At 32.1% G+C, this 120,494-nt stretch overlaps 10 protein-coding genes and 1 pseudogene across 14 annotated transcripts; 5 read left to right on the top strand and 6 right to left on the bottom strand.

Moving 5' to 3' along the window:
- Positions 1–17,408: 17,408 nt before the first annotated feature.
- LOC100805371 (phosphatidylinositol 4-phosphate 5-kinase 9) lies at positions 17,409–31,791 on the top strand. Of its 3 annotated transcripts, none has more exons than XM_003535150.5 (9): positions 17,409–17,836; positions 18,904–20,286; positions 20,928–21,095; positions 21,718–21,883; positions 22,652–22,762; positions 29,188–29,375; positions 29,812–29,960; positions 30,658–30,823; positions 31,389–31,791. In XM_003535150.5, the coding sequence occupies exons 2-9, from the start codon at positions 19,037–19,039 to the stop codon at positions 31,663–31,665; spliced, it is 2,475 nt and encodes an 824-aa protein (XP_003535198.1). In that variant the 5' UTR covers positions 17,409–17,836; positions 18,904–19,036; the 3' UTR covers positions 31,666–31,791. The 3 variants fall into 3 exon arrangements, with proteins under 3 accessions (XP_003535198.1, XP_040861588.1, XP_014618494.1); XM_014763008.3 differs by lacking the exon at positions 17,409–17,836 and adding an exon at positions 17,871–17,956; XM_041005654.1 differs by lacking the exons at positions 30,658–30,823; positions 31,389–31,791 and adding an exon at positions 30,418–30,649 and having other exon boundaries at positions 17,706–17,836.
- A 6,208-nt stretch (positions 31,792–37,999) lies between these two features.
- Positions 38,000–41,937, top strand: LOC100807498 (ras-related protein RABC2a). Of its 2 annotated transcripts, XM_003535153.5 has the most exons (7): positions 38,000–38,157; positions 38,324–38,474; positions 38,811–38,879; positions 39,069–39,134; positions 39,605–39,726; positions 40,741–40,869; positions 41,592–41,937. In XM_003535153.5, the coding sequence occupies exons 2-7, from the start codon at positions 38,336–38,338 to the stop codon at positions 41,703–41,705; spliced, it is 639 nt and encodes a 212-aa protein (XP_003535201.1). In that variant the 5' UTR covers positions 38,000–38,157; positions 38,324–38,335; the 3' UTR covers positions 41,706–41,937. The 2 variants fall into 2 exon arrangements, with proteins under 2 accessions (XP_003535201.1, XP_014618495.1); XM_014763009.2 differs by having other exon boundaries at positions 38,113–38,474.
- Positions 41,938–43,511: 1,574 nt separating this feature from the next.
- LOC100804303 (poly [ADP-ribose] polymerase tankyrase-1) lies at positions 43,512–45,940 on the bottom strand. Of its 2 annotated transcripts, none has more exons than XM_003535148.5 (6): positions 45,631–45,940; positions 44,715–44,806; positions 44,552–44,630; positions 44,360–44,454; positions 44,104–44,199; positions 43,512–43,838 (listed from the first exon to the last, which is right to left on the bottom strand). In XM_003535148.5, exons 1-6 carry the CDS (start codon positions 45,803–45,805, stop codon positions 43,761–43,763), a joined length of 615 nt encoding a protein of 204 aa, XP_003535196.1. In that variant the 5' UTR covers positions 45,806–45,940; the 3' UTR covers positions 43,512–43,760. The 2 variants fall into 2 exon arrangements, with proteins under 2 accessions (XP_003535196.1, XP_040861589.1); XM_041005655.1 differs by having other exon boundaries at positions 44,715–44,842; positions 45,631–45,906.
- A 4,453-nt stretch (positions 45,941–50,393) lies between these two features.
- On the bottom strand, positions 50,394–52,038 carry LOC100785596 (zinc finger protein ZAT5). The gene has a single exon (XM_003536963.5). It carries the CDS (start codon positions 51,504–51,506, stop codon positions 50,610–50,612), a length of 897 nt encoding a protein of 298 aa, XP_003537011.1. The 5' UTR covers positions 51,507–52,038; the 3' UTR covers positions 50,394–50,609.
- An 8,346-nt stretch (positions 52,039–60,384) lies between these two features.
- LOC100785064 (aquaporin TIP1-1) lies at positions 60,385–61,743 on the top strand. The gene has a single exon (XM_006588738.4). The coding sequence runs from the start codon at positions 60,601–60,603 to the stop codon at positions 60,934–60,936; it is 336 nt and encodes a 111-aa protein (XP_006588801.1). The 5' UTR covers positions 60,385–60,600; the 3' UTR covers positions 60,937–61,743.
- Positions 61,744–62,527: 784 nt separating this feature from the next.
- LOC100798459 (triosephosphate isomerase, chloroplastic-like) lies at positions 62,528–68,284 on the bottom strand. The gene is made up of 9 exons (NM_001254682.3): positions 67,987–68,284; positions 67,688–67,714; positions 65,798–65,867; positions 65,265–65,388; positions 64,350–64,434; positions 64,113–64,245; positions 63,667–63,840; positions 63,018–63,100; positions 62,528–62,910 (listed from the first exon to the last, which is right to left on the bottom strand). The coding sequence occupies exons 1-9, from the start codon at positions 68,146–68,148 to the stop codon at positions 62,854–62,856; spliced, it is 915 nt and encodes a 304-aa protein (NP_001241611.1). The 5' UTR covers positions 68,149–68,284; the 3' UTR covers positions 62,528–62,853.
- A 3,504-nt stretch (positions 68,285–71,788) lies between these two features.
- LOC100784540 (alpha carbonic anhydrase 7) lies at positions 71,789–75,451 on the top strand. Its single transcript, XM_003536961.5, has 7 exons — positions 71,789–72,036; positions 72,458–72,675; positions 73,324–73,430; positions 74,077–74,182; positions 74,299–74,463; positions 75,020–75,073; positions 75,231–75,451. Exons 1-7 carry the CDS (start codon positions 71,892–71,894, stop codon positions 75,324–75,326), a joined length of 891 nt encoding a protein of 296 aa, XP_003537009.2. The 5' UTR covers positions 71,789–71,891; the 3' UTR covers positions 75,327–75,451.
- Positions 75,452–80,000: 4,549 nt separating this feature from the next.
- LOC100797935 (alpha carbonic anhydrase 7) lies at positions 80,001–83,772 on the bottom strand. Its single transcript, XM_003535140.4, has 7 exons — positions 83,449–83,772; positions 83,053–83,270; positions 81,865–81,971; positions 81,387–81,501; positions 81,075–81,239; positions 80,457–80,510; positions 80,001–80,291 (listed from the first exon to the last, which is right to left on the bottom strand). Exons 1-7 carry the CDS (start codon positions 83,543–83,545, stop codon positions 80,211–80,213), a joined length of 837 nt encoding a protein of 278 aa, XP_003535188.1. The 5' UTR covers positions 83,546–83,772; the 3' UTR covers positions 80,001–80,210.
- A 9,618-nt stretch (positions 83,773–93,390) lies between these two features.
- Positions 93,391–97,613, top strand: LOC102662796 (cation/H(+) symporter 13-like; annotated as a pseudogene).
- A 9,883-nt stretch (positions 97,614–107,496) lies between these two features.
- Positions 107,497–109,588, bottom strand: LOC100783472 (transcription factor MYB27). Its single transcript, XM_014762792.3, has 4 exons — positions 109,293–109,588; positions 108,840–108,969; positions 108,607–108,704; positions 107,497–108,056 (listed from the first exon to the last, which is right to left on the bottom strand). Exons 1-4 carry the CDS (start codon positions 109,405–109,407, stop codon positions 107,701–107,703), a joined length of 699 nt encoding a protein of 232 aa, XP_014618278.1. The 5' UTR covers positions 109,408–109,588; the 3' UTR covers positions 107,497–107,700.
- A 2,997-nt stretch (positions 109,589–112,585) lies between these two features.
- On the bottom strand, positions 112,586–120,047 carry LOC100795277 (serine/threonine protein phosphatase 2A 57 kDa regulatory subunit B' beta isoform). The gene is made up of 2 exons (XM_003535138.5): positions 118,263–120,047; positions 112,586–113,181 (listed from the first exon to the last, which is right to left on the bottom strand). The coding sequence occupies exons 1-2, from the start codon at positions 119,400–119,402 to the stop codon at positions 112,861–112,863; spliced, it is 1,461 nt and encodes a 486-aa protein (XP_003535186.1). The 5' UTR covers positions 119,403–120,047; the 3' UTR covers positions 112,586–112,860.
- Between the last annotated feature and the right edge of the window lie 447 nt (positions 120,048–120,494).

Below are 120,494 nucleotides of genomic sequence, written 5' to 3'. Positions count from 1 at the left end.
TGGAGGAAGAGGACCTATAAAGTCAATTCCCCAACAGTCAAAGATTTCCACTTCCATTATGTTCTGCAAGGGCATTTCATTTCTCCTAGCTATTCCTCCCATTCTTTGACATTGATCACATTGAGTGGCATGTTCATGAGCATCTTTGAAGAGTGTTGGCCAAAAGAATCCTGATTGTAGGACTTTGGCTGCTATTTTGTCTCCACTGTAATGTCCTCCGCATAGTGAGTTGTGACAATGCCATAATATGCTCTTGGCTTCCTCCTTTGTTACACACCTTCTCAAAAGGTTATCAACACCAATCTTGAATAAATGTGGGTCATCCCATGCATAAAATCGGGCATCATGCAAAAATTTCTTCCTTTCTACCAAGTCAAATCTTTAGGGATGATTCCAACTGCCTTGAAGTTAGCTAGATCAGCAAACCATGGCCTTTCATTTACCACGAACAGCGACTCATCAGGGAATTTGTCTCTTATTTTTAACTCTTTCAAAGTCACCTCTTCATTGACTAGTCTTGACTAGTGGTAAGCTACCAGATTTTCAGATCCTTTCTTGTCTTGGATAACTAGATCAAACTCCTGAAGTAACAAGATCCACCTAATTAATCGAGGTTTGGAGTCAACTTTATTCAGTAAATACTAGATGGTTGCATGATTAGTATAGACGATAACTTTCGATCCCACCAAGTATGACCTGAATTTTTCCAATGCATAAACAATTGCAAGCATTTCCTTCTCTGTAGTAGCATAATTGATCTGAGCATCATTTAGGACCTTGCTAGCATAGTAAATAGCATGGAAGACTTTGCCTTTCCTCTGGCCCAATATAGCGCCTACAGCATAATCACTTGCATCACACATTAGCTCAAATTCTTAACCCCAATTAGGTGTTGTAATGACGAGAGCGGAGGTATTGAATACTTTCAAGCAGTCTTCATCAAATAAAAACACAGCGTCCTTGTTAAGCAAATTACTGAGTGGTTTGGCAATCTTTGAAAAGTCTTTTATAAACCGCCTATAGAACCCAACATGCCCTAGAAAGCTTCTTACTCCCTTGACATTTACAGGAGGAGGTAGCTTCTCAATCACATCAATCTTCACTTTGTCTACTTCAATCCCCTTCATAGAGATTTTGTGGCCCAAAACAATCCCTTCTTGCACCATAAAATGACATTTTTCCCAATTAAGCACCAAGTTTGTCTCTTCACACCATTGCAACACTCGCTCTAGATTTGCTAGACAACAATTAAAAGATAAGCCAAAGACGGAGAGGTCATCACTTCGATACATTTCTCCACCATGTCAGCAATAATTGCCATCATACACCACTGAAAAGTTACGGGAGCATTGCAAAGACCGAATGGCATTCGCCTATAGGCAAACACGCAAAAGGGATAGGTGAATGTTGTCTTTTCTTGGTCATTTGGATCCACAACAATCTGATTGTAGCCAAGGTATCCATCTAAAAGCAATAGAATGATTGTCCTGCCAGCCTTTCAAACATTTGATCCATGAAGGGAAATGGGTAGTGATCTTTACTGGTGGCATCATTCAACTTTCTATAGTCAATACACATCCTCCAACTAGTGGCAGTTCTTGTGGGAATTAAATCATTCTTCTCATTCCTGATTACCATCATGCCTATTTTCTTCGGAACCACCTGCACAGGACTAACCCAAGCACTATCCGAAATGGGATAAATGACGCCTGCTTCTAGCAATTTGAGCACTTCCTTTCGCACTTCTTCCTTCATAACAGGATTCAATCTTCTTTGTGGTTGTCTTACCGGTTTATAGTCAGCTTCCATGTTGATCTTATGCATACAGTAAGAAGGGTTGATTCCTTTCAAGTTAGAAATATGTCATCCAATAGCTGCTTTGTGTTTCTTCTAAACTTTCACCAGCTGAGATTCCTCTTCCTTTCTTAGAGAATTACTGATGATTACTTCAGATGTTCTAGAAGGGTTTTCAACTCCATTTTAGCCATTTATGCTGGAATGTCCTTCTTCAATTCTTCAAAAACCACTCTTCTAGAAGGATTTTCTTCTACACCCTCTAATTCCTCTAAACAGCTCTGCACTTCTTTTTCTTCCTTTGTTGTCAAACACTCCATAGTATTAGTCAATGCTTTTTCAAGTGGGGACTGGAGTACCATGGTTCTAGCTACCATGTTTATCTCGTGTTCTTCCTTTTCTACTTTAAAGCAGGCCTTGTGGTCACTTGGGTGCTTCATAGCTTCAAATAGATTGAATGTAACTTTCTGATCATCTACACTCATTTCCATATTTCCTTTCCCCATATCCACCACACAATTAGCAGTTAACATGAAGGGATGGCCCAAAATCAATGGGATTTTAGCATCCTCTTCAATATCCATGATCACGAAGTCTGCAGGGAAGGTGAATTGTCGCACCTTCACCAAAACATCTTCAACCACGCCATAAGGCCTTGTGATAGATCGATTAGCCAGTTGCAATGTCATTCTTGTTGGCATAATTTCCAGCTCTTCAATCCTTCTGCACATAGAGAGAGACATCAAATTTATGCTAGCCCCCAAATCAATTAAGGCTTTCCCAACAGACACTGCACCAATAGAGCAAGGGATTGTGACACTCCCTGGATCCTTGTATTTAGGTGGAAGGATTCTTTGGATAACAACACTGCAGTTTCCCTCCACCATAATATTATCACTGTGGATATATTTGCCCTTCTTGGTCAGCAAATCTTTCAGAAACTTGGAGTAGAGTGGCATTTGTTGCAAGGCTTCTCCAAAGGGGATAGTTATCTCCAATTTCTTGAAGATATCAAGGAAACGAGCAAAGTGCCATTCCTTGTCTTTCTTGGATGACACCAACGGATATGGTACTTCCTTCCTTGAACATGAGACAACCTCCTTCTTCTTTTCTCTGGCCAACTCACCCTTTGTCTTCTTCTCTTTCTCATTCACTCTCTTTTTTTCTTCTTTTTCTTATTTCTCCTCATCATTTATTTTTTTCTCCCTCACATGATATTCTTCTTCTTCTTTTTCTCCTTCTGCTACTAACTCCTGCTCATCACTATTCCTCCTTTCATCTTCTACTGTGGTTTCCCTCTTGCTTCTAGTTATGACAGCTTTGCATTCTTCTTTGGGATTTTTCTCAGTATTGGCTCCAAAACCTCCAGAAGAATTCTCAGTTATTTGCTTAGCTAGTTGTCCCACTTGAATCTCCAAGTTCTTTATAGCAGACTCTGTGCTCTTGTAATTGGACATTGAAACTTGCATGAACTGAGCCAAAGTCTGTTCCAGCTTGGTGGTCCTCTCATAAAGGCTAGGCCCTTGATTTTGAGGCATTTTGGATGATCCTCCTTGGTCTTTGCTGAACTGGTTTCTAGGATGAGACCTCCACTGCCCTTGATTTTGATTAAAATTGGAACCTTGCTGATAACCTAAAAATCCATCTACATTAAACCCTGGTCTATGCTGATTTCCCATATAATCCACTTCCTTTGCAGCATACTCAAGAGGTATACAGTAACCAGATTCATGCGCTCCTCCATATATGCTACAACCTCCAACCTGCATAACTACTAAATGGGAAGGTTGAGTCACTTATAATTGGGTTGGCAGCTTACTAAGTGTCTCTGTCAATATCTCAAGTTGTTTAGCTAGCAGTTTGTTCTGCGCCAATAGTGCATCTTGTAAAGAAAGCTCTAGCAGGCTTTTTTTTGTTGGTACATGAGACCGATCATGCAAAATAGCCTGATCACTAGCAGCCATATTTTCAATAAGTTCCAATGCTTATTCAGGGGTCTTCAACTTAATTTTTCCTCTAGCAGAAGTATCCAATAACTACTTGGACTGCGGTCTCAAACCATCTATGAAATCTTTCAAGTGCTTCACTCAGGGATTCATCTGGAAATTGATGGAATGAGGAGATAACTACCTTGCCTTCAGTTGTCTTGGACTAAGGGAAGTACTTTTTCAAAAACTTTTCCACAACCTCTTCCCAAGTCTTCAAATTGTTTCCCTTGAACGAATGCAACAACCTCTTGGCTTCTCTAGCCAAGGAAAATGAAAACAACCTAAGCTTTACTGCATCCTCCAGCACACCTGCAATTTTCACAGTATTGCAAATTTCTATATAAGTAGCAAGGCGTGCGTAAGGGTCTTCATTTGGCAAACCATGAAATAAATTTCCTTAAATCAGTTGAATCAAGGAATGAGGATAGGTGATATTGTGAGCTTGAACTTTCGGTTGTGCGATGCTTGTGAAGAATTGCGGCACGGTAGAGTTAGAATAATCTTCAAGAGTCACCCTCCGTGGTTGATCTTCAGCCATGATATGTGCTTCAGACGCACCTACTTCGAATTCTCTAAACTTTGGGAATGTTGAAGATGATTCAAATGATTGAGTTTCCTCCAAACTTGGTTGTGTTGTCCTTTCCTGCAAAAAATTTCTCCTTCTTTCTGCGTTGTTTCTTCTGCAAGTAGCTTCTATCTCCAAATCTAATGGAGCTAAATTACCTGCTGAAGAGTTACCTCGCATACAAGAAACACTAAACAGAGCAGCAGTTAACCAAATCAAGAGAAAATAAATTCTAACTAACTATTCACAAAATCAATCAAAGAATAAAGAATAAATGTCTACAAACTGAACTATACTATCTAAGTTGAAAGAAATTTCGCGGCAATGGCGCCAAAAACTTGTTCGCGATGCGTCGGCAAATGTACTAATTCGCTCAAGTAGTAAATAAAACGGTAAGAACTGAGTATCGTATCCACAGGGAATTTGTTTCACTTAAAAAATTGTATATTTAGTGAGCAAACATTTGTTTGTATAAACTGAAAGGAAGTGAATAACAAGTTGGGTTTTGTATGAAAATCTAGTTAACTATAAACTAAATATCTACAGTTTGAGAAGTAAAAACAGTCAAGTAAAAAGTGTTGGGTTGTTCTACTGAATCTACCTTGATGTTGTTAAAGATTTTTCTCTATTTAATGTTATTCTAGTGTTCTTATGCTGAGAAATTACCCAAACCAAGATCCCTTGAGTGAATGGGCCTAACTCTCTTTAAACCTCGTCCTTGATCCCTCAACATACTTAGTCTAAAAGAGTTGCATTAAGTTTACAGCATAATATGGACTAGATCACTGCACTCCATTCCTAGACATACAGTTTTCTAGTTTGCTCTATCAAGTTTTAAGGCTTTAAAGCACTTCCCAATACTAAAAATCCTAACTATACATACAAATGGGTGATCAAGCCACAAGCATGCAAAAATAAGCATAGATAAGAGCAATGAACACATAAAAACAATATTAAATAGATAGTAAGAGAATTTTACATCAAAGATTCAGCAGAACTCCCCAACCAAGAGGTTTAGCCTTCCATTACAAGTAATGAGCTTTCAATACAAAGGTCAGATTTTGAGGGAAGAAAATGGCTAAGGAGGATTGAGGATGTCTCCTTCAACCTCTAGAACCCTAATCTCACTCCTCTAACCTAGACTCTCTTGGTGGCTTCGTTTCTGTCGCTCTAGTTTCTCCCTTGGCTCTGTTTTTTTACTCTCTCCCTTAGCTTCCACCAACTTCAGTGTTTTAAAGGCTCCTTGACGTTTCAGATTCTGAAGGCTCGCTTAGCAAGAGTAGGTGACTTTTGGCTTAGCGAGCTGGCAACGCGCTGGGCACGTGCATCTAAGACTGATCCTCTTCTAGGGTTTCCCAATACGCTAAACGAGCTGCATGCCTCGCTTAACGGATGTTACTCGCTAAGCGCATATGTCTCGCTTAGCGTGACACCAGCTGCTTCAACCTTCTCTTCTTTTAACCTAAAATGGAAGTGGTTTCAACATTAATTCACAAAATGAGAGTATTTACTATATAAAATCAAACTAAACATGAAAATATGTGCAATTCCTACAAAAAGAACCATAGATTGAAGGAAAGATGCTAATTTCATGTAACTATTCAATACAAAAGTTAGTTGTAAATGACGACTAACAGGAACCACTGAAGTTGGATTGTTGTATAAGAAACATGAAGAAAGTGCAGGGAATGTGACAGGATTTGTTGACTCGGATTATGTTGGGTGCATTGATACTAGGAGGTCATTAACAAGATATGTGTTTCAATTTTGTGGAAACACTGTTAGCTGGAAGTGCAACCTATAGAATGTGGTTTCATTGTCCGCAATAGAAGCAGAGTTCATTGTTGTGACCGAGGTAGTGAAGGAGGCAATATGGATGAAAGGAATGACATAGATTTTACAGGCTTAGGAAGGAGCTGCTAAGGTCTACTGTGACAGCCAAAGTGGTATATATTTGGCTAAAAATCAAACATTCCATGAGAGGACTAAGCACATAGATGTCAAGTTTCACTTTGTGAGAGAAATCATTGAAATTGGGGAGGTGAACCTAGAGAAGATTAGCACTGATTATAATCCAACAAATGCTTTGACTAAGGCTCTACTTGGACCTAAGTTTCTTCGTTGTATACAAATTATGCAAATAGTGTAGATAGTTGAAGGTTTAAACCAAGGCGGAGAATTGTTAGAATTAATTTTACCTTAAACTATTATTTTTGTTTTCTCTCTTGTATTTTTGGAAAGGAAGAGATTGTTAGGAGCTGGATAATTCTATTATTTCTCATAACAGAATTCCCTATGTGATTAGTGGAAGTGTAGTAGCTTTTATAAGGCTTGTAACTAAAACTATTGATAGGATATACAGAACAAATTTCTCTCCCATTAACTCTTTCATCTTCTCTAAACCCTCTTGATTAGCTTAGGTGTTCCTTTCTTTTCAATATCATTGTGCAGTTTAATTCATAACAGCAATTACTATGACAAGTCCTCATTTACTAAACTTTATTCACTTCTTGAAACTATATTTGGTGGTTAAATAATTCAAATCAACTTCTGTAAAGAAAAACAAAAATCAAATCAACTTGAGTATATTTATTTAAAAGGGTAAAATTCTCTTATCATTTTATTTTAAGCATTCCTAAATTTTAAATTCAAGACCTTACTTAAAATTTATCATTAAAATATTAAATCAAGAAAACTTGTGATATGTGTAAAAAAAAAAAACTTGTGATTTAAAAAGTAACAACATTTACCGACATTTGAAGTCATTAATATAATAATTGGTAATCATAAGCTTTTGAAAAATTATAGTCCTAATTAATACATATGAATATTATATATATATATATATATATATATATATATATATGATGAGCTATATTGGCAAGGCTCGGATAATTGGCCACTTCCATGGGACCATGTCTGTCTCCCTCAAACCCTACCCTTCCCACCAAATTCGGTGAGTGTCACATTTAGCATACCACATTGCCATGTGCTTCAAATTTCAAAACCCCACGATGTAATGTTAAAACCTCAGCCAGAGAGGATGAAGTAATGAAGCAAAATAGAAATTTGATGAAGTGCAAAGGTGGCCGGAGATTCCAATCTTCATCCGACAGACATGGATACATATGATTTTTTCAAACCCACTCAACATCAAGATGTTACTATCATTCACCACCACGCCAACTATAAGCCACCTTTATAATTGTTTCTTAATTGATTCAAATCTTTTAGTTTTCTACATGTTCTATACTCTTAATTAATTATATACATACACGCTTAGTTCAAGCAATAAATTTTTTTTAATCAAATATATTTTAAATAAATCATAAACTTTTAAAATATTTAATAAAATACAATTTAATCGTTTTAAATAGGAGAAAATTGATAGTATGACTAAATTCAATTTAAATCAAAGAAGAAAAAGTATAATCAAAATTAAATAATTATTTTCACGCAACTGGATGTCAAAACTATATACAATAATTATTTTTGGAATAGTTATTTTTTAATAATGAGTTTTTATAATAATGCAATAAAAAAGTATTAATTGTACAAATAAAATATTTTGAACACCCCCAAGTATATATATTTTTAATAATTGCACTTTAATTCAAAAAGATATAAAATACTTCTACTTTCGCTTCTTTTAATGATACTATGCCAGATAAAAATATGTAAATATAGCTTACTTTCAAATTTATTTATTTTATATTTTTTTATAAATACTTATTGAGAAGTTTTTTTCAAATAAAACGTTAGGAATCTATTAAGTAAAAATAATCTATTTGACGTGATATTTAAACTTCGAAGTTCTACCTAATAAAATAGTCTTTTGAGTTTGACTCTTCTCTTATGCTTAAATCCTAGCAAGCAACCTAGTTAGAAAATTTTTAATTTCGTGATCATTGTCACACTCGTTATACAAATTACGAAGCATGCAACGCAGCCCACCATGAAAGTACTTGGAACTCAAATTAAAATGCTGTTGATACCAACTAAAATACATTATCTTCATGCATGCTTACCTTTAATTATTATCTGATCATTTCGTTCAACGAGTTTATCTAAAATAATCATCTATTAAAATCCACGCTAAGTTTGGTAGGCCCATGAAGCCATTAGAGAAAACCATAAGAATATAATGGACAGCTTTCATTAACCCCCCCACCTACTAATGAGTTTGTCTATAAAGTGGATTCCATTTCCATGTACTACATTAGTTCGCACACATTGTACGAACTTTATAACTTACATTATTTTTAATTTATTCATGACGTAAACTGTACAAAAGAGTTCGAACGATGAAAACAACCGCAAACCCATTTCGTATCTTGGGATTTTTAATTTAAATATGAACGAAAGGACGCTTTCAGAAAGTGGAAGCATCCTATCATTTCCACTTGATCCTAACATTATTCTTCTGCCAAGTTGTGTGGTCTGAATTTGGAATTTTCTTACTCAAGTTTTACTTTCTCTGAGGTGTGAGTTTTGTTTTCAGGGAATCTGGTTCACTGGCTAAAGGTTGACTCTAGAAGTTTTGCTGCCTAGCTATTGACATGCAATGTTCTCTCTACCTTTATATATTTGCCTTTTTCATCTCTTTTCCGCATAAGCCAAAGTTCTTATCGGTGTGGTAACATACCTAATTTGCATATTGGTGTTTCAAAATAACAAGTTGCCTTGATCTCACGAGAAATGATGATATTATATATAATACATTTTTTTTAGTTTGATATCATCGTAATTAAAGTCTTAGGTTCCTTAATAGTACATCAAGATATCTCCACAAATTTTGATCTTTTGAACTGGTCATGAGACTAATATTTAATTGGAGCTTAACAATACTTAAAATTAAATATTTGTATTTTTCATATATAGGAAAGATATTAAGATATTGTGTGGATGGAGAAAAGTTTGATCTTGATCTATATTTCACATATGTATGAATACAAATAAAGTCTAATTTGAATTAGAACTTTCCAATGCAAAAAAAGTCACCCAGACTAGCAAAAAATAACATAAAAGATTAAATTATATATGAAAAAAACTGAAAATTTAGATTTATATTCATATAAAAAAACCATATTTATTCCATAAATAATAAGTAACAGCTAAAAAGAAAGAATTTGAATTTGATTCCGAGGTTATAACAAAACCTTTTTGATTAATAATACTACCTTCATCTAATAAAGTGCTAGTACACTAAATTATTTTTTGAAGGTTGCAAGCACATTAGTTAAATGATTATTTTGATATCCCAAGTCCCAGTACTTTTAAAATAAGGATTTATCAACAAAGTTCAACACAGTTGGTAAATAACTAACTTCTTTAAGCATGTTAATAAAAGTTTGATTTTTTTATTATGTGTATAAAAAAAACTTTATTATGAGAGATAAAATTCACTTCGACAGTCTCTGCGTCTCAAAAGTTAATTTCATGATTTTTTACTACGAGAATATCTTACTTTCAGAAAAAGAAAAAAGATCAAAAAGGATTTATTTGTAATTTACACTATTTAATGATAATTCAATTATTATTATTTGTCGATTATAAAAGAAAATTACACTTGTATCAAATAATGTACTATTATAACAACAACTTTAGTATATCCCATTAATTAATAATAAAACCAAATTCATAAATTCTCAACATATATAATATTTATTATTTTTTTCTTAAACATCTAGTTCATCATGGGAAAGAAATTCTGATTAATTCGGAGTTCAGTCGGAAGATGACTAAAATTTGATCAAGAATATATTTTCGTCAAGGATCAAATTCGGATAGTATCCAAATGATTCAGTGTTGATTTCAACACATTAATTACTTATTGTCCAATCACTTGATTATATTATAGAGAAGTTTTAAGCTGTATCACAATTAATGGTAAAGAATTTTACAATTTAGTCAATTTGTTACTATTTTGTAATCTATTCATTAGTCTATTAACTAATACTACAATTAGTTGGTTATTAGTTGATGAACCCTTTTTCATATGTTTTTACTTCTTTATGTTTGGAGAACAATGAAATCATTTCATTCTTTTCTTCCTAAAATCTATTTTTTCTTGCAACATGATATCAAATCTTCATTAACTTTCTTGTGCCTTTCTTTATTTTATTTTTTTCTATCACGTGAATGATTCTTTTAAAACAGAGGGACCTAATTGTATAGTAAAAAAATGATATAATTGAAGCATTTTTTTAAAAAAATAATTAATTGCATAGTAAAAAAATATAAAGACTTAATTGAGCATTTTAAATAAACAAAGGGACCTTTTTAATAATTAAGTCATCTCATCATTTTGATTTTTGAGACCAAACATAATTTTTGTTGTACACAAACTCAAAATTCATCTAAAAATCCACCCCTTACTTGGTTGTTATATGTAACACCTTGTTTTTTGTAAAATATATAAAAGGAGTTTTATTTAAAAAATAATAGAATTTTTTAGAAATTAAATAAATGAGAGAAAAAAGTTTTTGTTAATTAAAATAAGAGTTTCATAGTATTAGGAAATAAATAGAGTAAAATGATGTTTTAGAAAATAAATGGATGTTTTAATTGGTTATTTATTTAATGAAAGAGTAAAATAGAGTTTATCTTTATAAAATAAAGAAAAATAGAGTAAATAATAAACTCAAAGTACCATAGATATAAATAGAGACATATTAGGTCAGTTTTTACATTTACGATATGTTTCTATATTCTCTCTTTCTCCCAAATTCGTTTTTCCTTCTTCTCCTCTTAAAATCCTCTCCTTTCTCGCATACACTCAAATCTGTTCCAGTAAACTATGATCTCGAACTCCTTAACTATTGGATCATCCTAAAATTTGGACAGCACTTTTGAAACTCATTCTCTCATATTCTCACCGTTGGGATTAGTGAAATAATGTCTGTAGAGAGAGAAATGTCCCTCGCATAGAGACAGTAAAATTTAGGCTTCAATCCCTTCTCCTTTTCTCTAACGCTTGGAAACCCTAGTAGAGCAACCAGAGGAAAAGCTTGAGAAATATTAGGAAACCTCTAGAGATGTTATTATCACTGTCAAACTACACATGTGAGCCCACTTAAAGGTAAGAGATAAGTTTATCACAATTGGGGTTAGAATTGAACAAGTGTAGGAATCCTTAGAGAATCAAATTGGAGTTTATTTTGGGATGTTTACTGTATTATAATTCTACCTTTATGATTATAATTATGAGATTATTATGTTTGATGGGTCAATTGATGCATTGATGCAAATTGATTGATAAAATTAAGTGTTCTTGGTGTTTTCGTGTTTTTAACCTATGATTTTGATATGATTATGTGAAATTGTTTGAGTTTAATCATATGAATGTAACATATTAATATTATTATTGTGTGACATGTATATGATGCATGAGGCGTGATAACATGTTGTCTTGGGATTATGGAAGTATAATGAACTGTGTGTAAGTGATAAGTTGAGTATGTGTTAAATTGTGAGGTCACACATGTATTAAGATGTTATGTGCATTGAGTTGTAAGTTATGAACTGTACAATCACACAAATGTAAGATCCTTTAAGGGAGATGAGTTAATGCACGACGAGTATTGTGATGAGATCCACTGTGCGAACCCGACGAGTTTAATCATTTTGAGGCACGATGAATTAAAATGATTTTGAAAACAATTGACTAGTTGTGTATATTGCATAGCACATAGGTAAAGTCTATTTTGTGTCATGTATATATTAATATTGTGTGATGTGTATATGATTCATGAGGTGCGATAACATGTTGCTTTGGGATTATAACATTACGATTGAGATTGGATGTATGTGATAAATTGAGTATGCGTTGAATTGTAAGATACATGTGTGTTGAGATATTATACGCATTGAGTTGTGAGCTTTGAACTGTACAATCACACAACTGTAAGACCCTTTAAGGACGGCGAGTTAATGCATGATGAGTATTATGATGGGATCCATTGTGGGAACTTGATGAGTTTAATCACTTTGAGGTGTGACGAGTAAAAATTATTTTTAGAGTCATTGAGGAGTCGTGTGTTTTGTCTAGTTCATAAATAGAGTCTATGTGTTAAAATATTTTTTGGGCTGGACTTGAATTAGGAGGGAGAGGCCCTGACAGACTCTTCAGAGTCTAAGCCTTAGGGGTAAATACATCCGATTTGAGTGCTTCTTTAAGCTTGTGTCAATCCCACATGATTGGAACATTCTCACAAAACAGCGAGACCCTGATTGGTTTCCCTATGATTTTGCCTAATGACAGTGACCTGACTTACCAATGTGTGGTTTGTCTTGTCATGTACTCCTAGGCGCCGCCAAAAAACTTGTTAACTTGTTGGAAAGTGCACCAATTTTTTCTCAAGTAGTAAAATTTACTCGGAAGTCCGAGTGTCAAATTCACAGAGACTTTGTTTGTATTTGATTTGATGTATACCCAAATTTGTAAGCAAGAGATAAAGAATTATACTAAAAGATAAGAAGAAAGATTAAAGAGTAAAAGACAAAAAGAGTAGAAAAGTTTGAATGCAAAGATGACTTCAGAATTTAAATATGTTGGGACCTAGCATGCCTAACTACCTTTGATGCAATGTTAATGTATTTCTCTATTTAATATTATTCCAATTTCTGCCCACATCTACTAAGACATTCAACCTCGATCCCTCACGTTGAAGAGCCTAATTTATCTATTATTTCTCCCAAATCCTTTTGCAGAGATAAAACAATAAATTGCATGAAGTTTAGAAATGTATGCATAGGCTAAACAATACCATTCTATCCCTAGCAATGATTTGTTTAGATTCCCTTTTTCAGTTCTTTAGAAATTAAACACTTCCCAATGCCTAATCCCTGAACAGATGCATGGATGATTAGACCATAACAATGAAAATAAAGCACAAAAAAGAAATAATAAAAATTGACATTACATTCAATAGATAGTAAGGAAAGATTACATTACAAGGGCATTGGCTGCTAGGCTCCCAACAATAGGGGTTTAGCCTCTCGTTGCCATGAGAGATTTTACACTTTAGGGGCTGATGTGGATAGAAAAAGAAGAGGATGAATAATGGAAGAGAAGGGGATAATGGCTAGAGATGGAGGGTTTCCCTTATTTGAGAAGCTCAGACTTTGGGTGTATTCAATAGAGAGCTCTGAGTCTTAGTGTGTCTTTCTCCTTTGCTTCTTACTCATTTTATAGGCCTAAGGTAGCTTAAAATTCACATGACCCCACGCTAAGTGTGCCCTTCTGGGCTTAGCAGGGTGATCACGCGCTGAGCTCGACAACGTCTGGACTTAGCAAGGCGATCACGCGCTCAGTGCGAGATTCACGCTAAGCGCGCCTTTGGGCTTCTTCGTGGGCCCTCTTCGCGCTAAGCTTGAGCTGGCTGCTAAGCGGGGAGACGCACTGGACCTGTCTTGTGCGCTAAGCTAGCTGTTCCACTCTTCAACTTTTTCTTCAAGTTTTTGTGTCAATTTTTCCTCCAAAGCACTTGTAATTTCCTTCCTTTGAATCCCAATGGTAAAAAATTAAAATGATATTAAAATCCTCATTATTTCATTTAAAACAATAGTAAAGTAAAGGAATTTTAATCATTCTTAATCAAAATTAACTATCAATTAAACCCAATTTTCGCAATTATCAGCACCCGGTGAGGTTTTTCACTAACATGATACTACATTGCATATAGGATTGAGTCTTAGTGTATCTGTTGCATAACACATGTGTAATGACCATTGTGACTTGTTACGTGATGGTGAGTAATGAATTGTGTGAGTGTGAGATGTTGTGTTGTACTTAAGATGTGTTGTTTTGAACACATGATTAATATGAAGGTGTGGAATTTGATTAAATTCTTGGGACAAGTGATGTTACACAATGCATGATAAAATGATGCGAATTGTGATAAGTTGAGTTTGTTATACTTATATTATATGTGTGTGTGTTTTCGTTTATCTCTACCTGTTTAGGAATGTGATAATTCACTCTCTCTGTGTTGTTTGTGTTTGGATCCTGTGATGATCTTGAACTTTGTGTTCGTGGGAGCAAATGATTATGTGAATGATTTTAAAAAACCTTGTGCTAGTGGACGCTGAGACATAACACTTTGATAGAATGTGACATTGGGGCATGAGTTTCTTTATTATTTGCATAATATTATAAACATGTTAATTTATGTTATTCCCCTGCTTAACTTGTTTCTTTTTTGTAAAAATTGGACAATCTTGTTTTGGGTCGGAAATGTTTTCATACCCTTATTTGATAAGTTTTTAATTTAATGATTGACGTGGATGTGAATCTTTTACCCACGTGAATTCTTTTATGTTTATTTATAAAATCTCTTTAATTAATTTCACATTTTCATATATAATATTATATAAATATGTATGTCGGAGTAGAAATTATCACATTATCTAACATATACTTCATCTCTTAAAAGCTCATAAAGTTTTTTTTCTCTACCTAAACTTGTTTCAACCCCGTTGCCTTTGCAAATGCAAATTAGAAAAATTGTCCAAACACTAAAAACTCCACCATAGTTTTTGTGTGTCCCTCAATGATTTTTAAACTTCAATATCATTTGCAAGGCTAAGTATGTATAGAACATTAGTTTGTGAGTTACTTTGATTAAAACAAGTCTCATTCACATTTGGGGATCTCAATGGAGGGTGTCATGTTCTTTAGTGACAAAGTATGCAATTCACCTAACCACAAACCTTATATTTTGTGACAAAGCAAAGCACGTGTCACTTTAATTTGCGAACATGCCAACTCCAACTTCATGTCAAACTTGGGTATTTGCATTATAAATAGACTTAAATAACCTTTTGTTCTTATAAAATAGGGAGATCTTAATTTTAGTATTTTAAAGATTTTTGTTTTGATTTTAATCTTTAAGATATATTTATTACTCTAGTATTTATTGTTAAGTAACAACATTAAATGATTATGTAATAATGACCTTAACATTCCATTAACTTTCATGTCATCAACCAGTCTAAAAGGACATTTGCATGTAATTTTTTTTGTTGGTATAATATGTTTTTAAATCCTTGTTTATTCAAGCAATTGATGATGTCAAATTTATATAGTGTATTTACTTTTATGCTATTTTGTTAGCTATCCTTTTAATATATTACTACAATTAGTTGGTAATTAGTTGATACTATAATTGGCTAAATTGATCATACCCATCTCATGTATTTGCTCCTTGATTTACTTTTGGAGAGAAATGTTATCATTACCATTTTTTCTTCCAAAGTCTCAACTAATTTTCTATCATAATAAGAAAGAAGGCGCGAAAAAGAAAGATAACTAACTTTAATCAAATAATAAAAGTTGAAGTGACATAAATTGATGTATGCAATCGTGTAGGTTATTCTACGTACTTAGACAAACATTCAAACAATGTATATACAAATTTAGTTCAACATATTATCATGTCAATACGAAAATAAATATTTTCAGAATCAAAATGGAAGATTACATGGAATGCAAAAGGGGCAATTGGACCCACGGCACTGAAATTAAAGCAACAATTAGACACTGGATATTATAGATTGCAAAACTTCTTTCTTCCTTGGCATTCGTATGTCAATTTTCATGTGTTGAATATTGAAGAAATATCTAGGGGACAAAAAAGGTTACAAACATATATACAAAACGTGTTTTGCACACAGTGGCCACAATATTTCATGCCCCAACCACGTCTCCATCAAACGGAAACGCATCAAAAACCAGCTAGCTCCGAACCAATCCAATCCCATCGTCGGTTCTGAAAACGGTGCGTCCCTGAATGATACACGCGAGGAGAATAAAATCTGCATAGATTTTCTTACGCTTATTATTGAAACCATGCCAATTGGATAAATTTTACAAACCCTAATTATATACTCATGTTTTATTTAAACATTATCCACTATTATAATGACGTAGGTGCACAGACAAAAGGAAAAATTAATACGCATATATAGTACGATATCAGGGGAGGTAGAGGCATGCTTTTGAGACTAGTTAGAACCAAAATTGAGTTTTGATCATGTGAGTGTGACTCATGAGTCTTTGAATAACATACGAGAATTAATTTTATCTTACAAAATCATGATCATATTATAAAAAAAAATAGAAACAATTATTTATTATTTTACTATAACCATAAAATTTAATGATTATTTTTTACTATTTATTAATAATGTCTATTTGGATGTAAGATATATATATTTTTAAAAGTTTCTCTACGGAAAATATAGAATTTTTTTGGGTTGAAAAACTCTAAAAAATTGTAAAAAAAAAAAAAGAAACTTTACTTAAATTCCTGTATGATATAACTTTTGGGATGGATAGTAAACTTTAAATTAAATCTTGATTAGACGAACTTCTATCAAACACTTGTATAAGAAAAAAAAAATTAAAAAAAAATGTTAAAATTATTTAGCTTCTTAAAAAATAATTTTAACTTATGTATAAATTAATTTTAGTTTATGAGAAAACTTTATTATACTTTTCATTCTTTATTTCTTTCTTTTTTCTTGTTAATATTTATTAAAAAAAATTGTTCAAACAAAACTTTAATTTCATAACTAATCCGAAGACAGAAAACCTGTAACAACACCTTATGAGTATGATGTCATCAAATAGTCAAAAGCACTAGCTGCAATTTTGGGTGGTAACCAAAATTTTGAGTTTTCAATAGTTGGGAACTCTTTGTCTGAACTTGCCCTGTTTGGGAATAACAACCCAATTATTATTGCGCATAAGTACTCCATCAGATTAATATCCACTAATTAACTACCGTCCAACTCTTTGCGGACAATTTTGTCTTTTCAACCGCCACGCCATATAGGATACATCGCATTCGCCTATGATATCATATGGTCTGAATTTTTGTTGTTTTTTTAATAATAATACTAGCAATATCTACTGATATTTAATCATAGAAAAATGTTGCTTGGAATTAGAATAAAGTGCATATCATCTCATCATGTCCACTTGTTTGGGCTCAAGAAAAACTTAGAAAAGACAAAGGGTAGAGTTTAAATAACGAATTTGTGTTAGAGATCCGATCATACAACCCATTGAAAGATTCCTATTACATTTATGTTTGGGTAAAATAATTTCGTATTTAATTTTTTTACGTATAAAATTCTCATGGACCAATATTATAAAAATTGAATTAATCTTTGATTTAAAGAGTGTCATATTTAATTTTCTTTTCTTTGTAACAATAAATATATATTACTAACACAATTAATCTTTAATACATTGAATTGTAGTCTCTTATAAATAAATAAAAATGAGATCCGACCAAATCAACACAGTGTTTGTGTAACCATATATTCTTTCTACCAATCGCGTCCGAAAGCGAAATTTGGAGAGTGGAAAAATAAGCTTAAAAGTGTTGTACCAAACAACCCTCATCTACTACCTCTTTTAATTTTCCTCGCCTTCATCACCTACACACTTGACTTCATTCTTTCACTTTCAACTTTCAAGGTACTTTCTCTCTCTCTCTCTCTTTCTCTGTGCATCGTTGTTTCTATTGAATTGCGGTTATGGATGCTTGATGTATCTGTGCGTAATGTGGAATCGCTTATCGTCATTCGTGTGTGACAAGTGAGAATTTGTTGTTATCTTCTACTTGTTCGTTGCTTGTGGCTTTTTTCTGTGTTCAGTTTAGGTTGCAATATGGATTTCAGGGAAATTAAATATATGTTTTGTTCCTTACGGAATTGAAGCCAAGGAACTAATCGTTTGATTCGAATCACAATTTTCTCAACTGTTTTGCTTTTTTTAAAGAGTGTTTATATGTTTTGAAATTGAAATTTAAGGAGTGTAGAATTTTTCCGAAACTGGTTGGTTGAACTATGAGTTTAGGAGTTTTGGTGGTATAATAGGGGCTATCTTATGAAATTGGAATAGAACTTATTGCTTGACTGTACAATGAATTTTGAAGCTTTGTTTGTTTCAATCCTGAAGGACTAGCAATTTTTTGGTTTTTGGGCACTTTCTCTGCATTTCTTTAGGACTCATCAACTAACTACTACTCTATTTTTTGTGTTACTTTGTATTGTTTTATTTGCTATATTTTTATGAAATAAACTGAATTTTCCCATGATGAGGTAAAGTGTTGTAAATTTGTTCAATTTGGATTTATGCAGTATAAAAGTTTAGTTTCCTACGGAAGCATTTGTCCTTCCATTTTATGTATGCTTATTTTGCATTTGATTTTTGTTTGGTTCTTTTAATTTTTAACGAGTCAATATCTTCTTTTAAAGATCCTATTGATTGTAGTTGTGGTGTCTATTTAATTGCATAATGTTTCCCAAATTAAGACCATGATCGTATGTTGTGGTCTGCCATTTGTTTTCAAGGAAGTAGTGTGTTTGTCACTGCTTTTTAGAATTAATTTTGCTTCATTCTATACTCCATTATGCTCTCTTAGGCTCTTGATGATCATTGTCTGTTCCCCTTTTACATGACATGAATGTGGATCTCTTCAGGCTTGGTTGTGTATTGACATAAGTCTAATTTGTTTTATTTTTTTTACTCCTCTTCTCTAGTCAAAAGGACAAAGATTTTCAAGTGTCAAACTCTTGGTAAGATTTCCTATATGCAAACCTTCTTGTCTTGTAGCTGTTGAGAATTTGGGATAGTTATAATTCTACAAGGAAATTTTCCTTTTGATCATTATGCATGTCTGGCCCTGTGGCCACAGTTGATAATTTGGATGGAGCACTTTCTTGTGCAGAGAGAACAAAATCTCTTGATGCCATTTCTGAAATAGATCATTTATCTATATTTACAAACGGTGAAGCTGGTCATTCCTCTGAAGTTGCTGGATTTAGAGTAGGGGAACTCTCACTTCCTAATGGAGAATCATATTCTGGGTCCCTTCTTGGTAACATTCCAGAGGGTCAAGGTAAGTATGTATGGCCAGATGGTTGTGTATACGAGGGTGAGTGGAGACGAGGGATGAGAAATGGATATGGGAAAATACAATGGCCTTCTGGAGTAATGTATGATGGTGAGTTCTCAGGTGGCTATATCCATGGTACAGGAACATATATTGGCCCTGATAATCTGACCTACAAAGGTCGGTGGCGATTAAATGTTAAACATGGGTTGGGTTATCAAGTTTATCCAAATGGAGATATATTTGAAGGCTCTTGGATTCAAGGAACACCTGAGGGGCCAGGCAAGTATACCTGGGCCAACGGAAATGTATATTTGGGAAATATGAAAGGTGGGAGAATGTCAGGAAAAGGAACTCTCACCTGGGTAAGTGGGGACTCATTTGAAGGAAGCTGGTTAAATGGCATGATGCATGGGCTTGGGGCATATACATGGAGTGATGGAGGCTGCTATGTTGGGACTTGGACACGGGGTCTAAAAGATGGCAAAGGAACCTTCTATCCGAGAGGTAGCTGTCTTCCATCTGCACAAGAAATATATCTCAATGCATTGAGAAAAAGAGGGCTGTTGCCAGATTTGAGAAAACAGAAACAGATACATATTCATCATGCTGCTTCAGTTGATATGGGAGATGTCAAGGTTGGTGAAAGTCAGAGATCAAATCGTGTTTCATCTGATAAGCTCGCCAAAGGAAACTTGTTAAATCTGGAACAATCTCGTAGCAAAAATATTTCTCTCGAAAGGCGCTGGAGTCTTGAGGTATCTATTGAGAAAGTGATTGGGCATGATTCAAGATTAGGATCAACAGATTCTGTAGCAGAAAATGGAGATAAAGTCCCAATTTTGGAACGCGAGTATATGCAAGGTGTGTTAATAAGTGAATTAGTTTTAAATAATAGTTTTTCATCAATGTCTAGAAGGGCAAAACAGCTCCAAAAAAAACTTGCCAAAGAAATTAAAAGACCTGGTGAAGCAATCATTAAAGGTCACCGGAGCTATGATCTGATGCTTAGTTTGCAGCTCGGAATAAGGTATAAAGACACTACCTTGACTTTTTGCACACTCTTGTAGCTTTAGTTGTAAAGCTTCAACTTTCAGATTGTTTTCCCATTTCCTTAGAGACTCACTAAACTAACACTTCAGTGCTTCTAGGAGAAAGGAATGTGGAGATCATCCTTTTCTTTTGTTTGTTTTTCCTCTGAAAAGAAATGTGATTATTGAAAATAGAGAAAATTACAAATAAGGCAGTTTGATAGAATATTTTCAGTTTAGAAACAATTAAAGGCTCAAGTGGTTAATCATCAAAATCAAACACTCTTTGGACATCTGTAATTATTACTAGTTGAGTGATATTTTAATACTTGTTTATATCAATAATTATTTTTTTCAATTTTCCCACACAAAAACATGAAAAGGAACTCTATTTGATATTGGGAATAACTTGACAATTAAAAGATGTTTCATCCTCAATAAACAAATATTTGCTTCTTAGTTGTATTTCACAAATTTTCAGTAGAACTTAGATATGTCATGACTCCTGAGGTAACCAATAAACAATAAAAACACCTGACCTACCTACTTTAGAAGAAAAAAATGTTATTCTGGAATCCATATTTGCTTTTGCATGGATTTTTCCGTAACTAATGTCAAAAATGGATTCAATATGGCTTAGGTATACTGTGGGGAAGATTACCCCAATACAGAGACGAGAAGTTCGAGCATCAGATTTTGGTCCTAGAGCAAGCTTTTGGATGAATTTTCCTAAAGAAGGTTCTCAATTGACACCTCCTCATCAATCAGAGGGTTTTAAATGGAAAGATTACTGCCCTATGGTGTTCAGGTAAGTATTGACACTTGTTTAGGCTTATTTGTTTCGTGGGGCCATTGTATCATTGATCTTACTCTCTAGACATGCTCATAAACCAATTCTTTCTTTTTTTTGTATGCAGCCCTAGGTTCAGAATTACTCTGTTATTGGTGTATTGTATATCTGTAGAGGAATTGTTTATAATATTCATATCCTGAGCACCTGATTCACAATAATCACTCTATGCATTAGTTGATAGCATCATCCTATTTTACTAGTTTTCATCAAATTTCCATTTTTCCTCTTAAAGTAACTAAATTTAAATAATTCTTAATTTTTCTCAGAAAAGGGGGCAGGGGGATGTGTACATTATAAGTTTTATGCACCTGATTCTGAGTATCCATTTCAAATTGCCTAGTTGATAATCTGAGACGAATAGAATCATGCATTCTTTTTCTTGATAAATATGAAAATAAAGATAAGGAAAAAAAAAAGAAAATCATTAATCATAATAATAATTGGCCTTTAATTTTCTACAATCGTGTTTGTATACATAGTAAGGAACTACTGTTACATCCCCCTTTTTTCCTTCTCTCTTTTTCATTCCTTTCACTTTACATGTGATTGTTATATATGACCTTGTGACCTGTTGCAGAAATTTGAGAGAGTTGTTCAAGATTGATGCTGCTGACTATATGATGTCCATTTGTGGAAATGATGCTCTGAGGGAACTTTCTTCTCCAGGGAAAAGTGGTAGTGTCTTTTTCCTGTCTCAAGATGATCGATTCATGATTAAGACACTGCGAAGATCTGAAGTGAAGGTATTTTATTTTATCTGGATCTTGTTCGTTGGCATATGTTGCAGTTGCAGATATCTGTAGCTTCCTTGGAGGCTTTTTTTCTACTGGTTCTCTTTTGGAGTTCAAAATACATTATACAGTTTGAACTCCATTCAGATTCTGAGGTTGACATTGCTGGAATTCTGCATCTAATAGCATTTCATATATCCATAACACCTGTTTGGTTTTGGCATTGTTATCACTTATCAGTGACCCACTTGCAACAAGTGCTGATGATGACATCATTGTGCACTGGATGACGATTAAAATGTGACACAAATTATAAAAGTATACTAAACTTGGCCTTTAGCAATAATAGGGTTCAAATAAAACAAATATTATATATATATATATATATATATATATATATATATATATGAAATACTTAAAACAAGTTACATAACCGTCTCATTAACTCAATTGCAGATTTTCACGTGACTGTTTCATGTGGAGAAAATTGACATCTTTACCACATTCTTGATTTTATGTTCCTTTTCCCTGTTGAATTCTCTCTTATTTTTGGGTTGATTTTGTATGACATTTTATGCTTCTCCTAATTCCATATCTCTCTAATAAAACTACTTTTTTAGTAAAAAATGAAAAAGGAAATTTACCCTTTAGCTAACACTTTTGAATATTAAATCAAACTCATTGGAGCATATGCTTAGTAATGATATTTTAGTATTCACTTGCTCTTCTCTACTTCTTTTTCACTAAAAAAAATTGTGATAACCAAATTTTGAAATGTAGGTTCTTCTAAGAATGCTTCCAGACTATCATCACCATGTGAAGACATATGATAATACACTTATCACAAAATTTTTTGGTCTGCACAGGATTATACCTTCGAGTGGTCAAAAGGTAATGTGCATTTTTCTGCACCCGAGTCATTTTCTGGAGCATTTATCTATTACTATTGCCTCAACTTGCACCTTAAAACTTGAAATTCCGGAATATCAAAAAGTACAAGATTTTTCATAAAGCAAATGTGCCACATCAAATATTTGAACCTATCATGACTTAACATCTTTCCTAACTCTTTGGCCATATTGATTATAGCGACATTATGAGAGAGATGAGGGAGAGAGAGAGAGAGAGAGAGAGAAAGGGGAAGAGAATGGGAGGAGGAACGAAAGCGCAAGAAGGAGTTTTCGATGGAATGATGTGGCGAGGGAGAGACATCAACGACGTACATCTCCAAGATGCCATGCTGGCGGCAAACTTCGAACCAGAGATAGAAGATGGAACAGCAGAGATGGAGGATACAACCAACAAAGGAGCTTTGAAGAGAGATGGAGTGCAGAACAGGAGGACGATAATGACTCTATCACCAATCAATGAGAATGGGTCGAAGTAACACATAGGAGGAAAACGAACGTGGCAGAAAACAGAGGCAGAGTGGAAAGGAGCAGACACCAATGGCAAGATAGGAAGGTGACATGGAGAAACAAGGAAGATGTAACGACCTTCTATTTCTCCAGATTCCCTGAAGGGATAAAGGAGAAAGACTTATGGCAGATTTTCCAGAAATGGGGAAAGGTGTGGGAAGTTTTTATTCCCAAATCCAAAAACAAGAAAGGCCATAGATTTGGCTTTGTCAAGTTTAAAGAGGTTGTGGATGAACAGAGGTTGGAAAGGCAACTAGACAACAACATCTTCATTGGAGGGATGAAAATGTTCGTTAACAGACCAAAATTTGGCAGGGGGAAGGTGTTTCGTACAAACCAAAATGGTACCTCCACACATAGAATGGTGAGTATTCAAGAGGTGCCCAAAGGTTTTCAGGAGGACACGAAAGTCACATCTAATGGTGGAAGACCTCGATCCTTCGTTGAGGTGGTTAGGGAGGTGACACTTGGAGAAGGACGCTCTTATAATCTGAAGGAAGCCCCTCAGCGTGCTAAAAGGGCTACTCATAGGCCAGTGGTCTTGAGCTCAAACATGGAGAACAATGAATGGTTTCAGAAGGCTTGGATAGGGAGATTGAAGAACAAAGGTATGTTCGAAAGGGTGGAGGAGGAGCTAAAATGGGTGGTAGACTTAGAAGTTAACCCCTGTTACTGGGCTGATGATTGGATTATCTTCCCTTACCTGGATGAATCCAAGGCTGCTCGACTTATAAATGAAGAGATGGCGAATGGGTCTACACCCATTTTGGAGCTTCAGAAATGGTCCTCGTCCAGCCCACAGTCTCACATGGGTCCTTCTATGGGGACTCCCGCCGGCTGTGTGGGAGGCAGAACACATGGAGAAGGTGTTGGTGGACATCGGCTAGATGGTGGAAGTGGACGAAAACGTGGAGGAACGGCGGCGGATGGACGTAGCGCGAATTCTGATTCGGACGAAACTAAGACCGGCGATCCAGGAGACGGTGCCGGCCATCATCGACGGAGTTGAATACGCTCTCGACGTTGTCAAGGACACGACCAGAATGGGTACGCAGATGAAGACCAACCGAACCACTAGTTGGCTCCCTCCATCTCCCTTCTCGACTCAGCCAAACATCCCTGTAATCGTCGGTGACGAAACCCCTGGGGCCAATATTCGCGGCGACTTCTCCGACGGAGGCTTCGACGACATCGTCGGTGACTATTCCAACCAATGGAGTAAGCCCCTTTCGACCCAGGCCCGCCATGACCACTGGGTCCAATCCCTTGGTCGTTGTTGTTTGGACCGGTCTGTCATCGACAGTGATGACGTGGCCCAATCACTTGTCGACAACGAAGAAAGACATCCATGTGATAGTCTTGGTGCAGCGCAGGAACCCATCAACGGCCAAGTTTCCCAGAAAGGTATAGCTTTAAATGCTGAGGATAAAAGACAACTGAGGGATAGCAAGCAAATAGAAAAAGTAAAAGACAGGGACAAAGATGCAGAGGAGGGTCAGCAGGGAGACCTTTTTGAGGATATTCTCGGACACACAGCTATAAGCACAGAGGGGGATAAGGAGGAGGATAAGCCTTTTGAGGAATTTCTGCCACACAGCAGCAATATGACCATAAAGAAGAACAACAAAGTCAATATACCCAGTGGTCAAAATGTCTTAAGGGAAGTAAGAGGGGATTTGGGCCAGCGGATAAATGGCCCAACTCATTCAGCTACAAAGGTCTATGTTAGAAGAAAGGAGGTGATGGAAAGTAGTGGAAAGGCCCAACATCTTAAAGGACCAGCCGTGGACTTAAACTCAGTCTCAAAAACTGATTTGTTGTCATCACTCCAAGGGGACCCCATAGAAAAGCAATGTGCTCTAGTAAAAGAAATGGGCTTGACTTATGGGGAGGATTCTAAGAAGGTCAAGGGGCTTATGTTAGACATGGATAATAGAGATAATAAGGTGGCAGCTGAGATGGGAATTAAAAAACATCAAACATGATCATCCTCTCCTATAATTCCAGAGGTTTGGGGAGGGGAATTAAGTGGGCTGCCATTAGAAGGCTCATTTTAAAACACAAGGTGGATCTTGTTTGTATTCAAGAAACTAAAAAAGAGAATTTCAATAATAGTATTTGTCAGGCCATATGGGGGGATTCTACTGCCTCTTGGGATAGTGTCTCAGTCCAGGCAGCTGGTGGTCTGTTATGCATATGGAATAATTTAGCTTTTGAGGTGGATAGGAGGGAGAAAGGTAGAAACTTTATATTGCTTGATGGGAGGTGTGTCAATAATAATCAGAGGCTGTTTATTGTTAATGCCTATGCCCCTTGTGACCTTGCTGGGAAGAGAGTCTTATGGGATGATTTGAGACAGCTGAAGACCTCTAATCCTAATGGTTTATGGTGTTTTCTTGGGGATTTTAACAGCATTAGAAGTCAAGAGGAAAGAATTAGCTTAACTCAAAGAAGTGTTGATTCCTATGGCATCTCAGATTTCAATCAATGGATATCTGAGATGGAGCTTCAGGAAATTAAGTGTGTTGGTAGTAGTTTCACTTGGATTAGGCCCAATGGTAGTGTGAAGAGCAGGCTTGATAGATTCCTGGTTTCAGAGCAGTGGTTATCTCTTTGGCCTGATAGTTGTCAACATGTCCTTCAAAGGTACTTTTCAGACCATTGTCCAATCATCTTGCAAACTAAGATGGTGGACTGGGACCCTAAGCCTTTTCGGGTGGTTGATTGGTGGCTTCATCAAAAAGGGTATCAAAGAATGGTGAGGGAGGCTTGGAGTAGAGATCAGCAAGGTGGCTGGGGGGAATTGTGCTAAAAAACAAGCTGAGGAATATAAAAGTTGTTATAAAGCAGTGGAGCAAAGAAAATGGGAATATTAATGGTAAGATGATTCAGAATCTTCAGCAGATGTTAAATGAAGTGGAAAGTTTAGCCTCTGATAGAATTCTGTCTGATGATGAGGTTAAGGCTAAAAAATCCTTACATCAAGATCTGTGGGATGCTTCAAATGCCTATGAATCTCTATTGAGGCAGAAATCTAGGGCCAAGTGGCTAAAGGAAGGTGATTGCAACATAGCATATTTTCACAAAGTCATAAATTTCAGAAGAAATTACAATGCTCTCCAAGGAATTCTCATTGATGGGGTTTGGGTCCAACAACCTAATTTAGTGAAGAATGAAGCTGTTAATTTCTTCCTTAATAGATTCACTGAACAGAATTATTCTAGACCTACTCTGGATGGGGTCCAGTTCCCTACAATTAATCAAAGGCAGAGGGAGGAGTTGACTGCCCCTTTCTCAGATCAAGAGATCAAAGAAGCTGTGTGGAGCTGTGGTGGGGATAAATGTCCTGGGCCAGATGGTTTTAACTTAAATTTTATCAAAGAGTTTTGGGGAGTGGTGAAACCTGAGTTCAGAAGATTTGTGGATGAGTTCCATGTTCATGGCAGCTTCCCTAGAGGCAGCAATGCTTCTTTTCTGGCTTTAATTCCCAAATTAAATCATCCTCAGTCCCTTAATGATTATAAACCAATTTCTTTGATAGGCTACATGTACAAAGTGGTAGCCAAGCTATTGGCAAACAGATTGAGGCATGTGTTGGCTGGTCTAATTGATGAAAGACAGTCAGCTTTCATTAAAGACAGACATATCCTTCATGGTATTTTGATTCTCAATGAGGTGGTTGAGGAAGCTAATAGGAGCAAGAAGCCAGCAATGGTTTTCAAGGTGGACTTTGAAAAGGCTTATGACTCAGTCTCTTGGTCTTTCTTGGATTATATGCTGCTAAGGTTGGGTTTTTGTCTCAAATGGAGAAAATGGATTTCTGCCTGCCTCCAATCAGCAACCATATCAATTCTAGTTAATGGAAGTCCTACAAAGGAGTTTGTTCCTACTAGAGGATTGAGACAAAGGGATCCTTTAGCCCCTTTGCTCTTTAATATAGTAGGAGAAGGTATCACTGGAATGATGAGGGAAGCAGTCCAGAAAATTCTATATAGAAGCTACCTGGTTGGAAAGAAAAAAGAACCCACCAATATTCTGCAGTATGCTGATGATATAGTTTTTGTGGGTGAGGCTGCTTGGGAGAATGTCTATGTTTTGAAGGCCTTGCTTAGAGGTTTTGAATTGGCCTCTAGCCTGAAGATTAACTTTGCTAAAAGTCAGTTTGGGATCTTAGGAGGTGAAGTTAATTGGGCCCATGAAGCAGCCCAAATCCTGAATTGTAGGCAAATGGAAACCCCTTTTTATTACCTGGGTATTCCTATTGGAACTAAACCTTCAAGCCGGTTGGTGTGGGAGCCTCTGATCAAAAAATTTGAAACTAAATTATCCAAATGGGCCCAGAAAAATATATCTATGGGTGGGAAGATCACCCTCATAAACTCTGTCTTGAATGCTCTTCCAATTTATCTCCTATCCTTTTTCTAGATACCTCAAAGGATAGTTCATAGATTGGTATCCTTGCAAAGGAATTTTTTGTGGGGGGGAGATCATGAGCATAAGAAAATACCTTGGGTGAAGTGGGATGTTATTTGTCTTCCCAAGATTGATGGGGGGCTGGGGATCAAGGATATTTCTAAATTCAATGTAGCTTTGCTGGGTAGATGGATATGGGCCTTAGCCTCTGATCAGCAGCAGTTATGGGCTAGAATTATAACTTCCAAATATGGAGGTTGGTCAGAATTCCAGAATGGCCGAGACAAAGGGGGGTATTCCCACTGGTGGAGGGACCTTAGAAAGCTGTATCCTCAGTCTGACCACAACATCTTTCATCAAAATATGGCTTGGAAGGTTAGGTGTGGGGATAAAATTAACTTCTGGACAGATAAGTGGCTAGGGGAAGATTGCACTCTTGAGCAGAAGTATAACCAGTTATTTCTAATTAGTAGACAGCAAAAAAATCTCATTTCAATGATGGACAATTTTACTTAGGATAGTTGGAGGTGGGACATGAAGTGGAGGAGGAACTTATTTGATCATGAAAATGACTTAGCAGTGGACTTTATGGAGGAAATCACTTCTATCCCTATTCAGAGACATGTGAAAGACACCATGCTGTGGAAGGCTGAACCTAGTGGTGTGTATTCCACTAAGTCAGCTTATAGGTTAATGATGAACCCCATTACATCTGGTTCAGATGGGAGGACTTTCAAGATAATTTGGAAGTTGAAAATCCCCCCAAGGGCTGCGGTTTTTTCTTGGAGGCTTATTAAAGACAGGCTCCCCACTAGGGATAATCTTCTAAGCAGAAATGTGCCCATCCAGGAAGCTGTTTGTCCTCTGTGTGGTTATGTGCAGGAGGAGGCGGGTCATCTCTTCTTCAATTGTAAAATGACAATAGGCTTGTGGTGGGAATCCATGAGATGGATTCAGGTAGTAGGACCTCTTCCAGCTTCTCTAGCAAGCCACTTTGTTCAATTTTGCGATGGTTTTGGTGCAGCAGTAAATTATAGTAGATGGTGTGGGTGGTGGATTGCTCTAACTAGCACTATATGGCAGCATAGGAACCTTCTGATTTTCCAGGGCAAAATTTTTGACTCCTCTAAAGTCATGGAAGATGCTCTATTTCTAGTTTGGTCTTGGTTAAAAGCTAGAGAGAAAGACTTCAACACTAGTTTTAATCACTGGTCGACCAATATCTCGGATTCCTTTGGTTAATCTGGGTGGGGTTTTCCTTTACTTGTTGGGTTAGCTTGGGATTTTTCTATTTTGGAGGCAGCACCATAGGTGCATTGTATTATCTTACAACCAGTACCCCTTGGTACTGTTAAGTTTATTTAATAATATATATTTTCTGCCTTCCAAAAAAAAAAAAAGACTTAACATCTTTCATGCAAAATGACTTAATAATCTACATTTTATCAGGAGGCTAATACTTATATCTAATTTTCTATTTTGCAGTTTCGCTTTGTCGTGATGGGAAATATGTTCTGCACAGAATTAAGGATCCATAGGAGATATGATTTGAAAGGTTCATCTCTTGGACGTTCTTCGGACAAGATAGAAATTGATGAAAACACCACTCTTAAAGATTTGGATCTGAACTACTGCTTTTACTTGGAACCATCTTGGCAGGAGTCTTTATTGAAGTAAGGGGTATTTACAAAATATTTTCTTTGATTTTGCATTTTCCTTTCTGTTTTTTGTTGTTATAAAAATAAATTTTATTACTGAGAATATAAAGAAAAAGGAAGATAAATTGCACTTTGTTGACAAAGTAACAAAGAACAAAGCAAATAGAAACACGTGTATATCATTTAATTTGTGCATTTTGGATTTATGAATATGTTGTCTCTTGTAGTTCTGCTGAACCGTTATCAAATATTCTAATACTGTATACATTGAGCATATTCAATTTTTTTAGGAATGGATCTATTTTGTGTTTTCCCCAATATATTGTTGCTTAATAAAAATAGTTACTGCCTGTGTTTTTTTGAAATCCTAAATTTTGTCTGGTGAGTTTACCTAAATTTTTATGATGTACAATTCCTGGTTGCAAAAATTGAATATTAGCTCTTTGTGCAGGCAGATTGAGATTGACAGCAAGTTTTTGGAATTACAACAGATAATGGATTACAGCCTCCTCCTAGGTGTTCATTATCGAGCTCCCCAGCAGCTGCATCCATACAACCAAAATAGAACTGCAGATGGATTGCCAATTCTTGCAGAGGAAGGTGGGTATCTGATCCGGCCTAGAAAGCTACTGATTTATTATTTGCCTTTATATGGTTGATATTTATTTCAGATAGGTATTTATAAGTATTTATATCGAGGTGTCTTTAATTAGATGTTTTCATGCATTGGAAATATGAAACTAGTGACCTGGAATGGAGACTGGAGAGATAATGCTATGCCCCTAACTATTGATGTGACCAGCAAACAATATAAACACTGCTTTTGGTTTTTATTAGGTAGGGTAGATGATGTTATTCCAAATTGGCTAATGTCCATCTCATTTGTTATTTACAATTTTGTGCTGATTGTTTACTTGCGTAAGATTGATAGGCTTGGCTTAAGTTTGGATTTTCTACTTAAACTATGTTAGTAGCCATTATTCGGGGCAGTGTTGTAAAAACCCAGTGGCTTACTTTTCCTTTCTTTTTTCCTGAGTTTTTTTCTTGTTTTATCTAGGTGCTTAATTTGGTTGACATCTAATCAGAGTTTTACTCACAACTATGATAATGGTTAGGCACCACACCATTTTAGAAAGCCTGAAAGGCTTATCTGTTTGTCTATCATTATGCTTTCAAGTTTCAGCATGATTTATCATTGCATAGCGAAGAGCCTCTGGGCAATGGGGTACGAAGTTTATACTAGAATTGTAATCATGGAGCTGATTAGTTTCAAAATTTCACTAATGACCAACTGCAGACCCTCTAGAGGATGAAGGATCCAACTATCCACAAGGCCTTGTTCTGGTCCCTCGGGGTACAGATGATGATAGTGTTGTTGTAGGGTCACACATTAGGGGTAGCAGATTGCGAGCTTCGGCTGCTGGGGATGAGGAGGTGGATCTACTTCTACCCGGTACAGCAAGGTATGGTTTCTTTAATATTATGTATCATTTTCAAAATCACAGTGGTCCAACTATCCTATTTTTATGTTTGAACCTTGCACCTCCAAATTCTTTATCACTTCTATGTTCATAAAATATAAACAAATTTGGGATGTTATGACACTTCTACTTTTAAGGACAATTGTGCTGTGTGATTGAGAGATCACCTGGTCATTGCCAAAGGATGCATGGATGCTCCTGTTTGAAAATTAATTCCCGTTAGGCTATCTCAATCACCCGTGAAAAGTGATTTTTCAATGCTGGAAGCTGATTGATAAATTTCAAGGTGGAGAAAATATATGTACTCTGCCACAAATTAAAATATTTGCAATTCTTAAACTTTCTTAACAATCCCTCGGTGCTCGAATCTTTATGAACCCTAAACATCTGTCATACTTGTTGCACATTGATAGACTTTATATGGCTATTTGTCTTGGAAGAGATAGATCTTATCCCTTTCTTTTCTCCTAACAGTCTAGGCATTTCACTTTACTATAGTAAATATTGTAGGCTGAGGGTTTTTCCTACTTTGCAACTTGTTATGCAGACTACAAATCCAGCTAGGTGTGAACATGCCAGCGAGGGCAGAACAGATTCCAGGAAAAGAGGAAATGCAAATGTTCCATGAGGCTTATGATGTCGTACTTTACCTGGGTATAATTGACATATTGCAAGAGTACAACATGACTAAGAAGATTGAACATGCATACAAATCAATTCAGTTCGATTCATTGTCTATCTCGGCAGTGGATCCAACATTCTACTCGCGTCGCTTCCTGGATTTTATTCAGAAAGTGTTCCCACCACATGAAATGGCAGGATAACAGTTTGGGGATTAAGTTCAACCAGTTGGTTTATTCAGAAAGTGTCATTGTCACATTGCCTCCTTTTGTGCATGCTGTATAATTGACTTGAATATGTTTAGATTTTATAAATATGCTAAATATTAATTTTGGTCTTTTCTATTTTCATCTTTTACATCTTAGTCTTTTTTAAAATTTAAAATTAACTATCCACAAGTAAAAAGTATTTGACAGTACACATCTCATGTTTAATAAAAATTCAACACTCCATATCGCAGCAGTTCAAAAATTCCAACAGACCAAAACAAAATACAAATCAAAAGGGATTGGAATCAAAACTTGACATTTTTAGACTGAAAACATATTTAAAATTCTATATTATCATGGGCCCGGTGATATTGAGAGTGAGAAGTTTGATCTAGTGTTAGTATTAAGAGATAGATAACCCCTATACCATGCATTGAAGTTTGAATCATCAAGTGAATGATAAGAATTTACTCGTCTCTTCTAGAGGATAGGATGCAGAGGTGTAAGGTCTGAGCTTGGGCAAATTAATGAAACGATCACTGTCGTGATTCCCCATTTGACAAGTATTTTGCGCACTGATATGGCTATGGTTGGCCTTACAATGGTTCGTTAATCATAAACTTTATTGAAGATTCCTAGAATGGATGGCATTAATTAGTATTATAATTATAATTATAAATAAAGTAAAGCATATAGTAACATTACATGGCTTAGTTTCTTACAGAATAAATTAAATTCAATAATTAAACTAGTATTTTTTTTTCATATTTTTACTGAACAATATTTTATATACAAGGTGAATTTGTACATGATTTTTGCTGGTTCTGCTTAGATGGTGAGGTGAGGTCCCCTTCCTTTCCTTGCTATGAGTGAAATGCAATATCCGATGTGAGAAAGTGGTAGGTGCATGTGAAGGTCATTGACACTTTAGAATTAGTTGGTGCCCTTAATAGAAGGATATTATATGGAATGAGTCACACATTGTCCTTGGGCGTTTTTGTCCTTATAGACCTTACGGCTATGCCTGCAAATCCATAACACTTGTACGTAATAAGTTGTTGAATTGTGGTCGTCGTCTGTTTCTCTAAAGATAAAGTAGTCTCCCTGAAGTTGAGTACAATTGTATTAAAACTCATTTGGATTAACAAGCCGAAACATAATAACTACATGGACATTAACATAAGTTGATTTTTTTATAAAATAAAACACATTAAGTTGATATTGGTATTATGTTATTAGAATATTTTTATTTTAAAAAATAATAATTTAAACATATAATTCATGATCATAACTACTATATTATTACGTTATATTATTATGTTGAATGTATTTTATAAGAGTTTAATTCCAACTTAATGTAAGCATAACATATTATATATATATATATATATATATATATATATATATATATTGTTGAAATCAAAGTAGTTCATAGTTAAAGGTCATAAAACTAATCCTCTTAAAGATAATTTCTTTCAACAAATTTTTTTCTAGACAACTTATTTTGTGGGTTTAACTATATTGATAAGTTGTCAAACTCATTACATGCTGTCTCAACATACTAATATTACGTGAAAATGTAAAACAATGCATCAAAAATATTTTTTAATGAAGTTTCATGACTCAAAAAGTATTTTGATCTAAAGTTTTAAACTAATGTATTTTTGAATTATACGGATATATAAAATTTTCACTATTTAAAGATTGATATAAAGAGTAAATTGTTTCTGTAGCTCTTTTTCTCTTTCACTGCCGATCTATGAAATAAAAACTCAACGTCATATATTAAACATAAATAAAGATTTAGACTCCTTTAGTCCTTTATATGTCATTAATTTATCATACAAAACTATATCAATACTATAACTCAAATATAATTTTATTTCTATTGCCTATCTCATTTCATTTTATTTGTTAAAAAAACTTTGTAGCCTTTTTCAAACCCTCTTAAAGAGCGAGGGAAAATCATACAGCTCTATCTTTGAGAAAATCATTTTCTTCACAAAGTTAACCTGATTCATAGTCCCAATCGATCAAAACCAGCAGCTGGGAAAATAAAATGTCTTGGGAAAGGAAACATTTTGGGTTCAAAGCATATAGAACAAAGAAACATGTAATAATAAAGAAGGAAATTGACATCTCATGCAACCGTATAATAAAAATAAAAAGAGTAGGTTTTGTTGGGTGGTCATACTTGCGGCCACCCCAATTTGATAGTGCCCATTTACCTCATGGGTCCATGGGCTATAGGGTTCCCTTTATGGGCTGCAGCTGGGGCACCTACATTCACCCCATTTTGCTTGTCTTCTAAAGTGTTTAATAGGTAGTTGTTTCTTGTACCTTAAAATTTGCTTCCTACACGTTTAACCTTTTTAGAATGTAACTTTTTACATTTCGGAAATGTTAATCTGAAATTTAATTTTACATTTCAAATTAATAATAGAGTAAATTATGTTGATATCTCTTTAATTTTTTGAAATTGTATATCCCTATATAAATCTCTCCTAATTATGTAAAAATATTACAGTGACGTTCTTTTTAGTTGCACTCCCTCCCTCAAGGTTTAAAAAACATTACATCATCTACCCTTGTAAGGGAGGTTAATGTAAGGGTAAAAAACCCAATTAATATTTTGTGTAATTTGATAAAATCTCAATAAAAAAATTTACATCTAAAATGAAAAAAAAAATGTTATATGCTTTAGGATTGTAAGTGGCCTGGATTAGATTGAATTTTATCTATTTCTTAACCCAATACAATTAAACTTAATTGGGTTGGATTGGATTTACTTTTCTTTTTTTCCAACCCAATCCAACCCTAATTCGATTAGATTGGATTGGATTTGATTGATGATCGGATTGAGCCATAAAAAAATTGTCAAGTTAAGTCTTGGAAGAAAAATTTAATAAAAAAAAACATCAAGCTCAAAAAATAGTAAGATATTTTGTTTGACGGAAAATGAGAAAAATATTATTCACATGATAAACAATGATCAGTATTAGAATTCAATAATCATAAACATAACATTGGTTTACAACTCAAAATACTTAAGTCAACAATAATCATAAAACATAATACTGTACTAAATTGGATTGGGTTGGGTTTTGATCGGATTCAAAACTCCAAACCCGTCACTCAATTCAATTATAATCAGTTTCATTAAATTAAAACCAATTCAATCTAATAACTCAATCTAACCCACGAAAATCTAATTGGATGGGGTAGGTTCATGGATTGAATTCACAAGATTTTGCTTAATAAAATGTTTTTTTAAGAAAAAGTGAAACATTTTATTGCATTTTCTAAGAATGTTGTTCTCATGAACATGTTTTTTGGCCATTATTATTATTGGTGCGAAATATTCACTGTGGATTATTAATCTTTGTCACAAAACTTAGTTTGTCACCTTTATTAAAATTTGTCTTTCTTAATCATTTTTTTCATTCACAAGATTCGAATTTAAGATTTTGCTTAATGTGTACAAGTAAGATTCAATTTCAATTAGACTTTGTTGGCATATAATAATCTAAAAAAAATGAAATTATTTATTCTCATGGAAATGCAAGATAATCATCCTTCACCATGAAAATAAAAAGCTAAGACAAATATAAGCACAGAGGCACAGACACGTACACGCACACACAAATTAACAAAGTACTTTTCCTTTACATAAGTTGAACTCATATATCCCTTTTTTCTTCTAAAAAAAATATATGATTTCAATAGAAGTAGAAAAGTGGTTTGAGAAGTACTTTTCTCCATTGATTATTATTTCAACCAATATTACATGTGTTTTTATTAGTTATTAGTATGAAAGTGACATTTATAAGAACTTGAAAACCTGTTAATTCTTATTTGATCCCTTTTATGTAAAAGATGTGATAAGTCCATTTTTTCATATCACTTAATAATAAATTAATCTTTAAATTTTATAATTTAATATCATATTAATTCTTAACATTATAATTTAATAATATCATATGAAAGAAGAAGATAGTAAAAACCAGGTATTTGACCAAAAAGTCACCATAACCTCTCTTTGAATTGAAGAACATTCATTTTACCCCTTTGATCTCATTATAATTGTTATATAAGAAAAAAAAAGTTGTCTCAAAATAATTATTATTTTAATTTTTAAAAATAACATTAATTATATTTTTTTTACTTATATTCCTTTATATATTAATTATGAAATATAAAATCTAAAAAATTAATAATAATATAAGATTAATTTTAAAAATTAATATTTTATTTTAATTATTTATTAATTTTTCTTGACAAGAATGATTGAAAATATTCGATAAAAAAAAGTCAGACAACAAAACAAGTTTGAATATCACACAATAATATACTTTCACGGGCCTCTATTATAAGAAACAAAAATCATATCACACTTATTAAAAAATAATTAATTTTATTAAATTATATATTTTTAATTAAAAAATAAATATTTTTTGAATTATCATTCATTAAAATTTAATATTAAGCATAAAAAAGTCTTTTATTTTATTGAAATGAAAGATATTTAAGACATAATTTTATTAAATAAAATATATGTAACTGAAATTTATTTATATTTTAATAAATAAAAAAAGCGTCGGTTATATTCTAGATCAGGGAGTATGTTCCGTAAACTATGGAGACTATTATTGCATGCCTTTAATGTAAAGATTTTGTTTAACATTAGCCACAGTATATGATTAAGTTCTAACTAAGGATCAACTTATCTAGGATTTCGAGAAGAAAAAATAACTACTAAATTCAAAATTTATTTAGATCCGACTAAAGATAAAATGAATAAAATTTTTATCACTAACATTATTTAGAAAATTAGGAGATAATAATAAATCGTGAAATGTTTGATTTGCGTGTTTTGTTTAGTTTATATCTGAAAAACAATCATTTATTTTTATGAGTTCACACAAATATTTTGTAAACGATTTCCTAGAAATAATTTATCAACAAACACCTACTTAATTAATTTATAAAAAAATTAAGGTTATCTTAAGAATGAACTTTTTAAAAACTAATTAAATAAGTTTTTAGGTAAATATCATAGTTGATCAAATCTTTAGTATTAGGAGATATATAATAAATGTGATACACATTGAGTGATAAACACTACAAATCTTGTTTTGCATCCTGTATAATATATGTCTTCAAGAATGGAGTAGTATTTTGTTATAGTTTTTGTTTTATAAAATTGTTTAAATGTAATACTATCCTACTATCCAAGTTCTGGGGTACTGTAGCTGCCATAAATGATTGTTTTTCTTATGTAAAAGGTTTTCACTTCTTTGAAAATTTTAATGTAAGTCTATATGTTATTACTTTAGTTTTTAAATTTAAGTAGTTATTGTCACTTAGTTTTTTAAAAGAAAGTTAATATTATCACTTAAATTATTAGACTTTTAAATTTTAGATTCAACAAAGTGATAAATTGTACTTCCAGAAACTTTTCTGAAATTTTTATCACTGTTTGGAAATTAATAGCGTTTCCCGCTTTCAATGATCACATTGATTATTTCTCTTTTCTGAAAACTTGTATCATCATGCGCGCGCATATATTCAGTACTATTAAATTGCAATATTTGTTTTCTTTAATTTTTTATCCATGATTTTTTTTTTATCTTCATCTCTTGCTTTTTAAAAAATTCTCAGTTTAGTCAAATTATTAATTTTACATATATTTTATTTTTAAACAAGTGTATACAGTTAAGTTCATATATTACTCTTGTTGTTAGTGGAATGATTTTGAAAACAAACATAAGGTGCATTGACGGCAATAATTTGAGTCATGGTCACATTATCTACAAGAGGTGATGATAACTTAGATTTAACAATTTTTTTTAACAAAGTTAAATAAAAGACTTAAAAAATAATTTTTAATAATTCATGAATCATAAAATTAATTTTGGAAAACTAAATCCAATAAGATTAATATTGAAATGACCAAAATATCATATTCTCAGTCGCATTATAATTGTCTTTATAATTCAATCATACAAATTGAGCTCTATTTCGATAGATAAATAAAAAAATTCAACGAAATGACAAAAATCATATTTCACCCTTTTAAAAAAAAAAGTAATCATGTTTTAACAATTTTAGAACATCTACCAAAAACTTTTGTAACCTCAAAATATGTTAATCCACAACATACCAACTAAATTAATTTGACAATTGATGAATTTCCATGGCGTAGATTATGAAAAATACTTTTTACGTACAATCTACGTAAGCATTAACAAAAGTGAAACAAGAACAATTCTTAAAACAAAAAAGGTTGACATATATAAAAAGAAATTAAGAAAAGAATATATGCGTTGCTGTTGTTGTTGTGGCGTGTCAACTGATTATTGTTCGTTAACTCAGGCAAAGGTAGCCGTTTTCTTTAGCTTCTCTTTCTCTCTCTCTCTTTCTCAAACGGCCACAAAAAATGAAAGATGCTGCTAAAGTTATACCCCATTTGCATTTCATTACAGGGTACCTTTTCTCTCACCCCATTTTTGTTCTTTCTCTCTCTCTCTTCACTTACATAACATAGGTTCCTTTCATTGTACTTTTCACTCAAGAAAGAGATACATATATAGAAATAGAAACACTCTTTTTGAGAAACAATCATTTAATTGACATCATCATCATCATTCAGAGAGTGCAGAGAATGAATTCTTCTTCTGGTCAGAGCAGTGGCTATGATCTCTCCTTCAAGATCTTGCTGATCGGTGACTCTGCTGTGGGAAAAAGTAGCCTCCTTGTTAGCTTCATCTCCAATTCTGCTGAAGATATTGCCCCCACAATTGGTATTTCATTGCTGCTTCCAAAAAATTGTTCTTTCTCTCTCATGCTTGTTACTAAAAATGTTTTTTGGACTAAACCATGAAAAGAATATTATTTTTTTAAAATAAAAAAAAATGAAAAATTGTGAAGTTCTCATGTGGATTTCAATTGTGCTGTTGTGGACCACTTATGAACTTTTTGCGGAGATGTTGAATTCTATGTACTATATATGTTCTTATTTGGTCTGTTATGGTTGGACCAGTGCTTTCATGGTCATGCTGCTCTTATCAGATATTTGTTATGATATGATATGATGTGATGCTATTTGTTCTTAGCTTATGTTGGTCTATGTTATGTAGGTGTTGATTTTAAGATCAAGATGCTCACTGTAGGAGGGAAGAGATTGAAACTAACTATTTGGGACACTGGTAATAGTTGCTCGAATCTTTAGCTTCTAGTTCATGAGTTGGACCATTTTTAAGTTCTGGGTTCATTTGAATTAGATGCAAACAAATATAATGAAATATTTCTTATAGGGTCTTTCTGTTGAATCACTTTCCATTGACCAAAATGGTTGATTGAAGTGTTATATTAATAACATTACATCCATATTGCAGCTGGACAGGAAAGGTTCAGAACGCTAACTAGTTCTTACTATAGAGGAGCGCAAGGAATCATTCTTGGTAAGCAAAAATGTTTTTTTTTTTTCCTGCATTAGAGGCCTCACTGTAGTGGTTCCAGCTCAGATTGAACTCTATTTTAACTCTTTAATTTCATAAACCTAATAAGGGCATTACGAATTCTTCACTCAGAATATGATAAGCATTTGCAAGGAATTATGAGTTTTCTTATGAACCATGTGTTAAAACAGTTTCAATTATTGGATAGGTTTTAAATTTGCAATTGGTTAGCAAGGGATTTCTCAGACATCTCCAATTATTGCCTCGTCTTTTTTGGCAGTTATTGCCATTGTCTTTTATGTCCTTTTTATGGCATTAAGTGTTTGTAACCATTGTTTTTTTGGGTCCATGGCAAGGCTTCTGAAGCCACCAGTTTGTAATGAGTAAGGTGATTAATGCATGTTTTTGAAAAATCGTTAGTTAACATGTTTTAAGTCCAAGCTTTCTACTTATAGAGTTTTTTTCTTTTTTAGTTTATGATGTAACGAGAAGAGACACCTTCACAAACTTATCAGAAGTGTGGTCTAAAGAAGTGGAACTCTATTCAACTAATCAGAATTGCGTGAAGATGCTAGTTGGAAATAAAGTTGATAGAGTAAGTTGTGTTTTTAGTCTTGTGCATTAATATGTGACCCAAGGAAATGGATCAGTAACTACTGTGAAATCTTTCCTCAATGAAATGTTTGAAAATAAAATTATGAAATTGTGGCTTTGAGCTTATCTGCACTCTGCATTAAGGTAAAAAACAATATTCAAGTTCTGTCTTCCATATGTCTCTCATCTCTATCATGATTTACACTGTTATGAAATTCAAGACAAGTAACTTGAATTCTATCGTGAAACCAACTAAATTTGAGCTAATTTTTACCTTGTCTTGCCTATTGTTGGTACATATGGACAAGCATGGGACACTTATACAGATTTTCCATACTTCTCTGCCACTATCACTATGATTAACGGATGACATCCATCAGAAAATTAGACCCTTACAGATTAGATGAAAAGTGACATCTCAACTGAGTCCATCACTCCATCTACATATAGCATGATTTTATGAATTCCATGTCAATTCAGTAAATATTGGGATGATACATGCATGCACTTCTTTAGACAGAAAATAATTGTCATCTGTAACCTTTCATGTAGTCAAAGCAACCTAAACCTGTCGTTAACAGTAATTTTACTGGAAACACTCCTGTTCGGATAAACTTCTCCGGGAGAAGAAAATAAGAAGGTAAAATAAATTGAGTTTCTCCCACAAGTTAAAATCAACTTATTTAGAAGCTCTCTCATCTAATTTCTCCAAAAGCAGAGGTGCATAAGTTGATTTTAACATAAAGAAGTTCAATTCATTTGACCTTTTTATCCGAACAGGGTCTTTACTATTACAGAATCTTTTGTAGATAGATAAATGTAATGCAAGGAGTAGGACCTTGGACATCCTCAACCATTGATGCCAATTCTCAAATGAGGCTCCTTTCATACACAAGCTTTAGATTTTTGGTGCAATAGACTTTAGGAGCATATATTTCTCCTAATTTCCGGTTATTGTCAAGATGTATTCTATTGAACAATTTCTCTAATAGTTTATTTATTTGTCTATTCTTAGGATTCTGAAAGGGTTGTGAGCAAAGAAGAGGGTTTAGCACTTGCCGAGGAGTTGGGATGTTTGTTTTTTGAATGTAGTGCCAAAACTCGAGAAAATGTGGAGCGGTGCTTCGAGGAACTTGCACTGAAGGTATGATTTTAGAAGCATACTATTTATTTATTGACGCTTGATCCATCATGCATCCATGTACACAACAATTTTCCAATTAACTGGCGGCAGAGGAATCATGAATGAGGTAACTTGACCATAAAACAAATTTGCATAATAAAGATAATAGAAATCAATGCCTTTGTCATGGCAATTATTTGAAGTGATGAGTAGGAAACGAAGCCAGGTCTTGTGATTTTTCTTTCTCACATTGTGGGGTTTCCATTTTAAAATTCTGCTGTTATCTCTTGTATTTCTTATTTTTCAACTTTATTTAGTGTTCATTTTAAGTTACATAGATGAGGGAAACTTTATTAACTCTATTATGTTTTTGTCTGATAAAATCCCATGTTCAATTAAGATATCATTATCAACAGTGCAAGTGGTCTATTAGCCATAGATTTATGAGACAATCCACAGATAAAGAAGTGCCTAATTTTTGTTTAGGAATTAGTGAGAATAGGCTCTGGAGGGTGAATTTTTCATCAGGACCAAAGAAATAAAGCTAATATTCTAAAATTTTAAATATTTATTATAAGATGCAATCACCACAAAATGTTAAATAATGTTGAAAGAGTGGAACTGTGATTTGTGAATGGAATGGAAGTGATGACATTCTTGCATGAATAAAAGTTCTGTTGTAGAGTATTTGCTGTGCACTGCTTTTCCTTTCCTATAGTAACAAATATGGCGCCATTTCATAGATAATGGAAGTTCCTAGTCTTTTGGAAGAAGGATCTACAGCAGTAAAAAGGAATATTCTAAAGCAACAACAGGAACAACCCCAAGCATCCGAATTTGGTGGTTGTTGCTCTTAATAGCTGCAATGTGAACATTGAGTCATAACTAGCACACTGGTCCTTCTGATCCCTGTATATGTGAGCTTCTAAAGTAAAATTTCCTATTGGTGTATTTTTCTTTGCTAAATAACTTATACCAATACTAACGGGCAATTGGCAACAATAGTGCCTATTAGCTTGTGTAAATTTCTGTGCATTCTGTTATTGTTTCTGGCCTATAATTTATCAAAATCACTACAGCTTTGTGCAACTACGAAAGATGTCATTTACTATATTGCTCCCTAGTCAATACTCAATCAATATATTATGCAATTGCTGCATTTGTACGTATCAATTTAAACATGCTAAAATATAAACAGACACAAATGTGCTGTGCCAATGTTAAAATTGGTAGGACCCTGCCAAAAGTTGTGGTGTCTTCATGTGTATGGCAATGTTAAAATATGTAGGGCCCTGCCAAAATTTGTGGTGTCTTCATGTGTATCTCTTCTTTTACATCATCTATCACGTGAAATCTTCTAAGATGATCTATTCTCTCAAAAGACCAATGATAATAATATACTCTTCAATTGGACATACATTTGTAATATTTTTAATACTCTCTATATCGAGTCAAAATACAGTCAAGGAAATTTTTACTAGCATGTCCTGCGTTTGTGTGTGACAATGCAAAGTTAAACGTGCATGTAAAACCATTATGGAGTATGTATGTATCTACAATGCTTCGGAGTTAATTTTATACTTGTGCATCTTTGTTAATGGGTGTTGCTAGGGGCACCCAGCACTTAACGTGAAAAGGCAAAAATACTCCTGCGTATTTTTAAAAATATTTTTGTCCACCCAGCTCATTCAGGTTGATTCACATATGCAATGAGTTGATCCGCATAGATTTTAGGTGATCCGCAGTTGATATAGACGATCTGTAAACTTGTTACGAATCAAGTTGATCCGTAAGTCTTTTACGGATCAAGTTGATCCGTAAGTCTTTTACGGATCAAGTTGATCCGCGAATTGATTTTTAAGACTTACGGATCAAGTTGATCCGTAAGTCTTTCATGGATCAACAATTGGCAGTATGGAAATTATAAGCTTCAAAAGGTTGTAGCTTTTGATAAAAATGTCCGTTTAAGGTCCATAATATGTCAAAATGCTCGAAATTAAAGGGAGAATTTCCTGGCAAATTCCCAACTCATTTTTCCAAAAAATGTCTCTAAGTAACTGAAAAATAAGATTTAAGATTAAAAAAATAAGATTTGGTCAACTTGATTCACAAGCTTCTTACGGATCAACTTGATTCATAAAGGGATAAAGAAGGAAGGGGTAATTTGGTCATTTTTAAAGAATGTTGGGTGCACCTAGCAACACTCTTTGTTAATGGGTAGAAAATGAACTATTCTTGTTTGGACGGTCAATGAGTTGGGGTGGCAGGGAAGAGAAAAAATCGACTTTGGGATACTTCCATTATTATTTTTTTATACATCAGAAACGAAAAACAAAACAAGGAATAGGAGTGGGTCTTCAAAAGGTTTGAAATGCCAAAAATACCTTTTTATGATCAGTTGTACTACATAATAATTTTTTTACCAATTAATCATTTAAATTGTACCTAAAATCAAATCATTGACTTTTTAAGAACCATTTTACTTATTCGAACAAAATTCTACTCCAACCCATTTTAAAAAGATTCCCAAATACATATAATTTTTTAACTTCGATTCTTAATTTTAATATCAAATCTTTCAAAAATCAAACTCTATCAAAATCTAACCAGCAACATTATGCCACAAACTGAATGACAAGTATAACTATCCAGTCATAGTTCACTGACATGTTGAAGAGTAAATACATTTCAAATAAGCAAACTAATGAAACAAACAAGTTTGTCCACTATAAGTAATCCCCGGGAATCCTCATTTTTATCTCTCTCGAAAGTTAAAACTCCCTATGGTGCTCCTCTAATAAATCATTTTGCTTTTTGAACTTCGAAGAAAGAGTGTGTATGAAATACAGTTTTTATGGTCCGAAAAGTGTAGCATCTCTGTCAAAATGGAACTAAATATTTCTACTGATATGCTATTGGCATGCCATGGCAAGAGCTGCAGCTTCAAGCAGCCTCCGAGCAGCTTCCTGTTCAGGCAAATCTGCAGGGGCCTGCCAAAAAATTATTTTAGAAATTAATGAAGAATAGAAATGGGTAATTCATATTGATCTGTTTAAAGTTGAGAAAACATTTTCTAATCTCAATAATAATTATAAAATTGTCACTTAAAAAGCAAAAACAATAAAATGCTTTGACCATTTCATACACAAATCCTTGAAAGTAGAAACAGTGAAAACAGATAATATTTTTAAATTACTGGTAAAAGCAAAACGTTCTCTCAAACCAAAAATGCCCTAAATTCCTTTCAGAGCTTACCTTTCCGTATAAGTTAGCCTTTGTGGGAGATGCACCATTAGACAGCAACAACCTAATTACTTCAACATGCTCACCTCTAGCAGCGTGATGGAGAGGCTGTGAGAAAGTAATCACAAGACATTGATGGAGAAAAAATCAGGAGAAATTCATCAAACATGATTCAAAGACAGTTGGGATATGAATGCTTAATTGACATTGGCATTAAGAGTAGCCAAGTAGGAACTCAAAATTTTTCAAAGAGTAAATAAATACTCACGGTATCACCCTCAGAATCAACTGATTCTAGCATTCTCTTTATATGTTCAGCATCATTAGCTCTGCTAAGCAGCAGTTGGACAATCTCAGTAAATCCTGATAAGACCATCAAAAGCAAAATGACATTGAAATTCTCACCCCCAGATAAAAATATCAGTCCAACTTATAGAATGTAATTTCAAAATCAAACTACCTCCTGCACAAGCATCGTGCAAAGGAATAGCACCATCTTCATCATTAGCCTCAATGTTCGCCCCTCTTTCTAGTAGCAGCTGCAGTTTATCAAACAATATCAACAATTCATGCAATGCTGTAATAAGAGTATACAAACATAAGAATAAGCAAAGATAATAAACCTGGACACAAGCCAAATGGCCATATAGACATGTCAAATGAAGAGCAGTATCCCCATCCTCCACTGGCTCATCAATACTACCAGTCAAGTTATCTGCAGTATATAGCATAAGGGTACCAGTCAAGTTATCTGAAGTATATAGCATAAGGGTAAGCATCAACAAAAAGGACACCCAGTCCCAGTACGCTAGCAAGAATGATTTTATTTACCGAACAAATCAAATCATAGTAGTTACTTGAATAAATTTTAAGCACTCTCTACAAATTACGTGTTTGGAAATCCATTGAGAATAAAAGAAATTATGTCAAATTCACTAAAAAAACCATAGAACTTAGAAGCTATAACTACTATCTTCTAAGTAAGAGTAAAAAACCACATCTGAGAGACGTGAAACCAAACACACTATATATCAATCTTCAGAAAAAAAAATAAAAAATTTACTGCTAATGTATCAGACAGAGGACCATATCAGATTCAAAATCCATGAAAAACAAGGTTTTAAATTGCAGTCACGGTCACAGTTTATCTCAATTGTTGATATTGCGGAACAAATGCGGTCAATGCGGCTGGCAATTGCGATCGCATTAACCCTAAAATCCTTGATGTTGCGACCAAAATCATGAATGTAGAACTTTTTATAAAAGCTTAATGAGAAGTGAAAACATAAGAATTTTTATCCAAGACACTCATACAGCAATTTGCCAGAGGGTGAGGACTATTTATATCAGCCTTACTAGTAAATATCATCAATCAATTTTCTAACAGAAGATATAGAAAAACATAATTTTCCAGTTTGCTAGGGTTTGGATTGAAATTTGAAGAAGTAACAGATACAGATACTAGGTAGGGTATAGCAGAGGCAGGTCTTTGATCAATTATTACAGTGAATTGGAGAGAGAGAGAGAGAGAGAGAGAACCAAGAGCGATACGGAGGGCGTGGACGTCGCCTAGCTGAGCGGCGGCGGAGAGGTCGCGGAGGTGAGGAGGGGTATCGGCGTCGTCTTCGACGGCACCTTGTTCTTCGAAAAGGGCGTTGTCGTCTAATTCCTCTTCGTCGTCGTTCATGCCGTTGCGCCTCCCTGGAACTGCCATTGATCCTTACTACTTCCACTCTATGCCGCCGCCACCGCCGCCGCCAATTTCTCTCACTCTCTTAGCAGTGTCACGTTATTTTTGTTACGGTTTGAAGAGGGGTTTAAAACTTTAAATATGTTTTCAGGATTTATCTTTTGATTTTAATCTCTTTTTTTTTAAAATATTCTTTTAAACATTAAAGTATTTAATTTTTTATATTTGTATTGTCTTTTTATTTTAGTTTTGCTGATATAAATTAATTTTTGACTTTTTAGTCACATTAATAATTAATAATACTTATATAATGGTAGAGACTAATGAGAAAACTTTAATATTATAAGAATTATTTTTAAAAAAGTTAAGATAGAAAAATAAGTATATTTTTTTTTGGTAAATTATAAGATTCGTTCATATATTAACTATTACTAGTCTAGTTGAGTTTATTGAGTAATGTGCCTAAGTAATTATAAATTTTTAGTTTAATGCCTGTGTGATTTAAATTTTTTATTTTTCTATTTTTTCTTATTTTAGTGTTTGTAGTTTTTAATTATGTAAATAAGTAAGTCATATTGGTAATTTCTATTATCAAAGTACCAATAACTATGTCTGCATCAATTTTATGGCTTAGATATATATTTTTTTACATCAAAATATACTTTTATTTCCTATAATTTATTTGTTTTCACATTTTTGTTCTTTTGTAATTTTTTTAAAGTCTCTAGAATTCATTTTTTTTTTGTTTGATCGTGTAGTACTTGTCTTTAAAAATTACTAACATAGTTACGGTTGCTTAGGTTAATAAGTATCACTCCATCAAATAATGATATTAATAAGTGTCGCATTTTTTATATGTCATGATGTCATAAGTGTTATGTCAATAGAAATTAAAAAGAAAATAATATAATTTACAATAATTGAAAAAATGATTAATTTATAAGGGGAAAAAAAGAATATAAGATAAGAATGTTAATAATTATTGGTTTATTTATAAATGCATTAAATTAGTTTTGGAAAAATAATGTAACATGCATGATAATCATCCTTTAATATTATGGTTTTGTTATCAAATTGTAAGTGTGTTTTGGGTAAATAAACTTAACTAAGTACATATTGAGGTATAACTTAGGGTTGTTGTAAGTTTTTTTTTTTTTCAAACTTTAAAATTTGAAACAAAACTTGTTTGAGTAAAATTGGGTTGAAATGGTTTTCTCCTTCTCATCTACACGGAGATGTCACGTCTGAGAACAGAAAAGAAAAAAAAACATTTTTTATTCATAGTTTTAAGTTTTTAGAAATTATTGTGTCCTTTTGACATTTTATCCATATTTAATTCTTTGCATTTCATCCAATTTTCTTTAAATCAATTATGTTATAAAATAATTAATATCATTATATATAACATTAAAATTTATAATATATATTTAATACGCATGTAAATTTAGATAATAAATTTTATGATAATTAATTTTGATATAATAATTAAAATGTATACATATATAAATTTTTATGAAACCTATGATTTTTATTTAAAATTTATATATGTAAAAAAATATATTATTAGATCAAAATCAATTATAAAATGTCAAAAAATACATTAGTAGATTTATGTTAATAAACATATGATTTTTATTTATAATTTACATATGTAAATAAATTAATTATTAGATCAAAATTTATTATCTAAATTTACATGCGCATTAAATATACATTAATTATTTTATAACATAATTGACATATAAGTTTAGTTGGTTATAACATTATGTTAATAACGTGAAAGTCTTAGGTTTGATTCATGTTTGGACCATTAATTTTAAATTAATATTGTCTGATGCATATTAGTTTTACGAAAAGACAAAACGGGAATTGCGTTAGGTGTAGTGTTTGTGCGAAACCGTCATTAATTTTGTACATTTTGGTCAACTTAGCCTACAAAAGCCTTACAAAAAGGGGAAAAAAAAGAAGAAGCTATCATTAAGCTAAAACCTCGTTTTAGAAGGTCAAATTAAATATGAGCTTTTTGTTCAACTTGTTATGGCCTATGACTAGCTTGATTGAATCCTATTTGATAAAATGTAGGACATGGACTTTAAATTTTGAACATAAATTAAATATGGACATTTTTAGACCAATTTGATCATGATCTAATATGAGCTTTGCTTACAAAATCCTATATAAAATCGGAATTAATCCTTAGTAGCTTGAATTGAATTTAGTTTTTTTTTTTCAATTGCAACTTGCATGAAGATCATAACTAACTAGACTCAAACTCTGGTGATGAAAGGTTGAACTTGAATTTTAAAATTTTAAGTACAAATTAAATTTGAACCTTTAAGCTTGATTTATGGTTAACTTACAATAAGTTATGCAAATTGAACTTTCATTGGATTTGTATCTCATTTTAGAAGTTTAAATTGATTTTTTTTTTTGTCTAACCAACATCAGGTCTATGACCAACTTGATTTGAACCTGCCCAATGAACACATGGGGATTGAGTTTTAAATTTAAAGCACGATTTAAATTTAGACCTTCTTAGTTGAATTCGATCATTAGCCCACAAAAGAACTCATATAGATTAGACTTTCAAAGAACTTGGGTTTCATTTTAGAAATTTGAATTGAATTTGAGGTTTTTGTTTTGGCTTCACTCACTATAACACATGACCCACATGAAGCTTGCAACTAACTAAATATAATTTTGTTTAATGAAATATAATATTTGAGCTTTAATTTTTCATAAAATAAATTTGAATTTTTTTAGTCTAATTTGATCATATTGACCAATTTGAACTCAGCTCACAAAAGTCCATTTAAACTTAAAATTTTCTTTTATATTATGTTCTACTATCACAATAGATTATATTTGTGTAGTATATTTGCATATAAATGTTTGAAACTATATTTATGTGCATATGTAAGAATAATGTTTTCTCTTTCCTCAATGATCCCACCAATAATTCAATTAATAAGCAAAATATTAAAGGGAAGAATTAAAAATATGACATCATCTACGTCTCTCTTGCCTCTCAAAAGGATAAGCTATTATTAGATTCATGGAACACGTTGAAACTTGAAAAAGAGAAAGAATAAGCAGTGGTTAACCTGTAATTATTTTATCCACGTCAAAATAAGCTTTACGATGATTAGGTTGACAAATGACAACAAAAGGTATGGTATCTCAGATTACCGATCCAAAAGCATTCTTATGTGAGAAATTATTTTTGACAAGGAACTTGAACAAAAAGAAATTTAATAAATGAGAGAAAAAGACAAAATTATATATTATAAATGCAATAGAAAAAAATTATATTATAAAATATGTGGTAAAAATTTAATATAAATAATATATTTTTTGTTATTTACGTGATAACATTTTTCCGATGTGTTTTTGATTATCATGTTATTTATTCATAACATCTATCAATTTTACTAATAATTAATTTTTATGAAATAATCAATTATTTTTAGTGAATTTTTTTAATCATATATTTTTCTTTGGGTTTGAACCGCATACATTATTTATCTTTCATGTAATTGGTTTATCCAATAATAAAATGGTGTTACAAATTATTTGTAAATAATATTATTATTTAAATCAAAAACAGCATTGTACTTTTGGCTGAAACAATGATTGAGGAGAGAAAATTATAAACACGGCTAATTAAGAAAAAAACCGCAGAAAAAACGTACAGCATGGGTCTGTAAATTGTGACTGAATCAACAGTTTTTGGTTTGGCCTGTTTGAGTTGTGACTGAATCAACAGATTACACAGTGGTAACCCTCATGATCTGTAAATTAATTATAGCTTTGGTAATTAATTTACTTAACCAATCAGAATTAAACTTTTATTTTAATAATTTAAACCTTTACCGTATTGTTTTTAAAATCTAACTTTCTATCCTTTTATAAAATATTTTAATTCAAGTCAACGTAACTGAGTCTTCAATCACTTTTTCACTTTGTATTTCTCCTTATTTTAGAGATTTTTTTTTCTTGTTTTCCCCACTGTTGTTCTGTTGTCAGTTTCATAAAACTAAACTTAATTTCTAGCACACGAAAGACGAGGCATAAAGAAACTAATTGATAGCTTTTTGGTCTGTGGTTTTGTTTTGTTGGTGGCAACTCCTATCAAGTCTCCTTTTGTTTGCTCCCGTACACTTTGGGTTTGGGCTCTCTCTCTCAACTTCTCACCTAAATTCCTAAATAATCCTGATTTCTGATACACTAATTTTGCACTCATTTCTATCTCTTCTACTTTTATGGTTGAAAAATATTTCTTGGATATCCTTAAATTTGTCTATAATTTAAGATAGAAATTAAAAAAAAAAGAATTAATTTGATTGATGATATAATATAATAAGAAGAGAGTTAAAAAAATTATTGATTGAATGTTTGAATTTTTTTGTGTTAAAATATTATCACTCAATCTTTATAAACTAAATTTACTATTTTCCCTCCTTTCATTCTCATTTCCCTCTTTTTTCTATACATGTTCAAGGATATTATTACAAAATTGCTTTTTATTTTTCTGATCACATGCATATTAATAGTCAATCAGATTCAGAAAAAAGGAAAACATTTTTTTAAAATTAAAATAATACACAGCCTGGAAAAAAAACTAAATCACGAAATTGTGAATCTATTTAATTATAAGCCAATAAATGAATTCAATTTTCTTTGCATGCCACAGAATAAATGGAAAGAATCACCATATATACAAGTTGAAACGAAACAAATAAAAATAAAAAGTAAGGCAATTAACACTGAATACAAATAGGTTCTTGGTGATGAGGTTAATTTAAAGAAAAACACAGACTACACAACTTCAGTAATGGCAATCCACCAAAGAAGACTTAGAGAAGACAATAACGTTTTTTTCTCTTTGTTGAAACGAAAACTTGGATTCTCTATGATGATCATCCTCTGGTAGTGCTGGAAGATTCAAGTCCAACTTCAAGGGTTTCTTGGCTTCTTGAAATTCATTGCTACCAACAACATTTCCACCCCTCATAGAAGTTGTCATAGAAGCATTCACAAGAGTTCTATGACGCCTCATGTGGCCCCCCAAGGCTTGCCCTGATGAGAATTCAGCACCACAGATAGAACACTCGTGAACCTTATTAGCTTTTGTTGTTGTTGTTGTTGTTGTTGTGGCAGTGATGGTGCCACACAAATTACTAACACCATTTGGTGTTTTCAAAGAGAGGGTGGTACTTGTGGTGGGGTCATAACGATCATTATTCTCTTCAATGAAATTAGTAACTGCTTCTGATGAAAAGGTGCCGTTTTGCTTAGGCTTCTTGTGACTTGCTCTGTGTCCTCCAAGTGCTTGGAATGAAGGGAAGCATCTGTTGCAAGTCTTGCACTGGTAAAGGTATAGGCTTGTTGACTTTTTGAGGTTGTCGTCGTCGTTGTTGTTATTGTTGTGATGCGGCGTTGGTGCTGCCACGTGGTATCTGCCTTGAGCGAGAAGGATGAGACAATTCGCCATGTCTTGGTCTTCTCGAAATTCAATTGTGTTGTTGGTGGGAGAGGGAGAGGGTGAGGAGGTTGTGGCACTATCAATGGAATTGTTGGTGCTACTATTACTTGAGGTTGAATTATAAGGCATGGCTAGCCTAAGAGGGGATGGTGCTCTTTGACGCTTGGTTCTTTTGCCCTTGACCATCATCATTTGGGTGTGATCCTTGGAAACCACAAGTAATTCCTCTTGGACTTGCATGTTGTTGCTGCTTTTGATGTTGTTGTGAGAAGAATTCAAGAGGGTGGAGGGGTTAATATATATTGGTGGTTGGTGGGAGAGAGAAAAGGTTTCAAGTAATAGAAGCAAAAGAAAAACACCCCGTGAATTGAACAGTGTACAACCGCGTTTTGGCTTTGCCAGACTTGCGTTTTCTAACCTTGGAAAAATGATATATATAGGGATATATAATAATGTATTAATTAGAAGGGTGTGAAGTGTATAGATAGAAAGAAAGAGAGATGCAATGTGAAGTATGAGGAGGTGAGGCAAGGAGTGAGATTCGGTTGGCTTTGAAGCAAACCCATTACTTTTTCTCAACGATTCCTTTCTGGAGGATTGGTTTGCAAGCCTGGAACCACACAGAATGTGCAACTTTCACCTCACTTTTTTTATTTTTTTTTATCTTCCTTTTTAATTATTTTCTTTTCTTGTTAGTGTTTCTGTTCATTCTTAATATGCAGTAGCTTAGCTAGCTATAGCTTCCTTAGTTTCTAGTTGTACATATATAATTTTTCTTTTATCTAAACTACATGTATATTTTATTAAATATAATTTTATTCGAATATAATATATTTACTATGTAATAAATTTTTTCTCCAAATATTTAAAATAGTTACATATTTAAAATTTAAACTTAAAATCTTCATTGAGTTAAAATAATTTCGCATTAATAAATTCACCTGTTTGATGGTTATAACTTTTAATTTAACTAAATTTGAACCCAATTGAATTAATAATTAGTTAACAAACTAAACTAAGCGTATATAAATATATTTATGGGTTGGACAGGATCCTTATGACTTGTGATGCGAGATTATCCTGTACTATTTATTATTTTAGCTTGTTGCAGCCATGACTTGATGATTAATAGTTGCTAAGAAGGCGAATTTAATGTGCAGTTGACCCCAACCACTTATTTTGCACATTTGGCACTACCTCAATGGACAATAATATCCAACAATCACGCCGCATATATGCATGACCCTTATTATGTGATTCATATTTCATAGTCTTTCCCAATCATTTGGTGTCGGTAAAAAGCACTGTATATTATAAATAGAGTGTGACTCTGTCTTGAGTCCTAACTACTACCATCAATTAATCACACCCTCATTATCGTTGTTATTTTTTTTGTCACGTTAAAATGTGAACTAATTGAGTGTAGTGGCGCTTTCACACCAAGGAAACTAATAATATTTATTCTATAAATAGTCAACTGCTTTTTTCTTCTTCTCCTAAATTAGTGTGATCGAACCCGGAATTAATAACTACTTAAATAGACCAATTTATAGTACAACAACTTTGTTACTTGAATTGATGGTTAAGTTCAATCTCCAAATTATATTATATGTATGAAAAAATATTTATCTGAAGAGGTTATTTTCTTTAATGAAATTAAGTACTTGAAGATATTAGTCCTTAACTTTTAATAGATAGAGATATCTTAAATTCAACAAAAAATGTTACTTAAATTTCGCAAAAAAGACCATAGTGAGATGAAAATACATGTTGTACGTGCTAATCAATCCTTAATGTATTATCTAACTTTTTAAATTTAATATTTGAATAATACCTAATTATAAGTAACTTTAGTGCTGAGTTAAAAGGCCTAATGTAACAACATCATATGCCACAGGTTTTGTTTTATTTAGAATGGAAACTGATATTAATGAAGAAAATGAAACACACACACACGCATATATATATATATATATATATATATATATATATATATATATATATATAGAGAGAGAGAGAGAGAGAGAGAGAGAGAGAGAGAGAGAGAGAGAGAGGCATATGGAGTATGGTGGAGTATACATGCATGGACGGTGGCTATGACGTAGGGTTTATCAATTCATGGTGTAAGGTATAGAGTATATGGATAATAGAGGGTAAGAGATTCTTAGAGTAAGGAATTCTTATGGGAATGGAGGGGTTGTCAGTGGCACGTAACAGCATCATCAGGTATAGGTTAGCTGCAGTTAGTGGCTTAAAGCAAAGCATCTCAATTGTTCACTGCAAAATAAATAATTTTATTAAAACATTTCTCGATTATTTTGGATTTAATAAATTAAAAAGTTGTTCAATTAATGCAAGAATGCCTATAAGTCTACAACACTAACTCACCACCTTCTTGTATCTAAGAAAATATATGAATCATTGTATGATAATTTTTTTGTTTACTTTTTCATTAAGGGAACATCATCTGATAATCTTGCTTAAGCGTAGATAAGACACAAAGAGAGTTTGATGGTGAGAATTCGTATATAACAACATGTATTCCACATCAGTGTATGATATTCCATTTCACATGCAGGTATACCACTATCGGTTATTTGAACCTTAGAGCAAGAGGTCAATGACTAGCACCAATTGAGGTTCAGCTTACAAATTACATCTATGTATCACATATATTTTATTATTAACGTGCAACGGAAATTGATAAATTTTCCTTAATTAATTTTAAAATTATTCATTATCTTAAACTTTTGCTTTTCAGAAATTGGGATATGTAAAATGCTTTGAATAATATTATTATTAATTTCTACCCACTTTAATTTCTTCAGAGGCTTTAATTTTTTTTTTCAAGATCGAGAAAACAACATCCCTAGCTAATAGCTATACATTGCTTTTTATCAGCCGGAATTATTAAAGTGAAAAAAGGCATCTATCTGTAATTTCTTTCCATAATGGTAGGAATATATGCTGGACATACTGATTGAATTAGATATGTATTCCAAATCAATATTAATAATATGAGATATAAATTGCATCTACACTTCCCTATACTATTTTTCAAAGGTTCAAGCAGCTCATGATAAAAAAAAGGGACATGTGGATAATTCAATAATATTGAATTTTCATTGGTCATATATATTCTCCTAGTATTATGTACTATATATATCGGAAAAGTATGACAACCTAGCCAATTGAAAACTGAAGGAGACCTCCGGAAAACGTATTCTTATATGTAGCATTACATATTCACATGACTACATACTGCTTTTGTTGGATCGCCATACTCTAGCAATTAATTAATAGCGTAAAATATTACTGTAATATCTATCAATGGCCCACTAGATAGGAGAAATAGGAATTAATTAAGAAAGACAGATATGATAGAAATACTAAGTGTATCTAATTTGTTTAATTACCTTTTGTTTTTAGGGTGAACTACTGTTTGGATCCTCGAAAATATAATCTACTCTTATTTAGGTTTATGAAAATACCATTTAGGTATAAATGTAATTTGTCTGTCATTTTAATTTTGTTAAAAAAATTTGTTAAAGTGAACATCCGGGCCTAAATGACATGCTATCTATCTAGGTGTCCTAAATGACACATGACAATTCAGTATATACGACAATTGATAATATATGTACGTGAATGAAAAGTGATGGTCTAGTTAATGTCCTCTGAATGGACTATCATGTGTACACCTTTTCGGATTAGCTTGCAAACTTAATTAGCTTGCTTTTACTTGATTGTGGATCAAAGATAACCTCTTTTGATTTTGATATTTTTAATTAATGATAAAAATAGGTCAAGATGTCTTTTATGCTTACAATTCAATTATTGAGAAATGTTAATAAAATTCTCTCTAATATTTTTTTAAAATATTGACAAAAATTTATTAAAATTTTTAAAATTTTGTGGATTTCACTTCTAAATCAAGAGAGACAATCATAAGATGAAAAATTAGACTTAAAAAAATTATTTTCAATAAATATTAGCTAATAATAAAAAATGCTAAAGTAAAGTGTTACTAACCTTTCTCTCTCTAGTTAATATAAGGCCTGGTCTATTTAGAAGAAATGTTAGGTTCCACTTTTTAAATAGTTGTTTTAGTTAGTTAGGCCCAAATAGTGTGGTTTTAGAAAAAGGGTTGTTGTTGGCCCAAACACATTTATTATTGGCCCCTACTATCATTCGAAAATTCTAAAAACATCATTCCTTAAAGTGCATAACGAAATTATGATTTTGTTGTATTGTTGGGGTGCAAAAAATGTTATGCAACAAAATCATGATTTCGTTATACATCAACAACGGAATCACAATTTTGTTACACAACATTTTTCGCACCCCACAGTGTAACAAAATCGTAATTTTATTGTGTAATTGGGTGTGTGAAAAAAGTGCACAACGGAACCACAATTTTGTTTTGCATGTGGGGGTTAATTAAGCATGTTTAACGAAAGTATGATTCCTTTGCATAGTGTACAATGGAATCAAACTTTTGTTATACTTTTTTTCTTGAAAAAATGTACAATGAAATGATATTTCTATTATGCAATTTTTTTTCCAAAAAAAAAATAGTATAATTGAAGTTTGATTTAGTTGTATACTAAAACAGAATCATACTTTCATTGTATATTTTTTTGTTTTTAATAGTTTGACAATATCTGAGAAAAAAGGAAGAGAATAAAAGATGAAAAAAGGAAGAAGGGGTAGGGTGGGTGCCAAGATGAGAAGAAAAAGGAAGAAAGGATATTTAGGTAATTGTACTTTGATGCGAGAGCCAAAAGTAATTTTTGAGGGACCAATGTCAATTCTCTTTTAGAAAAAAATAAAAAATTGGTGGATTTACTTCTTTAGTTAATGAAGTAAAGTTTTCCCCTTTTTTCATTAGTTTAAAACCACAAGTGTTCTTTACTAGGGGTAATTTTAAAACCACAATTGCATCCTAGTCCGGTGAGTTTGCTTCATTGGAGTGGCAAGGGAAAATCTTGACTCCGAAAGCAATGACCTCAACCAGAGTTGTTGTTGCTTCGTCCTTATTTCCTGACTCTTCATCGCCCAGCCCGCACTGCCCTTGACGTCTCATTCGAGCCACAAACGATCCAACATGATGCCTGATGATTCCTACAACCCAAAAAAAATGGTTTTAAAAATTGAAAAAAAGAAGTTAAATGATAGGGAAACATAGAGGATTACAACTTATGAGACCCAACATGATGTGGCACCGATTACATGATATTTCATCTGTCACGTTATTATTTAACGACCTCAGACTAATGACATTAGAGCATCTCCAATGATGTTGATATAAGCAACCCAATTTGTATCACCACAATCTTAAGCAACTCAATTAATTTTCTCTCCAATGGATATTTCTATTAAGAACATCCCTGATGTTTGTTGCTTAACGAGTTGCATATTTTAAGACATTGTTGTTTGATTTTATTTGTTTAATTTATTTTACCATTGGATATAATCTACATGTCATATTGGGTTGCTTAAAATAAATCTACAGTTACTTATAAAAGCAATGGTTGCTTATGGGTAAAAAAAAAATTCTACTCATTTAAGGATTATTTAAGGGGATAATTCAAGAGTGGTTTAAAATTATACCATTGGTGTAAAATATATATGAATTCCTTAACTATGATGTGACATTCTAGGGACCGATTAACATAAGGTAAACAATTCAAAATGAAATGCTTAAATTGCATCCATTGAAGATGCTCTAACAAGTTGCTTACTTGTAAATATTTTATTTCTCTCTCCTATTTTTAATACAAAGTTAAGAAAATCATGAGCAATATATAATAATATTTTGTAACTCTCTCTAATGTTATATAAGCAACTCTTTAATTTTAAACAACTCAAAATCACATGTTAAACAACTCACATTATAGATGCTCTTAGTAGAATTCAACTAAGAAAATTAAATGAACTCATACAAATTAGTTGAATGTATAACGACTCGGATTAACTATTAGAGTATCTAAGTTCTTAAGGTTTAACTATATTTTTAGTCCTTGAACATTTTGAAGTTTTTATTTTTAGTTCCTAAATAAAATTTTGATGGGTCTTAGTCCCTCATGTGTTTTGTCCATTGATGTTTGTAGTCCTTATCATTAAAAGTATCGTTAAATGATGATGTAGCAGTAACATATTTACTTTTTTTAACTATTGTAATGGTTAACTTTGCAACAAAGGACCCACCAGAAAATGATTGGGACTCGTTTAAAAAGGCATTGAATGATTTTTGGCTAAAAGTCACTAGAAAATGCTTCTCGATCATTACAATTGTCAACAACATTAACTCTCACCAAAGTTTCATCATTTTTGTTAAACAACATGGATTCAACAACATTAATCAACTTCAAACTAAAAAAGTAAATGCTATATCCTAAAATGAAACAATTGCTTCTTCCCCCAAACCCAAATCCAACTCCAACTCAAGCCCAAACACCCAACCAGCCTTCCTCCCTTCCCTCCACATTCGTGAAGGTCATTGACCCGATTCCTCCACTTTCATGGCAAACTCGTCAATATCTGATGTGCTTCCTCACCCACCTTTGAACCATCTTCGACAACAACCGCGCCTTGGACCATGCGGTGGAACGAGAGAAAAACCTGAAACCCATTTACGTTCCCACTTCCAAACCCTATCCCTTATCACAACCAAGCAGACTCCTTCAACCTAAATCAACATCTAGTTCTATGTCCTATCACGCATGGCATCAAAAAGGACAATATTGTTAGAATCCAAAACGAGAACGCTATCCCTAACCCTAAAATCCTGACAAAGAAGATTTTAAAGTTGGAATCAAAAAAAATTTTGTGGAGACTATTGACAAGATCGAGAGCAAGATCTAAAAAAAATTAGATATTGTTGGAATCAGAAACAATGTCGTGGAGGAACAATTGTTTGTTTGCATTATCTGGTCTTGATTTGTTTATTTAGGAAGACCGCATAACTAGGAGGTGGCTACAACAAATTATTGCACAATGTTGGAGTGAATTGGGTTCTTGCACTACAAGCTGCTAGGGGTTTCGATCATATGATTAATTAAACAATAAATCTTGCTTCATTGGTGCTATCGTCCCTTTTGGTGCTTTGCTTCTGCAGGAGGCTGTATTTCATGAAACTTGGTTGTTTAGAGGACAAGGCTATAAATTATTGGTGCATGAGTTTTATTACTTTGTTAAAGTTTTAATTTCTTGTTGATGGATTCTTCGATTTGTGTTAGATTCGTGAGAACAATAAATTTGCAACGAAACAATTTTGAATAACCAATATTAAGTGTTCTAATTAAGTAGTTTTTGGAGGTTTTTAGCCCCAGAAATTGTGTAATACCTATTAAATATTTTAACCAAGTAATTTCTGGGGGATTATAACAGCCAGCAAAAACATCGCTACAAAAATATAATTGTCACATTATTATTTAACAGTTGTACTTGATAGTAGGGACTAAAAAAATTAACGGATGAAAACATCATGACTAAGATTGGTCAAAATTTAGTTCAAGGATAAAAAGTGAAAATCTCAAGATTTTCAGGGACAAAAAACATAATTAACCCAATTCTTAACATAGGCCTTATATGACAATCAATATTTATTGCTTTTGTTCTTCTTCTTCTTGACTCGCAAGGTACAAACATTCTTGTGAAGTTCTAAATTAGGGGTGTTCACAATGTAGTTTAGTGTAATTTTGACTTAAAATTAGTCTTAATCAAACAAAAAAATTAAGTGCGATGTGATTTGGCTCGATTTAGATTATTTATGAAATCCGAACCTTATCAAACCAATCTTTTGGAGTTTGGTTTGGTTCAATTTTTACATTTTGAAAATTTTGCTAGTGAGTATTAAAAAATGCTTAAAAAATTTATTATAGTTGGATAAAACTTGAATAATAACTAGTTTAACAATCAACAGTATAAAATGTCAAGTTAAATTTTTAACTTGAATAATAATCATTCAACTTAAGTAATAAACAATTAAATTTAAAAGTAAAAACAATATGTAATACTTTCTTTCAAGTTCTAACGATTAAACTTAAAAAAATAGTAAGTGTTGTCGTCGGAGAGAGTTATCATCGCAAACACAAAGAGGGTCGCAAAGAGAGTGATTTTAGGCTTTCAGTTAAGAGTTTCACAAGAAAGGAGAGTGAGACATTGGATGTTAAGCGTTTTAGTCTTAGATTTAGATTGCGTGTAAGTTTTTCATTTCACATAAGCTTAAAGTTACATTGTCGTATACCTATATGACTAATATGAGCCCTATACTAAACTAATGATTGTGGTTCGATTCGGTTGATTTAGTTTCCGTGTGCCAAACCAAAAATTGAATCGAATCGTGCAATTTGAAAAAATAAAAAGCAAACCAAACTGATATCCTTCGATTTTTTTTACAATTTATGGTTTTTTGGATCAATTTTAATTTCTATTTTACACTCCATTTGATTCAGTTTTGAATACCCCAATTTTCAACTCTAAAGCAATATTCCGCTTGTTGCCTCACATTTGCATACATAAATTACAAATCTAAGTGCAATGCAATGTGATGTGCGACAAAGAAAAGAAAAATAAAGACGATGATGGCCTTGGTCTCAGAGTAGAAGGGTCCAATAAAATTGATGAGGATGAGACCTTTTTGCTAGCACACACATCAATTTAGAAGTTAGATCTTTTGAAAGATTAAAAAAAAGAAGAAAAAAAGGACAGAATTCACACAAACACCGAAAATTAAATTGCTCAAGAGGTTTAGCCACACTTATCAAGCTCGGAAGTGAGGTAAGACATCAGGTTTCAAAAGTCAAAGTTAAGCCTTTACTCAATTTTTTTTAATGTAAAATATACACGAGCAACTTGTGCTGGCACACATCAATGCGAGTGAGAGTGAAAAAGAAATGAAAGCAAAAATTGGAAGTAGAAATTGTCAGATTGGTCCTTCTCTGTTTGGTTACCCAAGTAAAAAAGCTAAAAATTTGTAATAAAAAAAGCATCGTGAATTCCATAATTTATAAATTTTATTTAAGAAGATCTTTATTTTCCCCTTTTACTTCTAATTATTATTATTTTTCTCAGTCTAAAATTATAAAGAATTAAAAGTATCTTATTTTTTCCATTTTATTTTCTCTTCTATTTCTTTTCTTCAAGTCCAAAGAAAACTCAAATGTGTATTATCATCTTAAAAAAAAAATGACAAAATCCTTTACAACTTAAACTAAGCTTCAGCATCCCTTAGAAGAAACTCAGCATTGACTTACTACCCTACCTTGCCGGAGCCGGCTACAGTCAGTTTCCTATCAACAATACACGCGCGCACCCATCACCTTCTCGGATGTGTATTATTACTAGACTTTTTCCACCCATCACCTTCGGATCTCGATCACATGGACAATGGCGTTTCACCGCCATCGTGCGTAGAGCCCAAGAGGTCACTCACCACGACACGTGGCGAGCCGCTCTCTCCGAATTCATCTCCACACTCATCTTCATCTTCGCCGGCTCCGGCTCCGGCTCCTCCGTCGCCGTCGACAAGCCCTCCGCACTCTTCGTCACCGTCTCTGTGAGTTCTAACATCTCCGGTGGCCACGTCAATCCTGCTGTTACGTTCGGCGCCTTCGTCGGCGGCAACCTCACCTTGCTCCGCTGCGTCCTATTCTGGATCGCCTAGATCCTCGGCTCCGTTATCGCTTGCTTGCTCCTCAAATTCACCACCGGCGCGGACAGGTATTATAGTAAAAAACTGTTATCCGATCATAAATCATATATGTTCTAGTTATCAGAAAAGTGTGAATAACTTAGCATGCACGTTGAGTTTTATAGCGACATGGATCACTATCAAACTCATACAATTAACGTGATTTTAAGCAAATTTCACATGTTTGGTTTCGTTAAAAAAGTTGATTATAAACCCGAATTAATTTTAAACTATACTAAAATTTCATATTAAGTTTTACTGTTAATCTTTTTTCAATATAAAAAACATTAAAAAAATGATATTATTTTAGAATAAATTTTAACAATAGATCATTTTGCAAAATCAATTTTGATAGAAAGCTAATACTAGAAGCTAAAGCAAGTAACATAAAAGACTACCATTAGATAAGTTACAAAGAAGATAAAGATATATATTGATATTTTCATTGATGTGTGATACTAGTTCAAATACATACCCGTAGTTTCGAAGTGATAGCGCCAATTGTGATTGGGTTCATCGTTGGAGCAAATATTTTGGTTGGTGGACCTTTTGATGGGATCGGCCATGGGTTTCCTGTTATTCTTCCTAACCATTTAAATTTCTTTAACATCAAACATTTTAAAAAAAAAAAATCTAACTTTATCATTTTACTTCTTTTTTCTTTCCTTCCTTTTTTTCTTTTTTCTCTTCTTTTTATAGCCTAATTGGACTAGTAGACTAATCATATTAAAAAATAACTAACGTCACTATATATAATACTAAAGTTTCTATTGCATATTTAATACACATATAAGTTTACATAATAAATTTTTTGAAAATAAATTTTGATCTAATAATGCATTTTTTGTATATATAAATTTTAAATAAAAATCATAGGTTTAATATATATATATATATATATATATATATATATATATATATATATATATATATATATATATAAGAAAATACATTATTAGATCAAAATTTTATTATGTAAACTTATGTGTATTAAATATACATTAAAAATTTTAATGATATATATAACAACATCAATTATTTTTTAACATAATTGACATATTAATTCAGTTGATTAAAGCATTGTGTTAATAATGTGAAAGTCACACATTCAAGACTTGTATGAACCATTAATTTTAAATTATTTTATAAAATATTTTTAATATAATATGAGCCATACGGATATGTAAGGGTATTTTTTATTTTTTCCCTCTGCTGGAAAAATGTTGGATGCATGAAGAAAATCCCTGAACCTGGCTGCATTGATTGGGCCTGCAGTGGTGGGCTGGAGTTGGAAAAACCATTGGGTTTACTGGGTTGGGCCTCTCGGTCGGGTGCTGGGCTAACTGGGTTAATTTATGAGCTGATCATTGTTAGCCACCGCCACCAGAGGATCCGCAGAAGTTATTATAATTATTATTTAAAAAAAACAGGAAAGATGGAAGCTCTTTGGTCCAGTGATGATACATGATATCTTTGTTGTGTATGTATGATTTGTGTTTCTTGTGATAAATCAGTGGTGATCATGAACCTTACATTGCATGCAAGGTTTGTTAATATGTGATGTATTCGGCAATTCAGGAACATTTATTGCCTTTAGCACATTTTCGTATATGGAATTGTTCCAAGAAATGAAGAAAACATGGCTCATGAGAAAAGGAGAATGTTTCTCATACCTTACATGTTTAGAAACACTTGAATTTTGAGAAATAATCGTTTATTTTTCAAAAGTTCTCTCAAGCCTCTAGGTGCTGACAAAAATAAACGATTATTTCTTCAAAGTAGCACACTAAACGCAGGTATCATAGCCATAGAAGGGATACAAATAAAACTCATAATACACCCATGTTATTGCCACATTTTTAATGCGCTCTTGAAAACCATAATAAGTAATTAAGCCGCAACTTTCTTGGATGTGACTGAATTGATAATGGTAGCAAACTCCGGACCCTGTACAGCAAAAAATCAATACATCAGTAAACATTCATTCGTGTTCATTTACAAACTCTAGGAATGAAGCACATTCTAGTCAAAGAAGTTGTGAATAAATCGTGTACCTTTAATGAAGCACCACCAACAAGAAATCCATCAATATCTTCTTGCTTCGCGAGCTCAGCACTGTTGCTCGCATTTACAGACCCTGAAGGACAGATTACTTCAATGTTAGCATATCTACTACAATGCTGCTGCGCTGTACTGGCTGATTAAAATCTTTCATTTGAAGAAAAATTAAATTCTGAAATGGTAAAAAATGCCAAACTTAAACAGAAAGAATATTGCACCTGACAATGCTACAGTCAATCTATTAATCTAATATCAATAAGAGGTTTGTGAATGGATAAGATTATGGCCACCAAGCATATCATGTAGTGTAATCAACAAATTACTAGCTGCTCACTTATATTGTAACAATACATTTTTCCTTAGGTTAATCATGAATTCCCTTCTAAATTAGTTTCATTTTCGTAAATTCACTTAGCCTGTACCTAGAAAAATGCAAGTATACTAGTAAAACAGAATATAATCTGAAGTCTGAAGCACAATAGCAGCTGGCTTTTTAATGCAAAAGGCCAGCAGAGATTGCATAAGTTGTTTTCTCATCCCAAGATTACACCACTTTGAACAAAGCTTGCAATCTTATTAAACTGAATCTTAAATTTCTGACACTAACAAATGCAGCATGCATAGTTACAAAAGCCAATGTACCTCCATAAATAATTCGCGTTTTAGATGAAACTTCAGCCGATACATTCTTCTTAAGCCAGTCACGAACAGCTGCATGGACTTCCTGGGCTTGCTCGGGTGTGGCCACTTTGCCAGTTCCAATTGCCCATACAGGCTCATATGCAATAACTATATTATCCCAACTTGGCACTACATCTGCATATAATGGACATAAAGGATGTTATGGAATCAATCGGCAACCCACTCCCCCTTCTTTTCTTTTCTCCACCTAAAAAGAAAATGACTTTCAAATAAAGAGTCTTTACACTGACATTTAATCACAATTGTCATGTATGATAAGTTAGTTAACTTTTATAATAATTAACTTAAAAGTCATACCTATCATGATTTTTGATCGGTTAATAGTGTAAAAAATTTATATTGACAGTGTATATAAATTAAACTTACAAATAAATATAAACTTTCACCTGCAAAAGCCTTCAATTGCTGAAAACAAACATCGAAAGTTTTCCCAGCTTCTCTTTCTTGTAACAGTTCCCCAATACATGCTATCACACCCAGACCCTCACTCAAAGCATAGACAGCCTTCTTCCCTATAAACTGGAGTTTGCAATCTTCGGTTAGTATATTATACATTTTCATCTTTTACAAAGAATACTGGTCCCTAGGAAAACTACTATAGAAGGTATCTCCAAAATTTTCACCTCATCATTTTCTCCAATTACATGTCTTCGCTCAGAATGTCCAAGAATAACCCACTTGCAGCCAAGGTCTTTTAGTTGCTCCACACTAAAAGAGTCAGATGGAAGTGTAACCAAGTGAATTTGTTCAAAGAACCACAAGAAGGTAACAATATAATTGGCTTGAACATCACATTCAAAACCATAATAAAGAAAAAGTGACCAAGTAACTTCCAGCATAAAAACATTTAGGGGAAATAGAAGAATGTTAAGCTTGAAATGAACCACTTGCAGGGCCATAATTAATACCGAAAGTAAAGATGAAAATAGTACAAAACCCATGCCGGAGAAGAATCTAACTCCAATTTCAAGAGAACTTATACATGCAAAATCTCAAAATTAATATATTACACTAATACATGCCTACTAAAACACCTAGGTGCACTTAGGACCTAGGGAAATATAAGTTCATAGAAGGTAATATATACCATGCACCAAAATATGTAGTATTTCATAATGCTAATGTTTTAATGAAATACTCAAAAGGAATACAAGATGTTGATCATGGAGTGCACATGGAACTAAAGAGATTGGTTTCTGGCTATCAGATGATCTGTTACACTTGCACCTATGTCTTTAAAAAACTCAAAAGTGAAACTTCAGTGCAGTCGGTGCATGATGAGAAAGTATTTTGACTTGTGACATTCACTTTCTAATAAGACAGATAAAATATCAGAAATTATATCAGAAAAAATACAAATTATGGTATAAAATTTCAGTTTCCAGTTTTTATTTGTTTTTTGGTTAAAAAAGTCTATTCAAAAGTGTTATATCTGTCATCACCAACCAACAAGCCTAACATTCTCCATAAAGAAAACAGAAGTCCCAGGATCGATTGACATGTGAATTGTGAAACTTAACAGGAAAAGGCAAGCTAACCTGATTTCTCCCGTGAAAGCCCCACCTTTTCCCACCCAAGAATTCTGGGCAGAAATTTCAATCCTATCTGTAATTGAGTTTTTCACCTGATCGATGTACACAAAAGGAGGTGCAACAACAACATCTGTACTTCTCACAAAAATTAAAAGGATTAGAAAACAGGATAAAAAGACAAAATAAACTGACAAATAACATATGCTATTAAGAATATGTTTCTAGTATAAACCACATACTAAAATGTATACCTTTTTCGTTTTTGATAATTGGTTCATTATGATAGGAAGGTCCCACTTACACCCATATGTTGGACAGCATTCCAAGCTATTACAGAATTTGGGAATAGATATTTATATTTCATCAACATTTTGCTTACCCCAAATGTATTACATAGGGTAAAAGCCATTTTCAATCTCAGTAAGTGATGTTCTTTTATTTACAGATTTAGGAGTTTCAAAAGAAGAAAATAGGTTTTTCGTTGATTACTACAACTCTCTGCTGGAAACACATGAAATTGAAAATTGAATATATCTTACCAACATCAGACTCCAATGTTGCACTGTTCAAGTCAGAGACAAGCTTTCTGATGGAGTCTTTGGTCCCATTCTGGAGATAAGAAATAATTTTTTTTTTTAAAAGTAAAGAGGCAGTGTACTGAAGGAGAAAATAATGTTCTATGTAATGCAATAGGCTAGTGGTAGAATGGATTAGTTATAGACAGAAGACAAGGATAAAATCGGTCATATACAATTATAAGTGATTGAGCAAATGAAACAAAACAACTATTAAACAAAGCAAACAAAAAGGGAGTGCCAATCTCAGAAATCTGGTAAAAAAAACAGTAATTTAATTATTTTTCACAAAGAAAATAATAGTGATAGGAGAACAGCTTAAACATTGAACAGTGGAGTCAAATATTATGGCCAGAAAACTTCTAAATGAAGTTGTTTCTAAAAAATATCAAGAGTCAGAAAGCCTGCAGTGAGTTATGATTCTCTAATGCAGAAGAGTTGTTTGTCAGTCAGATAACAAGAAAAAGTTATGATTATGACATTACCAAAGCTTCCTTCCAAAGAAATAGGAAAAGGTTGCTCCACTAAAATTTCAGGTTTGGGAAGGGAGAGATGGATGGAAAAAAGGGTTCAAGCAAACTCTGCAGTACTTTTGCTACAGGAAGTTAGAAGGTGAGATTTGGAAGAGCTTATTTGAACTAGTCAAAATGCCTTATGACATTCGTATAAGATATTTTTATTCAATAAGGTTCACAACTAAGCTTATGGATAAGCTTTCGTTTTATCAGTTTATTGAATAAGTGCTTAATTAAGATGTTTTCTCAGTTGAGCCCTTAAAGACTAATTACAGGTCATTCACATGGAGCTCACAAACTGGAGGGCTGAGTTGAATTGAGACAGATGAAATAACAGGAAAAATATATTTGTTCAATACTTAAGGAAACAAGTTTACAAAGGCTTATCAGCTAAAATATATGTTCAAGAGTTAAGATGGAGACTTTACATTTCAAAAATTACTAAAGAGCTGCTAAATGAGAGAATTTTACAACAACAATAGCCTTATCTCACTAGGTGGCCTCCATTACATGAATCACATGACACCATTGAACTCAATTAAAAACCAAATTGTTATAAATATTATTCACTTTGAGATTCTTTTAATAATTTTTTCAATATTCTTCTTGGTCTCCGTCTACCCTTTTCACAGAGCTAAAAACTGTGTGATTTACTCTCCTCATCATTTGCTTCAATAGCCTTCTTTGCACATGTTCAAATAACCTTAATCAATTTTCAGTTATCTTTTTCTCAACAGGTGTCACACCAATATCTCTTTATATACAATCATTCCATATCCCATCTTTTCTTGTGTGATCACACATCCATCTTAACATACTCATTTTTTTTACTCACTTTTTTCTCTCATTATCCCTTTAAAATATAGCATTCATTACGATAGAGTACAGCTAGTAATAGAACGATACGATAACATTTTCCTTTTAGCTTATTAGGTACTTTGCGATCACAAATAACCCCCCAATGTCTTTCTCCATTCTAGCCACTTAGCCTGTATTGTGTGTGACATTTTCATTAATTTCCCTGCTATCTTTTGTCATGATGCACCCATGTAAGGCCTTAAATCATTCCCTTTTTAACTCTATCCACGGTCTCATAGTGATAGGCCCTTGATGTCAGTTCCAAATCCAAGTAAAGGAAAAGGATTGTTATAGGCACTCAATAACCAATGTAACTTCAAACATGGATCACTCATGAAAAAGAAGTTTATGTGTAAATTAAAATATTAAATCAGCTACACGAGGCATTAAATTACATGCTAATAATGAACAGACAACCCCTTTCACCAATAAAAAACAGAAGGGGTATAACAAGCAAAAGAATTTCGGGTGAGACACTTACACACTTCCAATTGCCACCAACAAAGAACTGCAACACACAGAAAGGAAGGAAAAGATCATTATACACAAGAAGTCAGAATTAAATAAATGCTAACTAAATGATTATACACAAAATCATATCATAACATATTGAGTCCTTGACAAATGGAAGTGATTAGTAACTAAGCAGAATTACATTCCTCATCGAAATCACAATGAAAAAAAGGGATTCAACGATCGAAAGTCATACTTTTTTTTTTAAAAGGGCATGATAATAAATGTGATTTTTAAGGGGAAAATATAAAAGGGGAAGATTAGTACCTTGCCAGAGCCAGCCATGGCTACAACGCCACGGGAGGGTTTAGAAGAAGGGAAAGAGAGGGTGGAATGGACATTTCGGAAGAAGGAGAGTGAGGAAGAGAAAGGTTGTGAGTTGAGAGAATGGAGATTTGAGGAGAAGAGGGATGTTGAGGTTGCTGCCATTGATTGAAGAAGAAAGAGTGGTGCAAATGGTACCTAGGAATGGTGTAACAGTAAAACAATCTAAGCTTGGATTGAAGACAGTCACAGATTATCCTTGTGTTGGTTTGGTTGGTTGGAGACAGTGTGTGCGTGAGCCACTGTGACTTCATGTCACGTTCAAGTCTAGTTGGATACCATTTTTTTTTTCTTTCTTTCTTATGAATAATTTTAAGTTTTTTATTAAAAAAATATATGAAAAATAAAAACTTAAAATTATTCATAAGAAAAATTAGATTGGATCTATTTCTTTTTTAGTTAAATTTTTATGAAAATTAAAATAATTAATAAAGAATGAAAAAAAAAAATCTTCACTCAACTATACTTGTTTTCTAGTCGAATAAAATTATTTTTCCTTATCATTAATAACAAATGTTTGACACACTTTTATTAATTAATTAAAATTTATTAGAAATTATAAATTACAAGCGCGAGACTTACATAATTTTTATATTTTCTATAAATTTTATCTAATAATAAAAACTATAGTTAACGGAATGTATTATATATTTTCTCACTAGAATTTCTCTAAATCTTAAAATAAATCTCTTAATTAATTAAAACACATGTGCCCTTCTTCACACTAGTGTGGTTACAAGGTTGTGGAAAGAAAGCCAAATAAAAAATAAAATAAATCATTTTCAAACTAATTTTTTAAAAAGCTTAAAAATATAAATTCATTTTAAAGTTAAACTTATTACTTTTAAGTTTTAACAAATGATTCATTTAATTATTTATAAAACGGATTTGTTAAAATCATTTTAAAAAATCGTTTCAAACTTTTTAAAACCAAATTTAGTTTTAAATTTGGGTTTTTAATAAAAATGTTTCCTAGATGATGTAATCATAGTGTTGTGGTGACATCATCTGAGAAACAATTTTGCAAATATAATTATCAATTTTAAAAAATAAATTAAAAGATGATAGCAACTAAAAAGTTCCTATCAATTAGGTTATCACTTTCGGTAATTAAATAAGTTATCTCTACTGAAAAAAATCAAGTTACCTTATGATTTTTCTCAAACGTTCTTTGCTTAGGATTAAACTTAATTAGGTTATATATATATATATATATATATATATATATATATATATATATATATATATATTACATTTTTCTAAATATCGTGATTTTTGTTTTTAGCTTCTTGGAAAAAAATTATTTTTTATTCCTATAATATTTGTCATCACTTGCTTTTGTTTTTCTAATGAGTTATGGCAGTAGGAACTAAAATTAAAAATCATTATATTTATAAGAACAAATAAAAATAAGAATTAATAAATATTTTCTACATTTACAAATTCTAAAAATAAAATCATTATATTTTATATGAATATAAAACCAAAAGTGTCATATTTATATAAACATAAGGAATATATTGTTAGAGGCAAGATCACAATAGAGGAGTTTTGAATATTAAGGGGATTTTTTTATTCAATTTATCAGGAACAATTTTTGAATTATTTACTCAAGACTACTCCCATTAGGTAAATTAAAAAAAAAATTACAACACTTAATGATAAAAAAATCTTACCATAAAGTCCAACACATATGATGACAATTGACATATATTGTAGGGATGAGAGACAAAATTTTATTTTATAAGAACTAAAAATAAAAACCGTTATATTTAATAATGACAACTTAAACATGTTCAATCCATTTAACAATTATACTAAGACAATGATAGTCAAATGAACTCGGAGATACTATTTGGAATGTAACGGTAGACTTTCTTGTGACATCTTATGTGACCTTCATTGCTTTTCCATGTCAAAAATACCCCTGTTGATACATGCATGTAAGAAACTGATCATGTTTTGCTTAATTGTGGGACATAAAATCAATAACATAGCCTTGAGAAAGCAACCAAGTGATGCAGAATCCCTTTCAGTGTAACTGATTGGTTGAACCCGTTCTAATTTTCAGAAGATTTATTATAGTAAATATTGCTATTCTTGGACAAACATACCAATAAATGATACTAATCGACTTAGCAAAGTTAAACTAATACTTTCTCCAAACAAAAATAATTATGGTCATAAGTTATTTTATACAAATAAAAAATAATAATAAATAAATTAAAGAGAATAATAATTTTATAAAATTAATCTTTCCATAAACTAATATGATGAGAAGAGACACAAGAAAAACAATAAAGAATAGTTGAAACACAAGGAACTAGTTGCCAAGTATGGAGGGTGGAGGGTCACTAAAAAGTTGTAGGAGTTTGGCAATTGGCATTTAACAGGTGGTGACATTTCCACACGGGCACACATTGCCGTGATGCTAGCTAGCAGCTATGTTCATGGCTACCAAATGCAAAGTTAATTACTGGTTTAGTGAAAAGGAACTAATAACTAATAAGGTATCATCATGCTAGCCGCCACATGCTACCACATTGCCACCCATTGTAATAATGTAATTTTTAAAAAATAATTGGTCCAAGAAAATATAGTGTATTGTTATATTCGTTCTCGAAAGTAAGAATAAAAAAATGAAAGTATAATTTGTCAATTATTTTAGTCTATTTTTTTAAAAAAAAATCATGTAACTTAATATTAACATGGTTTAAAGATCAAAATGACAATAAATAATTAAATTTAAAAAGTCAAATAAAATAACTGAAAATTCCGAAGACTTATATAAAATTTCCTTAGCTATATAGAGTAAAGTGAAAACATTTTACATTTTCAAATCCCAAAATGGCCTTTTTCCCCAACTTGATATTTCTTGTTTTCTCACAAGGTAAGAGTGTAATTATCCTTGCTTTCTATCCAATCCCTCAATACAAAGCGTGAATTGTTTTAAATAATATTTGAGTTAGACTTCTCCCTTCAAATGAAAAAATAATAATATTTTTTCTCCCTAGTAATAAAATATAAATATCAAAAAATTTATAACAGTTCTTAACCAATCAAACAAAATCCTTTCTAAAAAAAATAATAATATAGCCATATGTTCACCAATTATGTTCTTTAAGGATGCAACACGTTGACTTTAGTATAATCCCATTGCTTGTCTTAGCATTAACAGTGTGTTATTTATTGTTATTTATATATTGTCTCTTTGATTTTAAGAAGTTATTATTATTATTATTATTGGGACGAAACTGTGTAGAAGAAAGTGAGCGTGTTAAATTGTCATATCATTTTTCATGCCTTATGTCATTTTTGAATTTTCTTAAAAAACGGGCAATTAATTATTATTATTATTATTTTAAAATGGGAATATATATTTTGTACGAGAGTCTTTCACTCTTTTGTCTCTTCTCCATGCAAATTTGTACTGGTTATTGATAGACAACCTTGTTACGTACGTAAGTATGCGTTTGGTTTGTTGGCAGCACGAATTTCAAGATTGTTTAACGGAAAAATATGTAAGAGGGAGTTTCAAAACGAAAGTAGGTTAAGGGTTGTGGAACGACAAATCAAACACACTATATTACTTTTGGAAATTCAATAACTGCCAACCTCATCATTTATTTTGCATTAATCATTCCGAAATCGTTTACTTTTCCTCAAAGAATTTGAAGGATGCTTTAGCAGCGCCATTTGTACTTCCATTTGCCATCAATTGATGAGTATTTTTAATAAGACAAGATAATTTGGTCCATGCCTCCCATTCTTTGAATCTTATATTGATGCAAATTATGCAACTTATAACCCTCTGGCACTGTATATGTACGCAAACAAACTTTTAAGCCATGAGTGCCTCAGTCATTGTTTCTCTTTCACATCTAACAAGCATGAAGCTTCAAAGAGTGAATACATATATAATTCCACATTTACTCGTGCTTTTCATGATCTTGTTAGCTTCAACATCAACAAGAGCACAAGTTGAAGAACTTGGTAATTTTCTGGCCAAAACTTATTTTTTGACTTAGGATGTGTTTGAATTAGTGTTGAAATCATGTTAAACGGAGAAATTACGCGTTCCAATGCAAAAATATTAAATCAACTATGTTGTAACTTTTATCTGTGTATTCGTTGGCGTTAGATTCAACTGTTTTTTGAACATATATTTACTACCTGAAACAAAAAGACATTCCGTGAATATTTGAGTAATAAATTTTAACATATTAGTTCTGTGTTATACCATTTTTAATTTTTTTGTCGTGTCTCATGACCATTCTTAAAATCAAATGGGTATATATCAAGCAGTATTGTGTTGTGATACTCTTACATTTGAGCAAATCAAAGGAACTTTTAATTCTATCTATGTATGTGGTAATTGATGCAATTACTAGAAGAAATGTATGTAACTGTACAGAGGACGAGAGAGAGTTCGATTATATTGGAGCAAGTGAAAAGGGGCCTCGTCACTGGGGAGAGATGAAAAAAGAATGGTCATCTTGTAAAAATGGACACTTGCAATCTCCCATAGACTTGTCATGTGCAAGAGTCAAAATTATCCCTCGATGTCGCCAACCTGATATATACTACACAGCTACTAATGCCACTATCATCAACAGAGGCCATGATATTGCTGTGAGCACCTTCATTCTATGCAAATTATACTATACTAATACTCATCATTGTCTTTATTAATTATTACCACTAAACATTCCACATGTGTGTCCACATATGTTTCTTAATAATACACTGATTTTTGCAAAAAAAATTATGACAGTTTCGTATACATACACCTTTCATCATTCATAGGAATTGAATTATGCGCGAAACGCGGGATAGTTGTTTATTTTATACATAGATATAGTTGTAGTTTTACCTATCAATATTGGATAATCAATAATTCAATACAAATTTTATATTACAATATATTATGCAACAGACCAAACAGTCCTTCCCCGTTTATTTTCTTAATCCAAGCTTTGCTGCATAATTCTTAAAATCTAAATATCGAAAACAACATCATAACACAAAAACCTGATTATACCAAAAATCCATCTATTATGAAATTGTTTGACTTTTGGCTGCGGGTGTATGCATGATGTTCTCACAATGGTATTGATAAATCTTGTGCTCATGATTAAATCGTGTTTGTAGCCGAAAGATATGTAATTAATATAGATGGTGTTTAATTTATACACAACAATACAGCAACCAATCCCTTGAACATGAAAATTTAATAGCATGATGCATAGTCATATATGTATGTGCTGTACGTGGTTGCAGGTATATTGGAAGGATGATGCTGGTTCAGTATACCTCAATGGAACCGAATACTTTCTGAAACAATGTCATTGGCACTCTCCTTCGGAACATTCCATGAATGGCAGGAGGTCTGTCTTTGCTTCTTTTTTGCTCAAAAGTTTAAGAATGATCGGTTTTTTTTTCAAAAAAATATTATAAAAATATATAACATAATTTGTACTTTTGTTTCAAGAGACATCATGAAGCACATATTAAACTGATGATGATACATCTTATAACATGTTTGGTTTAATTTGCGTCTCTTAGCAGTTGACGCGAAGCAGCTAGGTGTTGTTTCTGTGTCATTTTCCAGATTTTGAGATGGAATTGAGCCAGGATAGGCTCAAGCAACTAAAATTCAAGCCTTACGTCCACTAACAAAAAAAAAAAATTTACTTTTAGATTTTAAAAAATAAAAAAGACCACATTTATTAGAAAAAAATGACAGTATGATTGCAAAAAAAAAAAAACCTAATATATTGTTCTCGTTTAAAACAAAATATTTCTTCTAAAATTTATTTTAGAGTTCATTTGTTATTGGAGCAACCCTAAATTGAGTATTAACTTATTTATTACTCCGAACCAAACACATAAATCAATTGAATTTGTAATGTATCAATAGTATTGAATTGGATGATATCTGAATTGGAACAAAGTGATTTTATAGGATCAATAACTTGTTTTTATTTTTTAAAAATATGAGTAACCATGCATGCATTTTTCTTAATACAATAGATATGACTTGGAGATGCACATGGTGCATGTAAGTCCGGACAACAAGATTTTTGTGGTTGGAGCTCTCTATAAGTTTGGTCATCGTCCTGATCGTTTTCTCTCTCAGGTCATAATAATTACCCCCAAAACATTGTTCCAATTTAATATTTTCTGATTTTCATAATTTCCATCATTACTCTAAAAACAACCAAACAAGTACTAATAATGTATTTGTATATTCAGTTGGAGAAAGACATAAAGCACCTGGTTGATAATGAAGTAGAAAGAGAAATTGGAGAGACAAATCCCTCAGGATTACAGACAAGAGGCAATGCGTATTACAGATACGTAGGCTCACTCACCACTCCTCCTTGTACTGAAGGTGTCATCTGGAACATTGATAGAAAGGTACAAATTACTAAAACTATCTATTTTTTTTTTCCTGCTAACTGTTACCTGTTACTTCAAAAAGTTTTCTTTTGTATCTAAAAATATAATTTTGGACCCTAATATCAATTTCTTTTTGTTTTAATTTAGTCTCTTAAATTTAATTTTTTTTTAATTTTAGTCCTATACATTGTGTCTGTTAAATCAAATTAGTTTTCCGTCTGATAAAAAAAAATTAGTTCTTCCGTTAATTTACTACACATTAATTTAGTAAATACGTGACATTAATTGTTTTGGCGAGCATTTTTACATCAATCAAAATTAATATTAATAGTGTAAAAAAAACTAATAAATGGATTATTTTAATCTAACTGAAATACTTTAATAACAAGAGTGTAAAATGAAGATTTTAAAACTTATGAGAACAAATCAAGAAAAAAAAAAGTCAGAAGTACCAAAATTATATTCTAGTCTTTTTTTTTTCCTTCTTTGAATTACTTTCGTCTCTTCTTTCTCTTAATTATTATGACTGTGTATTATTGATTTGGAATTTGGAATTATCCTATATATTCCTCAGATTAGGACAGTTTCGGAAGAACAAGTGAGGCTTTTGAGGGAGGCAGTGCATGACGTAAGTCACTCAATGCGCAATTATTCAATATAAAATTCCAAATTTTATAAGATACTAGATGATAATTTAGTTACACTAAGGATAGTTTCAATTCATTCATTGAAGAACCTCTCACATAAGCACTTCCAACCTATTGATTTAGCTGTGGCCATTGCAGCATGCAGAGAGGAATGCAAGGCCAATGCAGCGACGTTACAATCGAGATATATTATACTTCCGATCCAAAAGCAGAGCAAAACCAGAATATTATTAATTCTGAGTTTACTTCCACGACACAATACATGATGATGATGTTTAGAGCTCCGTTATTGTTGTCTTATGATAATAATGTTCTAGCTAGCTAGGTGGTTCATGGTTAATAAATTAGACTTCCTTTAACGTATAGATACTTGATTTTTAGTATAAATGTATTAACAAGTTAAAGACTTTTTTAAAAAAAAGTTAAAATAGATTAATAATGTAGTTCGTTAACATATTCATACTAAAAATAAAAATAAATATATGTATAAGTACAATAACAAATATTTGTAGGGTGTGTATTTTTTAGTGAGTGCATTAACAAGGAATAACTAAAATTTTTCTTAAAATATATTAATGACATAGGTTGTTAACGCACACATACTAAAATACAAATGCGTGTGTTAAATTATTCATAATTCTCTTGATTCATTTTCTTAAAATATAATGATTAAATTTAATTTCTTATTAGAACCATTAATTAGATTTCAAAAAAATTAATAATGATAGCCTTTTTTTATTTTGATGCAAATGAATCCTAAACCTGACATATTCACTTATAAGATATCATAATTAAAGAATTTAATTAATTAAAATATAAAAAATAATTAAATGTATGAAACATTGAAGATTAAATCAAAATTGTGGATTTTTTAAAACATGGAGACCAAATTATGTTTTAAAAAATCTACCATTTTGGTTCAATCTTCAATTTTGCATAATTTATTTCTTTCATGAAAATAAAAAGAAACAAAAATCATGGATTAAAAATTATAGGAGACCAAAATTATAATTTAACCAATAATTTAACAGATAAACCAAAATTATTAATTTATAAAATTAGGTTTCAAAAAAATTAATAATGATAGTTTTTTTTTTTTAATTTTGATGCAAATGAATCCTAAACCTGACATATTCACTTATAAGATATCACAATTAAAGAATTTAATTAATTAAAATATAAAAAATAATTAAATGTATGAAATATTGAAGATTAAATCAAAATTGTAAATTTTTTAAAACATGAAGACCAAATTATGTTTTAAAAAATCCACAATTTTGTTCAATCTTCAATTTTGCATAATTTATTTCTTTCATGAAAATAAAAAGAAACCAAAATTATAGGAAACTAAAATTATAGTTTAACCAATAATTTAACAGATAAATCAAAATTATTAATTTATAAAATTAGGAGGACTGAATTACTATTAAAAATTAGGGAAACAAGATTATGAATTTGAAAAATTAGAAGAACCAATACAATTTAGCCTTAAAAATAAGTAATTGGTTTTTTTCTCAACATGTGAAAAAGAAGAAAATGTTTAAACTTTCAAGTAGAGGCAAAAGGCACACCTCGTGAATTTCAAGTAGAAGCAAAATATGCATTTTTTTTTTTATCTTATTGAATACAAGGTCAGCTCAAGAGTAAAAGTAAAACAACTAAAAAATTTAAATTTTACGTCCACTGATTAAAAAATATTTATTATAATTTTTTAAAAATCCAAAAAAACGGTGCAACACACCAACAGGTCACAAAAAAACATCTATTATTAATTTTTATATAAAAAAATCACATGTGACAAAAAGGTAAAATAAAAAAATTATCTTAAAATTTGTTTTAAATATCACTCATTATTAGATCAACTCTGATTGAATGCACATAGTCGTCATTGAGGAACTTAATTTAACCAAAAAACCAAAACAAAGAGACAAAATCCAAGCAAATCATAGCATTTAATTTGCGAAAGCAAGAATATAGGTCTGTTTAATTTGTGTAATTTTTTGTCGTTTTGGTATAAGAGTCACGACCATATATTTATTGAGGAATTCAAGTTCAAGGAAGGCCAAAAGGAGACAAAATCCAAGCTAATCATACATTTGCAAAAGCAAGAAAAGGTCAGATTAATTTTTGTAATTCTTTTTATTGTTTGATAAATATTAGAGCCACCACCGTACGTATAATTTTATTGTCCAACAAGGAACTTAAAGTTCATGTGAGACAAAAGGAAGGAGACGAAAACCTAGCAAATCAGCAAGAGCGGGCTAGTTTGATTTTTTTATTGTTTGATGTATATTAGAGTCAGACACGCACACACACAAAGGAGACGTATGGTTAGCTGTAAAACATGGTACAAGCATATCCCTTTGCTTAGAGTCTCTATTTACATTTTATTTAATAGGTTTAAATATGATATAGATCCCTAAAATATACTCAAATTTTATAATTGATTCCTAAAAAAAATTGTTTTTCGTTGATTCTTGAAACTTCAAAAATTTTGTGGGAGATCTTTGTCGTTAGTTTTCGTCCAAAATATAATGGTGTGTCCGCTAATTAAACACGTTAGCGATACACATGCGAAACCATGTTAGAGGTATCAATGACATAGCATTCCACTTGGATTTTTTTAATTTCTATATTTAATTTAATTCAATAAACTTTTATTAAAAAAAGAAAATAAAGTTAAAGTGGTCACGGAAGGCAAGACCAATGTTGATGACATCGAGGGAGCGGGGCTCGAAGGAGAAGGAGGCAAGGCGAAATTGGAAGACGCGATACTCATGCGCGGAGGAGGAAGATGCAAAGAGGGAAAAGAGAGGGTTTGATGGAAATTGAGTTTGGGTTTTGGATTTGGGAAGATAATTGGGAGAGAGAGGAGAGGGAGGTGACAGAGAATTGGCACATGGAGGGACGAAAGGGGGAGCGACACTGGCGGAGGACCAGCCAAGGAAGGGGGAAGAGGTGGGGAGGAAGGATGGGAGGACGTTGTCGGTGAAGTTGTGGAAGGAGGGGGAGGTGAGGAAGCCAGTGACAGTGGCAAGGAGGGTGGCTGAGGAGGAGGAGGTGTCGTCGTCATTGTAGACAGTGTAGTTCACGCGTTTGGACGTCGACGACGTAATTCACATGTTTGGATGTCATATATGTATCCTTGACGTGTTCAAATGGATTTTGGATAGAGACTAATGATAGGAATTTCTCACAAAATTTTTAAACTTTCAGAGAGATCTAGCAAGAAACAAAAAAATTCTAGAAATCAATTACAAAATTCAAATATATTTTAAAAATCTCTAACATATTTTTATACAGGAGAGAAGAAGATTTAGGCTAGTGTCGCTTCATAATAATACTTACGCGATAGAAATAATTATGCTTAAGATGCATGACGAATGCATATATATTTTTCATCAAATTAATTCTTATATCACAAATCTGAATATAACTAATTTGATTAACGAAATACGTGTATTTTTATTTTCTACTGCAAATACGTGTATGTTAATACTTTTTGCTGAGAGAGTGTATGTTAAGACTTAAAAGACTAATTAATACAAATTATATATAGACACACACATCTTATCATTTAATTATTATCAATATAATTGGTGACATTCTATTTTAAAAAGGCTCATTTAATTATACATAGACACGCACATCTTATCATTTAATTAAAGTTGATATTTTAATCTTGTTAATGAATCAATCACTAATGTCAGAGGCGGCTGTGATAAAAATATGGGGCACATAAAGATTCTAGTAGATTTCTTCATGTAGGACAAGAATTTAACCTGAAAAAATATATAGAGATAAAGAAGTCAAGCGATTCTTTTTTATAAAAAATAACTTTTTGGTGCATTTATTTCCAGTCAAGGGATTCAAATTCAATTTCCCTCGGTCCGACGACTGCATGGTTATATATGTTAAACAATTCTAATTCTATATGTTTGTTGAAAAACTTTTAATGAATAATATTTTAACTATCAACTAACTGTCATGTTTGAACATGGAAGTGGTAGAGGTGATTCACCATGGTTTGTGGATATGATTCAGAGTTCTTCTATGGCATATGTTTTGTTTATATGGGAGATTCACATGTGACACGGTTTAATTACTTAATTTAGTGCAAAGCTAGATGCAGGTGCAACTCTGCAAGGTTGGGTTTGTTGAATGGAAAGGTCATTGTAATGTTAGTGATGTGGGACAATGACTGTTTGTTTAAGGAGATGACAGAAACCTATCTAGGGCTGCTCTAACTTGCAAGTTGAAAGGTGTTAATTAAGTGAATATGGTGGCAAGGGGCAAGGTTAGGTTCGTTATTTTTTCCCCTTCTTTCCTTTATCAATTCAATATTTTTACTTTCATTTATTTTGCTTGTTTCTGTTTTTAATATTTTCTTATTTATTTATCTATTTTTATTTTATTTTAACTCTCATGACTAATTAAGGCGCTATAGGCTAACGTGTTATGTAATTAGACAAAGAGTGGAAATGTTAACAAGGGGATCAGAAATGCTAAAATTAACAAATATAAGATACATTAGAAGATCACAAAATTAGGGTGTGTTTATATTCAAGTTGATTTTTCATTAAACGTGAAAGCTATAATTTCGGAAAGTGCAAAATGAAGAACACAACGAATTCAATGTGTGTTTGATTTACCATTTGAATGGATGGACATACATTTCAAAGTAGCATTGTGTGAGAAGTAATAATTTTTTACTTTTGATTGAACGACCGTTTGAAGGATGCACACCAGATAAGCATGCATTACCTAAGTTGACTACTTCAGTTCAGGTCTATACACCGAATTGCATAATCAGTTGTGTTATTGAGTTGATTTTGAACAAAGTCAAGAAACAGTTCAGTTTAGTTTTATTTAACTCTTATGCAAGAGAACAGGTAATTAACCAACAAATTAATATGTAATTATTGTAGTATTTTATATGATTATTACAACCATGATCGCATGAGTATACAAAATCATAATAAGAGAGGAATAAAAAGCAAAATGCTAGAAAACAAGATAGGACTATATATATATATAGGAACGACGACTAATAATCAAAGAATTATTAACAGACAAATAAATATCATTGTCGACAAAATTAAATTATGTGGCTAATTATTAATCCTTCCGCTTTTGGGCATAGAGTTGTATCCCTCGTCTATTCAGGGGTTGTATAGGTCTGGCATTCTTCTCTGCATGCTGCCATAGAGTAAATCGCACATAGGTAACAGTTAGAGATGGTTGAAGTTGATATCTCTAGTTTATTTTTTTCCCTCAAAAAGAAATAGCTAAACATTATTGAATTCAATTTATATATATGTTTGATTTCATTATTAGTACAATAAATCAAAGTAGAATACTTACATCGTGGACAGCCTCTCTAAGTAAATTGACTTGAGCCCTCGACACAGTTCTTATCTGATGAACATGCAAGTTTGAAGTTTCAATTAAAAAGGTAATTACGATAATTCATGGCAGAAAAAATATATATTTTCTTTTTAATTTACTCAATAAAAAAAAAAAGAAAAATATTATTTAATATATAAGATCGATCCAACGATGAAGGAGATCTAAAATAAATTTTAAGAAAAAAAATATTTAAAATGAGTTATATGTTAGATTTTTTATCAACATAAATAACCTTTTCAAGATATGATGTGATCTTTTTTATTTTATAAAAATTAATAATAAATGTTTTTTTGTTTGTGAATAACTTTATTTTTATTTTTAGACCGATCCTCTTGATATATAGGCCTTTGAAATATATATGACCTCTTTAAAACAAAAGAAAGACAAGAAAGGAAGATATAAAAGTATAAGAGAGATGTGAGAAGATCAAGATGCATCAAAAAAGGAAGAATGATCTAGATTGAAAGAATAACAGGGTGCACAAGAAATATTAGAAAAGTAACGTGAGGATATTTCAAAATTAATTAGTGAAAACAACGTATTGAAGGTTATTAAAGCATATATATATATTACCTTTTTATTAATAGTCCAAATGACACCTTCTATGCAAGGAGGGACAGTGAGAGAGCCCATGTATCTGTAGTATTTCTTGCCACCCAACTTAATTTTTGAGGGATCGAACACCCCAATGTTCTTTTCTTCTTCTTCATCCACCATGGTTTTTATAAATTTTGACAACTGAAACCATTTCAAGCATATATATATACTTATTATTCAGATAAATAGTTATCCTAATTAAACTTGTCATCAATCGTACATGTGTGTATATAAGTTTTTATTCCTAGCTACGTTTTGGATCATTAAACAAAATTAATGAAAAGTTACCTTGTTGAGAACAGAATCGGGCCGTCCAATCTTATAGAAAAGTCCAACAACAGCAATTTTGCCTTTCCCGTTTATTCTTTTGCTTTCATGAACCATGTGGAGCTCCAAGTCATACCTAATAATATTTCAGTTTTTTAAGAGAAACTTTTTAATTAATATTTTTAATCAAATAAGATAAGGAAAAAAACTTAGATGTATTAGGGCACTTTTTTTACAGAAGTACTAGGGTACTTTAATTTAGTGTTTCATCAAAATTGAAATTATATTTCACCTTAATCAATATAACTGACATAATAAGAGTTGACTTTTAATTAACAACGAAGGTGAAATTCTAATTTTAAACAAAGAGCAACATAAAAATATATTTAAATATTGTGCATACGTTCCATCCATAATATAATATTAATCATCAAGAAGAATTATTGTATTAATATATTAATACAATACTTAAAGACAGTGATTTTGAAGCAAAACAAACCTCCTGCCATTGATTGTATGTTCTGAAGGTGAATGCCAATGGCATTGATGCAGAAAAAACTCGGTGCCGTTGATGTTTATTGATCCAGCATCTCCCTCCCATTTCAGCTGCATATATACGTTACGTAAATTATAAAGAGATTTTAGATTTTAATCAAAGTTTGAGCGACCAACTAAATTTAAATAACAATATGGATATCTTATAGTTTAATCTTATATATATTATAGCTTAATCTGAACAAATTTAGTGCCAGCTAGCTAATATATGAATGACAGTTCATTGCCCAGACATGTTGAGCTGTGTATAATTTAGACAGATATACTCAATCATAAAAAATTCTTTCATCTTACTATAAAATGTACAAAAGTTTAAAAACAAATAAGAACCCTTGGGTATATGAATTGCATCTGATTCGGTTATTTCATGCAAACTGTTCTTTACCGTTGCACTATAGTATCATGTAAACCAGAGTCAATTGGACAAATCTTTTTTAAGGCATGTGCAAGACAGATAAGAAAAAATCGTCAGGTTGCGAGAAGTATGAGACTTTTGTGAAACAGAAACATTAATTCTAAATTCCTTATAATATCTTTCTAATTATTAAATAAAAAAAACATATTACATTTTTGTATGTTTTTAAGATATTAAATTTGCATCTTTTTTTATAAAATAATAGTAAGATTATAAATAGCGGTGTAGCTAGAATGAATATGAATTAGATAAATAGAAGAAGCAGACAAATAAAGAAAGAAAAAGTGAAGAATGTAATAAAAAAGAGAAACAAAAAAGAAGAAGAAGAAAAAGAAAAAGAAAAGAATAAATTATGTAAATTAAACGTAAGAAATAAGGAAAAATTCTAGCCGTTTGAAATTGTTAAACTAATGTTTCTGTAGAACTAAATATCTATGATCCATCATGGTGCATTATTGGGACTCAAGACACTATCATCATGTCTCTTCCACACTCAATGAATTTGTAGGTGGGCTCAGGAATTACCAGCTTTCAGCAAACATTTTCAGATGAAATAAAGGGGAACCCCACTTCAGAAAACTGTTACAATAAAGTTCTTTCTATACCTTTATTTTTATTTGAAACACAAAATAAAATTAAAGCATATATGTTCTTGCATGAATACATATGGTTGAGGTTGAGGTTTTGAGATATTGTGATGAGTGATTGATTGATTACCTCAATATCATGGCCTCTGTTCTTGACAGTGGCATTCTGAGGCTTATAGTACTTCTTAAGCTCCCCTAACTTTGGCACCACTCTCACTCTGTGGCTTGACAAATCAATTGGAGATTGCATTTTGCCACTTTTACATGTTTCCCATTCCTTCTTCAGTTCCCCCCAGTGTGAGGGACCCTTCTCACTCCCTTTTATGTAATCAAACTCACTCTCATCCTCTACACAGCCACATACATGATCATTAGCCACAAAGCACGAATCAAAAGATGGAAATTAAATTAACCGAAAAGGTTTAATTCACTTGGTTAAGTAGGATGTGTGAGTTGTTGTAAATCATCATTTCCTATTGTCTTCGATTAAAAAAAGGAATGAAATTAAAAGACTTGTTCCACTTACCAACTTCCTGTGCATTAATCCATGTTGAATGGAGAAGGATGGTTACAAGTATTATCAAATTTGGAAGAAACACTCTAAGCTTGCCTGGATGCTTCATGTTGATTTCAATCAGAAAGATGAAGATTGAGATTTCCAAAGTTTAAATCAATAAAAAGGGTGATTCTCAGATATATGCAATTAAAGGGAGGAGGGATATCTTTTGCGATATGGAAGGACATTAAGCATGCTATATATATACATTGCCAGGCATTAAAAATGTTTTAAGGTTTGGTGAGGGAAAGCGAAACTTCCTAGTCATAGAATTTCAGTTTGGTTATAGAAAAAAAACATTCTTTTTTCAGTTTTTGTTATAAAAAAAATTCAGTTTTAAAATTTGTTTTTATTTTTTCGTTATTAAATTATTTTTGAGTGATCATAATATTAATACAAAATATTCTTCAATTTTATTGATAATTAATCTACATCAAAAAATTTATTATTCGATTATTTGAAATGTAAACTAAGAATGTTTTGTACTTGTAAGAAAACGAGAGTCTCGGTCCAACAAAGACTGGTTTTCCATTTTATATCATTAGTCTTGAAAAAAACGAAACATAAGTAAACTTACGTCTATAAAGTTACTAAGAAAGAAATGGAGTAGCTAAATTCAATTCCGTGTTTTCTTCTTTTTTGGAGGGCATTTAACAAATAGCACACAACACAATACATCTAGCACTTTTTTGTTTCTAGTTTCTACGAAGAACATCAAAATAAATTTCGACATTTGTATATGTCCTTTGACGTGTCTAGTTGGTAAGAATTCAAATCAAACTTAAATAAAGGCATTGAATTTATTCTCTATTTATTTTTAGTACAAAAAAATAATTATATAGAAGTGAAATCAATTATTGGTCTATGTTAATAAGGACAGAACAACCCTACATGTGTACGGGATATGGAATTCTATGATGATTAACCTCTCCGTGAAATGAAATATTATGATTAGGGCAGGGACATGTGAAATCAATTTGATCAATTCTAGTTATTTGGATCTAGCTCACGTTGTTAGGTAGAAGGTAGATGAAACTTTAGCAAACCTAATTCTCTAAAAAACCATGTTTCACGGATTTATGCAGTTAGTGAATCGTATTTGTTGCATAAGATCACATGGCTTAAATTTTAGATTTGTATTAGTGATCCGATTTTGATTTTTTTTTTGTTTTATGTTGTTCGATTTCATTCGATCATTCTGGTTCGTTGATTATGTAAATGAGTGCAAGGAAAAACCAATCATAGAGAATCCGAAATCGAAAAACTTTAGTAGGTGATGGTATTATTATTATTATTATTTTAAAGTGGTGGTGGTATTATTTTGAATTTTAAACGTGTAGTTAAATAGTAAAAACAAATAATTAGAAACAATACAGTCAAAAGAAGATTGTTTGTATTTGTGCGTGGCACGCGTTGAGAGTTGAGACAAACCACACACTACGCGTATTCTTTTTTTCTTTTTCCATTTCGCGGTTATTCTTATGGAACCCGTAAAAGTTATTTTTATAAAATATACGACTAAAAATATTTTATTCTTTTTTAACTACCATAGATTCATCACTTCTTCTATAAGACTTTGAGGTATTTTTATAAATTTTGATATTTAAAGCAACATAAGAGACCAGTTCTAATTAGTTCAAAATTTAGTGTCTATTTACAGGGATGCATTATGTAAAAACTAAATCCAATTTTTTCTTCATAAAGATAGTGTATGTTATCAATTGAATTTTTCTGGTTGATTAAAATTATTTTAACATGTTAGTATAAATGGGGAGGAATTAAATGATACAGTATAACTTACTTAGACTATTAAATTATTTAATAACTTTTAATTAAATAATTTTATTTCAAAAATTTATTATTGAATTGAAAGTATTTTTCATATAAATTATATCTTATTTTTATAGATAAAAATTGACTTAATATATATTTTTCAAATTTTACCATTGGACTAAAATTTTAAAGTTTTTTTCATAATCACTTTTTTATTGATGCTCAATTTTTATAAGATTTGATACTCAGTATAATAAATAATTATAATTCAACGGTTGAAACAGTGAAATTCATATACCATATAAAGACATTAATTAATGAATAGTTAGTATAAGTAATATCGTTGTCATTTGATCTATTTCCTATTTAAATTTTTTTGTTTTCTTAAAATTAAATTAAATTAATGTAGACGCAAATTATAGTTTAGAGATAGTCGTATGTTGCCAGATTAACATAGTTGACTTTCGTTATGAAAATGAAGGATTAGGATAATAATAAACAATAAAAATTCAAAAAGTAAAACGGTATTGGGTGATGTCAGTTGCGTTTATAATTTACTAATTAAGTTTATAATATCTTTCATGTGGTGGTTTATATAATATTTCTGAATACCTAAACTTGGTTGACAAGCCAATTAAACCAACAAGGAAAATTTGATTTTGCTTACATCTTAACATACACTTCCAAATTTAGTTTATATAATTGTTGATGGTGAAATTTTCCGTTTCTTTTTGCCAACAAACATAATTTTATACATATTTGAGGATAAGTCAATGCATTAAATTTTTATCAAGAGAATAAATTAAAAAAATATAGTAAAAAGTAAAGTGCAATTGATCATAAGAACAAATTGGAAATAAAATAGTGCAAAATAAAAGTAATTAAAGTGTAAAGTGCAGAAAATTAAAAGAGTAATGAGTTTTGAGATGAAATTGAAATTAGAAGAGGATGAAGATTTAGAGAAAAAATACAACAAATATAAAAAAATGATAAAAACACTTTATGAATACAGTAAAATACTAAAATTGAAGTAGTTGGGAACATTATAGTAACAATCCATGAGTGTCCTGGTAGTGGACAAGAGAATATATAAGAATTTATAATTTTTAATCCTTATTATATGATTCAAACTATTATTTACAGACTAACTAGTTATAACAGCTAGTAATTTCTTCTAATATCTTTTGATAATCTTCATGTGATGATTTGTATTTTTAATTTTCACTTTAATAACTTTTATCTTCAATCCCACCGTTAATGTCTTCTACAATTTTGATTTTCTTAATCTTTACTTTTTGAATATTTTACCATCAACCTAAAACATTATTTCAATACTTAATCAAAGTAATTGAAATAATGTTTTAATTCTTCTTTTTGCATTACTTTTTGAATATTTTACCATCAACCTAAAACATTACTAAAGATCTGATATAAGCTAAATACAATATTTTTATTGTAATTTTTATAATTTTTCTTTTTTAATATACAAATTTTACATGAACAATGGTACTATGCTTCTAAATTGTTTGATATTTTCTAATCAAAGAAAACTAGACCTTTACATACAATTTAACATTAAGCAGTTTTTTACGACCAAGTTACACAAATTTGAGTCATGCCATCTAATCATGAAATAGTTGTACAAAAAGAATTTACTAAAATCCTTGTACAGTAGTTATGGGTTATGACTAATAATTATGCACAATATTTGCTTTTGACTTGTTTTATCTTTCAAAATATTGGGTAGGTAAAAGGACGAAAGAGTTGAAACTTTGAACCCCACGAACACCTTCTTCAAGGAAGAATCCAAGAAAAATCTATATTCAGTAATCTACCCAACCCAACTAAGAAATTAAGAAAATGGAAAATAGAAATAAGTCTTTTTTTTTTTTTTTGTCGTCAAACGAAAATTAGTATTATCTCTATATAATCGCTAATATAAGGATACATATCAGATTCTCAAAGTTGTCTCATAGAGTCATAGTATTTTAACGTTAACTCGTGGCAGGAAAAGGTGTCGTGCTTGTCCTTAATCTTCTCGACATCATTATTTTAACGTTAACTCGAGGCGGCAGACATCTTCAACGACGAAAACCTTGGAGTGGTTATGGTTTGGTTGTGTGGGAGAAAAAATAAATCCAAAGTAATAATAATAAAAAAATCATTTGAGTTGTACTGGATTGAGTTTTGCATGTTTAAGTGCTTAATTCGAATCAATCAATTTAATTATGTATGAGTGAGATTTTTTTGGTTATTGGGTTGGGCAAAAAGCCCCAAACCACAAAACTAATTATTATTCATCAAATACAACTTAAGTCACCCAAAAATAATTCCGAGCAAAAGTGATAGAGTTAAACTTTGCACTTTTCTAGCAATAATTGGGTGTGAAAAATAAAAATAAAAGGACAATAAAAATAAAAAAAGTTGTATTTCATTAAATTAAATTTTTTTCATTCGTGAAAATAAAAAATATGTATTAAAATTTTACAATGATGTACTCATACATCATGTTTAACTAATTAAGTTAAACTCCTGTAGTAAATTAAAGCTATCTATATAAAAAAATATAAAAGAAAATCATAAGTCTTTAAATAACAAATCTTTCATCAAGAAATTCTTTTTAAAAAAAAATAGAACATTAAAACAACGAAGATATATACTTAATTACATATTAACTAATAATAACATACATTATATCATGAAGTCATAAACCTTTGAGTCTTTGTGAAACTATTTAGAATGTTAAACCAATTCAAACATAATTAATAAAATGTTAAAAACTTTGGACAGCCTCTCAACAACTATAAATCTTTAAATGCCCAAAAGATCAAAACAATAAAACACATCAAAGTTTTTAATTGATTTTGATCGATCAAATAGAAAAATCTACTTCAGCTATCAGCTGATATATATACCCTTAGACAGAATAATACATAACATAGAAATTACATTGGAAAAACCGAACAATCTTTACCTCAAACACACATGATAGCTCCAAGGATGGCATCTGGCAAATGTTCCATCTCTCCCAAATAATAACTACAAATTTTAGAACAGTTGCAGATACAGCTTCTTTTAATAAGTTGATACAAACAGTTTCATAGTCTCGAGTACGAAGAGGAGTTATTAGGTTTGGCCTTCAAAGTGCCGTGATGGAAGATACTTAAAGACACCCTCGGAATATGCAGAGATATCCTTGCATTAATCAAGGAAATCCATAGGTAAAAAATTGACAAGTTTTGGTAAGGATGGTTGACTCAATAAGCACTCTTTAGACCATAACACATGTTCGGATCTTAGTAAATCTTCAAATCTAACACAACTAAACATCTTAGTAAATCTTTGGATCTTCGAAATATATATATATATATATATATATATATATATACAAACTGATTAACTAGCCTTGGTGAGCATGCAGCTAAGTACTACGTCATGAGTCATGAGTACTGATTATAAAGTAGCAAGCTAGCTTGAGCATATTCCTCTTCCACTCCTTAACATTGAACCCCCAACAAAACTCAACCAACTAGAACTGATTAATTTATAAGTAGACAATTTTGTTCAAATCAAATAGAAACACTATAGACAAAAAAATTCTTCATGCAACTGGGTATCCATGACTCATACTTCGAATCATTGATTAAACTACAACAACTTTAGGTCAATTTATTTGCTCGCTCCGTGGTTTATTGAGTACATACATTTTCAAGTAGATTGAGCATTCATCTTCCACTCCTCAATTTGTCTCTTAACAATAACCTCACTACTCCCACCAACACCAGCAGCCCTCCTAGCTGCCTCCTTTATTTCTCCAGCTTTGACTCTCAAAGTTCCATTTCTCATCATTTCATTGATTCTCTTAGCAATCTCCTCCCCTTTGACAAATTACATCATTTCATTAATAATTCTTTTTTTTTCTCTATATCTCTCTTTTTATCAAATTACATCATTAATCAAGTCATTTTTTCTCTCTTTCTTTCCGTTATAAATAACTCAAGAATATCTAATAAACATTTTTCTTGTTAATATTGTAGATAAATATGATCGATATGGTCTTAATTGCGATAGTAAATAATTAAAAAAGAATTGATTTTGCTGCCCATATCACGGTGGTCCCCGGACTGTTTTTCAAAACCTTGCTTATCTTTTATAAAGTTGATGAGAGGAAGAAATCATGTGAACATAAACTGAAATGAATATCATATGAAATTCTGGTGGGAAATTTATTGAGATTAATTTCAGTGTTCTGTTCCATTTGGGTTGCTGAAGTGGAAGCTACTTCAGCCATACATTTGGTCAGAGAAAGTGAGTATGTATCTATTGCATTACCGACAAGGGTTCTAAGTGCAACGTTCAAAACATTAAAATTATAAATAAAAAATCTCGTCAGAACTATTCAATGAGTGTCTTTTTGGAGAAATCTTCTTAATTTGTTTTAGTATGATGTTCTGTTGATATAAATTTTCTTATTGATGTTCTTTTATTGCCTTTCACTCTCTTTCTTAAGTGTATCCTCTGGATCATGGATCATATATATGTATGGGGTGGACCAGCTTCAGGTTTCTAATGTCTGACCCTGTGTGCACATACACAAAACATGTGTGCACATACACAAAACATGTTCATCATTCTAGTGCACCACGCAGCCTCCCTTGTGACACTCTCTACCTCATGCATATATATATTAATAACAAAAAGAATAAAAATTCAAATATTAATTAAAAGTATTTAAAATATTTTTTTTAAATACAAGCCTTTTAAAAGGATAAAAGGCTCACATTTATCTTTCTAACATAATAATAAAACTTATCTAAATAAATAATAAATTCACTTTGACTCAAAACAAGGTCGTCCAAAACTTCATATAATTAATATAACTTATACCCTAATGTCACATCCTATCAGAGCATTGTGTTCTGGTGTTCTCTAGCATGAGATTCTTCATAGTCATTCACCTATTCATCTATTCCCACGAACACAAGGTTCGATATCATCACAGGATCCAAACACAAATAACACACTGAGAGTGAGTTATCACATTCCTAATTAATGAAGAGTAACGATATAACATATAGGTATAAATATCATAAAAACAAAATAAAACTTACTTAAACATAACTCACATCATTTCACCACTTTGTCATCCAACATCACATCATAACACAACACGCCTCATTCATTTTTACAACATTCACGTACTCAAGGATCAACACATAATATCACTAAGTCAATCAATATCCATCAATACACAATTAGTGTTATGCAACATATACACTAAAACTCAATTCTATATGCAATGTGGTACCATGTCTGTGAAAAACTATGTCAGGCACCTAGGAGTACATGACAAGACAAATCACACACTAGCAAGTCAAGTCACTCTCACTAGGTAAGATCATAGAGAGACCATTCAGGGTCACGGTGTTTTGCGAGAATGCCCCAACCATATGGGATCAGCATAGGCTTAAAGGAGCACTCAAACCGGGTGACCCCCAAGGCCTACACTCCGAAGAGTCCGTTAGGGTCTCTCCCTCCTGATTCAGGTCTAACCCAGAAAATATTTTAGCACACAGACTCTATCTATGAACTATACAAAACACACGACTCATCAATTGTTCTTAAAATATTTTTAACTCGTCGCCCTTAAAAGGTCTTAGCATTAACTCACCGCCCTTAAAGGGTCTTATAATTAACTCATCGTCCTTAAAGGGTCTAATAATTAACTCACCGCCCTTTAAGGGTCTTATAATTAACTCACCGCCCTTAAAGGGTCTTAAAGTCGTGTGATTGTACAATTCATAGTTCATAACTCAATGCAAACAACATCACAATCATGTACATACTCAATTTATCACATACACTCGATCTCAATGACAATGGTATAATCTCAATTTAACACGTCATCACACTTCATGAATCACATGCACTTTACCTATGAACCATGCAATACACACAACTACTCAATTGTTTTCAAAATCATTTTAAATCGTCGGGTTCCCATAGTGGATCCCATCACAATACTCGTGCCCTTAAAGGGTCTTACAATTGTGTAATTGCACAGTTCATAGCTCACAACTCAATACACATGTATTTTACCTTTAATCACACAATTATATCAAAATCATGGATCAAAACACAAAATCATCGAGAGCACTCAAGTTTATCAATCAATACTTATCAGAACATCAATTGGTACATAAAACACAATAATATTATATTTATAATCATAAAGCAAAATTATAAGTCAATAAACATCCCAAAATAAATCTCAATTTAATCCTCTAATGATCCCTACACAAGTTCATTCTAATCCCCAATTGCGATAAATTCATCCCTCAGCTCTAAGTGGGCTCACGTGTGTATTGTGACAACAATAGCAGCATCTCTAACGGTTTCCTGAGATTCTTCAAGTTTTTCATTTGATTGTTTTGATAGGGTTCTCAAACGTCACAGAGAAGAAGGGATTGAGACCTCCATTTTATATTGCTTCGTGCGATTCAGTTTTCTCTCTCCACGGATATTATTTCGCAAATCCCAACGGTGAAGGAGTGGGGAATTGCATCTCGAACAACATAACAAAATTTCACGACAATCCAACGGTTAACAAGTCTGGGACCATAATTTTACTGAGACAGTTTTGAGTTTCTGCGGAAAAAGAAAAAGTTGTGACAAAAAGGATTTTTCTCTCAGCTCCGATATCTTTTCGTAATTCACAATGGTGAGAATGCTCAAAATTGAGTTGTGAACCTGGTGCGTAAATTTAATGATGATCCAACGGTGAATGAGTCTGAAATCGTCATTGATTTAAAACCTGTTGCGAACCTGAATGAGTTTTGAGAGAAGAAGAGAGAAAAACGAAAATGAGGAGAAGATGAGGCATCTTTGGTCTAAAAACTGGCCTACCGTATCGCTATTTATACCTATATTTACTCTTTATTTATTTTTATCATTTTATAAAATCAAACTTTATTTTATTCCTTATCAAATGAATAAATCAAATATATTTTTTTTTCTTCCAACTATTATTTTAATACAACTATTTCCCTTCGGTTATTTAAATATAAAAATCTCATCATTTTTTAAAAATTTATTTATTTTTTTACTAAAATGTTTTTTAATTTATTTACGAAAAATGAGATGTTACATCTCCTTCATTATAATCCAGTTGCTCTTATTCAGCCTTGTCTTTCTCTGACTGAAAGAAAAATAAATTTGAAGATATATATTTTCCATGGTTGCATGATCTGTAGCTTGATTGAGTGAATACGTGGAAGATTTCCTTTTATCTCTTTGTATTTACGTTACTGATAACATGTTATATGTAATTTATCACAGCAAGCTATTCAAAACTTTGAAATTCAGCCAGTAGCCTCAAAGTTCAAGTTTACTAGAGATGAACTTATTTTATTTATTTGTAAAATCAAGTTGAGAAAGTAAAATTAAATCAAATCAAAGTATATTAAGGGATATCTATCTCAATTGATTAAGTAGAATATAGTATAAAAGTTATTATAAATTTTTTAATACCTATTTTTTATTCTTGCACTTTAAAAAAAAATCAAAGTCACTTAGTTCAAACTCAATAAAATAATCATAGTTCATCACTACAGTTTATTTATCATCAGCAATTCATTTGTTCAAATGAATTTTTTTTCCATCTTAATTCTTAAATGAAAATGTAGAGAATTTTACAAGCATTAATTAACTCACAAGTTTGACTAATTCTTATTTTAGGTACTGAAAGAACATGATATTAATCTTTTAAAAAAATTGTAAATAATTTACCATCAAACTGATTGAGTCCAATTAGTGCACCTCTAAATTTTAGAGTTGGGTTCAGTTTGTTCGAACCGTTAACACAACATACTTAACCTATAACTACGAATGAAGTAAAAAAAAAAGAGTTTCCAAATTGTCCGAACGGACAATTCAAGATTCCATACCACGATTAATCCAAACTATCCGTATTAATCATGGTATGGAATCTCAAACAAGAAACTAAGGTTCACTCAAAATACACATATTTTTAATGGTAAATAATAGTAATATATGAACAGCAAACCAAATATTCAAATAAATGTCGAATTATGTTACCTACCTAGATAGATGGTTTTACCAATAAGTATGATTGCGGTAATGGCAGCTTCAAATAGTATGACTGCGGTAATGGCAGCTTCAAATAGTATGACTTTATCTTCGGTCAACCAACAAATTGAATTGTCCAAAGCATCCTTAAACCCAATTAACCAACTGGTAGAAAATTGACATCCTTAAACCCAATTAACCAAGCTGAAAAGCACCTTACTTAAACCTAATTAACCAATGTATCATTACCATAAACCTAACATATATGTATATTATAGTGGGTAAACAATATTGACTAAAATTCTTAGCTTGTCCTACAATTAAATTGTAGCCAGGGCCAGTAAAAGGATTTAAGTGCTGTGAAGCACAACAAATGCTACAAAAACATGAGCATGTGCTGAAAATATAAGTAAAATCTAACATTGCTGACTCAATGTTTCTTAGTTGGCCAAATCCTCATTACATAATTCAACCACCAAGTTTTATGGTTTTACTACGTCAGCAACAATTAAGTCAACCCTTTACTTTGTAGTGTTAACATGGTTTGGAAATAAACCACCTAACCTGCATACTTAAACAATTCACACAACAAAGCAAAACCTGAATGTGGTGCTACTATAAAACACCGACTCAATTATATATTTTCAGCAATACAATTCTATAATAAATATGTGAACAACAATTTGTATACATAAAGGACATCAGTTTTACAATTACATACATACCTCAAAATGTGCTAGTAACAAATATTTTGGGTGCAATAAGGTTGGTCATAAATAAATGATTGTATGCTTAGTCCAACAACAACAACTTCTTTAGAAGCCTTAACTATGAATTACACAATTAAATAGTAGTACCTACAAACAATACAAATTGTTTAAGCAAAAAAATAGGAAAGTAATTGTCAAAGAAATTAATTCTAACACACTAACAATATATGTATTTATCATGTCAACATTAATTAAAGAACTATTCAATTAATTTTCAGGGCTGGACTGTATCACATTTTTTTCAGAATTTCCTCCCAAATCACATTTTGAGGGCTGGACTATTCAATTAACTATTCAAACTAGGTTAGCACATTTCCAAGTGGAATTATTTTGAAGGACTAAGGAATGATACGTAAGGCATAAATTTGGCAGGGATCATAATTTAGTTATCTATAATTGTAAAGGTAAACAAAACTATTGTTCATAATTTCTCTAATCCTTTTTTTCTATTAATTTTTATTCCCATTTTAACACAATTGCAAGTTATCTTCCATGCATCATTTTAAAGTATCTTCCATATCCTTTGTTGTTCCTTTTATTTTGACTTGCACAATTAATTCATATTAATTTTTTTCCTTTTTTATGTGGGTCGAGGGCTGTGTTTCATTTCTTCCTATGCAATTTTAGAGCCTATGTATTTTTCATTAAAATGTGATTAGCAAATCAGTAAATATATAATTCCAGTCAAAGGAATAAAAAAGACAACTTTGTTAACAATTTTAGGTGATAACCTTTATGGCATTGAAGCTAATCAAAGCTCATAGGTAGATAGTAACAGGTTATTTGTCAAATAACTGCTAAATGATCTACCATGCCAAGGAAATTATGTGGGAGTTTAGGTGATCAGTTTTAAATACAATTTAACATGCACAAAAGACAAGTTATTGTTTTATGCTTTGAACTTCCTCCTATTTAGAAAAACTTGGATTATTTGATAGGGAACAAAACCTAGAGGGATCATCTTTTGGCTGAACACAATATGGGCCCAACGATTTCGAGAGTCTACATCAGATAGAGAAGAGGGATGCATGGCAGAGGAGGCGGTTATGCTAAATGGAGATTTTGTTGCAGTTGAAGATATGATTGAAAAAGGAATATTTGGGAGGGGGGATATTCAGAATTTATGAGTGTAGTTGGCTGGGGCTTGGGACCTACTGCTCTGGGATCTAAGAGGTCTATCTGTTGAGATCCTAATCTTCATTCTACAATTAGTGAAACTTTTGGTGTCTGCATTGTGAATTGATAATTGCTATATGTTATGTTAATTGTTGTGAGATCTAATGGTTTGGTTTAATTCTAGAGGTAGAGAGGCAGAGGGGCGGGTGTGTTGACAATTCCATCATTATCAAACTTCATCTCTTTTACCCTCTTGAGCACAATGATCAGTGAACAAACCTTGCTAAAGAAATATGCAAGCTAACAAGCCCTAATGATAGTTGTAATAATTTCTCGTGATAGTGTGTGTTGCTACCACTCCTATCACCAATAATGTAAAAATGTCATTTGTGTATCAATACTGTAAAAATATTGTCTTGTTAACAAATGATGCATGGTGACAGGGTGGAGTGTTGTTTGGCCCATCAATGTTGGGGAACAAAAACATTCTGGGGCAAGCCTTATTTCCTGTAAAGGGTGTTGTAGTGGTTGAAAAAGTTGCATCGTTTGGCCTTATGTTCTTCTTCTTCATATGTTGTGTTAAAATGAATATTTCCACATTGATGAAGATTGAAAAGCTGGCCATCACTGTTGCTATTTCTGTGTTCGCTCTTACATTGGTAATCCCTACTGGACTAGCCATTCTGTTGAGGAAATATGCTACGATGGACAGGAGCCTTGCACAGGCACTGCCCTTTATGGCTCTCTCACAAGCCTTAATTGTATTTATTAGCATAGCAATGCTCTTGAAACATGTCAAATTCCTTAACACTGATATAGGACGTTTAACCATGTCAGCAGCAATGTTTGTTGATATAGCTGGTTTTACCTTCACAGTGATTATTTTTGTTGCACTGCAGAATCAGAGTGGTAGCTTTCTGACACTAGCAGGCCTCCTTCAGTTCATAGTTGCACGCAGAGATAGCAAGATTGGGGTCACAACATTAGTCATAGTGAAGCTTCAAGGAAGACCCAGGCCTATTCTTGTTGATAACCAAAACCAACCCCATCATGACCTACGCTCAATGTCTTGCAACGCAAGTCACATTGATAATGCATTGAGGCAATATGGACAACAAAATGAAAGATGTGTATCTGTTCAATCTTTCACTTCAATCTCCACATTTGAAACCATGTATGGTGATATTTGTAGAATTTCACTAGACAGTGGATCCAACATTTTGATCTTGCTATTCCACAAGAGGTGGGTAAGTGATGACACCGTTGAAATTTCTCATAGGACCATCCAAACCATGAACATTAATGTCCTCCAAACGGCACCATGTTTAGTGGGAATTCTAGTTGATAAGAGCATGTTCAATCCTTCTCCTTCACTCTTGATGGCTAGAGCATCATTCTATGTCGCAGTGTTCTTCATTGGCGGTCAAGATGTCATGGAGACATTAGCGTATGCCACTAGAATGGGTAGGCATCAATGTGTGTATGTAACTGTGGTAAGGTTCCTTCTATTTGGAGAGGAGAATTCTAAAGATAGAAAACGTGACGGTAATCTTATAGATGAGTATAGATACTATAAAGCCAGAAATGGTAGGTTTCAGATTCTAGAAGAATTGGAGAAAGATGAGATAGATATGTCAACATGTATAACAACATTGATAGATTATTTTGATCTAGTGATGGTGGGAAATGAGCATCCAGAGAGTGTTTTTTTTAGGGACATGATGAATGGAGCGAGTGTCAAGAGCTAGGGGTCATTAGAGGTGGTTACATGTTGTAGGTTTTTTCCCAGCAAGTATAATAGAGAGATAAAGTCTATTGGGAGCAGAAATTCTTATGGGAATGATTTGTTGGGTATTCTCTTAGATGAGATGAAGAAGGAGGGTGCTACCTTCAATGTACAACTAGTTATGGATGAATGCAAAACATTTTTCTTTGTTGGACATGAAACCACTGCACTCTTGCTCACTTGGACAACTATGTTGCTAGCAAGCAATCCATATTGGCAAGACAAAGTCCGACTTGAAGTGAAAGAGCTCTTCAAGGGGGAAATTCCATCAGTTGATCAACTCTCTAAGCTCACTCTGGTTATTTTCATCTACTGATGGTGGGAAATGAGCATTTGGAGAGTGTTATTTTTAGGGACATGATGAATGGAGTGAGTGTGAAGAGCTAGGGGTCATTGGAGACATGCTACCATCACCAAATTTTGTGACCAAGGCATCGTTGTTGGTGGTGCAACAACAGAGAATAAGAGGGAGGTTTGTTAAACACAATGTGAATGCCAGTCTAGTGCCAAATCAAAGAGATCATCTCGTACATGATGTTCCAATTCATGAAACCTTTATCCATTCATGTACTATTTCAATGGACAAATATGAAAAAATGTAGATAGATTCATGTGTTTAGTGATTTTTTGTTGTTCATATATATATTACCCTCTTGAGCACAATGATGAATGAACAAACCTTGCTAAAGAAATATGCAGGCTGACAAGCCATAAGTTTACAAAAACCCCAACACATTTGAAAGGAAAATCAGGAAAATTAATAGATAGAATTAGAGAAACATAATAAATGGTGCAAATAAGGAAGAGGGGAAGATGACCTTCTCCATCCAACAACAACTATAAACTGAATAAAAATCAAGCACTTACCTTCAAAGCTATTGTTTGTGTTAGCTGGTCGACAAGTGTACCTAGTCGCACAAGTAATATAAAACGATAAGACCAAATATCATATCCTTAAGAAATTTGTTTCACTCAAACATGGTACATCCAGTATGCAAACATTTATATGTATTAAAAGCAAGTAAATATTAAGTTGAATCATGTATTAAAGTCTATTTGAATATAAACTAAATATCTAGAATTTTGGAAGTGAAAACAGTCAAGTAAAAATCGTTGGGTCGTTCTACATTTCTCTTGATGTTAAACTGTATTTTATAAATATCAAGAAGTACTAATAAGATAAGAGAGATAGCGTGATAGAAAAGTAAAAAAGCAGAACAATACTTGAGGTGCTGCAAGCAAGAATGTTGATGTTGTTAATTAATCACCCTTTTCTTTGTCCTTCTCTAATTCACAAAGTTGTCAGAAACGACAGTAGTACCATTACCATGGGTTGAAATGCATGGCCAAACGATAACCCGTAACTTTATTCCACTCCCGAGGGTCAGTCAAATCACTACTTCTCGATAATGGGGTCAGCGTGATTTTCTGGTAACATCATGTGAATGCTTCAATGACAAGAAGGGAAATGCTGGGAGTGTCAGAGAAAGATGTAGCATCATGTGTAACAGGGAACCCCATTGATGATTGTTGGAAATGTGACCCAGATTGGGCCAACAACAGGCAGAGGCTAGCAGATGGTGCAATTGGGTTCGGTCAGAACTAAAAGGGAGGAAGAGGTGGCCAATTTTGCATAGTCACTGATTCCTCAGATGAGGACCCAGTGAACCCAAAACCTGGAACACTAAGATATGCAGTGATACAAAATGAGACTGTGGATAGTTTTTCCCAGTAACATGATGATTAAGCTGTCTCAGGAGCTAATTTTTAATAGCTACAAGGCCATTGATGGGCGTGGAGCTGATGTGCACATTGTGGGTGGAAGCTGCATTACTCTTCAGTATATTAGCAATGTCATCATTCACAACATTCACATCCACCATTGCCATCCCTCGGGTAAGATCAATCATTCAATAGTTTGCCTTACATTTACATACTCTCTTTCATTAATTAGTTGTAACCAAGATTTTAAATATCGGCCATGTTGCAGTTTTTTTCACATGACAAATTACTAACAAATATGGTTGCAAACTGTTTTTTTAAAACCTTGGTTGTAGCAAAAAAGAAAAATAACTTTCTTCTATTGATTACAATTTAGGTATGTCTCACTAATTTATTTTTTTAAAAAAAACTCTCTTCTATATTATTAATGAAAATTAGGTCTTTGTCACTAATTTAAAAATTCAACAAACGGGGAGTAACAGCGTATTCAGTAAAATCCATATATTAAGTAAAATCTAAATAGATTTAGCCAAATAAGAGAAAAGATGTCAGAGAGTGTTCTAGCAATTCTCTTTTCCTTTTGTCCTGCTCTTTGGTCTTTCACTATGACACTATGTAACAACTTTTTTTGTCACCTTTTAAGAAAATAAAATAACAAGAGGTATTTCATTTGTAAATGCCTGTTAGATTCTTATAATCGTGAAAGAAAGTGAAAATGATCGAGAGTTGTAAAAAATGAGGTTTTATCTCAAAATATGTTTATGGAAAACCATTTAAAAAAGTTTAGGTATTTGCCAAATTTACCAAACATTTTACCTAGAAGAATAATATTTGAATTAAATTATAAAGGTATATTTTTTCCTAAATATCTTCTATTAAATTAGAAAAGTTTATTTCTTAAATTTCTTAATTTTTTTTTTTCTCTTTTCACTTTAACAAAACATAGTTAGAAGAGAAAAAAAAAATCATTCCATAGCTTTACATATTTTTTTTCATTAGTTGAAATTAAAAACCTTATGTTAATTACTTAGGTATGCCTCACTATTCACTAATTTAAAAATTCAACAAATGGAGAGTAACCTCATATTCAGTAAAATTCACATATTTAGTAAAATCCAGAAAAAATTAGCCAAATAAGTCAAAATAGTGTTAATAGTTATAGCAATTTGCTTTTCTCTCTGTCCTATTCTTCGGTCTACAAAGTAGCAACTTGTTTTGTCACCTTCTTTATCAATTAAAAAAAAAAACGGCATTTCATTTATAAAGTCTTGTTAGCTTCTTATAACAAATGAACTATGCGTGAAAGAAAGCGAGTGAAAAGATCGGTAGATTTTTTATAAAAAAAAACTCGGTTTTTTTTAATATACTATATCTCAGATCAAGTTTCAGGAAAATCCAAATTTACCAAGCATTTTACCCAGAACAGTAATATTAAATAAAATTTGTCCTGTAAAAACTTTAGACGTAATTTACTCTCAATGTTAAAAACGAACGTTAGTTTAGTTGTTAATGCATATTTAGAAATCAGTTTGATTTCTAATTAAAGCTTAATTCATATATGAGAAATATTAGCAATTTATATTTTATTCAGGTGAATTTAATTTGGGATTCACAGTAAAAAAAAAATCATTTTGCAATCATATTATGAGAAATTTATTTAATACTGAAAAGTAAAATATGTCGAAAAAATTATTTGTTAACTTGTTGATGTCATGAAAGACTAATTAGATATGCCAAAAATCTTAATAAAATCAATTTAACTATTCACGTTACTTATAGAAACCAACCTATAACACTTTATCTTTGGACTATAGATATATATTGGACCCTTTACTTTGCATACAATAAAGTTAGATTCAAAGTCAGATTCAAGTGGAGAGATAGTGATATGCTTTTTTCCCCGCTTCTCCTTCTCTCTTTCCCTCCAAGATGTTGATGTTTTACTCTACATTTTTTCCAAATAACTTAAGCATTATTAGTGGTCAATTAATGTTTATTACTCTTCTTTATCTTTACCTTTTTTCTTTTAATTATCACATCCATCTCGTATCTATCATTTTCTTTCACTTTACTTTTTATTTTTTAAAAAATTTATCATAAAGCTACTCTTATTTTCCTTCAAATGTAAAAAACCTCTAAACATAAAAATTAAGTTATAATAAAATTGTTTTTAATCAAATTTGGTCAAATTCTACTTTTTTTTTTTTTTACTTTAAACCAAACAAACGCTTGGTGGCTACCAATATCGTTATCTTACGTTAGGATTAATTAAGTTTGTAATTCTTATGGGGTTTTGAATTTTTTATTCCTAAATTATTTTTTAAAAATATTTGATTCTTAAATAAATTTTTATTATTATAAATAATTTCTATCATTAATAATCTTTATTAAGTTCTGAGTTGCCTAACGTGATTAGTTCTTATTTTACAATTTAAGAGTGACGTGTAAGTTTCTCATCTTACAATGACTGATTTAATATATTTTTGTCAAATAAAAGCAAATAAAAAAGATAAATTACTTAATTCAAAAACAAAATATAATACATTAACTTCCAAAATGGTTTCCTGCATTTACAAGTGATATTGCCATAATATTTTATCTGTCTTGTTTTATGACATTTTATTATTTAATAGAAGATATTTGTATATTAATGACAGATATTATTTTTAATAATGATAAATTTTTTAGAGATTAAATTTAAAAAAAAATTAAGAACCAAAAATTTAAAACCCCATAATAAGCATTAAAAACTTAATTAACTATTTTAATTACTCTGAACGGTGAAAATAATTAGTTATGATTGTCACTGCGACTTGAAGGCAACGCTAACGTGCGTTGGCGCCCAGAGCACTACGGGTACCGCACGGAGTCCGACGGCGACGGAATCTCCATCTTGGGCTCGCGGGACATCTGAATCGACCACTGCACCCTCTCCCGCTGCAAGGACGGCCTCATCGACGCCGTGATGGGCTCCACCGGGATCACGATCTCCCAGACTCTGCCATGCAGGTTCGTTGTTAAGAGTAATTTAGTTTGTTTTCTTTCCCATGAGAATCATGGTGGAATTGGAGGTCCCAAGGGGATGTTTTGTTCAATGGCTTGTTTTTCGTTGTTTCGGGAGAAGTTGCTGAAACTAACTATCACAACGCCTACAGCACCCAACCTAAGAACGTGGATCGCATTTCGCTTCTCACTATCTCCGCTGGTGTTCTCGGCGTTGCCAGTTATGTATCTATGTTCACAGCTATAAGCTAATTATTGTTAGATATTTTGTTCAGAATTAGAATATCAACGTAAGAAGTGAAAAGTGGAAACTTCAATTAAAGAATTACATCTGAAATAAAATTAGTTTTCCAGAGTAAACCGGACAAAAAAAATGTTTCTTTTTATCAAGAATTGAATTCAGATAATATTTAGATTATTTAACCTTAAATTTAATATATTAATCATTTCTGTTTAATTATTTGACTTTAGTTTATGAAGTATTTTAGTTCATCAATGAGTTTATGAAGAAAAAAGAATATATATGTAGATCTGATTGATTCAAATATGATTGTCATGATTGTCTGGAGTAATAAATACATAAAAAAAGTATATATATATATATATATATATATATAAAAGGTTAATGCCGTTGCTACCTTCACGTATTTTGATTCTTGTATCTGCATTGTTATGCTTATTAGGTCATACGACAACCTTAACAACAATTCTATAACAAATGAGTACCCAATTAGCGATTTCAATACGATGATGTTTCATGTCTCTATTGGAATTAATGGAATCACCGGATCCATTGATTGGGACTATAAATGTCTTTTCCTCCTCCTCCATCATCATTATATACTACCCTCTTTTGTTTTTCTTTTTTACTATCTTTCTTTTGGCTTTGTCATTATCTGTTCCAAGATGTCAAAGAGGAAATTGTAAATTTGCCAGTCTTCTAGCACAGCAACAACCAGAAAGGATGTTTGTGGTTTAGACACACAAAAAAAAGAAGAAAGGAGAAGAATTAAAATTAATTAATAACCAGGAGTTTGCAAAATTGTAAGTCACAAACACATGCTACCAAAGTGAATTAAATATAGTATCTGAAGTGTTGAAGGTAATTTGCAAACATGAGATAATTAGGCAACTACTGAGTTGGGGTGTCAGTCACTGTGTATATAAGAGGTTGTTTTAACTCAATTACTAATCTTGAATTTTTTTTTTTTTTTTTATAATAGTGATAGTAAGAATTGAACATAAACTCTCGTCGAGTTTGAGTCTTTGATTGCATTAAAATTAAATATAATAAAGTTAGGTCGCCGTTAATAGGCATACCCAACTCATCTGAAAAGAGTAAATAAAATATATTTGTATTGGTATTTAGAGCTTTTGAAAATTTTAAATGCAAACTTCATTGTTAAAATTTAACACGTTTAACTATTAATAATTTTTAACTGCTTTTCATTTTTTTTAATAATTTTAAACTGTTTCTTAATTCTATTTTCCACATAGAGAATATCTTATCATTTGCTTTACAATATTTCTTTAACAATGCACGAGGAGGATGTATATTCATCACACAATCCTTGTACCCTTATCTTTACTTATTTATTCATTCCTCTTTCACTTTAAACAAGGATATTCACCAATGGCCAGCAACTATAGAGTATTTTAATTCAAGGATATTTGAATGGATAGAAAGATATAACGAGTTCGTTGCTAGTTCCTTCCCATTTGCATATCAAACAAATTGTTGTGAGTGAACAAACTTGTACCTTAAAGTGTTTGAAATTGTATTGACCTACCTGAGTTCTGAACTTTATGCCACTTTTTTGGATTAGATAGGAAGAAGATGATGTAATTGTCGGGTAGGGTTTGATCTTAAACTTTATCCATAATTATTATGTTGTTTATTAGATAGAAATGAGACAAAGTAACATAGATCATCTTCGTATTAAAAAACGTGATGCCTACGTTCGATGCATTATATGTAGCTAATAATTTAAGTTCCATTTTGACGAATAGATATTGTTTTCTTTTCCTTGTGGCTGATGGTGGCCGTGATTGTCGTGTTTTTTTATGGTAGCAAATACGCTTTTCCATATGTTTGATGATTGATTCATTAAAAAAAAAAAAATTATGCCTCATGATTGTTTAAAAGAAAAATGCCCCCCAAGAAAAACGGTGGTGTTCCTTTAATTTTAAAGTTAAGTTGTTTAAAGAGTAGTTTTCCTTTTTTATAAAAAAAATTATCCTCTGCACAAACAATCTTATTTGTGACATTAATCATCCTTATTTGCGGAAATTGATTACAGTAGGTCAAACAAAAAAACTCATCAACACGAGTTTCTAAAATGAAACCCAATTTTGATTTATGCAAACTTTTGTATGATGCATCCATATATGATAAATTGGGCTAAGAAATTCAGAATTAATTTGTGCTTAAAATTAATAATTTAGCTCAACATTTCATCAAACAAGTTCAAGTTAGACCAGTTACTTCTTGATATGGATTTCAAGTTATAGACAGTTAAGTCGAAAAGCTTAGTGGACTTTTCTTCCTGCACGTAACTTTTTTCTTCTATATCCAACACTTTTTCAATTTTTTTAAAATTATCTATGTTAATAAGCATATGGATTCACAACCCATATGATTGTTATGGATTGACAATAAGTATAATTCATACAAATTAAAAATCCATATCCCCATATTTAAAAAATAAAATAAATAAATATTTTTGATGTTTTTTTAATCAATTTAATTATAATTTTTTTTATAATTATTACATTAAGTAGATTTCTGATTTTTGCCATATTAAAATTAATTTTTATCTAATAATATTTTTTTTGCATATATCAACTTTAAATAAAAATCATAGGTTAATAAAAATTTGTCAAAAAATTAATTATTAGATTAAAATTAATTGTCACAAAATTTATTATGTAAATTTATGTGCATTAAATATACATTATCAATTTTAGTGTTATATATATCGATATTAATTAATTTATAATATAATTAGTCTATCAACTGAGTTAGTTAGAGCACTGTGTTAATGACGCAAAAGTCACAGGTTTAAATCTTGTATGAGTTAATAATAACTTTATGGATTGCAAAGAAAATCCGTGTTTTCAAAGTTTAAAGTCCAAACCTTTTTGATTGAGTCAATTACAACTATAGCAACTCATATCAAAAAGTCTATATCCAATTTGAGCTTTTGAAATAAAACTCAAGCGCAATAGGGAATTTGTTGGTTAAGTATAGATTGAAACATGGTTATATAAAGTTAAAAAGGCACAAATTAAATTTGTGCTCACAATTTAAAACCCAAACCTTATATTTCATTAAGTGGGTTCGGGTTGGGTTAACCAGGAATTTGATACTGGTCTAAGGTTAGAGAAAGTTGACAAAAAAATTATATTCAATCTAAACTTCTAAAATAAGATCCAAAGTCAATAAAAGTTTGATTCATATGGAGTTTTTTTTTTAAATTAATTAAGTTTTTAGTCCTTCAACTTTCTCAAATCCCAATTTTTAGTTCTTCAAAAGTGTTTTTGACAAATTTTAGTCCTCAGTTAATTTTCCATCAACATTTTTAGTCTCTCAATTTTTTTGTCCATTTTGTATCGCTCATTTATCTTTATTTATCAAGATTGGTCATTGTTTTGTCAAATTTTAGTCCCTTATTTGTATATATTTTGAACAATAAAAAGAAATAAAGGATTAAAAATTGACAAAATAAAATTAGGAGACTAAAAACACTAACAAAATCTAATGAAAGATTAAAAGTTATCAAATAAATTTTGAAAAACTAAAAATTAGAATATGAAAAAGTTGAGGATTAAAAATTTAATTAACCTTTTTTATTATACTCATTTCAAGGTAAGATCAGATTGAGCTAAAAGGCTCAAATTTAGTTTATGGCTAAAATTTAAAGCTAGAATCTTACATTAAACAAATTGAAGTCAATTGAAATAACTCGACTCATTTTGTTATCTTTAATGAAGATTAAATAAGAGACAATCAAGACAAAGTGAAGAGGAATAGAAAAAAATATCAAAAAAATGAAAGAACTTCTAAATTTCTTTCATAAAGTTTAATATTAAATTTTCAAAAGTTTTAAATATATATTTAATAATAAGTTTTGCATATAGAATAAATTAAATTTTTCTATCCAAACTAAGAATTTTAAATTCAAGAGATTTAAATTGATTTATTCACACAAAATACTTAAAAAATAAACTAATCTATAAATATATAAAAATTATCACGCCATTGTCACGTCTCAATAACTGACAATTTGCAATTTATTTTGTTTTGTAATGCATTTTTTAATTAAACAATTTTTTTCTCTCACTCTTTTATTTGCAAAACACTGTGCATTGCACGGGTTCCAATAATAATTAAAATTTAAAACAATTCAAATTTCAAACATTTTTAATTTATTGAAATTTTAAGGGGTATTTAATTTGGTTGTTATCTGATTTCATTTTCACTCGAAATATAAAATGGTTATGAAAATGTGTTTGGTTGAATTTCTGTTTTCATTTTCACTAAAAATATTTTTCCAAACGAACCAAAAACTGAAAACAATAAAATTTTATTTTTAGTTGAAATCAAGAATCTCATTTTGGGTAAAATGAAAACGCGGTGACAAGAAATGTAATTTTAAGCAAATCTAAAAATATGTTTCCTTTTGAAAACGTATTTTCGTGTTTTTATTTTTTGAAAATAGGAAATAAAAGGTCAAATCAAACATATTTTCAGAATTTCTAATCTTTTGAAAATGAAAATAATTTTTAAAAAATAAAAACAGGAAATGAAAACAAAAAATAAAAATACAAACCAAGCACACCTTAAATTTCTTTATCTAAACACAACCTTTCTTCAAACTTCATAAAAATCAAATCATTTAACTGAATGGGCTCAATACAACAATATATATTTGATTTAAATTAAATTGGATTCAAATCTTAAGTAAAATCTTAAATTCAAGTATTGTGAAATTAAAGTACAAATAAAAAAAAGGATATTCCTCAAAAGATATCTAGTTAAATTATTTGACAAATTCAATTTGCTTCGTGGACTTGAAAAATCTGGTTGCAGTGTGCTACTTGACCTGGATCAATTGAAAAAATCTACCTTGAAATATCTGTCCTAAGTGAGTTGCGCAGCTTACCAAGGGGGTCAATTGGTCTCCATTATTGTCATACTTTCTTTTTAACACATTATGTATTAACGGTGTAACAAAATTTATACAATCATCCAATCATAACATATAATAAATTTTTTGACTTTTAAAAATAATTATCTTAAAGTAATTTAAAATATTTTTATTCAATTTTAAGATATCTACATAAAAGTCACCTCACAATAATAGTGTAATGAAACTAATATAATGAGAAAAAAAAATTATGCACTGACATTTTATAGAGACTAATTTGTTATTTAAGCATAAATGTTATACACTATAAATACACGAAAATATAAATTATTTGATCACAATGTTATTTATTTTTTTCCCTGAAATTTGATGAGATATCACATGTTACAAAAATAATTCAATGGCTATACAGTGCGCCCTGTAAAATGAGAGCTTACTTAGGAAGATATAATACTAAAGATTTTTTTTTAGAAGATTTATAATACCAAAGATTGTTCGTTGTTTACAATGGCTAGTGAAAATTCTGTTTTTCAATACTCTCCGCTTTTCATTTCTATAAAAGAAAAAAAGAAAAAAAACACTCTCTGCTTTGTGTGCATGTATACGTAAATATATTTTTTTCTCAAGAGGTAAATATGTCAATTTAAGACAAATTTAATACTCTCAACTAAATTCGCTAATTTCCTTAATCATAGTAAATTAGTTAATTTGGTCTTATAATAAGGACTTCATAATGAAAAATTCTCTATTCACGGGGAGTAATGCAAGTCTATTTACAAAATTATTAACATTTTGAAGACAAGAGTCTCTCATCTTAGTTCATATCCCACAAGGAACCTGAATAATCCCATGAGTCACATCCCTCATCAAATTCTTGAGGACTATAGTTGTTGCACGTTCCTGTGCTATTACAATCTTGCTCTAGTTCTTTATCACCATATCCATTTTGCAATTCTGCTATCCAATCCAATATCCTAGTTTCATAGGGTGAGCTTCCCAATTCCCAATCTGATAAGGGTAAAGTGTGTATGGAGCTACCATCCTTTGTCTCCCACTCACTATCTTGACAGCAAACGTTTCCATGTTTGTAATCCTTGGAATCCATGTCAATGCTTTTCTGGTTGACTTCTTCTGTTGCAATTTCTAATTTGTACTTAAAATCTCCCGGGACTGAAAATGGAAGTATGAAACCAGTGTAAGTGGATAAGAATCAAAAGTACAATCATTTACTAGTACAACAGCAATGAAGGGCATGTTTGGAATTGTCTATTTGATGGAAAGCTAAACGAAATATGCATTGGTCTCATTTGGATAAACTGATCAACAATAACTACTTATACAATAATAAAAATAAAATGATAAAATGAATTAAGCTTCTTTTATAAATTAAAATTAGCTTATATAAGTTAAATCGATAAGCTTTTGGAAAAATCAAATCAAAGAACTTCTGCATAAACTAATTTTAACTTATGAAAGAAATGGAGAAATTTAATTTATTTTACCTTCTACTTTCTTTCTTTAATATATATATATATATATATATATATATATATATATTAAAATTTTTATCAAACGAGACTCAAGTCTTTTAGGACGACATGAATCAAATTATTCCATGATATTCTACTATAAACATGTCCATAGAGAAGTAAACATTATATAATTTTTTTTTTGTAAGCAGCATTTATATAAAGATTAAAGAATAGAAAGCACATTGCACCTTGTTGAGCTTGAGCTCTATTTCTTAAATGAGTTCTCCAGAAATTCTTGATTTCATTGTCAGTTCTACCTGGAAGTTTCCGAGCAATCTTTGCCCACCTAGATTCATTGTATAAGGTTACAAATTTGAAAACTTGTAGTTATTATAATGTACCAATTCCAACACTAGCAACTTGGCATTGTGAACACAAACTACACTTTTTTTTAAAGCCTCAGGCAGGGGAAGAATCTCACTTATTCCCCAATTGTTGTTGAAGCTGAACAATAAGCTGCTCTTCTTCGACACTAAAATGACCATGCTTGAGATTTGGACGAAGATAGTTCATCCATCTTAACCTGCAGCTTTTACCACTTCTCTTGAGGCCTACAAGAAAATCAAGTTTTACCACTTATCACCATTTGCAAGCACAAAATATTAAGGATTAATGTCAAGTTGAACATTTTATGAAGGTTTGAAAAAAGAAAAAAACAAATACACTTGTGACACCAAGGTTTTTGGGGTTTTCCGACCGCAATCACAACTGCAATTACAATCGCATCAGACACATTTATTTGTCTACAATTTTCAAAATAGCAAAAGACTGTAGCAAAATCATAATCGCAATCACAACTTAAAACTTGATTTTTTGATGTATTCACTTATATTTATCTATATCATCATAAACATATATAAATCTTCATACATACCAGCTACTTTGGCAAGGGAATCCCACCTTCTCTCCCCAAGACGGGTCACAAAGCTAGTCAATTGTTCATCTTCCTCTTGGAGCCAAGTCCCTTTACGCAAATGTTCTCCTTGCATGGCTTATGAATATTTAATTTCACTTTATGTTGCCAAGTCCATGAAGAGGGTCCTAAGGCCTCATACATATATGCACAAAGTGTAGGACATGACAAGTGACTAATCATAAAATCGAAGTTGGAGAAAATGACCAGAAACAAAAAAAAAGGGCACTGAAGTGGATAATATTGCTGAATTGTGTGGGAAGTCCACCAACTAATGGTTTAACATTTAATTAACGAGGTAATATGCAATGTATCAAACTATATTATATAATTAGGTCATTCTTTCATCTAGATTAGATGCACTATTCTTGGCCTCAGCAATTATGGCCTTTTGTGAAGAGATGATTCATAACTCTAGCTTCTACTTCAACAAGAATAACTGGTTAAAATATATAGATTGTGGCATGGATACAAATCTTTTTGTCATTGCATAGTGTTAGAAACAAGATATGGATGTTTATTGTTTAAAGTATAAAAAAATTTAAAACGTGAGAAAAGAAAAGGAAAACAATTGAATTAAATTAATCATTATATTAATTCATTACATGTTTTAAGATTAAGAGATAAGGGAGGGTTTTGTGTGGGTAGATGAAACCAACATTTTGTAAATCCATTGATGTCTCTCTAGCTTTTCTTCAATGAACATTAGAAGCAATGAAGCTTTTAACTCGTGCGCAAGAAGTGGGCTCAAATTGATGTTGTCGAGCAAATTTTAGAATTCCTTTGACAGCTAGCTACTGCTTCTAATTTGATTGTTTCCTCAATTTTGCCTCAGCAAAAATTAGATTAGGAAAAAAATAATCATACATTTTAATAGAAGCAAAACAGATTCTTGAAATATTTGTTTTCGTTGTTAACACTCTTGGAAAGTGACACATCACACCTTTCTTTTCTCTCATTTTTTCTTGTGATTCATTAGTATATTGCTTTGTTACCTACTTGTCCAACTTAGTTATTTCCATTGCATGATTTATTTATGGTATAACTAAAGAAAATAATAAGGACAAAACCAGCCTACCCTAAGCTTTAACAAGATAAACTACATATTAGACTAGTGCTGAAACGTTCCTTGACTCTTTGTGCTATTAAGGAAGCAAATGATTACAAAAGTTATTAGTTTCTTTCCGATAAATATTAATAGTTAATTGTTAATAAATGGACACTATTCAATGAAACGATCATAAAGTGAGAGCCTTGTTACTCTTTTGAAAGAAATTTATCATTGACTTACATTCTAAGGTGATGAGAACAGGACCTAGTTGAATCGAGACTATTCAATGTTCCTCTGATACAGGACCTGTCAAAACAATATAGGAATCTTCTTAGCCAGTTAGAAGGAATTATAGAAAAGAGAAACTTTTTTTCCTACTCATGTCTTCTACAACTTCTTTTACAAATTAAGAGAGAAATCAAACAAAAAGAGAAAAAAAAAAGTGTTAGAGAAGATGAATAGATGTGATAAAAAAAAGATGGAAAGAAAAAAAAAGAATTATAAGAACATATTGTAAAATTAGAATAATTAAAAAAGAAAATGCACTTTTGCAATTGTGAGTTGAAACAAGGCAAGTGTTTTACTTGCTCTTGAGTTGCTTTTCTTTTATTCAACAGATCATGGTGGTCTTCCCACTTGGAATGACATGACCGGTTGGAGTTTTTGGAAATGAAGTGTATTTGGTTTAAGATTAAGTCATGTAAGGAGTTATCGAAATACATTATCTAACACATTCTCTATAGAGAGTCATAAAACTTTGTGATTTTTATTAAATTTTAATTAATAAGAAAGTGTATTTTTAAAAGTGTATGTTAAAAAACGTGTTTCTGACACTTCTCTTAAAATTATGCACCTATTACCCCCTTTTCCTTTGAAATTGTATACTTGTGGAACTTTTGGAAAACCAAAATTTATGAAACATCATCAGGAATAAGTTAGTTCTTAGTGGTAACAGCTTTCGGGTCCATTGGCAGTTTGCCAGAAAGTCCCAGGTTTCAACTTGCCTGCAGCAATCAAAACTAATACAAAATTTGTTAAAGAATCTGTCATCTAAATTGTGCTAACAAAGCAAGTTATAGATTATTTTCCTTTTCTTGATTTCAAAATACAAGTTTTGATTTAGTTGACTTCCTTGGTCGTCAAATTGATGAAATTTGCAAAATTCCTTTAGTCATGAATATCAAATTAATTATGTTTTCAAAAACACATTTATGGTTTGGTGTGAGAATAAAAATTTTAAGTGGTACAAAACTTGGATGAATAGATACTTCACACCAATAACATAATAAAAAAAAGAAAAGAAAAAAAATACATCTCCAATTGGAATTACATATGAAGCAAAACTCAGCATGTAGTGTAAGTGCTCTCTAGCAGACCACAATTTCATTAATGCAGTTTTTTTTTTACAATAGCAAGATTGAATCCGTAAGGAATAAGATTTCTATCCATTAAACGTAATGTCTGTTTAACTGTATTGCTTGCTCTATACTTAGTTTAGGGTGATACATCCTCAAGTGCAATACCATGCCAACACGGCCACAGGATAAGAAAGAGAATGGACCTGTAATACATGCATTTTCTTATGCTGAGCTGTAAAGATTGTTATATATCAGAAGAATACCCCATTTTTCCCCTTTACTATTCTTTTCTCTCTCCATGCCTCTCTCTCTTTCCTTAATTCTCCTTATTACTATTGCTTTTCTTGGTTTCTGGCATGCTTGAGTTTGTATGTATCATGTTTTTAATGTACTTTTTTCTGAAGCTTCAGGGAATGCATCAAAGTGCATTAATTAGTATGAAGTATGAACTGAGGCCAATAAGTAGTAATAATATTCTGATTAAGCTTTCGTGTTATACAAGAGCAAGATTCAGTGTTTTGCCAAAAAAGTAATGCCTAAATTATTCCAAAAAGAGTGAAAAAAAGGGAAAATAATGTTAATATATAGGAAACCTGAGATGAACTAAGCTTAATAAGCAGTGCTGAATAACCAGTCACCAAAGTTAAATGTCCATTTACTCTTACTCTGATGCTAGTTCATAACAATTTTCATATTAAAATGTGCCAAAGTGATATAGCACGGTCACTTCATAAACGACCTGAGTTTTAAAGGTTTATTACTGCACAATGCCTTCAAATTTTCCATTGATTATGAACGAATCCAGAACAAACAAAAGGTGCAATTTTGTCAATGAAAAAGAAAAGTTAAAAAGGGAAAAATCTTCCGTATTTCTCTTTATAAAAGGAGAAAAATACAAGAAAGTATTTCACAAAACATTCTTAATCTGCAGACATTGCTAACAACTTCCAATAAGTTACATTAATCACTGATTTCTTAAAATTGCTAATGATCCAACTGATATAATAAGATAGAAGAGGAAAAATAAAAAAATTAGGCTGAAAAGAAAGAAACCAATAAATAATGGCACCAAAATGGATAAGAGCACATTCACCATCCTTGTGGTAGTAAACTAACAAGGCTAAGTGACCATGTCCTCCACTCCGTTCTGTGCAGCCACATCTGCCAGTCTCTTCCAATTAAGTTCCCGCTGCTCTGCTAGTTCTTTGACTTTAGCCTCTTTCTCTGCATGCTTCCGCTGGCACTCTTCAAACAATTCTGCGTCCATTTCCAGGAACATTTTGCGAACATTCACGGTCAGTCCGTGCACTGCCTGATTCCAATGACTCGAAATATTTTTCTCAAATGCTTCAAATATTATCGGTAGTATCACAGTCCTGTTTTGGGCAATTAAGCTCACAATATGCTCGTTATTCCACAAGAAGAGGGCTCGTTCTGCAACCTGCAAAACAAGTGTGCCTAAGCAAAGACTTCTGAAAGAACATTTAAACCATGAAAAATAGTAACAGTAAACAAAGTTCAGTTCTGACCGTTCACGATTCTTAACCCTGTATGCTGATTAAAAAGACATGATTAACAATTTGCCATAGGTAAATTACAGAAGCTGTTTAAAGTTTTCTTTTTAGGAAAAAAAAATTAAGACGCAAAAGTCCTCAATCCTATATTGACTAAAGGCCATATTCTTAGACTTCTTATGGTGCTCGACAAGGGTATTTTAGAGGGGTTCGTATGTTGGGACGTTAGAAGGGTATTTTGTGATGCTCTCAACAAATGACTTTCGATCTGTTGAAGAGCTTCTTGTTTTCTCAGGATTTCTAATTTTAGGTTTCACCTTTCATTTTCTTCTTTTAAGGTCTATAGGAAGAACAAATATTCAGACAATGACGCAAACTGAAAAAAATTGTACAAACCATTATATTATATACCCACTGATAAAAAGGGGCTATATTAGAAAAATCTGCCAGAGTATTTTTTCAGACAAAATTCTGCATCAAGAACTCTTAATAGAGTAATAAAAGTCCCCAAGACTTGTCTGTATATGAAAAATCCATACTGATACTGATACTGCAGCTTACTGATTTCAATAAAAAGGAAGTAGAAAAATTGTTCAATATAAGGAATCAATGCATTGCATTAAAAGATTTAAAAAGAAGCCTAAACGGGTACATAACATTCACATGGTTACCCTCCCCTCTAACTTTAAAATATTACACTAGCCTCACCTCCCATTAGAGATAAATGTGTTATACTCACCTCTCATGAGAGATAAAATATGCAATCCTTTAGTCTATTTAATTTTAAACAAACACCTTAGCCATTGTGAGAAAATATAAATGAGATTCCTAGGGGCATTTTTTTTCCCTTTCTCGAATTTTTAATGTCGCCGACAACTAATTTTGAATATCTTATTATTTGATTTTAGGTCTTAAGAAAATTAAATGAAGTTTTAGAAACCTCTACAATATGTATCAATCTAGAATCTTAAAATCATGTTCTAAGGTCTCAAATTCGATCATAGGGGCTTAAAACAGGATATCTATTATGCTAAGAGTCATCAAGAGAGGAAAACTGTCCTAAAAGGCCAGTCCACATTAAAATGGATTAAAGGGTAACACAAATTTTTCACAGGAGTGTAATTTTATAAAATACAGGAGAGGAATGTGAGTTATTCATCTATCAAGAGAAGGGAGAGTAATTTACTCAAAATTTCAATTCAAAAACATTATAAAAGTTGGAATAAAATGCAAACCACCCTCTTGAACTCAACTCTAGCAAATAAGCCTCTGTTGTGACTTTAAAACTTAACCTGCTTAAACTTCCAGAGTATTCCATTCACTAATAAGATAAAGAAAGGAAAAAAATGGGATTAGCAGTGCAGGGGCCTGGCAAACAGCAGATAAAAATTCTCTCAATTTTTCTGGGGTATTGGATTTTCAGTTGAAATTTTAGGGGGTGTTTGGTTTGGTTGTTTTCTGTTTTCATTTTCACTGAAAACAGAAAACGGTGATGAAAATGTATTTGGTTGGATTTCTGAAAACATTTTCAGTGAAAACGAAAACAAGAAACAACCAGAAAATGAAAACAATAAATTTTCGTTTTCAGTGTTTTCAGTTGAGAACAGAAACCTCATTTCGGGTAAAATGAAATTGTGGTGACAATGAATGTAATTTTAAGCAAATCTAAAAATACAAAAAGACAAGAAGTCAATATATCATAAATTTTCAGTATTTTTATTTCATGAAAACAGAAAACAAGAAGTCAAACCAAACATATTTTCAGAATTCTAATCTTTTGAAAATGAAAATAGTTTTCATGAAAACAGAAAATGAAAATGCAAACCAAACACACCCTTAGAGATTTGAGCCAATTTTGGATGAAAGGGGCTATTTGCCAACTGTTGGGAATTTGAAAGGGATGCAGAGGCTTATAAGAAATTCAAGGGTGAAAAATGTGTTCTGTACCCTTTAGTTTCTTCCAGCAGTCTTTCATGTTACGGGGTACAGAAACCAAGAGACAGAAGTTTCATCAACAAGATAGAAGCAAGATAAGCTTACTGAGAACAAGGCTAATGCATAAATAAAAAAGTTAAAAGAAGGCTCAATTGCACTTTGGTTCCTGATTTATCAGATCAATTGCAACACCTTTATGATCTAAGAAACTAAACTCATTCATACTTTTTTGTGAATTGAATTGAAGATAAGTTAGCCAGAATGAAGGTGAGTGTGTGTGGCGGGGGGGGGGGGGGGGGGGAGTGGGTGAAAGCAGTATAAATATTAAAGTTCCCATGTATCAGAATGAAGGTTAAGTTAGCCAGTTGCATATAAGTAACATAACTAATAGGCAGGGTTTTAAATAGCACTGCTATAACAGTGTAGCAGCTCAGCACTGAATAATTTGGCCTGCTATGGCCGCTACACTACAGCAACCCCTGTAATGGCTTGGGCTATTTTTGGGATATTAATTTCCCAAAATGAAATCTGCAGCTGGTGAAAATGATAATGAGGGCAACTTGTATTTGACTTTTTTTGTTTTATTTAACACACCTATAACTTTGTATTTTTATTATTAATCATGAATTTTGAGTATTTTTTTATCATTTTTGATAATTTATATTTATATAGCATAGATAATATAAACTATATAAAAATTTCAAGATGGCAGCTATCCCACTAATTATTGAGTCATGAATTTTGAGTATTTTTTATCATCTTTGAGATTTATACATATAGTTGTATATAGCATACAAAATATAAACTATATAAAAATTTCAAAATGGCGACTATCCCTCTAGCATTTTTGGGACCAGCTATGTGCCACTATTCAGGATTTAAAACACTGCCAATCGGCTAAAAACAATAACAAAGTATATGATATGACAACTGAATTTAGCCCATGTTCTTTTCTGTCCGTCAAAAATGTTGCCCCATAGCAGAAATTATACAAAAAAAAAAATTCTATACAAACCGGATTTTGAATTCATCTCTTCCTGACCATAAAGTTCTTATAATTCACAGACTCAATAATTTCCTGATGGGTTTTAACTCCCTGCAAAGTACATCATTACTTCCCCAATATGTTTTATGGGCTTATTGTGGAGCTATATTTCTTTCCCTAGTGCTGATATTCCCTTCATTAGCATAAACAACACTATTTTCAGTCTCTGGTGATATACAAGCATCAGGAAGATATTTTATTGACCAAGTGACCAATAGCAAGAGCATTCAGAATCTTCAGATTGAATCCATTAAAAAGGACTCAAATTGCCTGCCTTATAAAATTTCATTTTCATTGCTTAATTAGATTCTGAAGAGCATGCTCAAACACGGGGTTTCATAATTAAGAAAAATGCAACAAACTGGTTTTCATCTTTCAGAAAGATGCACCACACTCAAGACTAAACAACACTTGCCAGAGATTAAGCTCAACTCCAGAGAAGGAAGCAAAAGGGAGTAATAAATCTGAGATAGTCATAAAATTTCATCATAATTTAAGATGCTAACAGATTAGAATAAAATACCTAAGACTACTTTATTATTTGGAAGTAAATGATAAAGAGACAAACATCATAATTGATATGATCATATGAATTCCTCCCAAAAAGAATCCATCAAGGACCGCCCATTGACTCTCTGAATAAAAAATATGACGTATCAATAATAATTAAATTCTAATATATTAAAATCCAGATAAGAACACATGGGATTTTTCAGAAAATTGGAAGGTACAATTTCACTAGTTTGGTTTGGGTAATTATCCTCTTATAAGAGCAATTTCCTTTCCAGGTGTTAATGGAAGGGTTTGTAGAAAGGAAGATGTTAGTTGATGCAAGCAGCTTATGACTTATGAAAACATGTCCCCTAGAAATATTACCCATTTATCTTCTGTTGAGAAACAAAGTTCATCCACAAAAATGACACATTAAGGAACCTAAGGGCAGCTTCTCAGAACACAAGTTCATTAGGAATTCTTATGTCCTTTCAAACTGTTTTGATTTCTAGTAAGTCATGTGACATGAACGTGACTCTCATTCCATCTAACTCAACTCTGGATTTTGTCGTTAGGGGGCACAGTGCAATTGATCATGTTAAATCACAGGAATATACTCGGTATCTTAAATCAAGAAGGGCGTTGCATTTGTCCAAACAAATCAGGGAACCAGAGAACAGTTGACTCTAACAGCCATATTCCCCACAAGCCGCAATCTCAAGAGTTGGTTCCAAACTCCAATTACGTTGACATTCTTAAAATAGAATCACATGCACGTTGTGACAATAATAAAAAAAAAAAAACTAAAGGTATTAACTTTGCATATGTCCTTAGCTATATAAGCTTTATTTTGCACTAGGTATTTTACTATTTAAAAGATACATATCACACTAAATATTTCATAATTAATAGGTAAACAAAAGGCCACCAGTTGAATTTCAATTCTGGTTAACTTTGCCATTTCAGTACTCAGCTCTGAACCAGACAATGAACAATAATTAAGTCAAAATCCCTGTACATGAAAAACCATGTGCATGTGTCTGTCTATGTTTGCATTTCTATATGTGAAAAGTCATGAGCCAATCAAGTCAAATTTGAACATAAATCAACTTCTCACATTAATAGTTAATGACACAGAATACAAGTTTTTCCTTTTTCTCCTATCTAAAGGTGCATCAGTAATAGACACATGGCATAAAAAGCAACTAAACAATAAACACTACAACTTTCACTAAAAGAAAGACAGATTCAATCACAATAGAATATGGAGCTATATAAGTGGAAACAGAAAAAGAATGACACAATTAAAGTTCAGTAATTAGGCAGCTGAAACTTACATACCCCCTCTTCTCCCCCATTCCCCACGTACCATAAATAAACAATCGCAACATACTAGATTGGATGTATAACGTATCATTATATCAGTGTCATAACATAGAAGGTGGCAGTTTAACAAGCAACATTGAAAATTTAAACCCACACCACCACCAAGTCCAAACCAACACCATCATATAAACATAGCAATAATCCACGAACCTGAAAGTGAGAGCTATTGAGGCAGCGCGAAATCTGTCTAAAAAGAGGAACCATGCAACGTTGAAACTCCGCGGCCTGCGTGGCCTCCAGCACCTCCTCAAGTTCTCCAAGGAAGAGAACCTCCTTCTGGCAATTAGTAACCGGCCAATACTTCAACAACCCCCTGATCACCGTATCGGCGAGCTTGAAATCCTTCTCCACAAACTGAGTAATGCAGTAAGACAACTGCTGATGATACATCCCCACCGATTTCGGCTTATGCAGAGGCAGAAGCGCCCTCACAAGAAACAACTTGTGCTCCTCCTTCATGGGCAAGGCAAACCCATTAATAATGCTGCCGAGAATCTCCAGAAGCTCCCCAATGCCAGAGTGTCTCTCAGTCTCATATATAAACCGGTAAAAAATGTTGTTAATAGCTTTCCTAATAAAGGGCCTATGCACCATGAATTTCCCGTATATACGATGCAGTATGGTTTTCAAATACTCTCTCTCGCGCGGGTCCTCAGAGTCAAACAAATCGAGCAATTTAAGAACGAAGGAGTGATCGATGTACCGTTTCGCGATTTTCGTATCGGTGTCGGAGGAAACAATGTATCTGAGGAGAAGTTCGTAGACGAGCTGAAGGTGGGGCCAGGAAGGGTCCAAGGAAGGTTCTTCTTCCTCGGGATCGGTGGGTTCTTGGCCGGTGTTTTCGTGCGACGCCGGAGGGAGGCACCGGAAAATGTTGACGGAGATCATCCTGATCATCTCTTCCTGGCAATTCTCGTTTATCTTGCCGGAGCCGGATTGGATGAAATCGACGAGGTCCATGAGCGCCTGGCGTTTGATTTCTTTCTCCCTAACGTTCTTCAGCGTGTCGGAGAAGTCGAGGACGTAGCAGCACACGTGGAGCTTCCGGAGGAAGAGGTTCTGGCGTTCCGCGACAGGAGCGTCGCGGAACAGCGGCACCGGCTCGATGGAGCCGCCGGAAGAGAGTGTCAGCGGGGTCGAGGAGATGCGCGAGGCGTGGTTGGAGACGGCATTGGCGGAGGGAGCCGCCGGAGCGCTACGGTTGGCGGCGGCGTACGGCGGCGGAACCGGATCGCTGGCGTCGGACTTAGCGGGCTTCTTGTGCCCGCCTTTCATGATTTTCTTGAACATTTTGTCGTACTGAGCAAAAAACCCTAACCCTAGGACTGAACGATGATGGTGATGGTGATGGTGGTGATTTTGTGGAAGAGGAAAACGAATCGTTTCGTGAGACGCTTGTGGAAGAGGTTTTCATCGAGGTGATGCTAATCCATGTATCAACGGTGAACGGTTCGTTCGTTCTTCCCGGATTTCCGCGTCGGGATTCGGATCTGGAAGAGGAAAAAAAGTGGTTCGGAGATTGTGAGAGCTATGGATCTGAGTGAGGAATAATCGGAGAAGAATCGCCGGAGAGAATGCCGGAAAATTGATCGTTCGGAGAAGTGTTCCGGCGAAGGAGAAGAAGCTGAGAACAAAGGAATGGCGCAACACAGAGAGAGAAAGAACGATAATTAAGGGATGGGATTAGAGAGAGTGTGGAAAGTGAGTGATTATAGATTACAATAATCGCTTTTGGAAACAGTTAGGTTTTGAATTATGATGTTCTATTTATTTATCTAGTATTGTCTATTTCTTATTTGAATTCAAATAATAATTGAAGTTGGGTTTGTTTTCTAGTTTTTGTGGTTTTCTTTTACTTGGATGGTTGAATTTGAAATGGATAAAGGAGGAAAATGGATTAAGTGAGTGAGTGAGATGATTGAAAGCCACAAGTGTAAAGTAGTTGTGGTTGGGGTATAATAATATACGTGGCTTATAAGTGAAGAATGAGGGATTGTGAGTTCGCCACGTGGCATGTTAATGTCGTATACAGTACTCTTTGTTATTAACTGCCACATGTTTATGTTTGTCTGTTGTTTGTTGCTACGTGAATTGCTGGGGTGAGAGGTAATAAAGGCTATAAAGTGGTCGTAAGATTCTTCATGTTTAACCCAAAAAGTCTATGTTTGATGGTTCATTTCAAAATTGCTCGATGGATTTAAACTAATTGTTCAATTGTGTAACGGGTGTTTTAATTGACATACAAGAGTTTTTATTTTATGAATATGATATGATGCGCCAGATACAAAAATATAGTATAATAATATGCAATTATGAATGAGGTGGGTCACCATTGATTAATATAATGTAATCTATCTTAGATTCGAACCATATGACAAAAAT

This window comes from Glycine max, chromosome 10, assembly GCF_000004515.6.
Source record: "Glycine max cultivar Williams 82 chromosome 10, Glycine_max_v4.0, whole genome shotgun sequence".
In the NCBI taxonomy this organism is placed as follows: Eukaryota; Viridiplantae; Streptophyta; class Magnoliopsida; order Fabales; family Fabaceae; genus Glycine; species Glycine max.
The sequence above is the reverse complement of the archived record's forward strand: the minus strand, read 5'-3'. Positions and strand labels throughout refer to the sequence as shown.

Bases quoted from the DNA above. Each gene is read 5' to 3' on its own strand.
- LOC100784540 (XM_003536961.5), top strand. From the start codon at position 71,892: ATGAGTGCCTCAGTCATTGTTTCTCTTTCACATCTAACAAGCATGAAG. The intron at 72,037-72,457 runs GTAATTTTCTGG...GTAACTGTACAG, and splicing joins AGCACAAGTTGAAGAACTTG to AGGACGAGAGAGAGTTCGAT. The intron at 75,074-75,230 runs GTAAGTCACTCA...TGGCCATTGCAG, and splicing joins TGAGGGAGGCAGTGCATGAC to CATGCAGAGAGGAATGCAAG.
- LOC100804303 (XM_041005655.1), bottom strand. From the start codon at position 45,805: ATGGCAGTTCCAGGGAGGCGCAACGGCATGAACGACGACGAAGAGGAA. The intron at 44,843-45,630 runs GTTCTCTCTCTC...TATATACTTCAG, and splicing joins CGCCCTCCGTATCGCTCTTG to ATAACTTGACTGGTACCCTT. The intron at 44,455-44,551 runs GTAGTTTGATTT...TGGTCTTATCAG, and splicing joins GCACGATGCTTGTGCAGGAG to GATTTACTGAGATTGTCCAA.
- LOC100785064 (XM_006588738.4), top strand. From the start codon at position 60,601: ATGTGTATTATTACTAGACTTTTTCCACCCATCACCTTCGGATCTCGA.
- LOC100798459 (NM_001254682.3), bottom strand. From the start codon at position 68,148: ATGGCAGCAACCTCAACATCCCTCTTCTCCTCAAATCTCCATTCTCTC. The intron at 64,246-64,349 runs GTGAAAATTTTG...TGCAAACTCCAG, and splicing joins TAATTGGAGAAAATGATGAG to TTTATAGGGAAGAAGGCTGT. The intron at 63,101-63,666 runs GTACATTGGCTT...TCTGTCCTTCAG, and splicing joins AACGCGAATTATTTATGGAG to GGTCTGTAAATGCGAGCAAC.
- LOC100783472 (XM_014762792.3), bottom strand. From the start codon at position 109,407: ATGCAAGGAGAACATTTGCGTAAAGGGACTTGGCTCCAAGAGGAAGAT. The intron at 108,970-109,292 runs GTATGTATGAAG...ATTTTCTTGTAG, and splicing joins TTCCCTTGCCAAAGTAGCTG to GCCTCAAGAGAAGTGGTAAA. The intron at 108,057-108,606 runs GTGCAATGTGCT...TTCCATTTTCAG, and splicing joins TAGAGCTCAAGCTCAACAAG to TCCCGGGAGATTTTAAGTAC.
- LOC100785596 (XM_003536963.5), bottom strand. From the start codon at position 51,506: ATGCAAGTCCAAGAGGAATTACTTGTGGTTTCCAAGGATCACACCCAA.
- LOC100805371 (XM_003535150.5), top strand. From the start codon at position 19,037: ATGTCTGGCCCTGTGGCCACAGTTGATAATTTGGATGGAGCACTTTCT. The intron at 21,096-21,717 runs GTAAGTATTGAC...GACCTGTTGCAG, and splicing joins TACTGCCCTATGGTGTTCAG to AAATTTGAGAGAGTTGTTCA. The intron at 22,763-29,187 runs GTAATGTGCATT...TCTATTTTGCAG, and splicing joins TACCTTCGAGTGGTCAAAAG to TTTCGCTTTGTCGTGATGGG.
- LOC100797935 (XM_003535140.4), bottom strand. From the start codon at position 83,545: ATGAAGCATCCAGGCAAGCTTAGAGTGTTTCTTCCAAATTTGATAATA. The intron at 81,972-83,052 runs GTAATCAATCAA...GTATATATGCAG, and splicing joins ACAGAGGCCATGATATTGAG to CTGAAATGGGAGGGAGATGC. The intron at 80,292-80,456 runs GTAAGTATTCTA...ACTCTATGGCAG, and splicing joins TTAGAGAGGCTGTCCACGAT to CATGCAGAGAAGAATGCCAG.
- LOC100795277 (XM_003535138.5), bottom strand. From the start codon at position 119,402: ATGTTCAAGAAAATCATGAAAGGCGGGCACAAGAAGCCCGCTAAGTCC. The intron at 113,182-118,262 runs GTTCGTGGATTA...CTTGTTTTGCAG, and splicing joins TCAATAGCTCTCACTTTCAG to GTTGCAGAACGAGCCCTCTT.
- LOC100807498 (XM_003535153.5), top strand. From the start codon at position 38,336: ATGAATTCTTCTTCTGGTCAGAGCAGTGGCTATGATCTCTCCTTCAAG. The intron at 39,135-39,604 runs GTAAGCAAAAAT...TTTCTTTTTTAG, and splicing joins AGCGCAAGGAATCATTCTTG to TTTATGATGTAACGAGAAGA. The intron at 39,727-40,740 runs GTAAGTTGTGTT...GTCTATTCTTAG, and splicing joins TTGGAAATAAAGTTGATAGA to GATTCTGAAAGGGTTGTGAG.